This window comes from Pinus tabuliformis, chromosome Q (assembly GCF_031772625.1).
Source record: "Pinus tabuliformis cultivar Carrire ecotype Pingquan chromosome Q, CPIR1, whole genome shotgun sequence".
NCBI classification, from domain to species: domain Eukaryota; kingdom Viridiplantae; phylum Streptophyta; class Pinopsida; order Pinales; family Pinaceae; genus Pinus; species Pinus tabuliformis.
Genome location: NC_142296.1, coordinates 1200210228 through 1200354406, shown reverse-complemented (window position 1 = coordinate 1200354406; position 144179 = coordinate 1200210228). Strand labels below are relative to the sequence as shown.

Sequence of the window (144179 nt, the reverse complement as noted above, 5' to 3'; positions counted from 1 at the left end):
ATTTGAACATGTGTGTGTAATTAACTTGAAGGGTTGATTTCTTTGTTGTAACATGCATGTAATGTTGACTTGGTAGAAGTTGACTTGGTCTCCAAGATGGAGATAATGATGAAGTGTTTCATCTTTTTAAAAAGAGTCCTAATGGTCTTTTTCTACATGCTTGACTTGAAGGGTCATTTGTTTAAAGGCATGTTTTTTGGGCTTGTTAGCTAGTCCATCATTTGTATGTAGATGTAATACATGGAGGTGTTCACAAGATGTGAAAATATGTTTCTTTTGTTGAAGCAGGAGTTTATTCCATCCAGTTGTTGTCTACATTTCTGTTGTTGTTAACAGTGGTTGTTGACACATTTTCAAATAGGTACAAATGAAAATTTTGTGGAGAAGTTGTACTTCACATTTGTTTGAGCCACCTTAGATTAATGATCAAGGCAGCGAATTTCAAACTACCTTCTGTGACCATCTCAGCAGGAGTTCTGCATGAAGTCAGGAGGAAACCAGTTCTTCCTAGGAGGACCAGCACATCAAAGAAGGAGAGTGGTCAAAGGCTTTGGTTCAGAGGCACTATGCAAGGCAAGTATATGGAGGATGAAAGAAGAGGGTGTTGTTACTCTCATTTACTGTTTAGATCAGTATGTCAGTCTTTTGGAGACCAAAAGTTCTTTTAGTGGGAAGGTGCGATCCAAAATGGATCCTGAATAGACTTCTAAGTCTAAAGTGTTCCTCACAAAGGAAAATTAAACTCCAAGGATGCTCTTGGAAATAGTTCCATTGCATAGATCTTCTCATTCTGAATCTACTACAACTTGAATGGGCTAAAATGGACTTTGGATGAAGAAGTTATCGCAGAAAGAAGATTGCCTTTGTCCTTTGGAAAAGGAGGCATTTCTTCTAAAAATGGCCTAAAAGGCTCCTTAAGGAAATCGCATCGCAAAAGGCCAAAGGGAAGGACTTAACGCAAAGGTAGAAGGACCCCCGATCAGCGATCTCTGATATATTGGATCGGAGGTAGGCCTTCGCCCGATATCAGGACCCCAGACAAGGTGACATGCGATAATGCGATTGCAATATCGGCGATCGGAGCAATCGGTCGATCGACGATTAGAGGGGCAGAAGGCATAGACCCCCGCCGATGTGATACGCAAGGTGCAATATCGCTGATCGGTGATCGAGGTGATCAGTGGATTGATGGATCGGCAGATCGGCGGTTGGCATCCCTAAAGGACAGACCCCCGGGTCATTGTGATTGCGATTAGCGATCAGGACTCGGACCCGATAGGGATTATGGACCCAATTGCATAAAATTTGAAGTCCAGGAACTTCAAAATTTCAATGTATTTCCCATGTATTTGGGTTTTGGCCATTACGCCATGCGATAGCGATTTGCGATAGAATGGCAGACCCGAAAGGTTTATAAATGCAGCCCTATAAATTTTGAAATCCGTGGTAAGTGGGATTTCGGGCGGGCCTCAGGTGGTAAGTGGTTTTGAACAGGTGCGACCCGAACCCATACACTGGCTGACACGTGGCATGGCTGAGGAGAGAGAAAACTGCCTTTTTGGGCGGGTAACCTCTGTGCACATAAGCCACCCAAAACAGACTGTCAGTCGTTGGATCGGCGATCACGCAGATCAATGGTGGGCTTGCGATAGCCATAAAAGGTGGACCTGAAAGGGTTTTTAGGGGCGATTCAATAATATTTGAAGTCTAATTAAATGCTCCATGATGAGTTTTCCTATGTATTTCCGGTATATCTCTGTGTATTGGGAAATATGGTTTTTTCAGGTTTTCACCTGAAGAAAGGCCCCCGATTCCTTTTTAATTGCCCCTAATCATTGTGCCATGCTTCAAGCGGGCGTTTTATGGGAAATGATGTGTTCGTAATGCAGAAAGAGCCACAGAGCCACAGAGCCAGATGGTCAGTCGAAGAGACAAGGAGCAGAAGAAGTCGCAGAGCTGCAAAGGAGTGATTACACGCAGAGAAACGGCTGGGGAAGCCGCAGAGCCGGAAGAGGCCTCACAAAAGCCAAAGAGCACGATTGTTGAGGTAGCACAGAGAGTTTCGAGAGTCACTTGGAGGTCGAGTGAACCAAAAAGCTCAATTGACAGCAGCAGAGATTGCTGAAGGCCGCTAGAAGGTTGCTAAGGGGCGCTTGGAGGTCAAGCGATCCATTGATGCATGCAGAGGCCGAGAGAGAGCTTAGATAAGCCAGAGCCGAAGAGCCAGAGCCAGAGTGAGATCCAGAGTCAGAGCCGAGAGCTAGAGCCAGAAAACCTGAGAGCTTTGGAGCCAGGGATGAGATGGTGTTCTAAGCCCATTGTTTCTGTGTAATACAGTGGAGTTGAGCATGGAGCTTGTAAAAGGACTTTTCCATAATCCCAAAGAGCATAGTCGAGTTGACTAGAGCTCAAGGAGACGTAGCCCAAGAGTTTTGGCTGAACTCCATATTATATTGATGTCTTATGTGTTTGCTATTTGTTGCATTTTTCCATTGTTATATGCTTTATATCAGTTTAAGGAAATCATCTTACAGTACATAAACAGCTTTAAAATAAGCACAAGCATACACCTATTTTCAAGCACATTATTAAATCCACATTAGTTAATCAATAAATCTTGGGAATATTTAAGCTTTGGAAGTGGGAGAGGTTCTTGCAAGCTTGACAAGAACCCTTTAGGCCCCATTTTTAGATCAATCGCACATCACAAGTCTTGAATAAATGTAACGATGGTAAACTGCAATTGCGATAAGACTTGTGGAACCGACAGACCACCAATTGTGATGGAGCTATGGACTCGACAGATCTATTGATGACTGTTTAATATTATATCGCATCCATTTCATCGGTAGTATGAATATCGCCCATGTTACATCGGTGATGTTAAGAGTTGTGATTGCGGGACCTCCGAAAGTTGCAATTGCGATTGATGACATGGATGTGGGACCTCATTGGGTACGGTCTCTCCTATGAAATCCTCCATAAATAATGAGTCTATTATATGAATATTAATAAAGGGCCTCTCTGATATAATTTTAATATGCAACATCTATTGTAATTCGGCCTCTCTTCCAAATGAACGTGTCTTTTGAGTATTGGTGAACTCGAAGAGACAGAGGAAGTCGAAGATCGAGAAGCCGAAGATCAAGTGAGCAAAGAAGGAATTCGAAAGGTCGAGTGAGCGCAGAGGAAGCCAAAGATCAAGCGAGTGAAGAAGGTCGAGTGAGCGTAGAGGAAGCCGAAGATCAAGCGATCGAAGAAGGAAGCCGAAAGGTCTAGTGGAAGAAGAAAGGAAGCCAAAGCGTGAGCGAAGAAGGAAGCCGAAAGGTCCAGTAGAAGGAGAAGGAAACTGAACGTCAAACATTTTGTTGACTGGGTTATTTATTGAAAATATCATACCTGTGTTTAGTAGTGATTTCATATAACAGTTCAAAAGGATGCTCTACGGATCTAAGAATATTATCTTAGTATGAACAGGGCAAGGTTGTTTTTTAATTGAACGCACAATATGAAACTGCGACAATCACTCCTCTGAAGAAGTCATTCTTGAAGCAGTTACTCTTGAAGCAGTTACTCCTGAAGCAGTCACTCCTGAAGCATTTACCATGACAGTGAGAACAGAGGCTTGAAACAAAGAGTTGGTTTTTGTGCAGAGCTTAGTGCAGTTCATTGTAGACACATTGAAGTTGTGTGGAGACATTATTGGAGATCATGATGGCTATTTGATATCATCATGAGGTAACTTTTCAGACTCTGTGTGGACAGTATGAAGAGTTGTGAAGACTCCTTCATATGAAGATAGGTTGTCGTTGATGCTATAGCATGGAGACTACAGTGAAGCTATAGATTGACATAATTCAGTAAAGAAGATTTTGGGGGCAGAGAATTACTATCAAACATGCCTTGACAAGACAGGGTTGGAGCCCTTGGGGTTGGTGCCTCAGAATTAGAAGGGTTGGGATCCTTGGATTTGGTGCTCCTAAATCCAAGGTTGGTGCCTTTTCAAGACAAGGTTGGTGCCCTGGAGGTTGGAGCCTCACAAAAAGTCCAAGTTGGTGCTTGGCAACATGTTGGAGCCTTATATATATTGTATCTGATTTATTTTAAAGACTATATTAATAAAAGCATTTATTTCTATTGTTCATTTTTTGTTGTAAATATAAATGATTTAACTGGTAAAAATAACAATTGAAAATAAATACTGATTCACCCCCCCAATATTTCCAACATAAATTGTTATCAAGTAACGAAGAATCACACTACACACGTTTTCCCTAGATTCTTCGACATGGTATCAAAGCTAAGGTGACACATCAAGGAAAGGGCAACTCAAGAACACTCATCAAGGAGAAGCATTTACAAAGTCGAAGCATCAAGCCTAGAAGTATCAATCACTTCAAGGACAAGAAGGTTCTACAATCCATCATTCATCAAGGAGGTCTACAAAGCTAGAAGAAGAGCCTTACATAAAGGCACCTACAAAGAAGAGAAGATTGAAGCAGGACCTACATCAAGCTACAAGTCATCAAGAAAATCTCATCATCTAGCAAGTCCACATGAAGAAGGCAGCTTAAATAACATCAAAATCCAAGGAAGGCAAGCCATCAAGTCTTCAAGGAGGAAGCAAATCCACTACATCTCAAAATCTATCAATTAAGTACATGTCCCCTTCTGAATATACATCAATGTCTTTTTGCAAGGAAAGCAATAAATTGGTAAGTACCAATAAATTTCTTGCATGGAAGAAGAGGACTGATCTACTTCTCAAGGAGAATGAACTCCTAGAACATGTCAAAGGGAATATCGCTATCCTTGCTAAGGAACAAAATCAAGCCTTAGCCAAGTACAATAAGGATGAGACAAGAGCTCAAAGGATTCTGATAGAATCAATCAAAGACTCTCTCATTCCTTATGTCTCCAAGTTTGAGACATCAAAAGAAATTTATGATAATCTAGTAGAGATATTCTCGGTATCCACAACTAGAGAAGTAATATCTCTGAGGAATGAATTGTACAAGATGAAGATAACAAAGGAAGGAATAGCTCCCTACTTCATGAAAATATCTTAAATGAGAGATCAACTTCAAGAGCTTGGGGAAGTCATGTCTAACAGAGAGATGACAACGGTAGTACGAAACATCCATGAGAAGAATATTTTGAAACATGGACAAGATGACAAAGGACGAGTCAAGATGACAAGAAAACAGGATGTGTGACATGAAATCCACTTTCCACGAAGGAAGTAATGACATAACAAACAAGGGAGGAAAGTGATCGATGGATGGTGCCCTACCTAGTAGAAGTTCGAACAAATATTTCATGATATCAAGAAAGGAAGGAGATCAAGCAGCTGAAGGGCCCACAAAGAAGAAGCTATTAATGAAGGAAAGAGTCCCTAGTTGAGAGGGAGCTCTGACAGGTCCCTGATCAAGAGGGATTTTTTAATCACCCCTAATTACAAAGGAGTGACAATTGTAAATTTCCATTTCATGGGTCATGCACTAGACTAGGACTAACAGTTGTAAGTTTAGATGAAGGTCATGAATGGAAATGTAGACACAACATAGACACTACATTCTTGTCTTCAATTGGGAAGAAATAATGGGAGGATTGGATAATCATTTGGCATCCGATACTCTTTGAGGATGTGTAGGGAATCCAAGAAAAGAGTAGGCAAGAGGACCGATATTCTTTGAGGGTTGGGAACCCAAGATGAGAATATTCCTAGAAGGTCATACCTGGAGAACACCTGGGTGGGTATGTACCTTGAGAGACAATGATGAAGGTGTCTATAAATCATTGGTCTCACCAGCATTGTAGCTCATAGTCTCGTAAAGAGATGGATTTGTTAGTCAAGGCCTTTCACTATGACAATGCTAATGGATATGGTGATATATCAAATGTATTGCAAATCCGATTTATCTTATGTGAATTCTTCAAAGATTGATAATAGCCAAACACCTTGTAATGTTGTATGAATACCTCCCTAGTTAAGAGAGAGTGTTGAAGTAAATGTAACTAGGTTCGGTCTTCATAAATGTACTTTTGATATTTTTATTTATTCAAGAAAATAAATATTATTTTTATAGTATATTTCAATGAGTTTCTTGCTCATTGAAATAGGTTTAGCACTAGTTAAAATTCTATAGGTGAGTCAAATAGTCAAAAGGAAATGATTAAGGCCTTAAGGGCTTGTTACACCTTGTATGAATATGTATTAGGGTCATAAGAAGTCCTCCAATAAAAGTCAAGTCTACTCCTATGCAATGGCACCATCAAGAAGCTCCAACAAATCAGCCTCCTAGAAGTCCTCAAGTCAGCCTACAAACAGTTGACAAGTCGGCATGCAAACAGTTGACAAGACAGCCTAAATCGAGAGACATACCTCTATATATATAGAGGTTGTCCACTCCTTTATAACGCATTCAATAATCTCTAAAATAAGCGAAGACAAGAAGTTGAGAGAAGGAAGGAAAGGGAAGTCTAAAGGGTCTCCAAGGTGCACCGAAGGAAGAAGGAAGGACGGCAAAGGTAAAGGATTGTTTCTAGGGTTAGAAGCAATCACACGTGCAAGGAAGAGGAGGATGAATCTGTGGGTATGATAGTAGGAACAAGAGGTCCATTATTTTGTGTTTTTTTCACTTGACACTAGGCCACAAGGTTTCCCAATACAAGCTAAAGGACCTCTCACCCTAGCAAAGGAAGAAGGAAGAAATATTGAGCCTTAGAAGTCTGTTCTAAGGCTTATTATAGTCACACGTTCGATTGGAGGGTTGACTGCGGTCATCACAGAAGCACTATCACAACCACATATATCTCATTTTTTAGGGTTCAAACTAGGCCTACAAGGCCTCTCTCTCAAACATGGAAGAATGGTATGCAAGCGAAGAAAGGAAAACAAGTCTAACATAGTTTGTGAGGAGAATCCCTCACATGTGCGAAGAATTAGGGCTGCATTGTTGCTGCCCTAAGTCTGCAACAATTACTGGAAGAAGTGACAAAGGGAGGAAGACAAAGTGTTGCAAGAGGAAGTGATCTTGAAAGGACTTGACTTGTGCTTGGAGGATCTTCTAGTCAAGGGTCTAAGGTTTGGAATTGATCAATAGAAGCTTCAATAAGATAAATTCACTAAAGGGTTTTCCTCTCAAGAGAAGAGAGGTTTTGGCCCTGGCAGAGATTCAACATCTTGTGTTCTTGTTTTTATGTTTTTGTAGCAGTTTGATGAAGTACACACATATGCACTAACAAGAAGAAGACTTAGAATAAGCTAATAAGGAAAAGTAAAAATACTCCACAAATTGTTATCAAGTAACGAAGAATCACACTACACACATTTGCCCTAGATTCTTCAACAATCCCTTCCATACTTCCATACCAAGGAAACAATGCATGAGCCCTAGGTTCTTCATCTCGAATTCTCTTGTAAGATACTCTTTGCAAGATTTGACCATATTCTCATCACTTGTTAGAATTAAATCATCGACATATAATATTATAATCAATAATTTACCTTCAACCACAATATGGTAAAGGCTTGCATTTGCTTCATGTTTGGTGAAGCCCAACCTAGTGAAATAGTTGGCGATCCTAGTATTACCAAGCACGGGGTGCTTGTTTCAATCCATACAGTTTTCGTTTTAGTCTATACACTTGCGACTCTATGTTGAAGGTTTCAAATCCTTCTGGATGCTCAATGTACACCTCTTCCTCAATCACTCCGTTGAGGAAGGCTACCTTCACATCCATCTGATGTATCTTCCATTCCATCTGCATTGAAAGTGTTAGAATAGATAGAATGATTGAAGAGTACCTTTCTACTGGATCAAAGTTCTCCTCTAATCAATTCCCTCCACCTGAGAGAACCCCTTGGCCAAAAATTTGGCCTTTTGTTTGTCAACACTCCCATATGTTGCGTGCTTCGCCTTCTAGATTCACCTGGAACCTACCACTGACTTGTCCTTTGGCCTTAGGAAAACTTCCCAAGCACTCTTCCTGATAATGGAGTCATACTCCTCTACCATGGCATCAACCCATATTGGTTTTTTCACTTCTTCCTCATATGAGGATGCCTCAATCTCTACACTCTCGCTCAATCTCTACACACATTCTCCAATGTTATCACTTCTTAGAGCCTTCACTCTTCTGCCAGTGTCTTTCTCAACAAGTGCTTTAAATTCACAAAATTTAGAGAACGTCTAATCTTTCTTCTACATGAAGAAAATTCAACACTTACATAACAAATCATCTATATATATCACATAATACCTGTGCTTCGTCATGGAGGCTGTCGGGAATGGTCCACACACATTTGAGTGAACTCTTTCAAGGATCGCTTGCACTCGATTGTCCTTATCATGAAAGGTGGATTTGGTGTACTTCCCCAATGTACACCCTTTGCATGTATCTTTTTGCTTTAGTACACCCATGGGAAGTCTTGTAGAAATACATTGCATGATATTCAAAGCTCCCTGGTGCAGATGGCCCAATATTTTATGCCATAATTCACTGATGTCTCGGCTCTGCACCTCCTCTGCTTTCGTGCTCAGGGCAGCATAGTCTTCTACATCCAATTTGTAGAGGTTCTTCACTTGAAATCCAATCTACTTCACTTGTTAGGTGGCTATGTGACGAACGAAAGTCTTTCCTTTGCTAAATATCACATCATAGCCATGATATTCCAACATAGAAACTAAAACTAAACTCTTCTTCAGACCCGTAACATACATGACATATTTTAATGTGAGAGGAGAACCAAACTCCCTCTGAAAAGTAATAGTACTGATGTCGGTCGTGTTATATCTTCCATCATCTCCCATCTCGATGTGCATCTGGAGGTCCTTCTCCTCCAAGTCGTTAAAAAATTCTTTGTTGTTGGTCATATGGAATGAGGCTCCATTATCCATATACCACACACTACCCATCATTGATGTCACCATGCATGCAATGAGGGTGATATCCAACTCAAATTGTGAAGTTAGAGCTTCACCTTCCACTCCTCCTGAGAGCTTCATGTCAACCTTTTTGTGCGGACACTTCATGGCATAATGTCCCAGCTCATGACAGTGAAAACATTTAATCTTTAACAAATCCTTATTCTTACCGCCTTGACTAGAATCCCCTTTGGATTAGGATTTCTTCCCTTTCCCTTTCTTTTCCTTTCCATCAAAGGAATAGTTCTCCTCGTCATCATGTTTGGATAAGGTTCCATCTTTGGTGTTCCGCCTTATCTCTTATCGCACCAAGTCAGACCACAAATGCTCCCACTTTGGTAGATGCTCCATCCCATTTACCGAATCCTAGAAGTTGTGTCATCTCTTGGGAAGGCCTAAAAGTGATAGGTTGACTGGATCATCTTTAGCAATTGTAATACCAATGCTCCCAATCTCATCCCAACATTGGGTGAACCTGCTCAAGTACTGTGGTATTGTGTCGCATGTTGGGTTGTGTTATATTCTTTCCACGACTAGCCCCAGTAGTGAAACCGAGGGGATAGAGGGGGGACGAATACCCCCCTTTGTTGCGCCGGGCGCAGCGGGGGGGTCACAAGCGGGTGGAAGCCCCCCCTGTCGGGGTGGTTTGAGGGGGGTGGTAGCCCCCCCCCCCCCCTTCTACGGGGCCCAGGGCAGTGTCCCAGGGAAAAAAAAAAATTGGACCTTATATTAGGTGGGCAGTCCTACCTATGGTTTTGAGCATGGATTTCGCGCATGGTTTTGGGCGCGATGGTTTTCGATCCATGGTATTTTGTAGATCTTTTCAAGGGAACTACGGTTATGTCCTAATCCAGATTTATGGATGCTTTGGCATGTATATATATGTATTGTAACATTGAAAGGAACATAATGAAAAATCAATCTAGTAGTCCTAGTTTTGGGATCCAGGGGAAAATCTTTGTATATTTGTTTTATGTGTTATGTTATCGCCATTGTTCATTTTCTGTTTTTAGAATTCGTATGCAGGTAATTTTTGTACGGGGTTAAAACCTACATCACCCTTCTCCATTTTGATCTTCCGAAGCTTGTTCTTCAATACCATCTTCTTGCGATCAATGTTGTTCTAAAACAAGTCTATCAAGACTTGCCACATTTCATATGGTGTATCCTTCCCATGGATATTCGAGACAATATGATCTTGAACTCCTTCTAGTATTATCCTCCTTTCCTTTTCCACACATTTCTTCCACTTTGTCAGATCTTGAACACCGGTTGTTGGAGTCTTAGGAATATCATTGTCTATGAATTCTTTCAGCCCGATGTCTTCCAACACTACCTCCATCCTATCCTTCCAAGAAATATAATTTGAACCACCTTCAAGGAAATATTCGAGTCTCAATCTGTAGAATGACATCTTGTTGGCTATGAAGAATGATCCTGCAAATTCGATTTCACCTGTAAAGACAAACTCGTGTTCTTCTCTTCTAGTGTGATTTCAGCTATGATACCATGTATAAATTCCTTATAGATTCAAAATTCTTATGTAATTTTATCAAACAAAATACTTGAATCTACTCTGCTCATCAGTGGAAACAATTAATCAATAGAGAAATCGGAAGCATACAAGAGAAAGAATTCAATCAACACATTACACAATGATTTCCTAGGGAAATCCACAGCTAAAAAACCCTACTATCTGTATATTGCATTAGTCAGAAAATATGCGAAGATTACAATGCTTCACTGAAACCCGAGCAGCCTCTGCACTATATCTATCTGTATCATAGCTTCCTAGACAAGCCTAGGCCAATAATTAAAATTTTCTACTTTCCCAAGTCCCTATTTCCTTACGTTGTTTCCTTTGGAATTATCCCCTATTAATTGGGGAAATTCCTCAACTGGAATTGTACAATCCATCATAGGCCTTCTTCTGACTACGTGAACCACCTATACAATTTGGATGCTTATACAACTAATACTACATTTCCCTTGAACTCTAATCTCAACTTTATAACTCTCAAATCTGACATGCATGAGTTATTTATGACTCAATTATCAGTTAACTAGTTGAACACATGAAGCAGCACCCCACTGTTAGACCTCCTACTAGTTCCTTCATCAGTTGGAACTAGTTTAACTGACTTTAACTTGGATAAACTAAATTAATTAATTACAACTCAAAATAAACTCAACTAGGGGTCCTATAAAGTAGGATACACTCTACATGACTCAAGTTAAACCCTCAACTTGAAATAACTAAACCAACTAAGTCAAATTAACTTATTTAACTCGTACATGTTGTCTTGTGATATGGAATTACAATGTTTCTCCTAATTTAATTCAAGGGAAAATTAAATGAGGATTTTTCTTGTTGCATTTTCAACAAGTGCTAAGAAGAGTCCTTCATCCTCTGTCTTGGTTACTTTCTTCTTTGGAGTAAATAGGATATTCCATGCTTCTTTGATACCCTTCTTGAGATGACTTGCTACCTTTGAACACTTCTTTAAGAGCTTCTTCACTTTAGTAGAGATCTTCATAATGCCCTCTACATACCTTAGCTCTGATACCATGTTGAGAAATCTATGGAGCAATGATTAGAGTAATTTCTCTTTCCTTGGTAAATTTTTGTGATGTATTTTAAATTTTTATCACTTATTAACTTCTTTACTTATTATTATGTTTGTATATCATCAAACAGCTACCAAAAGAATAAGAAAAAGAACACGGAATATAGGTTGCAAGCCAGGGCCAAAACCTCTCCAAATGAGAGGAAAACCCGCAAATATCTTCTCTTCCTTATAGATTATTCAATTGACGAATTCCAAGACATATAGACCAACACCGTTGCCCTTTAGGACCAATTCCAACCTTTCTGGATGATGTGCTTTCCTTGAAAAAGTCAAACCCAGTCAAATCTCTTCTAGTAGCACAATTTTGACCCCCAACTACATAATTTCAGACTCCACTGCAGACCTAAAAGTTTCGGCCCTCTAGCAGTTGTTGTTGACACATATGTGAAATTTGTTTAGCCTTCCAAGGCTTCCTCAAACCTTCACTTGACTTTCTCTTCCTTTTGGATCTTGAGGATATCTTCTTGTGACATTCGCTTAACCTAATTTCCTTCCCTTCTTCAAAATTGAACTTGTAGAAGAAAACCCTAGATCTGTTGAAAAAACCCTAGCCTTCCTTCACACATGTGAGAGAGAAATAGCCCAAAACAAGTCTCCTTTGTCCTCTTCCTTCTTCACTCGCCTTCTTCTTGTTCCTCCTTCGCTTGGATGAGAGTATGATGAAGTTGCTTCAAGGAGGTCGAGTTTCCTCCTTTATATAAGCTTCTCAAGGTGGATGTGGCTCCTCAAATTAGGCCAACTTTCCAACTACCAAGTTGACTTGGCCTTGAAGGGTATTTTGACACTTTTAAGGACAAAAATAATTTTCTTACAGTTACAATGTGCGTGATGGGGTCTTCAACTTATGACAATGACTCTTATTTCTTAACCTAGGACCAACCCTAGAAGCACTCAATGGGTGCTTGACCTATAAAATAAAAGACCTTGAGCGTGAAACCCATGCTCCAAAAATAATAATAATAATAATTTTCTTTCATTTTTCAATTTACAAGAAACAAAAGTACATTTCATATTTATGAAGACCAAACCTAGTCACACATTTTGCAACACTCCCTCTTAACTAGGAAGGTATTCATAAATGGTACATGGATATTCTCAATTTGAATGGATCTCATAAGAAGATTCGGATTGGTAACCCATTTGTTTAGCATCATAACAACTAGCATTTTCATATAGCAAGGCCTTGACTAACAATTTTATCTCTCCACAAGATCGGAGCACAATGTTGGCGAGACCAATGATTTAAAGACACCATCATCATTGTCTCTCAAGGTACATACCCCACCTGGGTGTTCACAAAGTATGACCTTCTTTAGACTACTCTTATCTGGGATAACTAGTCCTCAAAGAATATCGGTCAATGACTACTCTTATCTTGGATTCCCTACCACATCCTCAAAGAGCATCGGATGTCAGTTGTTTACCCAATCCTCCAGTTTGTCTTCCCAAGTGAACACAAGAGTGATGTGCTTATCTGATGCAGGATCGTGAGGCTTGAAGACAAAAGGCTTCGAATTTTATTCCAAAAATACAAAAAAAAAAATTACAAGCAAAGGAGTGGGATCCTTTAGTTGTCACTTTACAAAGCTTTCTAGATAGGATTTGAGCTAGAATTCAGGGATTTGGATTATCTTGTAATTAATTCAAGTAGTTAGGCTTAGTTGAGATTCTCGAGGAGAATATCATGCAGATTAGATAGGATTAGGCAGTTTCAATCCATTGATTTAGGATCTGGTTGTTGTATGTACAGGTATTTATGTAAGTTTTGAATTAGTGTAATGGGATCTGGTTGTGGAGGATTCGGACGGATTTATATAAAATTTGGAATCACTTTATATCTTTGTGTATTCTATGCATTAATGGTCAATCCCGGAGGTTTGAAGTTCCTTCGAAATATCTCAAAGTTTCATTGATTTCCAGTTTGGCCCTTAGAACTGGAGTTTTATATAATCTTGTATTATCGCGTTTAAATCTTCATACATTGTGCATTTAAATAATTTGAATGTATTTCAAAACCACAGGGTTTAGTTAGCGATATCCTGAATATAACTTAGAGACATATTAAAATTGGCGAAAGTGTTAAAACCTTGGCGGAATGAGGAAAACCCGATAAATTCGCAAGAAACCTAGGAAAAGGTCTTCACCGTCCGATCGACAGATCCAATAGATGTAACGGTTATCGCGTGCTAACAAGCGCAGAAGTTAAACAGAATATAATAGCAGTATTCAAAGGTGAAATTTGTTTCTCGCGCAGTCTCAAGGTGGTAAGTTGTATTCTGAAATTTCATGCGATTACACTTAGCGGCCAACACATAGCATAGGAAAACTGCTTTTCTCACGTGCTCTCGGCTTGTTATACATCATGCATTATTCCACACAAGATTACGTGACAACTGTTGGATCAAGCAGGATTGATCAACGGTGGAGATCATCTGGCTAGTTTGTGAGCAAGGAAAGCGATAACCATTGGATTGAGGAATGAGATCGACGGCGAAGTTTTAACGCGATAAAGGTTTGTGGAATGACGGATGCGAAAATGTTATAAACTAGGGTTTAAATTCTTTTTTATTCCATGGAAAATATGAAGGTTTGCCGAATAATGGGTAAATTAGACAATTATGTTATTTTCGCAGAATAACTAAATTTGGAGGTTGATGACAGATTCTCCAAAGGAAAACCGAGAAGAAGTTCCACCCAAGCTTGAGGAGATCGTTTCTGGTTTTGAACGATTATCCTTAACACCTACAACCAGCCCACCATTAGTGGTATCAAAGCAGCTTATTGACACTGATCAGGATCTCAAAGATCAGAGAAAGAAATCCAACATGGCTTTTAGAGTTGAAGGAAGATGTTGTAGATCTAATCCAAAAGATATATGATAACAGAAATAAACCCAAGAAATAACACGATCAATATAGATAGAAATGCTTCTTTATTATCTCAAAACCCTTAAGGTAGGGCAACACCATACATCCACTCCTTAAGGAAGGAGAACACTCCACAAGCCATATGCCTGTTCATACAATAATCCTTCTCTTCATATCTCTCCATGTGGAGTCTCTAGCCTCTATATAGGCCTCATACATACAATACCATGCATCATTACCATGGTTTCCTCATACCATCCACTAATACCATGGGCCCATTACATTATTATTAACTACTTGTGGTCCCTTACATGACATGGGTTAACCACCTTATTTATTACTATGGCCCATCCCATTATTACATTATTACCTTGGGTACCTCCCTTGGTACCCCATATTATCCCCCCTAGGTATATAACATTCCACCCCCCTAAGCATGTTTCGTCCCTGAAACATGGGAAGAACACAAATAATAAGATCTACTCAAAAGAGTAGTCCACTGATACCATGCACGTGCATCTAGCCATCCAAGAGAAAGGTGAACCCTCGATCTCGTTGGTGCCTCGCTCGCTTGAGATGGAAGTTGACCATGGCAGCTCGTCTGTGTTGATGTGCAGTGAGTGGATCTTCTCTCCTCGCGATCCGTCATGTGACAACTTGGTTTCCATCTTGATGGTTGTCTTGCTGGGTGATGTGGGTGATGATATGTTGAAGTTTTAACCCACGATGGCTGTTTCTTTACTTCACCCTGCTGTGGTGCCTGTTGTGGTGTCTTCTTTTTCAATATGACTTCAACCACTGAGCCCTCGTCTGATGTATCATCACTTGTAACCTTTTCTTCTGCAGCCTCTGTTTGTGTTTGATTGTTGATCATCAAAGGCTCATCATTTGATGTGTCAGTCCCTTGAACATCTTCTGCTTCAGCCTCCTTGGACTCTACCTGCTTATTAATGGAAATATCCTATAATGTAATTTTCTTCTTTTTATACCAGAGCTTCAGGAATTTCTTCTGCACATTAATATTGGTAGTACCCACTAATTCCATCCAAGGGTATCCCAAAACAACATCCATGTTATTCGTATCTGAAACATAAAAATCACCATGAAACACATACTTATCCATAGAAAGCTTCACATCCTTATAGATTTGAACATCCTTATCATCAACCTGTGTATGTTCAATTTGTTTTGCTGGGACTTGCAATTTTTTTGCCAAATTAACACTAATAAAATTATGTTTACAACTAGGATTGATAGAAACAATGATCTTCTCTTTCTGAATCAATCCATGAATCTGCAATAAGGATATACCAGTAGGAAGTAACCCTTTAGGTTCCATAGTTTCCTTCTTTTCTGTAAAAATAAAATCTTTGCTAGGCAATGTGACCTGACGAGCTAACTGGCAAGCCTCCGCCCACGTGGAAGGGTGGTGAAGTAGAACTTGAGCTTTGATGGCTTCTTTAAGACCGAAGATAAAACAGTCCTTGAAGAATGTATCTGTGAGACCCCTAGTGCGGAAGGCTAAGGCTTCAAAAGCGGTAATATATTCCTCCATTGTACCAGTCTGTCAGAGCTTAGTGAGACGACCCAAAAAAGATTCTTCCTGTTCAAAGCGATCTAGGCCCGCCATCACAAAAATATTGGCGAAAAATTGAAATGGTCACAGATCCGTCAATATTGCTCAGAATCCCTATTATAACCTGTTTTTAGAAATGGAACAATCATTCTGCATCTGCCCATGTGATAAAAATCCTGATCCAGGCACTAGAATTCCAGATCTGCTCTGCTACTCTCCCGCCGTCACCCAAAATGTCTGCAAAAGGAGCTGATTTTAAATCAGCAATATCTCCCTCATCCGGACTCTGATTCGACTGATTTTTATTTTTTTTTGAAATCATGTGTTTTTCACAAAGATTCCAGATCTACAATTAGATCTTGCAAATCTGGCACCAGGACTTCTAGATCTGCGCCGCAAACTCGCTGTCCTGAAAATTGTCTGCAACCCCACTGATTTTTAAATCAGCGATATCTCCTTCATCCGGGCTCCGATTCAACTGATTTTTTTTTGAATTTGCGTATTTTTTCACAAGGAATACAGATCTGTAATTAGATTCTGAAGATCTGGCACCAAAACATACAGATCTGATCTGCAATTTCGCCACCCAAAAATCCCTGCAAATATAAAAATAAAAAAAAATCTCCACGGTTTGCCCAAGAAAGTGCTCCGATACCACTTGTTGTATATCTGATCCAAAAATATACGAGAACAGAGAATAACCCAAGAATAAAAAGATCAAACTAGATATAAATGATTCACTTTATTGATCAAACCCTTAAGGTAGGGCAACACCACTTGTTGTAGCTCTGATACCACTTGTTGTAGATCTAATCCAAAAGATATATGATAACAGAAATAAACCCAAGAAAGAACACGATCAAAATAGATAGAAATGCTTCTTTATTATCTCAAAACCCTTAAGGTAGGGCAACACCATACATTCACTCCTTAAGGAAGGAGAACACTCCACAAGCCATATGCCCGTTCATACAATAATCCTTCTCTTCATATCTCTCCATGTGAAGTCTCTAGCCTCTATATAGGCCTCATACATACAATACCATGCATCATTACCATGGTTTCCTCATACCATCCACTAATACCATGGGCCCATTACATTATTATTAACTACTTGTGGTCCCTTACATGACATGGGTTAACCACCTTATTTATTACTATGGCCCATCCCATTATTACATTATTACCTTGGGTACCTCCCTTGGTACCTCATATTATCCCCCCTAGGTATATAACAGAAGACGTGGTGGTGGTCGAAAAAGAGGAAGACCAGTTGCAAATGCTGAAGTGTTGGAAGCTATGCAACAGATGCAAGTTAGATTAGAAGCAGTGGAAATTGGAAATCAAAGAGATGGAGATGTCAGTGAGCCTGAAGTTGAAGTTGCAGGGACCTGCAGAAGTTACTTCTGAAATGAGATTATTTAAATTAATGTTGCGATCCACACCTAAACCTAGACTTGAGAGTTTAGTTTATACAAGTGGTTTAAACCCTGAGGATTTGATAGACTGGATAAATGACATGGATAAATTCTTTGATTATGAAGAAATGGAAGAAGGAAAGACAGTGAAATTTGTTGTCACAAAATCGAAAGGACATGCAGCACTTTGGTGGGATGGAGTGCAGGCAGAAAGAAAAAGGCTTGATAAGCAGCCAATTAAAAATTGGAACATGATGGTGGTAAAGTTGAGAGGTAAGTTTTTGCAGTGATTATCAACTTTCATTATATAGACAGATGCAGAACCTTAGATAGAGGTCTTTGACAGTGAAAGAATACACAAAGGAGTTTTACAAAGTGAGCATAAGAGCTAGACAAATTCAAGATATAGATGAGAAAGTTGCAAGATATATAAATTGTCTCAGAATGGAGATCCAAGATGAGATAAGTCTGTTGTCTCCAAAAACAGTAGAAGAGGCTTATCAGATGGTATTGAAAGTTGAAGAAAAACTCATGAGAAAGCAATCTTTCAGAAGTAGAGGTACTTTCTAAGGAAGGGGAAGTCAAAGTGGTAGAGGAAGATCTACAGCACCTAGAGATAGAGCTAGCAACAGCTCGAGTCAAGATACACCCATAGAAGGTGATGCAAGTGGCAGAAGGAGTTTTCTCAGAGGAAGAAGAGGCAGAGGCAGAGGAAGAGAAATCAGATGTTATAGATGTAACAAGCTGGGACACAGAGCCTATGAGTGCCCAGAAAATGTAGGGACAAATTAGAGACATGTAATTGTTGCTCACACTGAAGAGGAAGTAGCAAAGGTGCCAGAAAAATAAAATGTACCAGAGAAAGGGGAATCTTTGGTAGATAACAAAGGTTTGTTAAAGCCATCAAAGGAAGTTGTTGAACCATCACAGAGAAAGACTTTGTTCAGGACTGTGTGCAAGGTTCAAGAAAAATGATGTCAAATGATAATTGATAGTGGAAGCACCGATAATTTGGTCTCTACAGAAGTGGTGGAAAAGTTGAAATTAAAGACAAAGAAACATCCAACACCTTACAAGGTGTCATGGCTTCAAAAAGGACATCAGTTGTCAGTGAAGGAACAGTGTGAAGTGGAGTTGCAGTTGGGTAGATATAAAGATAAAATTATGTGTGATGTGATGCCTATGGATGTGTGTCACATATTGTTGGGAAGACCTTGGCAGTATGACAAAGGAGCTATGAATGATGGGAAAAAGAACACATATAAATTTGGTAAAGATGGTATTAATCATACATTGCTGCCTATGGAAGAAGAGGATGCATCAAGAAAATCTGATCCAAAGACTATTGCTGAGTGGAAAAGAATATTTGCAATAGATTTAGAGAATGAGGTAAATTTTGCATTGATTTGCAAACCCAAGTTAATAATTACTTCCACTAAAATTTCTGATTTGCCAATTGAAATTCAAGAGATGCTGGAGAATTATTTTGATATCATTGTAGATGATTTGCCTAATGAGTTACCACCCATTAGAAAAATCAATCATTATATAGATTTGATTCCAGGGGCAAATCTACTAAATAAAGTAGCTTATAGGATGACTCGCACAGAAAATGAAGAAATCAAGAAATAGGTTTAGGAACTGTTAGATAAAGGACTTATTAGAGAGAGTTTGAGTCCTTGTGCAGTGCCAACAGTGTTGAGTCCAAAGAAAAATGGAGGCTGGAGAATGTGAATTGATTCAAGAGCAATCAACAAAATAACAATCAGGTACAAATTTCCTTTACCTAGAATTGAAGATTTGATGGATTGTTTAAGTGGAGAAATATATTTTACAAAGCTGGATTTAAAAAGTGGTTATCATCAAATAAGGATTAGAGAAGGAGATGAATGGAAAACTGCTTTTAAAAAAAATGAAGGACTGTATGAATGTATGGTAATGCCTTTTGGGTTATCCAATGTTCCTAGTACATTTATGAGGCTTATGAATGAAGTGTTGAAAGAATTTATTGGTAAATTTGTAATAGTATATCTGGATGATATATTAGTTTACAGCATATCTAAAGAGGAACATATAAGACATCTTAATTATGTCTTACAGAAGCTACAACAAGAAAAGTTTCTGTTAAATTTAAAGAAATGTTCATTCATGAAGGAAGAGTTGGTATATTTGGGCTTTCTTGTTTCTGTTGATGGATTAAAAATGGATCCAGAGAAGATAAAGGAAATCATAGAGTGGCCTACACCGAAAAATGTTTTTGAGGTAAGAAGTTTTCATGGTCTTGCTAGTTTTTATAGAAAATTCATAAGGAATTTTAGTAAGATCAATGCTTCTATTATTGACACTATAAAGAAGGATAAATAGCCATTTAAATGGACTACTGAAGCAGAAAAGAACTTCCAGCTGTTGAAAAGGAAGATCATTGAAAAACCTATTTTGATTTTGCCTGACTTTAATAAGCCTTTCCAAGTGAAATGTGATGCTAGTGGAGAAGCTATTGGCGGTGTTTTAAGTCGGGAGGACAGACCTGTAGCTTATTTCAGTGAAAAAATGAATGAGTCAAAGAAGAAATATTCTTCTTATGATAAAGAATTTTATGCAGTTGTACAGTCATTGAAGAATTGGAGACATTACTTGATGTCTAAGGAGTTTATACTTTATTTATACAATCATGCATTGTAGTACATTATGCAACAGCCAAAGCTTTATCAGAAACATACAAAATGCGTAGAATATCTTCAAAGTTTTAATTTTGTATTAAAACATATAAATGGCCAATCAAACAAGGTAGTAGATGCCTTAAGCAGAAAAAGTATCCTAGTTTAGGAAAGTCATATTCAAGTGTTGGGTTTTGATTTTCTTAAGGAATTATATGAGAAAGATTTAGATTTTAAAGAGGCATTTGAAGCTTGTAAAATCTTGTTTTGTTAGACAGAAGTAAGTGGCTGGATTTTTTCTCGCAAGAAGGATTGTTGTTTAAAAGAAATCAGTTGTGCATACTAAGTTGCTCTATGAGAGAAAATTTATTCAGTTGTTGAACCAGTTTTATTTCTAGCCGAAGATGAGATCTGAAGTGGAGAAGTATGTTAAAAATTGTAAAGTCTGTCGGTATGCAAAGGGAAGGAGCCAAAACACATGTTTTTATGTTCCATTACCTATTCCAGATAGACCTTGCGATATGGTAAGTATGGATTTTGTTTTGGGTTTACCAAAAACTCAAAGAGGAAATGATTCAATTTATGTTGTGGTAGACAGATTTTCTAAAATGGCACATTTTGTTCCATGTTATAAAACCAGTGATGCTACTCACATTGCTAATTTCTTGTTTAAGGAGATTGTAAGGTTGCATGGGTTACCTAAGAGAATTATTTCAAACAAAGACACCAGATTTGTTGGTCATTTATGGAAGACATTGTGGAAGAAGCTTGGTACTAAACTGAGTTTCAGTTCAGCTTATCATCCTCCGACTGATGGACAGACTGAAGTTGTAAACAAAAGCTTGGGTAATCTTTTGAGAATTCTTGCAGGTGAACATCCAAAACAATGGGATCAAATTTTGGCACAGGCTGAATATGCTTATAATGATTTTCCTAACAGAAGTACAGGGCAGAGCCCATTCCATATAGTTTATGGAATGCACCAAGAGGATTGTCTGAATTAAGAGACTTGGGAAAAGATGAAATGAGAAGTGCTAAGGGAGAAGATTTTGCTTCAGAGATTCAAGCAATACATGAACAGGTAAAACAACAATTACAGGATAGCAACATAAAGTACAAAAGCAAAGCAGATTTGAAGAAGAGAAGTTAATTTTGAGGTTGGATATTTGGTTTTAGCACACCTGAGGAAGGAAAGATTTCCAAAAAGGGAGTATAACAAGTTAAAATTTAAGAAAATTCGACCGTGCAGAGTCTTGAGGAAATTTTCTGCAAATGCATATGAAATTGAATTACCCCCTGATATTGGAATATCTCCAATTTTCAATGTTGCTAATTTGTATAGATATGAAAGTGGAAACGCAGAGGATACAACAGAAGACAAGGAAGAACAAGAGGTTGATTGGATGAAACAGTTACCTACAACAAAGGCATTGCAGCCAAAAAAGATTTTGGATAATATATTGTTTAAGAAGACAAGAGGACAGGAGTATTTTTAGTATTTGGTCAAGTGGAAGGATCAACCAATTGCTAATGCTACCTGGATGACAGATGCCATGCTATAGAAGTTGGGTAGTTCTGTAGAAGAGCTCATGGATAGGAGCCCATGAAGAATTTTTTCCTCAGGAGTCTGATGCAGGAGCATGAGGCTTGAAGACAAAAGGCTTTGAATTTTATTCCAAAAATACAAAAAAAGTTTACAAGCAAAGGAGTGGGATCCTTTAGTTGTCACTTTACAAAGCTTTCTAAATAGGATTTGAGCTAGAATTCAGGGATTTGAATTATCTTGTAATTAATTCAAGTAGTTAGGCTTGGTTGAGATTCTCGAGGATAATATCATGCAGATTAGATAGGATTAGGCAGTTTTCTTCCATTGATTTAGGATCTAGTTGTTGTATTTACAGGTATTTATGTAAGTTTTGAATTAGTGTAATTGGATTTAGCTATGGAGGATTTGGACGGATTTATCTAAATTTTGGAATCTCTCTGTATCATTGTGTATTCTGTGCATGAATAGTCAATCTTGGAGGTTTGAAGTTCCTTCTAAATATCTCTGAGTGTCATTGATTTCCAGTTTGGCCTTTAGAATTGGATTTTTATATAATCTTGTATATCGCATTTAAATATTCATACATGGCGCATTTATATAATTTGAATGTATTTCAAAACCACATGGTTTAGTTAGTGATATCCTGAATATAACTTAGAGACAGATTAAACTTGGCGGAAGCGCTAAAACCTTGGTGGAATGAGGAAAACCTGATAAATTCACAAGAAACCTAGGAAAAGGTCTGAACCGTCTGATCGACAGATCCAATAGATCTAACGGTTATTGCGTGCTAACAAGCGCAAAAGTTAAACAGAATAGAAAAGCGGTCTTCGAAGGTGAAATTTGTTTCTCGCGCGGTCTCAAGGTGGTAAGTTGTATTCTAAAATCTCACGCGATTACACTTAGCGGTCGACACGTAGCACAGGAAAACTTCTTTTCTCGCATGCTCTTGGCTTGTTATACATCGTGTATTATTCCATGCGAGATTACGCGACAACCGTTGGATCAAGCAGGATTGATCAATGGTGGAGATCGTCCGGCTAGTTTGCAAGTGGGGAAAGCGATAACCATCGAATTGAGGAATGAAATCGACGACGGAGGTTTAACATGATAAAGGTTTGTGGAATGACGGACGCGAAAAGGTTATAAACTGGAATTTAAATTCTTTTTGATTCCGTGGAAAATCTGAAGGTTTTTTGAATAACAGGTAAATTAAACAATTCTGCTATTTTCACAGAATAACTAAATTTGGAGGTTGATGACTGATTCTCCAAAGGAAAACCGGGAATAAGTTCCACCCGAGCTTGAGGATATCATTTCTGGTTTTGAATGATTATCCTTAACACCTGCAACCAACCCACCACTATCTCTCCCTCTCAATCATGGAGGATACATCAACCAAAACAAGCTTGTACCTCAGATATACAAGCTTCTTATTAGGAAGAGATTTCGTCAATATGTCAGCTACCTGCTCATTTGTGGAGATATATTGTAGTTGTAACACACCATCTTTTTCTAGCTTCCGGATGTAGTGATACTTGTTGTTGATATGATTTGTCTTTCCATGAAATAATAGTTCTTTAAACAATAGTATACAACCGGTTTTATCACAATGTATCATTGTAGGGTCCATTGGTCCTTCAAATAGGTCTGGTAGTAGCGTCCTTAACTAGACAACTTCTCTGCTTACTTCACAGGCTGCAATGTACTCAACCTCAACACTACTCAAAGCAATTGTATCTTGCTTTTTGCTCATCCATGAGATCATGGAGGATCCAAAACTAAAACATCCTCCTGTAATGCTTCTTCCATCCTGCGCATTGCCTTCCCAATCGGAATTTGTATATCTAATCAAGTGGACATCATTCCTCCTATCATATTTTAGGCAGTAGTGGATTGTTCCTTGCTGATATTTCGGTATGTTTTTTGTTGTTATCCAATGATAATGCTTTGGCTCCACTTGGAACTGACTGAGAATGTTTACTGCAAAACATATGTTTGGACAAGTATTCACCAAGTACATCAGGGAGCCAATCAATTGCTTATACCTAAAAGGATCCACAAGGCTTGATTCAGAACTCAACCTTTTCAAGTTTGTGATTATCCTTAAGTGAGATTCTTAAATCTACTAAATCCTTATTTATTAACAATTTTTTGGCCTTTATATTGAATAATCATGTTTATTTTTTAAAACTACTATCCCATTTTATGTTTCACTAACCTCTTTTACCTTTTAAGTTTCCTTCCTCAAATTCAAAATATATATATATATATATATATATATATATATATATATATAAACTTTGGTTAAAATATATATATATATATATTATATATTATATATTCCTAATTTTTTAGACCGAAGGTTTTATTTAATAAAACAAATTTGTGTGTGTGCGCACTTTAAAAAACATACTTATTTTCAATAGAACTTACCTTAATTTATATTGCTTTATAATTAATAGGTCTTATAGGTACATAGATTCACTTTATTTATATAACATTTATAGTTACTATAATTTAGCTATTTTTTAATTTTATTGATAAACAATCTATATAATTTTTAAAAATAGCAAAAGTGGTTTAGGAAACATGCTACCATTGATCACCTTTGCACCCTTGGAGTTAATTATAATCTCGTTTTATAATTAATAGGTCTTATAAGTACATAGATTCACTTTATATAATATTTATAGTTACTATAATTTAGCTATTTTTTAATATTGCTGATAAACAATCTATATAATTTTTAATTGTTGATAAACTATAATTTTTAAAAATGGTAAAGGTGGTTTACGAAACATACTACCATTGATCACCTTTCCACCATTGGAGTTAATTATGAGGATTATAGAGGTAAAGAAGATTTTATGCATTATTTGATTGAATTTCAAATATCGTTTGACATTGTACTTGGAGCTAAGTTATGGAAAAGATTGGAAAAAATCAAGATCCCTTGAAAGCACCACAGTGTTGTGATTAAACTCTATTAATAATTATATTTTAACAATAATGTTATCCATTATTTCGAAGAAAAACCTCACAGGATTCCCCACCTCTTCGCTTGAATATCCTGATGGAGAAGCCGATCACTAGCCATGATAGCAATAGGTAACCCTCAAGAACTCAACTAAATTTTAAATCATGAACTATGGCCTCCCCATCAACAACATGTCGTATGGTTTAATATATCTAGCTAACACTTGCATTTGGACATCATGTAATACCTTCTTTTCCTCGAGATAAAAAAATAAAAGTAAAAACAAAAAATGTAAATCATAATTATATATGCTTTCTACATTCAAGATCACCTCCTGGAGCGAAGCATTTCAAAAACATCTAAAATAATCACAAAGTGATCCCAAACAAGTTTGTGAGGTCCTTCAAGGATATATATGTATATCAAATTTTTCAAAAATAGTGCTAACAATCCATTTAAGCTACAACGTGACTCTAATGATATACCCCTCTAATAATCGTCCAACAAACTTCAATTGCAATGAAACAGCGCTTGCAAATGAGACCAATTACTTGTCTTCATAGGTTGAACAACAAAAGTGATTTTTTTATTTCTTACCATGCTCATCCATGCTTCCTTAGGGTCCTAAGAAGGCACAATTGTCCTTTCAAATCTACTTTAACTTCACCTAACAACTTTAGCTACAAATGTTGTTCGTCTTTCTTAACGAATTTGTTTTCCTATGCTTTCCCCCCAAACATGCCCTTGGTTGAGCACTATACTAGGGGGAATTTAATTGGTCACAGAGATATGAAGCTTGCAATGGTAAGGGCTCCATTAGCGGAGGAGATACATTTGAGATAGTTGCCACCATTGACAAATTAAAAACATCTTGAGAAGAGTACAACTCTATGAAAGAGTCTTTACTAATTAGTTGTTGATCATCCTTTGCACCATCCTACCATGTGGGTTTACATTGGGATTATTTCGATTTTTTCTTAGGAGCTTTGGGATAATGATTTTTTATGTGATGTGTTTCATAATAGGGACTACATTGAAATAAAAGTTGCTCATAATCTAATTTTTGGGTCCAAGAATAGTCTTGCTATCAAATTTATTTATGTTGAGATCCCTTTGTTGAAATCCATAGCCACACAAATGTAGGAATATGTCAAGATATAACAATGCATAGCTCCTCGCTACACAAATGAAACTCACTACATGTATTACCAATGGAATAGAGTGAAATATGACCCCAAAAATGAAGGAAATTTTTGAAATCATTATTCCCACTAGTGTCATGGAGAAAGAGTGTGTCAATGGGCCAAAGGAAGGAATCCAATTTTTTGTGCATAATTTAAAGCTTCCCTAGAATAAAGGTTCCAACTTTAAAATCTAATCTCTATTACCTAGTACAACAAACTTAACAACGAAGAAGCCTATACCACAAGAATAAATAAAGATCTTTTTTTTGGATTTATGGCCTCTAGTATAAAAGATCCTCTAGTGTAGATGCAAAAACCGGAGCCAAAGGCCATTAAGATAACACACAAAACTATTATATCTATAAAACATCACTTCAAAAAGTGCATCCTTGACTAATGAAATGGTCAAGGTTAGAGCCTCTTGCACCATGAATCAATCTGAGTGTAGTGATTACCTATCACTAACATTCTTCACAACATTCCAAAGGAAACCCCCACTATACCAAGGGAAGGAGCCACATCAACCATAAGGGTAGAGGACAAAGGAGAGGCCCTATGGGGAAACTTGCTGAAGAAGAATGAAGGTTTGTTTCCATTAAGGAAGAAAAACTCAAAGACACCAATTTAGTGCTCAAAGAAATTGCACAAAGGCACCAGGAAACTAGATAAAGGATATAAAGATAGTAGAAACACCCATAAGGCCAAATAAAGATTTGTCAACAAATAATTACGATCAAATTCTTACCATCATGCATGAGGAGTGAAACAACAAAGCCATCAAATCAATGCAAATCTCCATGTATTTCAATATTGGTGGTCCCTTAGGTTGTGAAGTGGCACTTTTATTTACAACCAGGAAACTTCATAGGAGACATCCACATTTGCAACAAGAAAAATTTTGAAGATCCTATAAATCTCCATTAAAAATATTTTATAGAAGTTGTATATTTAAATATTATAATAGGAACTATGTTAATATTAATATTCTATAATTGTTGACCTATACAATATCATATTGCAATCTGGTATACTACTATGTCATATTTGGTATTTATATTGGCAAGTTCTATAGCATGTCTAGAATAAGCAAGTTGTAATTGTACTACTTTCGCTGGGATAGTCTTCATCATTTTTCTTTGTACTCCTCTTTTTACGAGGTGGCAAGCAACTAATACTACTCAACAAAAGTTGTTCTAGCTTTGCTGTGTTAGTTACATGGATATGACAAACGTTATGATCCTCAAATGCAAGAAGATTAGTTAATATAATTTCATGTATGACAATAACAACTTACAGAAAGTTAATCCATACAAGTATCTTGGAGTTCCTTCATTGCATGCCCAACTTGAACTATAGTGTTGTTAAAAGAATTAATGAAGGATGAAATTGTTATATTGGTCTTGAGAACAACTGTAAAGAAATGGATTTATGGTTCCAACGATTGAAAGAAAGCCCTATTTAACACACTTGTTACTTGGACTATATGAATGTGAAGTTTTGAGTTGTAAAATTTCTAGATAAACTTGGAGAAAATCAAACAAATCTAAAAGCATGTAATAAAAATGTATAATCTTAAAATTAAAAGTGATGTACCTGATCAATCCTTCTCTTGGAGGTTACACTTTTATCCATTAATAGTAAGGCAATGATTAGGTATTATTTAATGTACAAGATCAACATGACTGACATGAAGGATAAGTGATATTATTTAAAATTATAGTAAATCACATAAGAAATAAGAGAGGGCAGCTTAAAGATGTGAATACTTGATTAAACCAATGGAGAACAAAGAGGGCAACAACTCTACAAAATATTGATACCATTAAAAGAGGTATTACAACTAAATTTAAAGAGAAATTATGATGGAGAACAAATAAAATATAAAAAAAGGTTATAATATTACAAAAATATCATTAACTATAAGATAGAAGAACAAAGATATCTAGCTTAAATAAAGATTACAATTGCTAAAATAAGAATGAACTCTCATGACCCTCATAGTGAATCCAAGTGTTAGGCGAATACACTATGGGAATCTTTGTGATACTAAAATATTGGAGAGTGGGAAACACTTTTCCTTGGAATGTCGTCTCAATGCATACATTAGATCTCGATTTCATTTTCGCAATAATGACCACATATGAACATTGGATAGAAAGAAAGAAAATCATAATATGGTGGATATGTTGAAAGCCTATGTGGCTATTAACCAACTTTACGAGATTTATTTCTTCAGATTTCTTGTACAATAAGATAACCAAATTGTATGACTTCATTCAAAATTATTTAGGACCATCAATTTAGATACAATGGATTTAGTTTTTAAGAGAAATGTGTATAATCTTTTAATTGATCATGTAAATGATATCAAAGTGCACAAGCTACAACAAGGCACAAGCGACGAAAAATTAATAAAATATACAAATTCAAATAATCAAAAACAAAGAAAAAATATCAGCTTATATAATTAATAATCAATAAACCTTAAAAATGGAATCAGAAATTAATTAAACCCCTTAATAATGTTGAGAGCAATGAGTTCTCATAGTGGATATATTACAGCCATATTATAGATGCAAAAGAAAATAATATTACCATTTAAAATCATTCGCTAAGATTTTATTAAAGGGAGGGGAAAAAAGGCCAATTTAATCGTAGAATGCATCTCATATTGCATTAACCTCCAACGGAAGCCTCCAAAAGCCTAATATATTATTCATAATATATTTTTTAATTAATTAAGTGTTTTGGCATTTTACTTCGATGATCAGTTGTGCATATAAATTTTATTACTAATGCAAATTGCATCATGGGCCATAGTAATTAGAAGTCTTAGCACATGATGACCCATATTAATTAAATGCCTTCACATGATGCATATAAGTTGCAATGTAAAATTAAGTCAGCAAACTTTGGTGTCAATGCTAATCACATGGACACCAAGATGGTGCTATGGTAACTAGCTAGTATATTTATATATCATGTTGAGCATGATCATTCTAAGCACTTGGTATTATTGCATTACCTATATCTCACACATAGTTATGTATTATTACATCCTTACATTATCAATGTATTGTTCTTGCATGAAATCTTCTCACAAAAACCTCTAATATATTATTTACATTTTTAATTAATTACATGTTTTTGTTTATGGTATATTTAGCATTTTACGTGGATGATTAAATGTGAATATAAATTTTATTACTACATGCAAATTGCATCATGAGCCATAGTTATTAGAAGTCTTAGTACATAACCCATACTGATTAAATGCCTTAGCATGATGCATTTAAGTTGCAATGTAATATAGATATAGCAGACTATAGTGTTCATTCTATTTACATGGACACCTAGATGTTGTTATGGTAGCTAGCTACTATATTTATATATCATGTTGAACTGAAAATCCTGGCATATCATTCATAATACATTTTTTAATTAATTAAATGTTTTGCCATTTTACTTAGATGATTAATTGTGCATATAAATTTTATTACTACACGGAAATTGCATCATGGGCCATGCCGATTAGAACTCTTAGCACATCACAACCGATTAAATGCCTTAGCATGATGCATTTAAATTGCAATGTAACATGGACACGGTCAACTTTGGTATCAACGTTAATCACATGGACACCTAGATGGTGCTCTAGTAGCTAGCTATTATGTTTATACATCATCATTCTAAGCACTTTGTATTATTACATTACCCATATAACACACATAGTTATGTATACGGTACGTGAAATTCAATTTGCAGTAGGGAAGGTGAATATATTAGGTTGCAACAACTAAAATCTAAAATCTTCCATTACAACGAGAGGTGCTCTACAACCTAGTATAGGGGAGATGTTAACACATTATACCTTATATATATTATTGATTACACAAAGTGACATTCTTGATCATGTGGGGAGAGAGAGAGAGAGAGGAGAGGAAGGAAGAGAGAGGAGAGAGAAAGAGGGAGAGAATGGGAATAGAGAGAGTGAGACACATATGGATAGGGGAGAGTGGGGGAAAGAGAGGAGAGAGGGATGGAGATAGTGACAAAGTTAGAGGGCAGAGAGAGAGAGATGCAGGGAAGACACATAGGCAAGGGAAGAGAAAGGGAGAGAGGATTTGAGAGAGATGGAAAGAGATGGAGTTGGAAGGGGAAAGAGGGTGGGAAGAAGAAAGACATAGAGAGAGAAAGGTGGAGAGAGCATAGGTTTTAACCCTATACAGAAATTACCTACAAACAAATTCTTAAAAACAAAAAAGACACAAATTTTCTCTTGGAACCCAAAACTAGGAAAACCAGATTGAGTTTTTATTATATTCCTTTCAATGTTACAATACATTATATACATGTTGCAACATCTATAAACCCCAATCCATTAACCCTATATTAGAGCATAACTGTAGTTCCCTTGATTGGATCTACAAAACACCATGGGAAAAACCATCATGTATAAAACCATGTGAAGAAAGGGAGAGAGAGGATTTGAGAGAGATGGAAAGAGAGTTGGAAGGGGAAAGAAGGTGGGAAGAAGAAAGACGTAGAGAGAGAAAGGTGGAGATAGCATAGGTTTTAACTCTGTACAGAAATTACCTACAAACAAATTCTTAAACAAAAAATGCATACACAAATTTTCTCTTGGAACCCAAAACTAGGAAAACCAGATTGAGTTTTTATTATATTCCTTTCAATGTTACAATACATTATATACATGTTGAAGCATCTATAAACCCCAATCCATTAACCCTATATTAGAGCATAGTTCCCTTGATCGGATCTACAAAACACCATGGGAAAAACCATCATGCATAAAACCAAGTGCAAAACCGTAGGTGCATTCGCCCACCATCCCTAGGTTCACCCAACCATTATTGGATCTACATATAAAAATAAAAGAAAATAAAATAAATTATGGAGCATTGCCCAGACCCTGTATAAGGGGGATTCCACCCCCTGCAAACTACCCAACAAGGGAGATTATTGCCCCCGCTGCGCATGGAACTAGTCATGGAAAGAATATAAGACATACCCAACAGAGAAAAAGGAGAGATGGAAAGAGAGTGAGGAAGAGAAAAGAGTGGGAGGGAAGGGGGAGAGGAGAGAGAGGGAAGAGGGAGAGGAAAGAAGGGTGAGAGAGAGGGAGAGGGAGGGAGGGAGAGGAGAGTGGGAAGGAAGAGAGAGACGAGAGACGGCTAAGAGAGAGAGAGAGAGAGAGGGGTAAAGGAAGAGGGAGGGAGGGAAGGAAGAGGGAGGGAGAGAGAAGATAAATATGGAGAGAATGTGTATGTATGGGGGAGAGAGAGAGGGAGGGAAGAAGAGAGAGACAATGACACGGAGGGAGAGAGAGAGATGGGGCAGAGAGGGAGGGAAATAAACACAGAGATGGAGGGTGAAGAGAGGGGGAAGAAGATAGAGACACAGAGACAAATACAGATATTATATAGTAGTATTATACCAGCCTAGATCCAATCTTAACTCCGGATCTATCAAGCACTAAGAAAGATCAAATATCTCAAGGTGTAAACCTTTTTTTTAGTGCAAAACTTGAGGAAAGGTTTACACCTCAAGAGATTTTATCCTCTCAGCACTTAATAGATCCGGAATCAAAATGACTCTAACCTAGTTGTAAAATAATGCAGGAGAAAATTGAATGAGATACAAACACAAGATAAAGCAAGTGAACATAACTCACAACGTTAATACTATATTTTCATTGTATCGACAATATATAAATTGTGCATATCACCTATCATATGAAATGGAGGTTAATTTAAAATATAGAAAGAAAAAAAAAAAAAAAAAAAAAAACCAACCAGCCTTCCGCGCCTTTAAAGTAAAGTAACTGACCAATGTATGTAATTATAAACCCTTACAACTCATAGTGAGTCCCGCCCTATGATCACACGTGACCAGATTAATTAAACATTTAAAACTATCATAAGAAAGGTGTAATCAGTCAAACAACTGGGGACAGAAGTATAGTTTAGTGCCCCGGCTGGTACCAGATGAATTAGAGTAAATTTCAAAAAGGTCCAGTTCGTGATTTCTTTGCCATAAAATCTTCAAGATAAGTGTTTCCATTGGGAAAAATGCCACTAAGCATCAATTGGGCTAAGGTTTGTTGCTTGTACCAGACCTGTTAGAATGTCAATTGAAAGGCAACAATCCAATTCAAACATTAAACAAATAATTCTAAAAAGTGAAAGGCAACAATCCAATTCAAACATTAAACAAATATTTGATTAGCACGAGAGATGGCTCCCCTATTGTCCATGTCGTTAGGTTTTTATTGAGCCACGTGTCATTTATCCGAAGAGGGTAGGTTTCTTGTTTACTCCACTTTGTATTGCTGCCTAAAACCCTCGAATCGAATTAAGTGATACAAACATCTCATGAATGGCCATGAAAAACTAGCAATCAGTATAGTTCAAACTATTGAGTATACATACATGTTGCTTCACATGTATTGTAATGGTGATAAATCAATCATTCGTAAATGCAATGCAAATAAACAACATTTAGACAACCAGGTAAATAGAGATTTAATTGATATGGAATTCAAAATTTTGAAAACGAAACCCCATAAATAATCAGACAGATTCAAGGTAGATGGAGGAGAATATGACATTCAAGTCCCCTTAAGCTGTATAAGCCGATAAGTATTTAAACTTGAAGGAAGTTATGAACGAATCAGATTAGAACGCCAAATTCAGACCTAAATTCATTTAAGATCACAGGAATGCACTTGGGTTCTTGAAGACAAACCACTAGAGAACCACAAGCTTCAGTGTCAATCTTGATCCTTAGAGTTCCTCACTGATTAAGAAAATTTCGATGATTATTAAGATAAACCTAAAATGCAAGATCTAAAATAATCTCCACTCCCCACAACAAACTAAATCATACAACCAAAGGACAATACAAAGTTGCATCTTCTCAGCAAGTCCAAGTTCTTCAGGCTTCTTGCTGATATTTCAATTGTTGATGCAAATTCACACCCTTCAGATGCTAGTTTTATATTTAATTCACCACATACCTGAGAACGCTTATATAATTGATTTATTTGACAGTGTCATTAACAGCTATCTGTTTATCATGCAATTGGAAGTAACACAGAATTGTATTCATCTGAAAGTTGTGTTTTTGTTTCCCATTCCACATAATTATTTATTTTGCTATAATTGTATTTCAGTCATATAAGATTCATCATTTAGAAATAAAACCACGAATTTCAGTTTGACGAGTAATTCATATTTCCGCAAATAAAACAAGACATGAGCTTTTTCAAGAAAGGAAAAACGCTTTCATTATAGAATAAGAACAAGACATATGAGCTTGCTATGATATGACACTCTTCTGGGAAAAGGAAATCTAGGTAAATCCTGTAAATATCCTGACATGAAATACCATATTATCATTCAATTCATCTGGCATGACCAATGACCAAAAAACGAGTTAGAATTGTCCTTCGCAGTAGTGTCTCTCCTGAAATAGTTAGCAAATTTTTTCATGTCTGACTGCCACAGATGCTAATGCTTTTTCTCTACAGAAGCTTTCCGTGAGAGACACCTGTATCAAATAAATAAGAACAGTGAATTCCACATACAATTAAGTGAGAAAATGAAGAATGCAAGTGCAAAAGATAGAGGAGAGACACTTTTAGGGAATATAATTTCAGGAATATTTCATCCAGTAGCATACGGCATGAAAGATTCCTTCAGTTCAGCATGCAAAATCAGAAAGATGATTATTTCTCATTGAATGCAGCATGAAAATCTATAACCACCTCACTACTTCCCTATCCATGCAGATGCCCACCATATGTTAGTACTATAACCTGGGGCTAACATGTTTTGTTTGCATTTTCATATCATAAAATCAAATCGCATAGTAAAAAATGAAAAATTATGAGAAATCAGTAGGCCAGAGTTCATTGCGACAGATTCTGATAGATGATGCATGCATTTTTTTAGGTATTTTGGATAACTGAGATCCATGCATAGCATTTCACTGATACCAATGCAAATTCTTTTAAAGGGTTTTCTTCTTGTTTGAATTGCTCATTTGATACTCTTGCCAAATTGACTCCAATGCAAAGGACTTTTTCATTCGAATCAAAGATTCATCACTGTAGATCAGCATTAGTGAAATCCTTTTAGCAAAACTCACCTGCACATCAGCCTTCTACAGATAATCCATTTTAATGTAAAACCACTACTTTGCAAATGATCTTAAGAGCAATACAAGAAGCCATCTTCATCTAGACTCTAGAGATAATAGGACCATATAAAGATGACTTGGTCACAAGTATTGAGTTCGCCAACTGAACAAGCTCTCTCAGTTCAACACTCTATCCTTGTGTATAGTGAAAAAGCCGAAACTAAAACAGAGGCAGATGCATGGTATCGCACATTTGACCCAACAGCAGTTGAAATATAAATGGAAAAAATACATGTTCCTCCCACAATATCTGCACTCATGCATATACCAACAATTCTCAAAAACCATGGTTGGTCATCTGACAATGCATACAATGGTTCTTTTTTTAAGTGGATAATTCAATTATCATCTCTTCTTCCTTCCCAATGGCTTTGATTTACCTTAGAAGGCTATAATTTCATCTTGAGATTTTCTATCGATGTCTTACAATTTTCAATTTCTTCATGCTTTTTAATGAGCCACGTTGCTAAGTCATGAAAAGGAGTCCACTTTCTCATGTATTATCTTGTGCAATAAGAGCAATAAATTATTTATATTTTTGGTTAGAAAGCTTTACACACCATGCTATGTTATGCTTTCTTATAGCCAATCTCATATCACTAACCAAACATCCATAAACATATGACGTAACTCCAAACCCCTTCTTTGTAATGTGATTAGGTAATAAAAGATTACTTTTAATGTGAGGACCATAGATCAGATAAAATAAGTCAGGATCATTCTATTATTGTCCAATGAACGACCACAATAAGTGGGTCAATGGGACTGAAAAGTCAATCTGATGTAAGAACATAGTGGCAGTGCAAAAGCATCTCATATAGTTATTCTATCAGATCAGAAAAAGAACCAAATACCAAACAAAAAGTAGTACAAAATAAGAGCAGCAACAAAACCATGACAACTTACAGGTAAAAAGAGAATGGCAAGGACTGCTGGATCTAGAGATCAAGGCTGCATAAGGGAAGACATTAGAAGGCTCCTGAACCAGGTCATTAATCACAGCAAAAGAACCAATGCACTATCTAACACTGTAGTTTAGAGAATACCCAGTGGCCTGTGGGGCCCTCACCACATAATCTTGGGAGGATCCTCGGATCAAAGATGTTCATCACTCCTAATATCCAAGGTTTGAAGGGGGGGGGGGTGAATATTTGAATGGAAAATTGGTTGCTCAAACAGACTTGGAGAGTAGTACTGTATGTGAAGTGAGTATTTAACTCTAGAATAGGGACTCCTCTAAAGTCTCAAAGAGGTCCTTCAACCCATCAAGGGGCTAGGGGTCAAGACAAAACCTGGGATCTCACAGATCTAGTATACAAGTCATGCTCTCCAAACATTGAAAAGGGAGATCATAAGACAACCCTAGCCACCAACTCTTGTACGTAAGAATCACTCCCAGCGAAAGTTGGTCGCTCCACACAGTATCCACATCAAGCAGGCATACACACTAACAAGTCCTCCTTTGCACCTATACTTGCATCCCACATCTCCCTTTATCTTCTCCACATCAAGCACTTAAAATAGAACTAAAATTTTCAAATGCCACAAAAACCTAGTCATCTTAAGTCACAAGAACAAGTGTTCACTTTAATCCTCTAGGTTTTCTCTCAAACCCTAGCTTCCCTTGTCTTCTCAGGAAAACCCCAATGCTATTCTTCTTGAATCAACTCAAGAACCCTAGCACTCAAGACAGAGAAAGTACAATAGAGAAAGAGACAAGTTCATTCTAGCTCCCACATCATTAATATAAGTATGTGATCACATAAGTGAACAAGAATGAATTGCATGAAAAGATCCTTGCCTCCCTTTATTTAAATCAAATTTGAGGAAGATCAACAATCATAAATTGGACCTTGTTGACAAAAGCAACCTAACTAAACAATAGATAGGCCCACATGTTAAGTGCTTCAGCTCTAAGTCACGCATATCAAGCTCCAAGGTATGCACTTCCAACAAGAAAGTGTCCCAAGGTGAGCATCCACAAGACGTATCCAACACTCATCCCCGGATGGCCTCTAATGCTCTAACACTCCCTTCTAAGCCATGTGTACCTACAAGTCCACCACACCTACATGAGCACTCAACCTAGGCATCCTTAAGTCAAGTACAAGTCTCCATGTAAGCTACCAAATGGCCCCATTATATCGAGGGCCCAATACCCTTCTCCAAGATGCCCAACACTCCTACAAGTGGGTCATCCTATCAAGGAAGCAACCAACCTTTCCAAGTGCACACCACGAAGAAAGTCACCATGCCACATGAGCATCGCGTCAAGGTCTAGGAATCCCTAAGTAAGATATCTCCAAAGGTTGCAATGTAGAATATGAGACTAATGCAATCTCAAAATCAATCATTGACCCTATTACAGTGAAATCTTGCACTTCTAGAGATAAAATCCACAAGCTCAAAGGCAAGATCTTGTATAATGAGGGGGCCAACTAACACCTCACCAACCCTCTTCTCACATCTACCCAACTTTCTTGCAACTCAATGGGGTTCTCCAGTAGATCTAAGAAATACAATAGCCCGATCAAACCAAATCAAGAGCCCCCTAAGGCTTCTACATCAAATACCACCAATCACAGTGTTAGACACCCAATTTGTTAGGGTTATGGTGTGGAATATGAACCGTCATCGGGAGTCCAAAAGACCTTGGAAGAGGAATCCAAGAGTTGTAACATTATATTTAAATGTGTAGCATATTAATGAAAATGTAATTCATCTGCAATCCAACACAGATTGAACCAATAAGGTTTAACTTGGATAGGATTGCTAGGGTTCTTTTGAGTAATTTCCAGGTTTGAGTTCAAAAAGTAAGATCCCCAAAGACATACAACCGAGGAATCACCAGGAGAGTAAAACTCCATCAAATTAGTTTAAATGATTTACAGGGAAAAAGGGTGATGAAGGATAGAAGATCAATGCCTTAGTTTGCCAAGATCTTTTTGTTGAGGATAAACACAACTTGTGTGCCCTATAGGTTAGACCTAGGCATCCTTCAGTCTTCAAAGATGGGATAAGGGACTAAGTTTACCTTAGGTCATCTCAAAAGAGCTTGATGACAAGTTCAAAGAGGCTTGGAGTATATTTAGTTTCAAGGATTAGGGCAAACTAACTCATGTACCCTGGAGGCTTGAGTTAGGTGCCTTAATATTTTCTAGGATAAATAAGGGAGGGTGCTTCACTTATGTCGCCTCGAAAGAACTAGATCAAAATCTTTCCCAAGGAGGATAATGAGATAAAAATACCAGCAAAACTATGGTCGATATTTAATAACCCCTATCCATCAACTTCAACAAGATAAAGAAAGATAGCTTACTCAATTTATCATCCATCCATGAAAGTTCACCAATAATTGTCCATGAAAAGAATTCTATCCACGGCAACAATGCCTTCCTCATTAAGATCTACCAATATCCATCAAGATTCAAGAAGAAATAACCATCCACATCAACACAAACTCCTAAAGAATTTGCTTAACTCATCCATCCATAGTCAAAATTAAGAAACGAGAGCAAAATTTAGAAATTTTAGACTTGCTAAGAGATTTCTCCCCCAATTCAACCGTGAAAAAATGAGAGGTCGTGCACCTTTGTTTATAGAGAAGGTGTTGAACTTCCTTTACATTAAAATATTATTTTCTAAGTTAAAGGTCCCTAATGTAGCCTATGGAGGGAAAAAAGGTCCTTTTCTTCAATTAGTTAATCTAAATTACATATTTTGAGGGGCATTCATGCCACATGTACAAATATCAAAGAGAATGAGTCATCATATTGTTAAAATTTCTATTCCAACAACCTAATAAATTAACTCCTTATGATTTCCTTACTAAAAAATAATTTAAATAGATTTCTTCAACCCATAGAATAAAATACACTTGTTGGAAATTTAACTAGAAATAAAAAATTAGTTGAAGCTGCATGAAACCAATCTCCAAGATACACAGTAATTTCTACCTTTCAAATATCAACTTTTCATTAAAATTACTCCAAACTTACAAGTACTCCCAAACCAGGGAATTAGCACACTAAGAAAACAAGAAAAAATTACATCAAAACCTAGAAATTATGGTGCACTATACAGCCCATACAACTTGCCAAAATCTATTATAAAAACACTCCTGTTGCTACAAAAATATGTCCCAAAAATTTGTATGATTGCCCTTCTCTTTTGTTGGGTTGTATGGCCTCCTAAAGTTGCCTCTACACCTACTGTGTATGGCTCCTTCAATGTCTAAGAGTTAGGTTAATCTCCTTTTGTTGCTCATATTGTTTCCTCTTTTCTCCTTTGGACTTGCACACGAAGTGAAAATCCTTTATCATTCTCTTGCTTTTGTTTTCTAACACTCTCTTTTTCTTTCAATTTGTCTAAGAGTTGCGTTAATCTCCTTTTGTCACTCACATTGTTTCCTCTTTTCTCCTTTGGACTTGCACACAAAGTGAAAATCCTTTATCATTCTCTTGCTTTTGTTTTCTAACACTCTCTACATCTTTTTCTTTCACTTTGTCTTATTTTATAGCACTAAGTCGATGACCAAGTCTCCATAACCCTAATCTCCCAATGACATTGATGGTTGAGATTACGTCTAAATCACTAATGTAAATACTTTACATTTTATTAAGCATTAGTCAACTCACTACTAAAAGACTCCACTTTAATAATTAACTTTAATTTAGAGTGAATTACAAATTAGAAAGGAACTTTTTGAATGACTTTCACACATCCAACACTAGACGTGTAGAAGTTTGATGCCACAAACATCAATGAAAATCACTTGTCCCCATAAATGGGGCGAATGGGGGTTTCAGTGCGGCGTCTAGCCTCCAAAGCCCCTTCAAGCCTATAAAATTTTCTAAGCGACCACCAAACTGGGCACACAAACCCCATACTTTCACAATGCCATCAAAGAGGGGTTTTTCCAAGCCACATCCAACCTCCAAAAAGATATCCAAAGATGTTTTGTCCACAAAACATGCATAACCAACATATAAGCATTCCCAGATGGATAAAAGGGTCATTCAAAACAAGTGCTCAGCCTCAAATGGTGAGCATAGAAGCCCCATCAAAGTTGGTCCCCCACACAAAATTAATGGATGTATTCTTCAAAAGTACTTCAAGGTGGTAGAGTAGGCTTTCACAATACATCCTTAGCCCCAAAAGCTCCAAATGATAGGTCTCCTTTGCATTCAAGGCACTCGTAAGGGTTGTCAACATCCACCACTCAAGTAAGCTAATTTCTTTGTCTCCCCTATGTGTGAACATGTACGCTTCCACATATGACAAGTAGCCTCTCAAAGCGTTTTGCTTCTACAATCATGTCTTCATTTATCTCCATGTGACAAACAACCCCAAAATATGCAATGTCTAGCCTTTGATCACCTTCAATGGGCTAACTTGTCTCGCAAAAAGTGCAAGCAAGACACCAAGTCACTTCAAATGTATAATGCCAAAGAATTTTAAGAGAGAAACCTTGCAAATGGGACTTGTTGTCGCAAAATCTAGCAGACCTTGGAGAGGGAAACCCTACAAGGCATAAACTAGACCAAGAGACAACAATGGGATAGCGGCCCACTATCACCACCACCAAGACCCCCTACTCTTTATGGACTTTTCACCGATGGGAAGAGTCCCGATAGGAAAAAGATCACTTATGTCAGATATTCTAAGGTTAATATGTTAATTTTCCACTGTTCTATGCTAGCACAATCACTTAGCCCACTTCCTTCTTCAATTAGCAATCACTTTCAAATCAATTTAATCTTCTAGTAACAAATAGCAATTGTAGATAGAACAGTAAATCCAATGAACAATAGAAGACAGCCAAGAGCAATAACAATAGACACAAGATTTGGTCAAAGACCAAGGAAAAACCCCACAAGGGGGCGAACCCTTTCCAAATTCTTCTTCTATTAGATTGTCATCAAATGTTCAACAAAGAGATACAATGTTCCAATTCATCAATAAAAGAGTCAAAGGTCAATAACTTTGACTATCCAAATCTACTAACCAATATCCAATGAGAGATGAGCCCAAAAGTCAAATATGATCCAAAGTCAAAGTTTGCACTTTTTGGTCAAAGTCAACAGCGGTCAACAACAGTCAAAGATGCCCTATCCAAAGGAGGTAATTTGTCCCTAAGCTGCAAATTAACACTCCCTCTCAAATAGGGAGAAATTTCCAACTGCATCACGAATCTCATCTCAAAAATTGTCATCATCATCGTCATCACAAAACCAAGCCATATCTTGTCTATGCTCATTTGTCAAACACTCGAATCTAAAGAAGAAGAAGAATCATAAGGGAGCTCAAGCTACCACCCTCTATCTAATGGCAATAGGCGAGATACAATAAGTGAGATACAACTTACCAGGCAAGAATCACAACCACTCCGTTGTCTAATGACAACAAGCGAGATACAACTTGCCATGAGCAGTAAGAATCACATCCATCCTATCATCCAGCGACAATGGGCGAGATACAACTTATCGGGAAAGGATCACAATCATCATATTGTCTAACAAGAGAGATACCACTGGCCATAAAAGGTAAGGATCATATCCATCCCATTGTCCGTCGATCTTCCCACATTAACCCTCAAGAGAGGCAATGATCACAACCATCTCAAGTCACCTCAACCCATTGGCCAGAGGGGGAGGAACAATTTTAACAAGCCCAACTTGTGGGTAGGATGCATAACGGGGTATACTCTACCTAGTACAATCATGATAGAGAAAGATACATAACTTGCCATAAATGAAAAGGATCACACGCCCTATAGTGACAATAGGGGAGATACTACTTACCGTAAGGGGTAAGGATCCCAACCATCCTATTGTCCAGAGATCCCTCAACGCCAGGAGCTCTATGGCTCAATTCCTCATCTTGGAAGCTCAGACAAGGGGGAAGAGCATAGCTCAGTGTCCTTGGTCTGTCAGGGCCCTTACCCGGGAGGGTTTTAGGCAGACAGTCAAGGCAAAAACCCTATCTAGGGGAAAACCCAGTCAACAATTCTTCCTTCAATAGTTTCTCGAGATAATCCAAGACTGTTGACCTAGACAAAGACTTCCTCCACACCAAGTCAGCCATCAGTCCTTCTTGCAGATGATAACCTTTCAAAAGCAACTTCGACCTAGCAACATCAACATGTAGTAGTAGCTTCGACCCAATAGCATCATCAACAGCAACTCGACTAGACTAGGAAAACTTTGATCTCCCTTGACACACATCAAAAGTGAGAGAGAGATGGCCCAAAATTTCGATCTTGGTGTCTTCTATCTTCCTCCAAAAAACTCGCACTCTTTTCCACCCTCCTTCCAGCACTTTTCCAACTTCGCACTTCCCAACATCCAGCTTCAGGATATCGAACTATGTGTGAGAGAGTGAATTTCTCCAAATGAATTCAAACTGCATTGTATATATAGCCTTCCAGTGAGGTCGAGTTCCTTCTTAAGGCCGACTTGATCTTCCTGAGGCCAATTTGGTGTGGAGAAGACTAAAAAAATTTTGACTAAAAAATTTTTCTTTTTACATGATTCCCAACAAGGGTCTCTTTTAATGGACAATGACTCTAATGACTCATAATAAATCCTCGAAGTCCTCAATGGGGACTCTGACGTAAAACAAGAGGACCCAAGCATGAAACCCATGCTTTAATAAGTCATAATAATAATAATAATATTTTCTTAATTCTTTTGGTAAGTACATTTCATTGTGACTCAAATAAATTTATGAAGACCGAACCTAGTTACATATTTCAACACTCCCTCTCAACTAGGGAGGTATTCACAAGTACAAGGAAGATCACATAACACATGAACCATGAAGAATTTAGGCACCGCAATGCCATGGACTAGATTCCTGACCAAGGCAATCTATCCAAGGTCCTCCAACAGTTTCGACACTGCAATGCCATGGACTAGATTCCTGACCAGGGCAATCTATCCAAGTGGGACTAAGATGGACTAATGCTTTCAGCCTCTCTAGGTACCATCAAGCTTACTTGCTAACAATCAACCCAGGGATCTAGGTGCATATCCGAGGTCAGAGCTCTATGACCAACGCCACCCTTCCTATTTCGGGAAGTAGACATCAGCACAAAGTGTCAGCCAGATGTCCTCCTAGAGAATGTGTCTTACACACAAAGCCTCAACACTCCTGATTATTCCAATTGGTAACAAATCCTTCCCGATCAAACAAATCAGTAACAAATCTCTTTCGCGTAACCTGCACGTTATCAAACCTTAAAGAGATTTACATGTACAAGCACAACCCCAATCAATAATAAACTTTCAATGTACATAGGTAAACACAAACCTCTGGGGTCTTCCAGACAACTAGATGTTGCTTCTCAATTTATCACAGTAGGACTTTCAAACGAATCTTGATAGAAGATTCCTCAATCATACATTTCCCTTTCCTACTTCACATGCAGCAACGTATTCTACATAGATCCGGCTTTTCTCATTTTAGCAGCCCCTCAACATACATTCTCCAATTTCTTTCAAAATGTCCATCATGACTATAATATGCCCTCCCTCTCAACTAGGGAGATTCCTTTCATCCAAGCACCCTCTTAACTTAGGGAGATTCCTATCATTCAAGCTCCCTCTTAGCTTAGAGGGATCAACTTCGTTTCTACGATATCGGAGAATCTTTCATGCTTCCATCCTTATCAGAGTTATCATGACCATTATAACTTTCTTCACCATGCTTATCATATCAACTTTACTTTATGAGCATCTTCACCATCTTGAAGATTATCCTGCACAACTTAAATAGAAAGTACAACCAAATCTATAGAAGCATGAAGTTAACCATATATAATGGAAGCATTCAATCAAATACTCAAACTTAATTACAAACAAGAGACACATACCTTTCAACTTCTTGCTAGGGTTTTTGTCATAAACCCTAGACTATATCATCAAGACTTTGAGCATTTTGAACATAAAAACCTTCATTATATCTAGGTTTTCAATATTTCTCCCAGAGGTATGACATACCCTACTACAAAATATTGAAAACCCTAGAAGCAATTTGGATAAATATAGATCTACAATGCATCTATCAACTTTTAGAATTCATATGTTAGACTTCCTACTAGGATTTAGTGCAAAACCCTAGATTTCACACATGAGCTCAATCAAAACCAATCATAAGTCAATTCAAAATAACAACATGACTAGCTCCCACTAGGGTTTGTTGTAAACCCTAGATTCTAAAATTCATATTTCAGCAATCTCACACAAATCTCAAGTTATCACATTGTCACCATACATCAAAGATTTGGACTTCTACCAAGGTTTAGTTACAAAACCCTAGAATTCACAAATATTATCATCCTAGAGAATCAAACTTCGACTAGGGCTTAGTTCCAAACCCTAGGACTCATGACCATCAACAATTAGGTCAACTCATACATCTAGGATTCCATCATCATGCACAAGCATATCATAACATGTGTTAGTCAAACCCAAAGACACAAATATCAATAAAAGTTAGACATATAACAAACTTGATCAGACTAGGGTTTGATCGAACAAACACACACATGCCAAGGATTTCATTTCTAGGACATTATAAGGGTCTTGCTTATACACCCTACCAAACCCTAATGATCTAGGGTTTCAATACAAAACATAGCAAACCCTAAATTACCAATACTTCAAAGGTTCGGGATTTCAAACATTACCATTCAACCCTAACAAGTTAGGGTTTCCATAACCATACCAAAACCCCAAACATGACATCATCAAAGCATCAAACATTTTCTTTTGACTTCAACAATAACCCTAAGTAGGCTAGGGTTTCACACATTATCATCGACATACCCTTAAGTTAGGGTTTTCACAACGAACCTTTCTAGGGTTCCACAAGAGTAATCAAAGATATGAGGGTAGATTTATCTAATGATGAATCACCCAATCAAGAATCTTTAAGATTCAAGAAAGCTAGACACAATGATGTTAGCAATAGTTTATCAAGAATGAATATAAAGAGAGAAAAAAATTGTAGTTCAAAACATACCTCTTGTTTCTTAACAAACCTTGTAATTCCAATGCTTTGTCTTGTGAGGCCTTCTTCCTTGAGTCTTCAACAAGTTTTTCCTAAACAAGGAAAATATGAGTAGAAATGTGATTAGTATTTAATGCAAACAAAACTGGATAAGTAAGGAAAACTAAAAATGAAAAAGGTAATAAGATACTTATCTTTGAAGGTTGGTGAGGGCTCCCTCCAAGCTTGAGGGATACCTATAACCTTAAGAACAAATAAAAATGTTTTTCCAAAATATGTTAAACCTACAAATACTAAAAATCAAAAATAAAATAACTAAAGCTTAGATCAAAGGACTTAGTAGTGTAAGTCCCTTATATCCAGTTCTTCGGGCTTATTCTTCTTTGGAGATCCTTCTTCAGCAACATTGGCTTGGTCTCTGCTTCTTTTCTTATTCTTCAGATTGTCAAGATAGTCACTTCTATAGTGATCCATTTTGAGGCATTGGTAGCATCCTATCTAGGACATATCTACCTCCTTCTTGGCCCTCTTGACTTCTTGGAGTTTCCTTTCTGGTGAGAAGCGGAGTATGCATTTTAAACATTTTCTTCTTCATTGTTGGATATTGATGAGATTCTCATTTCTTCTAGGGTGCAAGCATTCCATAATTGCTCGAAGGTAGGAGCTTCTTTCCAACTGTTGAGACCTGAAGCAAAAAAAATCCAAGTAGGTGGTAATCCCAATAATACAATGATTACTATCTCCTTTTCTGATACAATTTCATCTATGGCTTGAAGTTCATCTCTAATTCTAGATATCCTCACAAAAAAGGAAGCCATGATATCATCTTTTGTCATTTTTGTAGTCCTTAACTCATTCTTCAAACTTGCAACTTGCCCGATGTTCTTGATAGTGAATAATTTTGACAAAGCTTCATACATTTCTTTATTATGGTCAATATTGGAAATGTATGGGCCAAGATTGTCCTTTATGTTTTCTACCATCAGTGTCAGCCAATATTTCTGACTCTCTATACTTCACCTTGTCTGCATCTTTGGATTCTTTGGTAGGTCTCTTCACCTTTCCTTTGACCAAATCCACGACCTTGTTCTTTTCAAGAATGAGGTAAATTCTCTTCTTCCAAGTCCTGTAGTTTGATGTTCCTTCCAATTTGTTCTCACTCTTTATTGTGTTGGACATTGTCCTTGAAGATGGTGAGCTTTTTCTCAAGTCCAAAAGATTGATCCCTTTATCAATCCTTTAGACTTCTTTCACTAGATACTCAAAACTGTGTTTCTTCTCCTTCACCTTAGCTTTGATACCAATTAGAAAATAAAAAAGGCAGAAAGATTTTCTTTTATACATAATTACTCGTAATTCTTTTATCTTTATGTTTTTTTATTTTTAGTTCATCAAGCAATTATCAAAACAATAGCACAAGGACAACATATGTAGGCGGTCAGCGAGGGAAAAAACCCTATCTAGAGGAAAACCCAGTCAACAATTCTTCCTTCAATAGTTTCTCGAGATAATCCAAGACTCATGACCTAGACAAAGACTTCCTCCACACCATGTCCACCCTCAATCCTTCTTGCAGATGATAACCTTTCAAAAGCAACTTCGAACTAGCAACATCAACATGCAGTAGCAGCTTCGACCCAGTAGCAACATTAGCAGCAGCTTCAACTAGACTAGGAAAACTTCGATCTCCCTTGATACACCTCAGAAGTGAGAGAGAGAGATGACCCAAAATTTTGATCTTGGTGTCTTCTATCTTCCTCCAAAAAACTCACACTCCTTTCCAGCCTCCTTCCAGCTCTTTTCCAAATTCGCACTTCCCAGCATCTAACTTCAAGATATCAAACTATGTGAGAGACTAAATTTCTCCAAATGAATTTGAACTGCCTTGTATATATAGCCTTCTAGTGAGGTCGAATTACCCTTCTTGAGGCCGACTTGGTGTGGAGAAGACTAAATTCATTTTTGACTCAAAAATAATTCTTTTTACATGATTCGAAAGCCCAAGAAGGGTCTCTTTTAATGGACAATGACTCTAATGACTCAGAATAAATCCTGGAAGTCCTCAATGGGGACTTTGACCTAAAATAAGATGACCCAAGCATGAAACCCATGGTTTAATAAGTCATCATAATAATAATAATAATAATAACAATAATAATAATATTTTCTTCATTCTTTTGATAAGTACATTTCATTGTGACTCAAATACATTTATGAAGACCGAACCTAGTTACATATTTCAACAAGGGTCAATCCATCAGTCCAAGTTGCTCTCTGAAGACCAAGAACTTCCCTTTCGACAAAGCCTTGGTAAGAATGTTTGTTATCTTCTCATTTGTCAATATATGATGGAGTCTCACTGCTCCTTTTCGCACCATATCTCGTATATAGTGACACTTGATCTCAATATTCATGTACTTGTCATGAAACACGGGATTCTCTTCCAATCGGATCCCACTCTTGTTGTCACAACATATCACCGTTGTATCTAGTACCTGCTCAAAGACCTTCCTCAACCATACAGCCTCAACTTCCATGCTGGCAGCAATATACTCAGCCTCGGCAGTACTAAGCGCAACAAACTTTTGCTTCCTGCTCATCCAAGATATCATGGCAGAACCCAAACTAGCGTAGCATCCTGAAGTGTTCTTCATGTCAATAATATTTCCTGCTCAATCAGCATCAGTATATCCATGCAACCTTACATCTCTAGAGGTATATCTCAGACCAAGATTAATCGTTCCATGCAAATATCTCAGCACATGCTTGGTAGCAACCCAGTGTGCATGAAGAGGCTATGTCATGAATTGGCTCAAAGTGTTAACTGCAAAACATATGTCTGGATGGGTGTTCACAAGGAACATCAATGCCCCAATCAATTGTCGATATTCAGAGGGATTTGCCAAATCAGGTCCTACAACATCTCCAAATAACTTCTCAAGTTCATCTCCATCAGTGTGGCCATAGACTTGCATTCTACCATTCCAAATCTTTCCAACAATTTTACAACATATTTTCCTTGAGAAAGGAAAATCTCTCTTAGCTTTTGCCACACTTCTAGTCCTAGGAAGTAATGCATCAATCCAAGGTCTTTCATTTCAAACTCCCTCTTACACTCTAGCATAAGAGGCTCACTTTTTGTCAAGAATAAATCATCAACATACAAAACCAAAATGAGAGGCATACCTTGAACCACTTTGAAGTAGAGGTTCAAGTCAGCATTACTTCTCATGAATCCAAGCTTCACTAGGTAGCTATCAATACAGGCGTACTAGGCTCTGCGGACTTGCTTCAAACTATATAGTGTCTTCTTCAATCTACAAACATGAGTCTTCCTGTCATGTACTTCAAAGCCTAGTGGTTGTTCAATGAATACTTCTTCTTGTAGTATGACATGAAGAAACACAGTCTTCACATCCATTTGGTGAAGAGTCCATCCATGACAAGCAGCAAGGTAAACAATCGATCTAATGGTGGTATAGCGAGAACAAGTGTAAATATATCATCATAGTCTTTTCCCTATTCTGAGAGAAACCTCTAGCCATGAACCTTGCCTTATATTTCTCAATACTTCCATCAGCTCCATGTTTGATCTTGTATAGCCATTTCGAAGTCACGACAAATTTTCCTTTAGGTCTCGAAACAACATCCCACACATCATTCTTCATAATGGATTCATACTCTTCGGCCATGGCATCCTTCCAAACCTGATCTTTCACTGCTTCTTCAAAAGTGGTAGGTTCAACCTGTATGATGGAGCTCATAACTACAATGTATCCCTAGTACTGGCATGGCTTCTTTCTTTCTCTATAGATTCCTTTGGCAACGGCATAACGTTTAGCATCCTGTAATGTATCACAAAGCCAAAGGTTTCTCTTCTTGGCAAGGGGATCACATGGAGGAGGATCCAAGGGGTCCATAGGCTCCATGGGATCATCAACAACCTCTTTCCCAGGTTTAGGCACAAAAGGGTCATCTAGAAGTTCCATGTCATCATCTTGCTTCTCAACAGGAGGAGAAGGAGGAATATCCCTCGCTTTTCCAAGGGCAACATCTTCATCAAAGGTCACATCCTCGCTAAGCTCGACCTTCCTTTCACCAGACACATATATTCTAAAAGCTTTAGAATTATCACAATATCCAACAAACATACCTTTCTTTGCAGTGGCTTCCAACTTGTTCCTCTTGTCCTTCGGCACATGAAAGTACACAAGGTAGCCAAATATCCTCAGATGCCCAACATCAAGCTTCACACCTGTGAACACTTCTTCGACAGTCTTGTCACTCAGGGCTTGGTGAAGAATCTTGTTTTGAACATAGACCATTGTATTAGTGGCTTCTCCTCAACGGAACTTCAGCAACTTTTGATCATGTAACATGGTTCAGGCAGCTTCAATGATGGTCCTATTCTTCCTTTCAACCATGCCATTTTGCTCAGGATTATAGGGTGCAGTGGTCCCCTTCTTAATTCCAGCCTTCTTGCAAAAGTCAACAAACTCATTAGAAGTAATTCTCCACCGTTTTCAAACCTGAAAACCTTCATCCTTTTCCCTGTTTGATTCTTTATCAATGTCATGAAATCCTCAAACATATCAAATGGCCCGCAGAGTGGCGCGCCCCTTCAGATCTAACTGCTGAACCAAGCATGGGTGCGAGAGATTTGTCGCAAAGAAAAGGAAGGAGGTAGCTAAGAAGGTTGTGCAAAACTTGGCCGCACAGAAAAACAAGGACGCCGCAAAGAAGGCTCGTGTTGAGCAAGAAAGTGCTGCGAAGGAGTAGGCAAAGCAGGAGCAGCAGGAGTCCTAGAAAAGTGACAAGTCACCTTCGTCAAAAACAGAAACAAAAGATCTTATAGGGCAAGGCGGCGGAGGCAAAGAAGGGCAGCACACCCTCTTCATTTTGAAAAGGCGTGACCTGGAGAAGCAAAGTGGATCGCGGAAAAAGCAAAAAGCCCAGAAAATACAGGTTGATCCCATGGTGTTAACAGAAAGCAATTTGGATGAGATCGGTGATAAAGTGAGGGACGCCGAAACACAAGTGTTGCAGCAGTTGGAATAGCAGTACATGCAGGCATTGGGAGGAGTTCAAAAGGATCTCCAAGAGTTGCAGCTCCAAGCAACCAAAATCCAAGAAGACGTTGGGAAGGCAAGCGGCGCACAAGGCAGTTTGGCATCGGGTAAAAGTACAGTCGCGGAGATGGCCTGGCCTGGCCGAAGGTTCAGTCTGCACCGAAATCAAGGAGCAGCACGCCCTCCTTGACAAGGTCACAAAAATGAGCTTGAACCTTGCTGCAATATCACTTGAGTCGTTGCATGCATTACTATAGGGAGTCGTGGAAGAGCTTCAAATCAGGGAACAGCGAGTACTAAGTGTTGTCAGTGAAATCAAAGTCAATAATCAACAGTTGTTCGCTGAAAAGACGCAGGTTTTGAAGGAGAAGGAGATGCTGCAGGCGCACAGTTCACGATTGGACTCTGGAGTCAACAATAGCGGAGGCATGCAAGTCAATGCCTAAGCTTCACATCCCGAAGGATGCACAGCGAGAAGCAAAGATCAAAAAACTCATTGTTGATGTGCACGAAGCTAAAGCAGAGGTTGGTCGAGTTTAGTTTAAGCTCAACATGAAGATCACAACGCTGCAATTAAAGTTGCAGCCCACAACTCCGCCCGAGGTCCAGGAGCAACGTGGAGCTGCGATAAAAGAAAGAATGGCCACCCTGGATGGCACAGTCACTGACTGCACGGCATTGTTCAAGTAAGGGATGGAGTTAGTGACCAATCTGTTGGACGATCCGAACCTGCAGACATTGAACACTGAGGTCAGGGAGCTGTAGCGACAGTATGATGAAGTCAGGGCAATTGCGCGCTCCATCGCACCAGCGCATCACCTTGCTAAACTGCAGGAAGGAAACCAACTCCTAGTACATGTAGAGGAAACACAGAAAAAGGAGGTCTTGTTGAAGGCCAGGCTGCAGCCATGGCTGGAAAAATCTTATCAAGTCACGACAACCATCCAGGATAAGCTTAAAGGCTTGCAGCAGACACAGCAGACGATGAGGCTAGCCGCAGAAGGACCAATTATCGACAAATTAGCTGAGGAAGTCAAGCAGGGAGCAACTCAGAGTGTTGTCGAAGTCGCCGTGATCTAGGTAGAGTTGGGGCATCTTCACAGTAAGATCGCAGCGCCAATCGAGTGACTCGAGAGCGAGTCATGATCTTTGTGTTGGGGGTCTGTTGGGATGGGGTCACCTGGGTCAGTTTTGGAGTTAAGAAAACCTAAGTTTTGACACATTTTTGTAATTAATGTAAAGTGCGATTTGTGAATGCAGAGCGCGTAAATGATTAGGAGTCAAAGGGGTTTAGCCCCTTGTTTTATGTAAAATATGAGTCGGTTTTGAGATCCAACCATGGTTCACGGACCATGGCACTGTATGCAAAAGACTATAAATAGGTGTGTCCTAGAAAGTCATGTAATGATAAGCAATGGGTCAATAGAAGAGAAGTGATGGTGCAAAGAAGTGGTTCAAATAGGAGAAGAAAGGCTCTGCAGCTGAGTGCGCAGAGGCCTAGGTAGAGTCCGCAGTTGAGTGCGCGAAACCCTACAACGGAGTGCGCAGGGTAGTTTCGAGTATGTAACCCTGAATTGAAGATAAATAAAGACTGTTTCCAAAGAATTATTGTGTACTTCTGTTACTATTGTTAATATTATATGTTGTTGATGAATAATGTGTTTATGGAATATGGATCTAATGATGCATGATTCCCTTGAATAAGTCTTAATAAATGTACGCAATGCATGTTAAGTACTTTCGCGAAGACTCTAACGAATTCTATTATGTTTACTAAATAACTTAAGTACATCTGTGCAAACACTAATTTAGGGTTGTTCTCTGATACGCGTAAGTGGATAAATCAACTATTAAAGGTCCGCAAAGACCAATCGTAGACCTTCGCGGAGGTCTAAAGGTTGTTTTAACAGAGTTGCAGCAGTGAGCCCTAATTGTGTATAGATCTGCACGAAGACAACTCTGAAGAGCTAAAAGACATCACACTAGTCTCTAGATGCAAAAACTTGGTTCTTTCATCCCCCCATACTGCTTCGGGTGAGACTGCAGCGCTACACGAGTTGTTGCCGAAAGGGCCAACAGTGTAGGGATTTGTTGGTTGACGGAACTAACTCTGAACCAAGGTCAGGGCCCCCTAAGCCAACAATCAATGCAAGAGGGAGTTGGCTTCCGAATTCGAGATGAAGGACCTAGGACTGATGCACTACTTCCTAGGGCTAAAAGTCTGGCAAAATCCAGGGGAGATTTTCCTTTCTCAAGGACAATACATTGTGAAGTTGCTTGCGAGATGTGGGATGGTGGATTGCAAGTCCATGTCTACTCCGATGGAACTCAACTTCAAGAAGCTATGTGGAAGGGTTGCTAGGCCTAGATTAGCAAACCCTTCCAAGTATTGTCAACTTGTGGGGGCCCTGATGTTTTTGGTAAACTCTCGTCCTGACATATGCTGCTTCGTTATGAACATGTTGAGTATTCATGGTCGAGCCTCATCACATTCATTGGATTGTTGCTAAGAATCTCATGAGATATCTCTAGGGCACAATCCACTATGGTCTCAGATACACTGTCGCGAATGAGGCTACATGGATATATAGATGTTGATTGGGTTGGTAGTGTGGTGGATCGTAAGAGCATGTCTGGGTTTTGTTTCTCTCTGGGGTCTGCTTCAATATCCTGGATAAGCAGGAAGCAGAAATCGGTTGCTTTAAGCATCGCCAAGGCCGAATACATTGCTGCGAGTATGGCCTGTTGTGACGTTGTTTGGTTGAGGAAAATCTTCAATGAGCTATTTGAGCACATGTTGGATACCACCGTGATCTTCTGCGACAACCTGAGTGGGATTCGCCTTTCAGAGAATCTCGTGTTCCATGGCCACTCCAAGCACATTGATATCAGGTACCGCTTTATCTGGGATATGGTACAACAGGGAGCAATAAGGCTCCATCACATCAGGATGGATGCGCAGGAAGCAAACATTCTCACGAAGCCCTTGGGGAAGGTCAAATTCTTAACCTTCCGAGAGAGACCTGAAATCATGGAAAGACCCACTTATGAGGGTCCCGCATGAGTTGGACACTGAGCTCTGGGAGCTCTTGGGGGCTTGGGTTACTTCTTGGAGCTATGAGCGACCATAAGGTGAGTGGTTCACCTTCCCCTAGTGATGCGCTATGTACAGAATGAGTGGTTCACCTTCCCCTATGATACCCCATGATGGTTGACATGTGTGTAGGGTGAGTGGTTCACCTTCCCCTACGATTGCGGACACATGTATGTAGGGTGAGTGGTTCACCTTCCCCTACAATTGACATATGCATAGGATGAGTGGTTCACCTTCTCCTATGGCATATGAGCAGGATGAGTGGTTCACCTTCTCCTGTCGATGCCCCAACACACATCCTACACATGGAGTCCAGGACCCATTGGAAGTACCTATCATCTGGCCAATGAGGTGGGTAAAGTGGTTAGGGACCATAGCACTACCGATGGACGCATTGTGTATTGTCATATTCCCTATGACTAGGATGCATGGTGTTCAACAACTTGATTTGGGATCAAGGACTGACTTTTGTCAGTGGAGAGTTGTAAGGTCTTATGACTCACTCTCAATCAATTCTTCTTCATTATTAATTCATGGTTCAGCAGAGCAATGATAACAGAGATTGTACATGATCATAGGATGGCATGATGATGACAAATGGATTGACAGGTGGAATTCTCCCTAGTTGAGAGGGAGTGTTAAAATTGGCAACTAGGGCCAAATTCCACCTTGGGACAGCTCCTATGATGGAGAAGATTATTGCATTGGATTCATCTTTTCGAGAAGTCCAATTTTGATATAAAGATCATCTCATTCGGACAAGCGGAAGTGGAATTTTGAATTTATTCTCTCTCATGCACAAATTGTCAAGGTCGACCTCAGTGAAATGTAGGCTCAAGAAGCCCAATGGATGTGTCTCCTCACCCACAACGAATTGTATAAATAGGAGTGACCTCTCACCTCATTTGGACATCACTCACTCACACATCCTTCTCTCTCTCCACATCAAATTGGTTCATACAGCTTGGGATCTTCTCTCTCTCTCTCTCACATGTGGCAAGGAAGCCGAACATTTCAGAGACAAAGTGCAAGCCGAAATTCCAGATTGCAACCAGTTTGACCTGTGTTGACCACAAGAGTGTTTGACAGCAGCATTGACTAAATTTTGACTGAGTTTGACTGAGGCTAAGTGGACTTTTTGGGTTGAATTTCACCCTTATTGGAGGACGAGTTGACTACATTTGACCAAGTTGCGAAGGACAAGTTTTGTTGTTGATTTGACCAGCATTGACTTTCTGGTTAGAGCTGAAGTTGACTACTATTGACTGCTGATTTTGACAGGGTTGTTTTGATTGTGTATTGGGCAAGTGAATTTGATCTATGTACTCTCTCTCTTCACTGAACTATTGAATAATAGTAAGAAGATTTCAATCAAAGGGTTTTCCCAACATTGGGGTTTTCCCTCGCATCCGCCGAATCTAGTGCCTCTTGTCTTGGCTTGTTTTTTACATATGTTTTTATGTTCTATTTGCATTTACTGTCAATGTGATTAAGTTAATGTGATTGCTATTGGAAATAATTGGAAATTGAAGTAAATTGTGCTAAGCATAGAACATACCATTGTTATCTAAAATTAACAAAGGTTCAATGTTATGGTCGTCATGAATATGGGCACTACAAAAGAGATTGTCCAAAGCTCAAGAAGAACAACAACAAAAGAGGAAGGGAAGAAGCCCATATCACTGAAGAAGTGGAAGAAGCTTAAAAGAATAAATCAGAGGAAGTAAAATATCTCTGCTATGATTGAGATAGTTTTCCTTGCCTAGTTCTTCTTCAAGTTTTTGTTTCAAGTTTTATGTTGTAAAGTATAACTATCATGGTAGGAATCATTAGAAGCATGATAGGATGCATCATGTTAGGAGATGGCATCATAGAAGCATATGATTGAAAGCAACAGCTTGTGACATCATCATAAAGAAACATGAAAGATAGTTGAAATAGAAGCCTATGTATGTCACCTATAGAAGGATGTAGCTCTTGGTAACCTCATTAGAAGCATAAGTAGTACTTATGGGAAAAAGAAATTCATCTAGTATAGAACTCATCATACATCATCTAGTAAGATCCTCAAATGGAATCTTCATTAGAAGGTTCACCTACTGGAAGAAGTAAGTGTCTCGCCGAGAATTCCAACTTGTATGGGATTCATGGGATGATGGTATGATGTCAAAAGAAGTGAAACAGGTCAAAGGTTTGAAGTTCTTTCAATCAAGGAAGTTGACAAAGGAAGTCCAGATGACCAAAAGAAAGAGATGAGTTATGTATGCTTGTACTTAATAAAATAGAGTCATGTCATATGGTTGCAGATATCATGAATGAGTGCTCTACCTCAAGAACATGATCAAAAGAAAGGATCTCCTTCTATGAAAGGATGCATGAACGCATGGTTCAAACACTGAACCTTTGTTAATTGAACTATGATTGGAAGTTCCTGGGAGGAAATGTGCGAATAAAGAAAGGAAGAGACCATGATAAATGCAACTATGGAGAAGGCAATCAACATCCAAGGACTAGAAGATTTGACTATGATATCTGCATGGGAAAGATATGAAGATCTTGATAAAGTCTTAAAAAGAAAGAGACCCTTGACGTTATATATCTTTATGGAGTTGTGTTAATATATATGCATGACGTTGATGCAAACAAGGAGATGCCATGATGAAAGACCATCACAAAGGTACTTTTTATTTAATGTTCATTTTCTATTTTTGAATAATATATGGATGGGCTAATGCAGGGCTACCAAATGAAGAGTTGTAGATGCCATCTACAACAGACACTCTGTGGTAGGATGAAAGATCCTGAAGGAAACATGATGCGAAGAAGGTAGCAAGGTATGAAGGAAAGGCCAGATATGGACTAATGGATCACTTTCCAATGAAAGAAGGGATGATATGATTGACATCATTCATGAATGGAAGTGATGTATGGTCGATGCCCTACGAAGAAGTCCCAAAAAGATGAAGACTCTTGAATAAAGAAAAAGAAGATCATGACATCAAAAGGAGGAGCTCTTCAAGCAGTTGGTTATCCCATGATCTCCACCTAAAGAGCTGTTGAAGCAAGTCTCTAGTCAAGAGGGAGCTTGGGTACATTTCTTTTATAGGAATCGGTACATTCCTTCACTGGAACAGGCATATCCTCCCTAATTGAGAGGGAGAGATAGACACATCAATCTTGTCTTCATCTGGGAAGATAGAATGGAGGTTTGGGTAAGCATCTGGTATCCGAACTCTTTGAGGATGTGGTAAGGCATCCAAGATAAGAATAGTCGTAGAGGACCGATATTCTTTGAGGACTGGGAATCCAAGATAAGAATAGTCATGGTGGAAGTTGGAACATAGTCCGAGAGAACCCGGGTGGTGTATATTCCGAGAGAGACAATAATGAGGGTGTTAATAAATCATTGGTCTCGCCAACACTGTGCTCTGATATTGTGGAGAGATAGAGTTGTTGGTCAAGGTCTTGCTATGTGACAATGTTGGATGATATGATGCTATACAAATGGGTTACCAATCTGACTCTTCTTATGAGAATTCTTCAGATTGAGAATGTCCAAGTACCTTGTATGGATTATGAATACCTCCCTAGTTAAGAGGGAGTGTTGAAATATGTAACTAGGTTCAGTCTTCATAATGGCATATGTAATCGTGATTTTATGTATTTAATGAAAAGAGTAAAAAAAAAATATATATATATATATATATATATATATATATATATTTTGTGTTCTTGAGGCATGGGTTCCATGCTCAAGGGGAATTTATTTTTAGGTCAAACACCCATTAAGTGCTTATAGCTTTGTCATAAAGTCAATTGAGTCATTGTCATGTATTGAAGACCCATTTGGGTTGTTACATATTGTAAAGAAAAATTTATTGAGTTAAAATAGAGTCAAAAGACCCTCCAAGACCTCATCATAGCACAAATATCAAGTCGACCCTACATGAAGGGACCAATTGGCCTCAAGATAGCAATTTGTACCCCTCACAAGCCTATAAATAAGAAGGAATTCGACCTCATTTGCACACTCACTCAAGCAAGTTCGATCTCCTCAAGATAGAAGCTGGAAAAGGACGAAGAAGAAGAAGAAGATCAAGATCGAAGTTTTTGGGCCTCTCTCTCTCTCTCTTTCGTTAGGGTTTCTACAATTTTTGGGCTAGACGAAATTTTGAAGCTGCATCAAAGTTGTGAAGCTGCAAGGTCGAAGTTGTGAAGCTGCAAGGTCGAAGTTGTGAAGCTGCCTCTAGATCGAAGTTGTTAGTTCGAAGTTGCTGAAGTTGCATAAAGGTCGAAGTTGTGAAGCTGCTAGGTCGAAGTTGCAAAAATTGTTGTTGAGGTCGAAGTTGTTGGAGAAGTTGCTGGGAGGTCAAAGTTTGTTACTGAAAGTTGTGTAAGGAAATCTCATCAAGAAGGAAGGATGACTTTGTCATGGAGGGTCTTGGTCAATTGAAGTTCTATAAGAAGAGAAGGATTCTGGTGAGTTTTCCTCTCAGTCGAGAGGTTTTGGCCCTCGCTAATCACCTATATCTTGTGTCCTATTGTCTCATTGTTCTTTATGATTTGGTAGCTATTTGATGATAGAGAACACTAATAACATTAATAATAAAGGAAAGAAGAAGTTAATCAAGTAAAGTAAAAATACATCACAAGCAGTTATCAAAGTAAGAGAAATCACCTATACTTTTTGCCCCCTAGATTTCTCAACACTACAATGTCAGATGGAAAGCAAAAAGTATGGAAAGGGAGAGATGAGACTATGCTATCTCAATCGAGGTTTCTCAAGTAGTGCCCTTCCTATACCCATTAGGCCAGTAGGGGAGGTCCCACTAGACTGGGATTGAAAATTAACCCCCCATTTAAGGTGAGGGAGCAAGATCATGGCCAAGACCATTCATTCTTACAAGTTACCGAATAATCCATGTCAAAATGCCCAAATACAAACAAGAATAAGCACCGATTGCAAAATGAATAAAGTACCTTTTGATCAAAATCTCACATTCCAACGTGCGCTCTTGGCAGATGGGCGAGGAAACATATGATTGATGCAGGTGACGGAGATATGAATGGCGCGTCATCATTCACTATTAGTGGCTCTCAGGGGTTATTGATTGTCGGCTGAATGAGATGAATAGGAGAAAAGTTTCTCCAAGGCGTCACCCACTTTTGGTGGGAAACATCTGGCTCCAACTAGGACATGAGCTCACCGTAGAGCGCATGATCAATGTACTCAAACGGGGAGTTTATGAGAACTCCAACAATCTCCTAGGACTGCAAACCTATAACCTACACATTACATTCAAACTATTTGGGAGCCTATGCATTGGGCGTAGGATATCGATCATGTTTTTCATAGAAAATAACAATCCATACGAAAAAGTAAAGCTAGAGTAATTGCAAGTTTAATCTACATGCAATCTACTCTTGCATGAGAACAGGAGATTATGTTATTAGCTATGCAAAAGGAATATCTAATGCGCCTACACTACCATGCAATGCTAGCATACAATGCATGGGCTAAGTATAGTCATACAACCAATGTAACTAGCATATCATTAGATCAATATAACATCTCTAGTTCATATGAATTCTTGTGAGATAAGACATCAAAACATCACATCCTCCTTTGTAAGATTGGATTGACGAACAACAAGGGTGGGAGGTGGGAAAATTAGAGAACCAAGCACCATGAAAAAGAGTCACAGATGGGGAAGAGGAATCCAACTTTTTCCATTGGATCCTTTCTTGTAACCAGAGAATGTAGAATTCCACAACCAAACTCATGAACTTTTGATGAAGAGCAACGTCAAGCATACCATTCTCATCATTGTCCTTAGGGACATGGTGGGAGTGATATGAAGAAGATGGACGAACAAGATCATCATCAATAGCATATACTGGTCATGGTCAAAATGATGGCTAATGTCCCACTTCCCCTCTTTTATATGGAGGAACTCATTAATGTCAACCTCATGCAAATCCCAAGGAGCCATCTCCTCGAGTTTTTCATAGCAATCAAATAAGGAGTCACCAAGGGGGATTTAAGATGGTTTGAAAGGTGCTTGCTCTACCCTACAAGCATAAGGAGCAAAGCATGTTATCCATTAGAAGCTCTTCAAGAAAGGCACAATTTAGGTTCAAGGCTCCACAAGGAGACAATTCGCTTTCTATGATGAGACCTAGGAAAGAAGGCACAAGACCTAGGGTTTGATAAATTTGACGAGTGTTGGAGTTTCCAAAGGTCAAGGCTAAGAGAAAAGGTTTCCAACAATGTGTACTAGCAATGCCAAGGCTCATGAAACCTTCAAGAAAGCCCTTAAGTTGAAGCAAGGCAAAACTAGGGTTTCCCTCTTAGGCAAACAACTAGGGAAAGAAAGTTTATGGATGAAATTGAAGTGGATGCCCACCAAGGCCTACTAGATTTTGCCGCAGCAGGTCTTCCAAATGGGTCATCATCAAAGTCTCAAGTTGTCATTCAATCAAAATTAAGATTGTATGTTGGCTCTCAAATCCTCGTTGAGACAAATTCAAGTCAACTCCATGTTTCAATGTTATCCATCAACATTTAAAACCTATTTATGTCAACTCTAGCTTGTATGAAAAGTTGGCTAAAAAAATAATTTGCCACATATTAGCCTTAAGTTTCATATTCTAGGTGAGCCAGCTAAACCATCCTTTGTTGTACCAATGAATATGTGCATATATATATATATATATATATATATATATGGATATATGGTTCAAATGGGCAAGCATAGCTTTAGCCCTGAAATAGGGTTGCCCAGAACAAGTTGAGCTCAAAAGCCTAAGGAGTGTGTTGAATTTTTGGTGCCTTGAAATTATATTTTTGGTGCTTTTGAGCTCAACCTGTTATGGGCAAAACCCTATTTCAGGGCTAAAGCTATGCTTGCCCAATTGAACAATATTGTTGTTGATGCGTTATCTTCCATTAGATATTTCAAGTTTGTAGATGAGACCAGCCCCTATTCAAACAAGTCTGGACCACCAGGTTTTGTAGTAGCTCCAACAAGTGCTTGTTTCATGCTTGTAGGGTTCACGATATCCCAACAAATGTTCTCAAGAATCATGCTAGCTAGTAAACAAACCACACTAGCGACTATCAGACTTGCAATGCTTATCCCTGAGAGATCCAATGTTGCACTTTGCATATAGGCTGCATTTGGTATGAAATGGGCTTGTAAATAGGTCTGTTTCTATGTTGAAAATAATCATTGGGTGCTCTTACTGGTTGGCCAATAAATATGCACATATCTGAAAATGGCAATGCCTAGTGAAGTAATTTGCCTCCTTTTCCCTTGCTAAATGTGATGTTAAGCATGGTTATTTTTAAAGCAAATGAAACAAGGATGAAAGGATTTTCATTCCCAAGGACCTTAAAAGATGTAAATGTTGTAGCATTTGTTTCTAAAGCTTGATTGCACTATTGATCTAGAGAAAACAGATGCATGTTCCCCTTAACAAGTTGAGTCCTCTCAAGTGCCCCTAGGGCGATTCCAATCAAAACAAGCTACTTCTCAAATGGATTGGCTGCCAGTTAGATTGCTAGGTCGATCAAACATTCTTTCAGGCTCAGCATCCCTTTCCAAGGACCAGTGATAAACTAAAATCTGAAACAAGTCCCATTTGCTATAATCTTATCAACCTTGCACCAGAGCGCTATAAGACCCCTTTTACCCACTCAACGAAATGGTGGGTAACAGCCTTTGCAAAGGATCTGTCACCTAAACATCATTCTCCTTTGTCAAGGCATCACATTTCCACAAATGGAAATAGCCAATGTAATATGATTGGCCTATCTCCCAGGAGGTATACAATGTACATGCCCTCACCAAAGATCTAGGAGCTCCTACATGTTCTTGTGCATCTTGCAATGTCTGAATAAAAGCTATCACAGATTTCTATTGCTAGAATACAAGGAGAAGACATATCCATCTGCAATCTCTCCTTGTCCACACCTTGATTTGGTTCTACCCTTTCCTTCAAATCAACCTCTAGAACAATGACCTCCTCACTCCCTTCAATCATTAAAGGAAATACCTCTATTCTAGATGACCATGCATCTTCATCAAACTTCACATCTTGGCTCACTATGGTTTTTCACTACAATGGAAGGTAGATCTTATAAGCATTAGAGATTTCACAGTATCCAACAAAACAAGATACTATCATAGCATCTCAAACCTCCCCTCTACTAGGGGGGCTTAAGTTTTAACCACTCATGGATTTCAAGGAACCAGCAACCTGCCAAACTCCAACATCCTTCATACCAATTTTACAAGCCAAAATTTTCACACACCACGTCACAAATTTTTCACCTTAATTTTCTCTAGCCCAAGCCACCAACAATTTATTAACCTAGCAGATTCCCTGCTGTAAATTAATTATCACTGCAGATCTACTAAATAAAAAGCATTTCTGAGATCTTAACAAGTAAATAAAACATAATAAAGAAGCAAAATAATCACATCTGTCTCATACAAATGCACACACAGATATATGCCCTTCAAATCTGTTGTTTCATTAAATAATTTTCAGCATACAAGGGCTCCCATCCTAGGGTAATGGCCCTCTAAGGAAAAATACGAATACAGCAAAAACCTGGAGTTATACCAACTGATCAAACCCTCTACAGATCTATCCTTCAATCTTGCTTGCCTGATCTAGAACCTTCTCCCTTGTTACCGCTTGCACTCTTCCTCCAACCCTACACACTTGGATGAATACCCTTCTTCATCCAATCTCTGAGATCTCGCTCACTTATTGTGCTCAAAGATGTGTCTTCTTCCTTAGCCTAGCCCTTTTATAAGTTTGATTTATTGACCGAATCCACAACCCTCATCTCCAGAGGGATTGACTGTTGAAAGTTAATCTCAAAATCATTTGAAATCAACGGTTGAGATTCATCTAATTAATTAATGCAAATAACCTTTACATTTTATTAGATTAACTCACTTTTTTTATAAAACCCAATTACTTTAACTATTCTTTTGATTAAACTAATTAGCTAAGGTTAAGAGACCTTAGGACGACTTCCACATGTCTAGACACTTAGACATGTGTATAAGTATCTTTTTGATGCTCCTATCATGAACACTCCCTCTTAGCAAGGAAGGCACTTCTAGAAGAACCACTTGGCACTGGCTTCTCCTCTGGTCATGGCACAATGTCCCATGCATCATCCTTCACCATGGGTTTCCTCCAAACCTCCTGGTCCGCTACCTCTTCAATAATGTTATTCATCAGTGCTATGTAGTTTGAAAACCTCTTCGGAGACCTGCTCTCCCTAACTGTGCTCCTAGGAGCCTCCACACGCTCCTAAACATCTCTTAACATCTGCTCAAACCACTTGGGCCTGTTGACAAAACTGGAAGCAGCTACTGACTCCTCCCCACCTAAAGGTTGACTGTTTGAACTGGGAGTATCTGCACATTGCTCTACCTTTGAAGCCTCCTACTTGTCCTTTGTCACTATTGGTGGCAACTCATGGGATTTCCTAGATGTCAAGTTCTCCTCAAGCTTAACATCTACACTCACAATTGTTTTCCTCTCCGTTGATATGACGATCTTGTAATCTTTTGAGATCTCGCTACACATCCCAACAAACATATGCCCAAGAGGGAGGGACATCCCCTTCAAAGAAGGAAGAGTATGAGTCAAAGGTGTAATATCTAGTCTCCAAAGGCCTCAAAGTGGATATATCCACTACCAACTCAATGTAGGTAATAAAAACCTTCTAGATGTCCTCTAAGGTAGCTGTATAGCTCTGCAAGGTGAAATGCCCCAAAAAGCAATGAATAGAAGCTCCAAAATGTGGATGGGCTCATATAGATGCATAAAATATGGGCCATATGACCTCAAGAACTAGGACACTCTTCACCACGAGCATGTACCAATAATTAATCTCCCAAAATAACCAAAACGCACAACCCAAGAAGACAGGTCATACCTCAAACGAGTGGTTAAAATTACAGCAAAAATTCTGTCATAGCATATTTTTAAAAGCACCATAATTGCATCATTTTTTGTCCTAATCTCTTTTAAGACCGCATTTAGGAAATCCCACGACACTCTACATCTAATGGCACTGATCTAGGTAAAGTCCAGCTGCGCTGTCAAAAAATAACTGCTCCTGGAGCTAGGTTTCCCTCAAAATATGCAATGAGTACTTTATCTAGAGTTTGGAACCCAACGGAAAAGCAAGTCTATGCGCTTGTAAAATATTTAAAGTGTTTTAGGTGTATGTTGGGGACTCGAAGATAGTTGACTATGTCCCCTATTCAATGGTAAAAGATATATTAGTTCAGCAAATTACTTAAACTTAGAGGAAAAAGGGTGGCAAGATAGTATGACTTAGAAATTAGGCCAACCAAGTTAGTAAAGTGGCAAGGGTTAGCACAAATGCTAAGAGGGATAAGAAGCTACTCTTGGTATAAAGGGTGAAATTTTCCATGTGATCTCTATGGTGATCGAAATGTTAAAACAACGTGAATGGTATTGCGACATCATTTATTATCTTAAGAACCTTACATGTCGTAAGCCCCTTGTAGATCATACAAGGAGAGCCTTGAGATTAAGAGAATATATTTTTGTTCTATTCATCAAGGTTTGGGATGGACGAATCCCAAAGGATTCATCCTTGGATGCATAGACCCCGAAAAGTCTAAAAAATTAATGGATGAACTCACAAGGGGCTAAGTCGTGGAGACCATGCAATTAGAATCACAACACATTGAGGAGTTGTTATTATTGACCTAGTATATTCGTTGATGTCCAAAAGTTCTTAAGGGTGTATTAGCTTGTCAATGTTTCACAAGAAATCAAAGGGTAGAAACATTGCCTTTGCAACTGAACATAATTGAACTGCCCTTCCAATAATAGGGCCTTGACTTCATAGGTGAATTCAAAGATAATTCAAGCAACGATCATAAATGGATCCTCACTGACAATAATTTCTTCACTAAATGGATTGAATCTATACCAACTAAGAGGGGCACTAATAAGGTGATTATGTAATTTCTCGAAGAAAAAATCATCACTCATTTTGGGGTCCCAACAAAAGTTATAATTAACAATAACAAAGTCTTTAGTTCTATGGAGTCATCTGCCTTCTGCTTTGAATATGGCATTATCCTATCCCACTCTAACTACTATCCCCAAGGACATGGTCAAGCAATAATGACCATCATTAAAAACACGGGGATAATAAGAAAAGTTGGGATAGCAAGAATATGTATGCTTTATGGGCCAATAGAATAGACAAGAAAGAATCTATCGTTTAAAGCCCATTTGAGCAAATTTATAGGATGGAAGTTACCTTCTCAATGCACTTAAGGATCTCAGCTTACCAAATGTTGTGGTAATTATCCTTTGATCAAGATGTAGTCCGAAACAGAATCAACCAACTAATTGAGTTTGACGTGAAAAGGAGAAAGCCTTCAATTTCCCTTGCCCATATATGGGCAAATATTGAAATTGTTCTTTGAAGATAGCATTAGATGCCATTGGGCATCCATGTAAATTAGATTTGAATGAATGAGCTCTATAGCATGGGCATTATATTTACTTTGTGCACCTTTTATTTTATTGATTTCCATATTTTAATTTATGTTTTAATGGAGTAGTTAATGCTTTCATTTTATGAATTATATGAGTATTAATTGGAAGCCATCACGGTTGGAATTTGACGCACATTTTTCCCATCATAGGGCAATTTTCCTGTAAAATACATGTAAAATTTTATATGGTCGTCCCTAGTGACATGTTTTGAAGGGTACAAACTCAAAGCATATTTTTGACAGTTTTTTTTGCAAATGTTATTAACACCTTATCTGTCACCATTCCATTAATCGTAAGTTTCCAACTTAGAACTGATGAAGCACGATACTTTCGAGCAAGGAGAGCTATATTTTATGTGCAAATTGGTAAAAGGGGTAGGTTAGGTTAAAGGGAAAACCATTTGTAGCTTTCCTAGCGAACTTTTTCCCATGGACCATTGTACCTCCTCCGATCCGATAATCCATTTTCCAGTGATTTTTGTACTAAGCCAACTTTTGTCTTTTTCTCGGTTATCATTAAGGGCCCCATCTACATTGGACATGGAGCTATGGAATTGACACAACAACACTATAGAAGTTCTCAATCTACCATTTCAAAATTTGGCTGTCCACTCCTCCCTTTTCGCTTGATCGCTCGGATTCGCTCCTACCGAGCGAACTGTAGCTCCATAATTAGGCTCAGGGGGCACACTTTGTCAGCACAGATTGTTAATGTATCAGTGGCAGGGCCCTTCGAAGAAACATAATCTACTGATTTATTCTAAACTTTATTTTGTGAACCAAAAAGCAACCATACTTGAACCGCCTCGCCGTTCAATATATGTGTTGACAGAGGCGGCGAAATGCAAGGTTGTAAAGGAGTGATAGTGAACAACATGCATGATTATTTACGCAGCTCACACCGACTCAATGAAGTGAGTTTGCCGTTATATGTTTTGGAATTTTTTTTTGGTTATATTTTTCATCAAATTTGTCTCAAATCACAAAAAATAACCACTTATCACCATTTTTTAAGAACCCCTGGTTATACTAGTCTTGCAGTTATAATAACCTTAATTTCATGTTAATGGAAAACAAATTTAGTGTGCTTTTATATGTTTCCCAAGTCAACTGACTCCACTGCTTGAGGAAACAAAGGGACTCAGCTTCATTCTAATGTGACTTGGCCCAAAGTTATACAGGTAACCTTGACTTGTTTGGATGGCTCCACTTCTACAGTAAAATGCAAGTCTCCTTGAGTCTATAAGTCAAATTTTGTTTTTCTTCTTATAAAAGATTAAATAAATAGTAATTTTTCTTGTTTTACCAACATATCTGTTAACTATTTAGAATCCATGGTGCTTTGTAATGTACCATCATATATGTTATTATAAAACGAGTTATTCTTGTTATTGAAAATTTGTGTTTGGACATTGCAAACTTTCATATTAATGACAAAACTCTTTTATGAGATTTGCTGTATTTTTTTCTTGTTTCCCTAGTCAACTTCTGTGGTTTTTCCCAACCCTAAGTCAATCTTTACTCTCTTCATTGTGGCTGGGTGGCTGTGTTGTTCTTTGAATTGCATCTGATAACTTGAGTTTAATCCGATTTCAAATTCTACAGCTTAGGAGTTTTTCAACAAGAATTGGCATTGATGTTCTACATAAATTTTCTGATTCCAATTTCTTACTAAAGTCTTCCTCTCCAGCAGATTGACCTAAAATGTTTAAACATTAATAAATGGACAAATTCAACCCACTTCCAATGGAGATGCTTCACTAGATTGGGTAGGAATTTTGCTGGAAGTATAATTCAACCTGATTGATGGGAACTTTAATCATGGAAATTTGGCCTTAGGGCTTTTGGCCCCATTTTAAGCTGACCAAGATAGCTGGGATTTTCAAAAAATGAATGGATGAGAGCAGAACTTTGCCTTGCTGGAAACAAATAGACACGGCTGAAAAGTTGAGTTTGTCCTCTTTTTAATTCATTCCACATGCTTGTACTTGTATAATAACTCCACCCTGTAGAAAGACAATCAGCGACAAAGGGAAAATTCATCATGGGCTACATGGAATTCATGAGAACAACTATTGTGTTTTCTTGGGCTATATGATCCCTTCTTTTTCAGTCACTACTATTGAGGAAATAAAAGGAAGGGGGCTCCATAACACCGTGGCTTTGCCTATAGGGGATCTTATTTTGGTTCCAAGACGATTTCGACTGGATCCTTCTAATATGATCCACAATCTCAAATCTATTTTCAGATCAGGCCTTACAAAAAAGAGAGATGTGGTCCTCCATAAATTCCATGATCTATTATGACCATTGTTGCTTAAAATTTGTAAAGAAGGTGAAAACAATTACAAGTATTTCAAACCCTAAAATGCTTCTATAAAGTTAGATTATCTTTGATCTATTTATATTTCAATTTAATTTTAGTTTTGTAAAGGACATTGATATAGTATTGTGATTTATGCATGTTTCTATGACCATCTTTTAGTATATTAGTACAGACAAATCATTGAATCTCAAAATTTGCAGAGTCGATTACTTGATTCTTTACTATAGACAATTATACTATGATAACTCTTATTTTGTAGGTGGCTTGGCAGGGGAAGGGACAAGTTTCTGTTAGTTAATAATTGTTAGTGCAAATTTTCTAACCAATATTACCAAATGGTCTGTATTAGTCTATGGCCTAATCAGGATCACCAACACAGATTTTAATTAATTTTGTGTAAACAAATTTCTATTTTCTTTTCTTGTCAATTTACTAAATTTTGATTTGTATAATGCTTGTAGACTAACTAAAAGTAGAAATGGTGTTTAAGAACTCAATTGTAAACATGATAATAATGTAGGTATCTTACCTTGGAAACCTTTTTGACAAAACCATCTAAGAAATGGCCTTTGTTTGGCACTTTCTATGCTTTAGGAATTATTACAAATAGAAGCTATAAACTTATAGATAAAGACTGTATTTTTACTCCTAGGCTTCACATTCTTAGTTTTTCTGTATTTGCTTTTGTGCCATTAATATCTCAGGCTTTCAATTTTCTGTGGGTAAAACTATTTAGGCCCCTTTTCACCATTTATTGATTTGTTTCCTTGTTGATGCAGCATGAGGTGCATGTGAGTGGACCATGCCAATTGAAGGGACCTCCATAGTGAATTTGAATGTGCACACATGTAAGGACCCATCTTAAATTAATGGGGACATAGAGATATTAGCATGCACACGAGACATGCATATGATAGCTACATATGCATGCATCGCCTGCACTGCACTAGTCTATATATTAGTTAATATTGAAAAAACGTCCGTATTTAGGTAACGAATTAACTATTGAAATAAATACCCAACTTACAAGAATATAGTATGGTATATGATAGACGTACCACCAACCATATAGTATATGAGCAAATCAGAAGCATCTTCAACCAGGTAAGTACTCAACATCAAATTGATAAATTCTTATATTTTGAATAGTTATATCCTATTAAAAATTTCAGGGCTTTACATTTTGGTATCAGAGCCTAGTTCAAACTCTCGGATCTATTAAGTCTGTTAAGATAAGGTTACATTTGAATTCAAAAAAAAAAAATTATGTTCTATGGCTCCAATTTCAAGGAATTAAGACTATCTCCAATATAGCTTATCTTATTGCTGAAGACTCCACGATAATACATACAGGGTTTCAAGGTCTCACTAGAGGTCCTTATGTTGTTTAATTCAAATATCAGCTAGTGTGAGAATCTGTCACTGTATTGATTTATCATCTGAGATATTCGTCCCTGTAATGATATGACTCATACGTTATGTAATATGTGTACACCAAAGAGCAAAAAAAAATAACAAATCACTGTAAAAAATAAAAAAATCATATATATAGTAAGTCAGAACTAGTAATACAAGTTTATTTCAGCTTCAGAAACAATTATGTAAGTCTCCTCAGTATTATTAATGGCACATTGATGGCGATTTTAGAAGATGATTTCCTCAGAGAAGAAGCCAATGTTGGACAAGAGAATGATGGAAGTATTATACAATTTATGCCCAAAAAAAAACAACTGATAGATGGCCAAGGTCGGTGATTTGCATCTGCAATGACATAATTTCATCTGTTTGCAGTGATTTAAGTCCTTGTTGAACTGATATTACACCTTCTTCTGCCAAATCCTGTCTAATTTCCAGCACCACCGATAGAATTCTCAAAACCCCACTGCTGCCACACCTAACGCCAATAGCAACTATATTCTGAATCAAAAAAAAAAATTGTTATCACAGCTAGTAAACTACATGTTGGAACTGCTCAGTTGCTAAGCATGAGATTCGAACATATTATGCTAATACTCACACTTCACAGGGGTCTCACCGTTGTCTGATAGTATGAGAATACCTTTCGTTCATTGTACTTTGTGCCATCTTCTAGGTTCTTTCTAAAACATTCTCAATGTGGTCAATGCCTGAGCTCTTTGACAGTGCCTTCTTATCAAATATAATATGACGAATAAAATTCCCATTTTGCAGAAGCGAAGACCTTTTAAGTACTTAAAAAAAAAACTAGAGATAGTAAACTCCTATCAGTAATTTTTCAACCATGAAGCCAGGTAAAATATAGCTCAATAAGTGCTACGTGTGTATAGTATCAGCCCTTGAAGAAGTATCTTCACATTTCAAAATAATTCCTTCAAGGCTAGCTGGTAGGAGGAACTTTCCCCATTGGCAGCCAGTAGATAGTGGTTCTGGGGGAGGAACAATCATTAGAACACTGTCATTTCGCTGAACCACTCCCATGACACTTACTGTACTTCCTTCTTTGATATAACCTTCTTTTAGACGCATTACACGATCATCACTGGAAAGATTTCTTTCCCCGAGCCATCGTATAAAGTTTGACGGTAGATCCCGGATATTTTTGTTTACGTCAATGATAGTACTCTCATCCACATACGGTGTAACTCTTGCACCATATCCAACTTTTACCAATGCTCTTAAGCCTGATTGAAAGGCTGATATGTAGAAATCCACAATATGCCTTTGCCACAAGTATAATTTAATCTATTATGAATCATGATACAGATAGAAAATTTTAAGCATGTGGTTTTCTTTAGTTGCAGCGTAGCCTCTCCGCAAATCTTACGCACCTGTTAGATTGAAACTAACGACCTTGCATGCATTATAAAAGCCACGGTGCTCACACATCGTTTTAAACACCTGACGCGTCGAAACTCATTTCTTAGGTGGCGTTTGGTGTCAAACGATGATATTAATTGCCTAAACCTTTGACGTATGTCAACCACCGGCGGATAGAGGAACATCTAATCGAATGATTATCTTTCTGTATCATCGTGGGGTTCACAAAATATACATTGAAGAGTAATGATGTGTCACTTTTATTCATAGTTTTGCTGATAGGGCAGTCACATGGTAGCATATCCCGGTTATAATCGCATATGACGTCTGGCTATAAGGCAGATGTCCACCAATCCATCAGAACATTCTCGAGCCTTCACCGCCTAGAGCTCGAAAAGTCACAGACGAGACGTTCATCGAGAGACGGGTGGCAGTGGAGACCCCAACCATCACAGTATTCGCGCTCTAGCCCAAGAGCCTTTGTAGGCATATATACTAGTATGGTAGGCATATATAATAAAATGGAATGGACCTTAAATAATGTTGAATTCAAACACAGTTAAAGAATTCATACCTGGAATAGGATGCCTCTATAATGGAGTCCCAACTTCCTGTGCTTGCTTGTGCTGACACCATCCAGTTTTACTCAAATATTTCTCCTGAAAAAATGCTTACAGCCATGCTTATGATGCCTGCTATCTCAAAACAAGGAGACTTGTGTTCCTATCATGCATCCTATAGCTCTTTTTCTGACTGCATCCTGCTCTTCCTCATCCTCCTTGTTTTCTCAGAGTCGATATCACAGAGTCCTCCTCCATACTCTCTTGTCTGCTCTTCCAATCATCAGGATCAGCAGATACACCGTCGGCACCATCCGAAGAAACACACTGAAGCTCCTTTGACCTCCTCCGCCTACGTTTCTTCCTCCTCGTCCTTCTCTGTTCCAAATAGGATTCGGCTAATCATCTTCACTAACCTTCATGACCGACGTTTCTACTCCCTGTAAACCCTAGATCTTTCTTTCTACCCTCTGGGTCTTCCAACCATTTTTCCAGAGCCTATGTACGATAATCCTGTCGATTTTGTAAACCCTTGTTGCTCTCAGTAACTCCTGAAAATTTGCCAATGACATGTGAATAATTACAACGACAATTCAAAAATCTGTTGTCATCATTTACTTTATATACTCAGAAATTGACAAATGATATGGATATCAAAAGCTTCATTGGGAAGCCATCTACAGCCATAAAGAATGTTGAAACGTATCATTCACTTGAGACATTTGTAAGGGGACAGCTGGATGGAAGGAATTGCTGATTGAGATTCCTCATCGCTCAAGAGTTTAGGCAATGTACTACCATATCTAAGATTGTGTTCCAACAACAGTAGGGCACTGAAAAAGGTACTTAAGGTTTGAAAAATAGGGTTAAGATACTATAGAAATGATACATCAAACAAGTTGTTCAGGACGAGCCTAGCACTGAAATCAGGAAAGGACAAAAATGGTTGATTTGGACTCTTCTAATGTGAAAGTTAATAGAACTATGTAGAATTTGAAATTTGCATGCTGGGAGGTGTTTCTTATTATATTATATTTCATGAAGAGGAAGGAAAGAACAAAGGATAATATTGTGCCTCTAAACTCTTTGATCAAGCATTCAAGGAATCTTAAATCTCATGAACAGGAAATGGTCGAGCTGGTGTGCAAGACACAGTTATCTACATAGGGCACATAAATTAAAGCAAGAGTGGTACTCTAAGTTGGATAATTCTAGTGATTTTGATTCAGTGAGTGATAGTTGGAGAGATGAAGATAGTGCTCCTGACATTTCTAGGGAGAGCAGGTTATTGTCTCTTGTTAACACTCATAGAATTGAGATTTTACAAAATAATATTTTGGGGAAAGAATTTCAGAATGTACATTCTGATGCTGGAGAATCTCTCAGCCCTTCTATAGAAACAGTTAGAGAAGACACTAATGATTCCTCAGTGTTTGAAGGCAACACTTTGGTAGATGAAGAAACACACTTGGATTTGCAAAACCGATATGTTGAAGCTTTTTACCATGAATCTCAGGACATAGAGAGAGGTTTCCTTCCATTGCATGGATGGAGAAAAGCCCAGTATATTACCTACGAAAGGGAGTACACTGGTCTATTAGAGACTGAAGGGCAGGAGGTTGAACCAAAGCATCCTTTGACATTTGATGAATCTTCAACAAAGGATGCTGTTTCTAAGAGAAGTTCAGCATTGGGTGCTTCAGCTGCTTTAAATACTATAGATTTGCATACTACAAAAAGCAGAACTATATGTAAGCCACCAATAGTGGAAAGAAATGGTGTGACTGTTCACTTGGGAATTTTTAACTCAGCATCAACGGTTTCTAAAAACACATGCCTGACTTTAGAGGTCAACAGTGTTTTAAATAGAGGACGGAAGAATTCGAGACTAAAGGAGATTCTGGCTTCATACGAAACTAAAGGAGATTCTGGCTTCATACGAAACTAAAGGAGATTCTGGCTTCATATGAGCACTCTGCTGGGTGATATCAGCCTCTATTTCTGTGTTAGTCTTCACCGATTTACCCCTCTTCAAATTCCCCATTCATAAGACCAATCTGCCTAGTATAATCACATTCTATATCCATGCTAATGACAATAACTTCACCACTCTTTTGAAATTCTAAGATGAATGTTCAGTTTGCTTGCACACCTATCCACTATCTTCATGCTAAACTGAGCAATTTGCATTGCTTGCTGATAACCATCAGTCACAAATTTTTTTTAGAAAAGTAAGGTCATTAAGTTTCTGTGGATAGGTGGCTTCTGGTGTAAACTAAGCTGATCTCTCAATCTTTTCAGGTTCGTCTACCAATGGATAAGTCTTATCAATACCTCCATCCTCTGTTTCCATAACCGTTTTGACTATCTGCATAATATGTCTACAAGAATCAGTTGCACTTTTCCACACATTCAATACTAATTCATTAGACTGTTGTTTAAGATGAGGCTTCTAATCCATGTCAATCTGTGAAGGGCCCAATAAAAGGAGAATGAGAAATGCTTTCCCTCATTTTACATTTAGACTTGTAATAACTCACCTTTTGGAAAGGGAAAGGCTCTATCAAATTAGAAAAAAAAATTAGTCTCTGAGTTTTCACTACATCACTTTCACTCAAATTAGCAATGACAGAATTATCAAATTTCTTTGATTCTGTCAATTACAAAACCTTCAGATCCTCAACGTTTTGGAGCATAATAATATCAGTACCAAGTGTTTTCTTCCAAACAAACTCATTATCATTCTCCATTTCTACATCTATGACTGCAAACTCCTCTTCCATGACATTTTGAATCTTTCAACAACGCATTAATTTCATTGTGCCTGTTAAATTGAATTTTGGTCAGAGATTTTCATTTGGTAAGCACGTGAGCAGTCTAAAAATTTAAAAAACACAAAAAAAAACCATCAAGAATTGACAATTGTTTGTTCATTGTCATTTCCTAACAATTGTAATCCATCCAGGTGACTCTCCTTTAAACCCTTGATTAAATTCATGTTTAGGAGGATTCTCATTAATGTGAACCAGAGGTTTTAAAACCTCTTGCAATCCAACCTTGTGATGTCTAGTTCAACAATCTCCATGGCATGCATCTTTGGAATAGCTTGACAACTTTCATCCAAAAATAAGTTGAAAATTCCTTGCGTTTCATATTGATAACACCTACAAATTCTACTATGCTTCGGATTTATCATTTCTCTGATAATCGAACAGGAATTTCTCCCAATTCCTCCACAAAAACTTCTCAGAGTTTCACTAAAGTTATTAGACATACAATGGCAATCTTTGCAAATGCACTGTTGTGGAAACTTCATCCAGAGCATATGTAACATGCATTCTTACATCATTCTGACTGGTTTCATCCAGTGACAAATATAAACTATTGCCTCTCCCACCAACACAATAATTTTCACAATGCTTTTGCAGGCATAAAATTGGACTCTGAACAAACTGCCTCAGTTACTGCATTCTTACTGTGAACAAAGCACCAAAGGAATGGCACACTCCTTCACAGACTCTTCACCATCATCTGGGAACACACTACCTAGTGAGAGCCCACATTCTCCAGTTGTAATGAAACAAATTCAACACCAATCTCTGAAGTCTTGACCTTGAATTTTTCTTTCTCAATCTCTTCTTCATCTTTGTCAACAACTTTTCCATCATGCATGGCACATCTAACCCTACTATTGTTGCTTCCTTGATGTCCTTTTTAAAGTTTTCAATGACAAAGTTTTCTTCCACATTGTGTGCTCGGACTCATTACAATAAAATGGCCCAAGCAAAGTCACAAAGGATTACTCTGCACCACCTACAAGGTATTAAGTGTTAAATAAACTATTTTAATAATTAACTCTTAACTCAATGCCATTTTCAAGATATAGGAATAGCCATTCCTTCAGAAATAATTTTTATCAGTAATTGCCATGTATATACCTTATATATATACACATATATATATTTCAAATCATATTGCTTAAATACTTTCTAGGTCATTAAGCAAAGATTTAAAGGTTGTTCTCTATTTTAGAACAGGTAAAATACGATTTGAACAAATGTTTTCAGAGAGGTTAGAACATAACAGAAACATATATGTGCCGAAAATTTGGGCATATCCAACCTCTTGACCAAACCATCCAACTAAGCTTTATCCAACACATGTATTGTTACCAAGATTCCCATGCTAAATATATGTCGACGAAAGGCATGCCCAAGTAAGCACAAAGATCAAGTTATCTACTCAACTGGGCATATCAAACCTGAACTCTAATGCCTGTTAACTATGCAACTTCAAGTGGCAATGAGAACCAACTTTACAATTACTTCAATCTAAAATTATAATGCATTACTCAGCACACGACTTCAATTGTCTTCCATCGTGTGATGTTGTTTCAAATGCTCTACAACCTTCATTTAATTAACATTGTTAGGATATAAATACCAATATGAAACTTGTTATAAAATCTAAATCATGAATTATGTTATGAATTAAGATATCTTTAAATTTGTCTCATTGATGCATATGGATATGATTGATGAGCTAGAAATAAAAAAATAATTACAGGTTAATATGAAAGCTAATAACATGAGCTGGATATGGCCAAGTATGTTATATTGTAGATAACATGCATGAATTATACAGAAATTGTTTATTTTGAATATATTAATGCATATGTTATAATGTATGGACAAGTGTTTACGTTGTAGATAGCATCATTACCAAAATGACCACGTGATGACAAAAGCTTCAAGAACAATTGAGGCTCAATAAGATTCCATGATAGGGTGATAACCCTGGTCCTACAGGGAGGGGTGGAGGTATTACCCACCATTTATCCTCCAAAGCCTAGAGTCATGGGAGGATTGTGCGAGCCACGCTCCCCTAGATGTGTGATGATAACTGTTGGATGCCTACTGAGAAATCAAGTCGATATAGTCGACACAGATCAATATAGCTAAATCCATGGCATACTCCAGTAGAGAAAGGATAGGATAGGCGTGGAAGAGATTAGGAAGGATAATATGATTTTAGAATAGCTTGGGTACCAAAAATCCAATTATGGAACATAATCCTTACATGATTATACTTATCACTAAATAATTACTAATACTTTATATACCCTAACTTCAAGACGAAGTTTTCTAAAGGAGGGATGTATGTAAGGACCCATCTTAAATTAATGGGGACATAGAGATATTAGCATGCACACGAGACATGCATATGATAGCTACATATGCATGCATCGCCTGCATTGCACTAGTATATATATTATTTAATATTGAAAAAACGTATGTATTTAGATAACGAATTGACTATTGAAATAAATACCCAACTTACAAGAATATATTAGGGTATATGATATACGTACCACCACCATAATACATATATATAATTCTACTATATAAAATTAAAGATAAATGCAGTATAGTGAACTCACAACAAAAGAAGTATGTACCCTACTACATATAAAGGAACTATATTTAAAAGCATTATGTACAAAAGGGTTATAATATACATATTATTCTACAAAAGAAACAACATATTCTATAAAATCAAAGGTATATATATATATATATATATAGTGAATATAATAAAGAGAAGAATATATAAAACCATAATACTATGAAAATAATTCGATTTAAACATAAGTGAAACATAACATTATGATAAAGGAGATACAGTATAAATAAGAGTGCATGGTCAGCAAATTGGGAAGGGAGAAGGCAGTGACCGCCTCTACAACTTATGAACTTATCAAATTAAAACAATAAAGAAAGGGGAAGCGGTGGAGGAGTCTCTGGGAGCATAAAAGGAGAAAGGGTACTATAGAAAAGGGGACATTCTTTTATACAGAAGGAGGCATAGGAAGAACTAACAAGAGGAAGACACAAAGGATAATGGAGCTTGAGCAGTTGTTCTTGAGGTTATTTGGGCACAGGGGGCCAAAATACTTCAAATTTGAAGTATTTTGGGGTTGGGTGTTGAGACTATACCTAGTTTGGCTGGGAGGTTTTTGGTCTTTTGGTAATGGGAGCAGGAACTAGAGCAAATCAGAAGCATCTTCAGCCAGGTAGGTACTCAACATCAAATTGATAAATTCTTATATTTTGAATAGTTATATGCTGTTAAAAATTTCAGGGCTTTACATTACATAAGAAAAAAACTTTTTTATTCAAGCAGGAATTAAAATACATCCAACTTGTGGAAAAGCACCTATAGCATAAGGACAGACACCCACGGAAAATGGATCCGTGACCTTTCAACAAATGTTATTACCTACTCTCCTTAAATATATGTCCAAAAAAATAAGTGGTCAGTAACCATCTAGTCTACATAGACTTTATATCAAACAATGTCATTCATATATATGTATGTGTGTGTGTGTGTGTGTCTGTATGAAGTGGATATATATATTCCCACAACACAGCAAATCTGACTTGGTTTGAAACATTTTGTTCATGATGAGATCTCATCAGGTGCTCGATCTAGTATGATTGAATTCCCATAGGTTTCACCTAGACGTTCACTATGTTCACCTTCAGGACAAGGAGAAAAAACATACATATTTCATACTCCTTGGAAGGAATGTCATTCAATAACTCACAATTTGTTCATTTGATTGGGGCAAGTTGGATTAGAATCCAAGTCCAAATAGTTTTATGGAAATCCAATGAATATGCATCTATCTCTTATGCAAACATCATTAAAAGTCCCATTTGAATGAAACAAATAATCAATCCATGAGTGTGCTAGTGCATCATCGACCCTACGTAGCCGAAAGCACAAAACTTCTTCCTTGTCCTAATGAATTTGGACCACAATCCTGCTTGTTTCCACTCGCTCTCACTGAGTGTATTGGCCAACCACCCTTATTGGATTGTTGGGGCCAGGGGCTTGTCACAATGTCACCAACTCACCAGTCACCTGTGAAAGATATCATAAGTCACAATGTCACCTATGGAACAATGGAGTGTTGTTTCAACCGCAGTTTACACCAAATCTCCAGTGTCCAAACAAATCACTTAAAAGCTCTAAAAAATCTGACTCATGAAGAACAACATCTACCACCACTTACGAAATATTATAATGCTTTTAATACACTATGCTTGCTTGACTACAAACTCTCCACCACAGACCCCCACATTGATTCCATGTATTTATGATCATGGAGAAGATGCAGAGGACAGCCCATCATATAGTTTTACTTTGTTGGTCATCCTGTATGTGCCATATGATCTCCTTAGTCATATCTCATATATATAAATGTTATGGCATGTCCAGGTCAAGGACATTTGATTTCAGAGTTATGGAGATTTTATTCCGAGTGTTCCATGCAATTTCAAACCAAGATTCAGTATTCAATAAGTCATTTGTGTGTTATGGTCATTTTGTTTTTTTCCTATGATAAATATGTGAAAAATTTTAACATGATTGTGTTATTGAAGGGTAATTTTTTAATCAAACTTCCATTGGTGAAGGGTTAACTTATTATCAAAACATCACTCTCGAAGGTTAAAATTTTAAACATAATGTTCCTCAATGGGAAGCATAAGGACCCAAAACATGAAAAAAAATTGTCTGACAGGTAAACAGGAATCCAAATTCCAACCCTAGTTGCCGTGTTCCTTTCACGCTTTGATTTATTGTTATCTCGGGAGGGACAAGGCACTCTTGTCTTCAATCATCTCCAATTTCTAATGCCTATTTGGTAAGAATCTTTCAAATTATCAAGCTTTTATAAATTCTAGAGTTTTGATCACTCTCACGCAGTGCACATGTTCTCAAGTTGGAGCCAGTTGTTACTCCACAATTTCACTTCAAGGCACCTCATTTTCTTCACCGAATTTGTTCTAGAATCTCCAATCTCGTGCATATCTTGAGGTAATGTTAAAGCCCAATGTTCTATGACCAATTGTGCCATCACAAGAATTTTATTATGTATCATGATTAACCAAAAGTGTGACTATTGTACCTTGTGTGTTTGTACTAGACCATGCTTAGTGATCTATGTAAAGTGTTTTTTCATCTACATGATTTCTCTAGACCCTTGTGGTTTGTCATGGTCCATCCTCTTTGTCTCTATTTCAAATTATTCCTGACCATATGGCTCATACTAACCACACTTCTAGAGGAGTCATCTATTGAGTTTTGTAGCTATGGTCAATCTTCGTGATTATTATTTTAGCCCTTGAAATATATAATGAAAATGTAAGACATGTGCTTCATGTAATTTTATTGATTAGCCCTTGAAACGAAATGTTGACCTCAAAAAGAGGGAAATTTGAATTTTCAAATTATATTGAGTTGTCTCCAAATTGTAAAGTCAGCGTTCCAAAGTTTAGGTTAGCCTACCTTTTTAAACACACCCATTCGGTCATCATGATCACTATATATATGTCTCATTTGTCTCTCATCCAAGGCAACCAATTTGAATCCTTTGTACATCAGCGAAGGAGCAGAAAGCAGACCAAGTTCCTCCAAAAGAAGAAGTATTATGTGGCAGCTTAATTCATAGTTTGGTCATACCGAACTCTGAGGCAGGGAGTCGAACTCTGAGGCAAGAAAAGGGTCGATTTCTGAGGAAAGAAAAGGGCCGATTTCTGAGTCAAGAAAAGGAGTTGAACTCTGAGATAAGTATGCCTCAAATTCTAAGGGAAGCAGAACGCCGAGTTTTGAGCAGACCCGACAGAATCGTTTGAGGAAAAGTTTGACTAATCTAAGAGGGCAGGTTGACCAAGTGTGGCCAAGACTATATGAATTGATGTATCTCTGTTGAACTTAATGATTCCTCTAAGAAAAGGGTTGTTGGGTTTTCCCCCATGTGGGTTTTCCCAGGGTAAATGCTTGTGTTTTTGTTTTGGTTGTCTCTTTATTATCCTAATGTCTATTGTTGAATATCTTTTGAGTAATTGCTTGATGGTTAATGTGAATATAAAAGAATCGAAAGTGAATCTCATTAGAAGTAATTATTATATAGAACTACGAAAAATCAGCATCATCCACCTTGGAGATTGCATCACTCTATCATGAAAGCATCTACTTGTAACGTGTGAGTTTTTTTGAGCATCCTAGACTTTTAGGAGGTGCTTAGCATGGATTTGCGAGAAGGTTACAAATTGTAGACCTCACTTATTACCATTTGGAGCTTGTTTGGATGAGTAATCCCCTCTTGGAGCCTCCATGTGCCACACATGTGGTCAATGTCTCCCTTTCTCATTGTTGTTGACTCATTTTGTGAATCAATCTACCTTTGAGAAGAATTTTGGGGTGGCTAACATGCATTATAGAGGAACACTCGCCCTTATTGGCCCTATTCTTCGTATTTTTGGGTGGGACAATTAAATTTTTGAATAACAATCATATTTATTTTCTCACGGCAATCTATTTTATCCCTAGCAAATTATTTATTTACCCAAATAAACATTAAATTACAGACAAATAAAATCACTAGTATTTTTTAATTCTAAAAATAAATATATGCAGCAAAATTTAAATCAAAGTGATCAATCATTCATTGCAAAAATAATTCACCCACAACAATTCCTTGTCATCTATTAATCTGGAAAATCTAGGTTTTTTGACCCACAGTGGTAAATGGAGAAATCTAATACCCGGAACCTATCACTCAGCTCCCACCGATTGAATTCGGCCCAAGGAATTCGGCCTTCAGGAAATCAACCTCCAGAAAAAATCAAGCCAAATACTCAGCCAGCAAAATCGACCTGCGCCCTCTTTGTGTCACTATTGCGCACTAGGAAAACTCAGCCCTCCAGCAACTCAACCTTCTCCAGATCAAATTGATCTCCCTCCAACAACTCGGCCTCCTGGATTGGCCCTCAATCCACTCGCACTTCCCCTTCTTTGTGTTTCAATCCACTGAGCCACTCGCACTTAGGGAAAATCACTATCTTCGTGATGATTGGTGTTGAAAATGTTAGGAAGAAAGGGTTCCTTGATTTGTGGCTTAATCAAAGGAACCACAAAGAGTTTCTCCTTATCATGCTCGAGTTCCCTATAAGTTAGACAAATTCCTACAATTTAGGATTTGTTCCTAAAAGTTAGGAGTTATGAAGAAGTTAACTAATGTGTTAAAGTGTAAGGTCGAGTTATTAGTCTTCTAGTGTGAGTTAATTGAGGAAAAGAACGTGTGTTTGAGTCTCAAGTCCTTGATTTGAGATAAGACGAGTTGCATGAGTTAGTTAACTCAGATAACTCAATCAATCACAAAAGAAAACACCTTAATTAGAAACTCACTAAACTTAGCCATTCGAATTACTGTAAAAGGAGGAACAAAGGCACAATTTGATTCATTGTCTTGTGAGCACAAGTTGGTGAGACAAGGCAATAGAGAGAACATGTTATTGCTTGTAAGTTGTGTGTTGAGGCTTGTGTGAGTTTGATAGAGATCAGATTTCCTTGGATAGTGCGCACAGAAATATGGAGAATCCCTATTTAATAGGAGGCCTATTGTGTTAGGGTTTAGGAACTCTAGCGCAAGGATAAATGGGGTCAAGAGTGCGCATAAATTTAGTAGGTAAAGATCAACAATCTTGAAAGGGTTTCAAGCCTGGCCCAAGGCAAGAATACAAGGTTGTTTTCATATTGAAACAAGTTGTATTTAAAAGAGATCTATTACTCAGTTTCTATAAATAATGAACCAGAGGGTTTTTCCTAGTTGGGTTCCTTAGAAAAAAACATTGTGTTTGCATTGTGTGATTATTGTTATTTTTTGTTCCTATTCCGCTGCAAAATTTAGTAGAGAAATTTTGTGTCTAGATGAAAAGAATGTAGTTTTCAAATTGTTCATATTAGCAGTTGCAGAATTTCATGGATTTTCCACATGGTATCAGAGCGTGGATCAGAATAAAGATAAAAGATACAAGACAAAATTCAGTGTAGAGGGTAGTTTTGTGCATGTTCTAAGAGTGGTAATTCTCTTTGGAAGAGGGTGCAATACCTTTTCTTTGTTCAGGAAGAGTCGAGCCCTATTAGGAGCAGACCTGGGCATGGCTTTTGTCTTGGAGACCTAAGTCAAGGGCAGAAACACGTAAAGGAACAGTGCACGAGGCAGGGTCTCTAAGAAGGGAATTACGTAGGGATAGAAGGGAAATTCAACCAAGTAGGAGCATGCTTGTAGTGCCACAGGGTACCCTAACCAGAGGACTGAAATTCAAAAGGAAGTGCATAGACCAAAGAGGTTAAGACAAGATAAAGAAGGATACTTTCTTAGGTATGTATGTCCTTATGTAGTTAATGATTTTGCTAGGTGTTTGAGACCAGATTTAGGACAGTTTTGGTGGACATCTTATGTACTGGTTGGAGGGCAGTTAGAAGGTGTCTTTGGTGCCCTAAGTCCAGCATTTGAGAAGGACATCAAATCTGGTTGGAGTGGTAGAATTGTTGAAGCTCGGGGTTGATCCTTGAAGGGAAAAAGGAAGCAGCCAAGAGGGCTTAGTATTCAGCCCTAGTTCACTGTGTAGAGATGGACTTCTACAGTGAGAGTGGGAAGCCTCCATTGCCCTAAGACTTGTCTTTTGTGGAGCAACAATGAGGCAAGTAGTGGGCAGGTTGAAGACCCTATGAGTTGGCATCCTTGATGGACAAAGGAGCAGCTAGAGGGCAGACTGTTTGGGCCAAAGATCAATGACCTAAAGGAGTTGTGTTCACTAATAGTGGCAGATTGTGGAGCTGGAGATGCATGCCTTCAGAGGGAGCAGCCTTGAGCAGCAAGGCCGGAAGTGCTCAGAGTAGAGAAGTGGTGGTTGAGCAAAAGCAGGATAGAGCTCTCAAGATGGAGACTCAATTGATATCTCAGTTCTAGTCTAAGCTAGTTGGCAGTTGGGCTAACCAGTAGGATGATGATAATGAGGGCCATAGCCCAAGGCAAGTGGAGGCAGCCACTCAGTCAGAGACTCCCAATATATGGAGAGTTCGAGCAAAGTGGCGCAGAGGATTTGGTTAAGGGAGATCAAAATAGAGTTGAGTCTCACAACATTAAGAAGTAGCCAAAAAGATACACAGGGTACTTGGAACTTGTCACTAAAGTTGTGGACTCACAGAGCATGGCTTCAATGCAGGTTCTGCAGAAGAAATCAAGGAAGTTTTCTAGTGCGCCGGGAGCAGCTGCAACAATGGAGACCATGGTAGTGTTGGAGACAAATCCAAGTGGACGAGGTTCTTCCAGGAACACCTTCCTCACTAAGAGGGAGTATTGAAAAGGCTAGCAAGAAAGGATTCCTTGATTTGTGCCTTAATCAAAAGAACCACAACGAGTTTCTCCTTAGCATGCTCGAGTTCCCTATAAGTTAGGGTGAATTCCTATAATTTAGGATTTGTTCCTAAAAGTTAGGAGTTATGAAGCAGTTAACTGATGTGTTAAAGTGGAAGGTCGAATTATTAGTCTTCTAGTGCAAGTTAATTGAGGAAAAGAACGTGTTTCAGTCTCAAGTCCTTGATTTGAGATAAGACGAGTTGCGTGAGTTAGTTAACTTAGTTCACTTGATCAATCACAAAAGCAAACTCCTTAATTAGAAACTCACTAAACTTAGCCATTTGAATTACTTTAAAAGGAGGAACAAAGGCACAATTTGATCCATTGTCTTGTGAGCACGAGTTGGTGAGACAAGGAAGTAGAGAGCACAAGTTGGTGCTTGTGAGTTGAGGCTTGTGTGAGTTTGATAAAGAGCAGATTTTCTTGGAGAGTGCACACAAAAATAGGAAGAATCCCTATTTAATAGGAGCTCTAGCGCAAGGAAATAGGGGTCAAAAGTGCACATAAATTTAAGAGGCAAGGATCAACAATCTTGCAAGGGTTTCAAGCCTGGTCCAAGGCAGGAAAACAAGTTTGTTTTCAGATTGAAACAATTTGTATTTGTAAGAGATCTATTGCTCAATTTCCATCAATAATCAAGAAGAGGGTTTTTCCCAGTTGGGTTCCCTAGAAAAACATTTGGTTTGTATTGTGTGATTGTTGTTATTTTTCGTGCCTATTCAACTGCAAAAAATTAAAAGAGAAATTGTGTCAGGATGAAAAGAAAGTAGTTTCTAGACTATTCATCTCAGCGGTTGCAAAATTTCGTGGATTTTCTACAACTCGTTCACTTGAGTTTTGTGTTTCTTCACCTCTTTGCTAGGCTTCCTTTATAATTTTCATTAAGCCCAAATCCCTAACCCTAATCTCCCTTCTAGAAGATCTTGGAGATCAATGGTTGAGATAATATCTAAGTCACTTAAATAATTAAATAATTTATCTTTCAAAAATTACATAATAGTTCACAATAATTAATTGAATTTAATTATTGTACTTTTCCTAAGGAAGATATAAATCACTTACTCCATCAAGCAAGTAGAAGAGGAAAATAATGATTTCCACATGCTAAGACACCAAGCTTATGTAGAAGACCTTCCAAAGCTACCACTAGCTTCAACACTCTCTCCTAGCAAGGAAGGGATTCTCCACCACCCCCAGCTTATCGCGTTACTTCACAAGCTTCCCTTTCACCAAAGGCTTAGTGAGAACATCTGCCACCTACTTGTTTGAAGAAATGTACTACAGTCTCATAGAACTTCTCTAGACCTTGTCTTTGATGAAGTGATATCTGATCTCAATGTGCTTGGACAGATCATCAAGCACGAGATTCTCAGAGAGTTGAATGCAACTCTGATTATCACAATGAATTCTTGTTGGCCATATTACCCACCACATAGTCGGTGATATCCATAGGAGAAAAAATTTCTCCTAGATGGTCCTCAGTCGACAACCAGCAGACCCCAAATAGCTCTATGTGCCATTTTCTCCGCCCGCTGAGCCAGCCATGTGGTCCCTCGCCCATCTATTATGATCGTATGTTTGAAGGTGGGCCTCCCAACCCCGAAGGTATGGCTTATCATTATGTGATTGATTATTTTTGTTTACTTGTCATGAATATTTTTGGGCAAGGACGGGTGGGGGGATTTGGCGAAAAGAGTGGGCTAGGGCCGTGTTATTGTCTCCTATACCCTTTTGATGGTTAACCTTGTATTCTAGTCCTGTGGGATCTCCTTTATTGGCTACTAGGCTTTAGGGATGGCACTACATGGGAAACCTTGATTTCGGTTGCATGGTACCACTTCCCAAAACCATATACATCACTCCCCTTCCACTCATTACAACCCCATTCATCATATTTCCCATCTGGGCCCACATTTTTCCATTGGGTCCATAAGGAGTTAGCCTCCCCCTCCCCTTTTCCACACCTTGGGTCGGGCCTGGAACGATGCCTTGGAGGTTGATGCAGCTAAAAAGAAAAGAAAAGCATATTTGGCCACTCTCAACAGGAAATTGTACCATAAAATGCAAAAGATGGTCGGGACATACAAATTTAGCACGTGGGCAAAAGCCAAACATGAGCTCTACCCCTTATCCATGGCCATCACCCTGGTTCCTATGGGCCCTAGATGAGCCCCCTCCATCATTAAGGAACCCATGATTGTCCCAACCCCTGGTGGGCAATGAACTGCCCCACCTAAAGGGGGTATCTATTGTTGTATCCTACACACCATACTGTCATCCCATGGAGCCCAGAGCAGTTATGAAGAAAAATCAATTAAAGACAAAAGGCATATGAAGAAGGGTGGAAAAACAAAGGTCGAGGTAACTCATGTACCACGATTTTCTCCCTCCTACACTCATGTACCCAACTGTGGGCTTCCCTCATTATAGCTACCCCTGTACCCTGACATGTGGCCTCGATCCTTCCCCTGATTCCCACCCCATTCCATCACTATATCACATGACACCTGCCCATTGATGGATGTACCACGGACATGTCACCCCCTTTAAAGGTTGAAACCACCTAATAGAGTCCTTGGTTAACCTCCTTATTGAGCTTGGAGACACCTACACACGCTAAAGCCCACTAGGGAAGGTCATGCCACCATGAATTGCTCACTTGATTCCATCATTTGTAAGCTCTTTTACTTTATTAATCTAATGATTCGTTATATTGGAGCGAAAGGGGACACATTCAATCTTCTGCAAGATTGCAAGTGGGTCTCCATTTGGGGTTTGGTCTCCCTATATGGAGTCCAAGCCCTCTAGAGGGCCACGTTAGCACTTGTAGTGTGAGCGTTGAGAGCCATGGGCCTGCACCATAGCAAAGAGTACTTCATGGATCTCCAGAGCCATTCAGTGATTGCTCGTATTCCACCATTTGGATGAGGGCGATGCACCTAGACCACCGTGCCCAATCGGCACCACACTTGTACCACACACTTGGCAGAGGTTCCAGGGTTCAGATGAGGATGTGTCTCACTGTAGGAGACAAAGGGAGGGCTTATGTCGTCATCCTAGCCCTTACAGATGGTTTACAAGCATTATCGATCCACTTGAAGACCCATGAAGATGTCATAGTGCGCCCCCCACACCCACTTGGGGACACCACATGTGACTTGCTTAGATATCAAGGTGCCAACCCCTTGTACACTATGTTTAAAGTATGTTTTCTCACCATGGCACGCTTTGGACTTCATTAGGCCTTTTCAATGGCCCAACAACTCATTATGTTGATTATACTGCCCTCTTAAGAGGCCTCTTTTTATGTTATTGAGCTATCTTGGTGGGCTTGTCACCAAGGGATGTTATTGCACATTATTTTATTATTTGGGGCTTAATTAGGCCTAATTAGGCAAATCGAAATCTTTAGAGAGGACATAAATTGATGAGAGGCTCATTCATTCCTCTCATCATCACTTGGATTGGATTACTATCTCTTGAGAGATTTTCGCACTTTTTGCTAGGATGAATATTTTTGGAGTTTCTTGATGCATTATGATGTTTGGATTTTTGCTATTGTCTTTGGAGCTTCTTTCTAATGCAAAGTTGATGAATGGATATACTCTCTCTCTCTCATGTAAGTAGACTTTTAATGCTATTCTTGTTATCTTACTTGCCAAATGCATGTATATTGTTATCATTATTCTTGTATGGATTAATGTAATGCGAAATTCTGCTGGGACCTTTAAAAAAGTGATTTAATGCATACGTCACTCTTGAAGGATTGGGTGAATGTTCCTAGAGGCACCTCTTAGGTTGAAAGACCTCGAAACTTCATCTCTTTGGCAAATCTGAAATATAAATCTCTAATAACCTAGTCACTGCCCTTGAGTAGGCTAGAAAAGGTGAATTAGGGCTGCATGGCTCACAAAATTCCTCGATCTAGGTGTATCCAGACTCCATTAAACCCCCTAAGCAACGCATTGATCCTCGCATCCTCTTGGTGGTCAAATTTATCTTTCTTTTCTTCACTCTTCACAATTCTAGGCCTAACCCTAGAAGGTCACCTAGGGCATTAATCAAGTTTCCTTGTAGTCATCCAAACACATCGATTTTTGGTCGACTACTGCACTGGGGTTTCCTCTAGAGGTCCTCCAAGTTTGAGGCAAATTTGACAGTGGAATCCCGATATAGCAAGCCCTACCATAAGACCAATTATTACCCTAGGTTGATTTGGTTTAATTTCCTCATTAGGATCATTACATTTAAATCTCAAAATAAGATCAGTCCTTTGGTCCTATTCTCTTCCCTAATTAGTTCAAGCCCCTCCTTGATTGATCAACTCCATACCCTTGACCTAATATGGGTTCACTTGGGTTCTTTGTGGTCCCACAACTCAAATTCCACAAGGATTACATAAAATCCATTTCTTCACAAGGATCCTTGGGCCTAGAAAGACCCTTGACAAGGCATATCCCCCAGCCCTAGGCCTAAGTATCCTTATATCTCTTCTTAGAGATCCAATCACCTTGCTTTCAAAGCAAGCAAGCCAATTATTTGAGCCTCTCTTATGAATAGGCTTTAGGAATCGCTTCATATCTTATCCTTGATCCATCCTTTCTTGTGATTCCTCTCATACCGTGACTCCTCCCATCGGTGAAAGTTCGTAAAGAGCAGAGAGCCTTAGCTGAGGGTGACAGTGGGTTATCGCTCCATTGTCGCCCCTTGAGCTAGTAGTTGCTCTTTAGGATCCCCTCCTAGGACCCCTGCTAGTTTGAGTGGTAACAAGCCCCATCTGCAGATCAAATAGTCCTACAAGCATCTTGCGAAGCCACACAGCCTTACAACTCACCATACTCATTTCCATGTACTATGCCTCTGCTGAACTAAGTGCCACTAGTTGTTGCTTCCTACTGAATCATGAGATCATGGCTAATTCCAAGCTGAAACAACATCCAGATGTGGACTTTCTATCCACTACACTTCTTGCCCAATCAGAATTTGTGTAGCCCTGCAGCTCCACTCCTCCACCTCTAACATATCTCAGTCCAAAGTCTATTGTACCTCGCAAGTACCTTAGCACATGTTTCGCTGCCACCCAATGAAATTGTCTCAGCACCACCATGATTTGGCTATGTTCACGAAAAAACACATATCCAGCCTAGCGTTCACCAGATACATCAAGGAACCTATCAGCTGCTTGTACAGTGTGAGATCCACTAATTCACCTTCAGAAGCACTCAACTTCTTCAGGTTACTGATCATCGGCGTAGACATAAGCATGCAATTCTCCATCCTCAACCTCCTCAAGATCTTAACTGCATAGTTTCCCTATCCAAGGAAAATCTCTCTTGGTTGTTGCCACACCACCAATCCCAAAAAGTAGTGCATCAAGTTGATGTCCATGTCGAACTCTGAAGCAAGATCCTCCTTGAACATCCCTACGAGCTTCTCCTATCCTGTCAAGAAGAGATCACCCACATAAAGTACCACGACGAACAGCTCACCCTCAACATGTACATAGTACAAGTTGGGATTCACCTCACTCTTTGTGAAGCCAAAACCAAGAAGACATCCATCAATCCTAGCATACCATGCATGCAGGGTCTACTTTAGCCCATAAAGGGCCTTCTTCAACCTGCATAAATGGGAATCTCTCCCATACACCTCAAAAGCCCTGAGGTTGCTCAATATACACCTCTTCCTCAATCACCCCATTGAGGAAAGCAATGTTCACATCCATCTGATGTATCTTATACCCCATCTTTGAATCAATGGACATAACTGCTCTAATGGATGCATATATGGCGACAAGTGTGAATGTCTCCTTGTAATCCAATTCCTCCTTCTGGAAGAACCCTTTCAGCACGAACCTTGCTTTATACTTCTTGAAACTACCATCAGCTGTATATTTGATCTCCTAGATCCATCGAGAAGTGACCACAAATTTTCCTTCCAGTCTCGGGCACTATATCCCATACATCATTACTCATAATGGACATATACTCCTCTATTATGGCATCCCTCCAGGCTTGCTCACCTATAGCCTCCTCTAAAGTGGAAGGCTCAAACTCGTTGACATTGCTCGATAGTTCCAAATAACCGGAAAATATGGCAGGTGGTCTACTCTACCTGAAAGTGTTGCTAGGATCCTCCACATGCTCCCCAGCATCTCTCAAGGTTTGCTCAACCCATCTAAGCCTCCTCCGAAGGAATATCCATCTCATCCTCCAGATCCATTGACTTTGTGCTTGTTGTTAGTGTTGCAGATCCTTATTTAGCCTTAGGGGCCTCTCACTCCCACTCCTCTACCATTGTTGCCTCCTCCTCGTGAGATCTCCCAAGAGTCTTGCCCTCATAAAATCTGACATCCCAACTCAAGATCACCTTCCTCTGTCCTGGAATGTAGACTCAGAAGGCCTTTGAGACCTCACTGTAGCCCAACAACATGCCCTTTTCTGGCAAGGGCTCCAGCTTAGTCCTCTTCTTTGTGGGAATGTGGACATAAACTAGACTATGTGCAAATGGCTCGCATCAAGTTTCACTCTTGTAAGCACCTCCTCAGGAGTCACGTCCTCCAATATCCTATGAAGACTCTTGTTCTGCAGATACACAGTTGTATTGCAGGCCTCAACCCACAAAAACATAGGAAATTTATGATCATAAATCGTTGCCCTCATTGCCTCCATTATCGTCATGTTCTTCCTCTCAGCAACCCCATTCTGCTAAAGGTTGTAAGGTACTGTGAGATCCTTTTTAAATTTTGATTCCCTGCAAAAATCCTAGAACTCATTAGAGGTATACTCACCGCCATTGTCCGATCTCAACACCTTAATCTTCTTACGAGCTTGGTTCTCCACAAGAGCCTTGAACTTCTGAAATTGATCGAAGGCCTCATCCTTAGTCTTCATGAAGTAGATCCAAGTTTTCCTAGAATAATTATCTGTGAATGTCACAAAGAATAAGGACCATGTGATCGATATTACAAACATAGAACCAGAAATATATGAGTGTACCAAGTCTAGTACTCTCTTAGACCTGGTCTCACTATGAGGATATGTAGCTTTGGCCTGCTTTCCAAGGGCAAACCCTTTGCACATTGCATCCTACTCCACCCTAATCTCTACAAAACCAATAACCATCCTTTGCAACATTGGTAAAGCTCATTAGTGTAGGTGTCCCAACCTCTTATGCCATATCTCGCTATGGTTGTCACTCTCAGGTATGAGAGCCTTCACCGACTGTCCTCTCAATAGATTTAAATCCCTCTCCCTTCTTCCAATCACCCGCTTCTTATTGAGAGCAATCCCTTTCGGCCCAACATCCACTTCACCTCCCATAAATCTGACCTCTAATCCTTTGCCTTCTATCACCAAAACTGAAAGGAGACTTTTCTCCAACCCCGGTACATATAACACCTCATTCACCTCCCTGATGCCACCTGAGCCCATCTGAAACTCAATACTCTCAGTGCCTTCTACAGCATAATTTGCCTTGTCACCAACCTCCACATGTACATCCCTGGGGCCCTTGGTCATGTTTGTGAAGACATCTCAAGATCCCATCATATGATGAGACACTCCACTGTCCACAAACTAGACACCTCTTGTGATGGTTCCAGAAAGGCAAGACACTAAGGCGATTTTTTTCTCAAACTTCTCTAACATCTCTTCCATTTGTGCAACAGTTGTTGTAGCAATCTTTCCCTTTCCCTTCTTCTCGTTTGGACACTGACTGGAAAAATGCTTGAACTTGTGACAAGCAAAGCATTTAACTATGATCATGTCCTTTTCCTTCTTGTTCTGTGAAGATCCTCATCCACTTTGGTTATGCTTGGCCTTCGCTTTGCCCTTTTTCGCTTGTGCAACAAGAGCAAGCTCATCTTGTTGAGAAATCAAGGGTACCTATATTAGGTGATTTCTCTTACTTTGATAACTGCTTGTGATGTGTTTTTACTTAACTTGATATGCTTGTAGTTAACTTCTTATCTTGATTATTATAGTGTTCATCATCAAACAACTACCAAACAATGAAGATCAATGAGACAAGAGGACACAAAATGTAGATTGTTAGCCAGGGCCAAAACCTCTCCTCTTGAGAGGAAAACCCACGAGAATTTTTCTCTTCTTATAGAATCTTCAAATGACGAAACCCTTGACAAAAACTCCTCAAAGACCCAAACCTCTCCTTCATGAACTTGCTTCTCACAAAAGTAACCCACGTCAAACTTGCCTTCTAGTTGTTGCAACTTTCTCCTTTGACCAAAAATTTTGAACCTGCAATTCTGACTACAAATTCGACCCTTATGACAAAAAGCCTAGCTTGCAGTGTGAGGGAAATATGGTAGAATAGATCGTTTTTCTCCTTTGTTGGAAGATCTCCTCTCTACTTAGTAACTCAACGTTCAAACTAATTCCTTTGAGCTTCAAACTTCAACTACCTAAGGTGTCTACAATTTATGTTCTTGAAGCAATAAGATTGATGCCCTAATTTCGCACGTGTGGGAGATTCAGCCCTGAAAACAGAACCTTTAATCCTTTGTTTTTCCTTCCTTTAGTTCCTTCTCTTTCTTGTTGGCTATTCCTTGTCTCTCTTGTGCTTCCACAAATGTGTTGAATGATACTTCAAGTGAAGTCGAGTATCTCTTATATATAGACTTCCTTGGAGTTTGAAGAGCCCTTCATGAGGCCGACTTCATTGCTAAGAGGCTGATTTGTTCCTCGTAGGCCGACATGGTCTTGGAGGGAGTCTTTTGACTCCTTTTGACTTACAAAAATTCTTTTGACATGATACAATATGCCCAATGGGGTCTTACATATATGACAATCACTCAATTGACTTCTTGGCTCTATGACAACTCCTAGAAGCACTCAATGGGTGCTTGACCTAAATAAAATTGACCTTGAGCATGAAATCCATGCTACAAAAATAATAATAATATTTTTTCTTTATTTTTACAATATACAAGAATCAAGGGTACATTTCATATTTATGAAGACCGAACCTAATTACATACTTCAACACTCCCTCTTAACTAGGGAAGTATTAATAACACATACAAGGTACTTGGACATTCTCATACTGAAGAATTCTCATAAGAAGAGTCGGAATGGTAAGCCATCTCAGAAGTTATTTATTCAACTTACATCAATGCATCTCATCATACCAATCAGCATTGTCACATAGCAAGGCCTTAACTAATAGCTCTATCTCTCCACAAGATAAGAGCACAATTTTGGCAAGGCAATGACTTACAGACACCATCACATTGTCTCTTAAGGCACATACCCCATCTAGATGTTCACAAAGCATGTCCTTCTAGGACAATTCCTGTCTTGGATTAATAAATCCTCAAGGAATTTCCTCTTCCACTATTCTTACCTATTGGATGCCCTACCTTATCCTCAAAGAGTATCGAAATTCAAATGCATACCCAATCCTCCATTCTTTCTTCATGACATGAAGACAAGAATGATGTGTCTATCTCTCCCTCTCAACTAGGGAGGATTTACTCATTCTTATAAAAGGAATATACCCAAGCTCTCTCTTACCTAAGGACTTGCCCAAGCTCCCTCTTACCTAAGGACTTGCCCAAGCTCCCTCTTAACTAGGGACCTGTTATCAACAGCAATTATCTGCTCTTTGGTGGAGATCATCGTACTATTAGCTGCTTGTGTAGCTCCTCCTTTCGGCATCATGTCATGAACTTCAACTTCTTTATCACGGAGCCGTCCTCCTTGAGAACTTCTTCATAGGGCATAGGCGATCTTCTCCATCATTCCTTTTCAACGAAACATAGTGTTGAACCAATAGTCATGTCATCCTTTTTCTTCATCGAGAAGTGACCTTATAGTCCACATCTGGCTATCCTTCATACAGCTACCTCTTGCAAGTCATGTCTCCTTCAAGATCTTCCATCCAATCATGAGTACTAGTTGTAGGTGACTTCTACAACCCTCTTTCGGTAGCCTTGTTTCAACCAAATGATTACTCAAAAATCAAAATGAACATTAAATCAAAGTTACCTATTTTATGATGGCCCTTCGTCATGACATCAACTTCTAGCAGCATCAGCATCCTGTATATGTATGAATCCATCTCCAAAACACTCATTCCCAAGGGTGCTCACACCTTTCTTTATGGAGATGACATAGCTAATCCTTCTCGTTGTGAGATGTTGATTATATATCTTATCTTACGTGACTATAGATACATCTTTCACAAACTCTTTTGTCACCTTCTTCGCATATGGCCTCCTCGGGATCTTCTATACATAGTTCCTTCATCATAGGAACCATAGTTGCCAATTTCCTCATATTCTCCATGAGGTCATGTTATGTTGATTTCATCTTGTCAATATGTAGAGGAGTTCAAGGCACATTACATGCCTTCATGTATCATTCTAATGGAAGAGTTTCTTCTTCTTTCATCATGCTCGTGAGATAGAGCATTCTAACCATTGTATCTACAACCATATGATGACACGACTTTGTTTATCTATTACCAAATATATGCATACCTCTTCCTTCATGTAGCCATCTAGACTTCCTTCAGGCAGCTTCCTTTTCTTGCTTGAAGATGAAAGTACTTCAATCAATATGGCATGCTACACATCTTTGTCATCATACCATCATCCTTCAACACTGTGGAGCCCACACAAGGTGGAATGTAGACTATCTACGAGACACTTCTTCTAAGTAGAGGTGAACCTTTTAACAAAGATTTCAATGGAGGATCTTGATGATCCTCATTCTGCAAATGCTTCTTTCTAATGAAGATGAGGTGTGACAAAATGTTATCTTTCTATTTTGCTAGATGACTTTTTCAACCATATGAACTTCTATTTTGGCTATCTTTCCATGCCTCTATGATGATGTCATCTCTATGATGCATCCTATCATACTTGTGATGCTTTCTATCATGACTTTATATCTTCTACAAACTGAAAAGAACTAAGTATATAATGTCATCTCAGTCATAGTCGAGGTCTTTTATTTCCTCTTCCTTTGACTTCTTCTTTTCAAGTTCTTCTACTTCTTTGGTGATATGGGCTTCATTCTTTTCCTTGCTCTTTTTGTTCTCCTTCTTGAGTTTAGGACAATTCCTTTTGGAATACCCATATTCATTACATCCATAGCATTGGACCTTTGACATGTTGATCTTCTTTTGAAATCCTTTTCGAGACTTCCCTTTCTTCATTGCCATAGCTACAAATGCTTGAGTTTGTTCACTTGATCCAACTTCGTTCTTCGCCTTTAATCTAGTTTTCTCAATCTTGCATAATGACCACAAATCGTTGAATGGAGTGGTTTCCTTCTTCCCATAGATGTTAGATACAAAATTGCCCCATTCATCAAGTAGTGCATTGAGTACTATGGTGGTCATCTCTCGATCAGACATTATTTCTCCAAGTTCTTGTAGTTGATCTCTTATTTGAAATACCCTCATAAGATATGAGGCTACTCCTTTTGATACCTTCATCTTGTATTGTTCGGTTCTTAAAAATATTATCTCTCCTGCAGTGCTTACAGAGAATATTTCTACCAAATTTTCATAGATCTCTTTCGTTGTCTACAACTTTGCTACATAAGGGATGAGGGAATCCTTAATTCACTCAATAAGGATTCTTTGATCCCTAATTTCTCCTTTCATGTACTTTGACAATGCTTGAGATTGCTCTTGAGAAGGTTTGGTGGTTGATCCTCTGACATATTCACTCACTTCATTTTCTATAAGGATCAAATCTATTCTCTTCTTCCATGCAAGGTAATTCGATGACCGAACCAGTTTGTTGTTCTCCTTATAGAGAGAAATCATTATAGATTGAAACACAAAAATATAAAACACTTACTTGTCAAGTGAAGATGCTTCTTTGAGGATGATATCTTCAACATGATGCTTTCTTGATGATGTTAACTATTGAAGATGCTTGATGAAGATTGCTTCCTTGATGACCTTCTTTCTTCAAGTAGGAGTGAGATGTGATCCTTTGTTCAATGAGAGGGAGATCACCTTGATTTCTTTGATGATGATGGCAATGCTTCTTCTTCCTTTCTTTGGATGATAATGTAGAAGGTGGAGGCTTCCAAAGGTGCTTCAAAATGGAGAGCCCTCCTTTCTTTGAGTGGAGGTAAAATCCTTTAGATATTCTTCTTCTTCAAAATTGTGTTCATTATATATGATGTGATCCTTGTGATGAGACAAATGGTCCTCGTTGATGCTTCTTAGTTTTCCTTAATGACCTCCTTGTGCTTGGCCCATATGTATTCTTCTTCAAATATATGATCTTCAGGTTGTTGCTTCTTGTTGTAGTCACCTTACCTCTGATACCATGTTGAGAAATCAAGGGCAGCTAGATTAGGTGATTTCTCTTACTTTGATAATTGATTGTGATGTGTTTTTACTTAACTTGATATGCTTCTAGTTAACTTCTTCTTAACTTGATTATTATAGGGTTCTTTTATCAACAAACAGTTACCAAACAATGAAGATCAATGAGACAAGAGGACACAAAATGTAGGGTGTTAGATAGAGCCAAAACCTCTCCTCTTGAGAGGAAAACCCACAAGAATTCTTCTCTTCTTATAGAATCTTCAAATGACGAATTCCAAGACCTATGACCCTTGACAAAAACTCCTCCAAGGCCAAGTCAAACCTCTTCTTGATGAACTTGCTTCTCACAAAATTAACCCAAGTCAAACTTGCCTACTCACTATTGCAACTTTCTCCTTTGACCAAAAATTTTGAACCTGCAATTCTAACTGTAATTTCGGCCCTTATGACAGAAACCCTAGCTTGCACATAAGGGAAATATGGTAGTATAGATCTCTTTTCTCCTTTGCTAGAAGATCTCCTCTCTCCTTGGTAACTCGACCTTCAAACTAATTCCTTTGAGCTTCAACCTTCGGCTATCTAAGGTGTCTGTAATTTTTGATCTTGCTGCAATCAATTGATGCCCGTAATTTCGCACGTGTGGGAGATTCATTCCTGAAAACAGTCCCTTTAATCCTTCATTTTTCATTCTTTTAATTCCTCCTCTTTTTCATTGGCTATTCCTTGTCTTTCTTGTGCTTCCACGAATGTGTTGGATGATACTTCAAGTGAGGTCGAGTATCTCTTATATATAGACTTCCCTTGGAGTTCAGACAACCCTTTATGAGGCGACTTCACTGCTAGGAGGCTGACTTGTTCCTTGTAGGCCAACTTGGTCTTGGAGGGAGTCTTTTGACTCCTTTTGACTTACCAAAATTCTTTTGACATGATACAATATGCCCAATGGGATCTTACATATATGACAAAGACTCATTTAACTTCTTGACTTTCTGACAAACCCTAAAAGCACTCATTGGGTGCTTGACCTAAATAAAATTGACCTTGAGCATGAAACCCATGATACATAAATAATTATAATAATATTTTTTCTTTCTTTTTACAATATACAAGAACCAAGAGTACATTTCATATTTATGAAGACCGAACATAGTTACATATTTCAACACATATTTCTCCTCAACACCCTTTCACTGTCCTTCGATCAATGAGTTCTCCCAGATTTCCTTATGGACGAAGTCATCCCACAACCAACTCCAATCATGAAGTTGTTTCTTAGCTAGGATCCTATCCACAAAGGTGATCCAGTGCTTAACACAACCCTTCAGAGAAGCTTTCACTAGCTCTGAATAATTCATTCTACCCAACAGTTGCAAGCTCATCAAAGCCAGCTTGCTAGATCCGCACGAGGTAAGATGTCAGATCTGCTAATTTTGATGTTGTTTAATTTTCTCCATGGCACAATATTTATGTTTTCATTTGAGCTCTAATAAAGACTGGTCAGAGCTACCCATCTATCTTCTCATATCTTTCCCTGATATGTGAGGAATTATGTGATCCCTCACACCGTCCAAATTTACGCAGCTTGCTTTCATATCCTTGACCTTATGCTTCGCTACAAGGTTTGGATCTGAAGGAACTTGAATGTCTCGAGTCACGATATCCCACAGACCATTCATCGTCAGAATCATGGTAATTTGCTTCTTCTAGGAACTGAAATTTGTCGGCCCATCCAACCAGTCTCCATATCGCAAACTACTCAATGATGTTATCTTCACAAATTGACCACAGCGACAAAGCCCAACTACAAAATTTTAAGAAAATAATTTCGTTGCTACAAAAAGGAAAACTCACTGCTACAAACCCTCATCATCTCAAATCTCTCTTTCAAAGTCATCTAGAATGCTCTGATACCATGTTAAATTTCAAATAACAATCAAACATAATTTCTCATAAAAAATTATTTTATCCCCAACAATTTATTTTATCCCAAACAATTTATTTATTTACCCAAACAAACACTGAATTACTGAAAAATAAAATCACTAGTATTTTTAAATTACATAAATAAATATATGTGACGGAATTTAAATCAGAGAGATCAATCATGCATAGCAAAAATAATTCACCTACAACAATTCTCCATTATCTATTAATCTGGAAAATCTGGGTTTTTCGACCCACAAAGATGTAAGGAGAAATAAAATATCCAGAACCTATAACGTTGCTCCCATTAAATGAATTTGACCTCAAGGAAATCAACCTCCGAAAGAAATCAGCCCAAATTCTCAGTGAACAAAATCGCCTTGCGCCCTCCTTGTGTGCCACTATTGCACACTACGAAAACTTGGCCCCCAACAACTCAGCCTTGCAATCTCCTCCACTCAACCTCCTAGATTTGCCCTCAATCCAGTCATACTTCCCCTTATCTGCACTTCACTCCACTAAGCCACTCGCACTTGGAGAAAATGGCTCTCTTCGTGATGACTCACTCATTTGAGTTCTATGTTTTCTCACCTCTTCCCTAGGCTTCCTTTATAATCGTCGTTAAGTCCAAATCCCCAACCCTAATCTCCCTTCCAAATGATCTTAGAGATCAATGGTTGACATTATTTCTAACTTATATAATTAAATTATTTTTCCATAGAAAATGACTTAATAGTCCATAATAATTAATTGACTTTAATTATTGTAGTTTTCCTAAGTTAGACTAAGGAAAGAAGATATAAATCACTTACACCACCAAAAAAGCACCTAGAAGAGGCAATAAATGTCTTCCACATGCTAAGACACCAAGCCTATGTAGAAGACCTTCTAAAGCTACCACTAGCTTCAATAGGGACATCTTCTCTCTTGGGAGAATCTTCTACTTGTGGCACAACTACTTGGATAGTTTTTGTATTTTTGACCTTTTCCTCATATAGTTAGTTGGAGGTAAGTCCTTTACCTGATCTCCTAGGCCAAATCTAAAGAGAAAAGATACCATAGGAAGATGTTGAACCTGCTCTCTATATAAGAGACTCCCCCTCACACTGTTTCTCATTGTTGATAAGCATTTGAGAATACACTTTGTTGAATATCTTCCTTTTGCGGAAATTTGGCATCAGTGCAAGTAAGTTCTTTCCCTTAGTTCTTAAAATTGTTCATCAAGATTGGATGTGAATGTCAAGTCTCCGACATAAGCTAGCAAATTGATCCATTTGAAGGGTAAACTCACTCTACCACATGAAAGGAATATTGCATGCACGATAACTTATCGTTGATTTTGCTAGCTGAAAGTAATCCTTCTCAGACCCCTTCTTTGTAACGTCATGATTCCTATTTTCAACTAGAATAGATAAGCGACTATTGAATCTTTGGCCCTAGTCTCTTTGCTTTAATCCCTTGAGAAAATAGACCATTTCGAAGAAATTCTTCATCTTGACCGCATAAGCCCTAGGATTTGGCACTTGTCTTCTAATACACAAAAACCCAAACCTTTCTCTTTTTGTACTTAGAAATCTAAAGGAAAATATTAAATTATGTCTAGTTTATATTTCCTTTTCAAGTCTAGCATTTAAAAACATATCCATTTCCCATACTTGTTTAAATTAGCGTTTGATTTTAAAGTTATTATGTTGAAAACATAGTCATAAAGTTACCCCTATATTTCAAGTGTATTCTTCATTTCGTGAGCTATTTATAGTATCTATGTAAATATAAAAATTACTCTAAAATGACAGAAAATTCATATTTGCATAAGTCTAAGTCCTGTGCTATTTCATTCATATAGAATCTTAACATAGACTTGAAAAAATTTCACAAGATAGTGTTGAAATATGTAACTAGGTTCGGTCTTCATAATGACATATGTAATCATGACATTATGTATTTGATGTAGTGAGAAAAATAAATTTATTATTGTTATTCTTGAGGCATGGGTTTCATGCTCAAGGGAAATTTATTTTTAGGTCAAGCACCCATTAAGTGCTTCTAGGGCTTGTCATTGAGTCTACAAGTCAAATGAGTCATTGTCATGTATGAAAGACACTTTTGGGCATGTTACATATTGAAAATAAAATGTTATTTGAGTCAAAATAGAGTCAAAAAACCCTCCAAGACCTTGCCATCAAGTCGTCCTACACAAGTGGACAAGTTTGATCTTCTCAAGATAGGAGCTAGAAAAGGACGAAAAAGGAGAAGAAAAGCAAGATCGAAATTTTGGGCCTCTCTCTTTCTCTTGTGTTAGGGTTTCTACTGTTGCGGGCCTCTCTCTCTCTCTTGTGTTAGGGTTTCTACTATTGTTGGTCAAGTCAAAGTCGAAGTGTTGTTGGGCAAGTCGAAGTGTTGTTGGGCAAGTCGAAGTGTTTCTGGGAAGTCGAAGTGTTGTTGGGCAAGTCGAAGTGCTAGGAAGAAACTGTTGGGTCAAAGTTCCAGAAGAATTTGCTAGGCAGATCGAAGTTGCAAAAGATTTGTTGGGCAGGTCGAAGTTGCAAAAGAATTTGTTGGGTAGGTCAAAGTTGGAAAAAAATATGTTAGGCAAGTCAAAGTTGCAGAAGAATCTGCTAGGAGGTCAAAATTGTAGAAGTTGCTGGAAGGAAAGCTCGTTAAGGAAGAAAGGTTTAACTTGGTCTTGGAGAGTCTTGGTCAAAGGTCATAGATGTTGGAATTTGTCAACTGAAGATTTTATAAGAAGTGAAGAATTCTTGTGGGTTTTCCTTTCAGTTGGAGAGGTTTTGGCCCCGACAGATCGCCTATATCTTGTGCCCTTTGTCTCATTGTTCTTTATGGTTTGGTAGTTGTTTGATGAAGAGAATACTAATAATAATCAAGTGAAAGAACATAATCAATTTAAGTAAAAATACATCACAAGCAGTTATCAAAGAAGAGAAATCACTTAATCTAGTTGCCCCTAGATTTCTCAACATGGTATCAAAGCTAAGGTGACAAGACAAGGAAAGGCAACTTAAAGAAGGACACTCAAGGGCCGAAGCACTAGAAGATCATCAAGAGCATCAATCATCAAGAAGGACCATTCATCTCAAGGATCATCACATCTCAAAGGAAGAAGACCTCAAAACCCTAGCTCATCCAAAGAAGGGTTATATACTTGAAGCAATCTTGAAAAACTCACATCATCATCGCAAAGAAAAGATCTACAGAACCTTACCTCCACTTAAACTCATTGAAGCATCTTGAAGTCTATACATCCAAGGGAAGCAAGAAGAAGTGTAGTCATCATCATCAAAGAATCAAGGTGATCTCCCTCTCTTTGAAGGATCACTTTTGAAGGAAGACATCTTCATCAAGAAGACATCTTATATTATCAACATCATCATCTAAATCAATAAGGCATCAAGCTAAAGATATTGTCAGCAAGGAACATCTTCACTGGACAAGTACCTATACATTTATCACTGAATCTGCTATCAAAATGACTTCATTTTGCAAGGAAAGCAACAAATTGGTTGGGCCATCAAACTTTCTTGCATGGAAGAAGAGGGCAAATTTGATACTCATAGAAAATGAAGTCGTTGAACATGTTAAGGGTACAATCACTAAATTTCCAAAGGAAGAAGCTCAACCTCTTGCAAAGTATATGAAAGGGGATGTAAGGGCTCAAAGGATTCTCATAGAATCCATCAAGGATCATCGCATACCTTATGTATCAAAGTTAGAGACATCAAAAGAAATATATGACAAGTTAATTAAATTGTTCTCCATAAGTACTATAGGAGAAGTGATATCTTTAAGGAATGAGTTGTACAAATGAAGATCTCAAAGGAAGATGGAATAGCCTCATAGTTTATGAGGGTATTAGAAATAAGAGACCAACTACAAGAGTTGGGAGAAATAATGTCCGACAAAGAAATGACCACCATAGTGCTCAATGCACTTCTAGAAGAATGGGGCAACTTCACATCTAGCATCTTTGGAAAGATGGAAGCCACCCCATTCAGTGAACTTTGGTTATTGTGTAAAATTGATGAAACCAAGTTGAAGGTAAAAAGCAATGTAGGATCAAACGAGCAAGTCCAAGCATTTGTTGCCATGATTGCAAAAAAGGGAAGTTTGGTCCTCAAAAAAAGAACAAGAAGAATATGACAAAGTCCAATGCTTGGATTTTTGAAGAAGAAGAAGAATATGACAAAAATCCAATGTCATGAATATGGGCACTACAAGAGAGATTGTCCTAAACTCAAGGACAACAACAAAAGAGGAAGGGATGAAGCCCATATCACCGAAGAAGTGGAAGAACCTGATAAGAAAAAATGAAAGGAGGAGGAAGTGCAACAGGTCAAGTTGATTGAAGTACTTTCAATCAAGGAAAGGAAGTGGGCGAAGGAAGTCTAGATGACCAAAAGGAGAAAAGAGGTATGTATGTATTTGATAAATTAAGTCATGTCATCATATAGTTGTTGATAGCATGGGTAAATGCTCCACCTTGTGAGCATGATCAAGGATCTCTTCCTTTGAAAAATGCATGAAAGCAAGGTTCACATATTGACAAGATGAAATCAACATAATATGTCTTCATACGGAATATGAGGTGGTTGACAATCATGAAGAAGGAACTTTGTCAAGAAGTTCTGGGGAAGCAATATGTGAAGGAAGGAAGAAGAGATCGAAAAGTTGCAATTATGGTCTCATAAGGGAAGGAAATCAACATTCGATGACTAAAAGAATTAGACATGACATCTCCATAGAAGGTATGAAGACCTTGATAAGGTCTGTAAAAGAAAGAAGACCCTTGACACATGAAGTCTTGGAGATGTGTTTATGAATGTGCAGGATGTTGCAGGCAAGCAAGATGTCATGATGAGAGGCCATCACAAAAGGTAACTTTGATTTGATGTTCATTTTTTATTGTTGAACAACATTTGGATGGGTTGATACAAGGCTACTGAAAAAAGAGTTGTAGATGTCACCTACAACTAGCACTCATGTGGTTGGATGAAAGATCCTGGAGGAAACATGACTTGAAAAAGGTAGTTGTATGAGGAAAAAGTCAGATGGGGACTAGAGGATCACTTTCCGACAGAGAGAAGGATGACATGACCGATGTGGCTCGTGAAGGAAAGTGATGAATGGTCGATGTCCAACAAAAGATGAAGGCTCCATAATGCTGAAGACGAACTTCATGAGATCGAAAGAAGGAACCCCGCAAGCAGTTGATGGTCCCATGATCTCCACCTATAGCAGAAAGTTGTTGGAAGCAAGTCCCTGGTTAAGAGGGACCTTGGACAAGTCTTTGAAGAGGGATCTTGGGTACATTCCTTTTATAGGAATAGGTACATTCCTTTATAGGAATGGGTATATCCTCCTTAATAGAGAGGGAGAGGTAGACACATCATTATTGTCTTCACTTTGGGAAGAAAGAATGGAGGATTGGGTAAGCATCTGGCATCTAATACTCTTTGAGGATGAGGTAGGGCATCCAAGATAAGAGTAGTCGAAGAGGATCGATATTCTTTGAGGACTGGGAATCCAAGATAAGAATAGTCTTGGAAGGACATACTCTGTGAACACCCAGGTGGGGTATGTACCTTGAGAGACAATGATGATGGTGTCTATAAGTCATTGGTCTCGCCAGCATTGTGCTCTGATCTTATGGAGAGATAGAGTTGTTAATCAAGGTCTGGTTATGTGACAATGTTGGATGACATGATGCCAAACAATTGGGTTAGCAATCTAACTCTTCTTATGAGAATTCTTCAGATTGAGAACGTACAAGTACCTTGTATGGATTATGAATACCTCCCTAGTTGAGAGGAGTGTTGAAATATTTAACTAAGTCCAGTCCTCATAATGACATATGTAATCATGATTTTATGTATTTGATGTAACGTAAAAAATAAATTTATTATTGTTAATATTGAGGCATGGGTTTCATGCTCAAGGGAAATTTATTTTTAGACCAAGCACCCATTAAGTGCTTCTAGGGCTTGTCATTAAGTCTACAAGTCAAATGAGTCATTGTCATGTATGAAAGAACCTTTTGAGCATATTACACATTGAAAAGACAAATTTATTCGAGTCAAAAGACCCTCCAAGACCTTGTCATCAAGTTGGCCTACACAAGTGGACAAGTCGGCCTAAAGGAAGCAATTCATACCCCTCAAAAGCCTATTAATAAGAAGGAACTCAACCTCATTAGCACACTAACTCAAGCAAGTTGCTAGGAAAGTTAAAGTGCTAGGAAGACACTGTTGGGTCGAAGTTCCAAAAGAATTTGTTGGGCAAGTCGAAGTTGCAGAAGCATCTGCTGGGCAAGTCGAAATTGCAAAAGTTGCTCGAAGGAAAGCTCGTTAAGGAAGAAAGGTTTAACTTGGTCATGGAGGGTCTTCGTTAAGGGTCATAGGTCTTGGAATTCGTCAACTGAAGATTCTATAAGAAGAAAATAATTCTTGTGGGTTTTACTCTCAGTTTTGGCCCTAGCTGATCGCCTATATCTTGTGTCCTTTGTCTCATTGTTCTTTATGGTTTGGTAGTCGTTTGATGAAGAGAATACTAATAATAAAGTGAAAGAAAAAGATAATCAAGTTAAGTAAAAATACATCACAAGCAATTATCAAAGAAGAGAAATCACCTAATCTAGTTTCCCCCTAAATTTCTCAACATCATTGGCCTCACACAACTCATTTGGAATTTTTTTGAGCTTGGAGAGTGCTTAGCTTTTACTATATTAGTGGAACAACAGAGAGTTTGCGCTGAGTAGTAGCCACCATCGCTCCAAAATCCAAGGATACTACATGGGCTCATTGTGATATGATTGATGGCAAAATATTTTGCGAATATTGCCAAAAATCTATTGAAGGAAGGGGTATTTACAGGTTGATACAACACTTTGTTGGGATAAGAGGCCATGTAAAGCCATGTAGAGCACCAAATGAAGCAATAGGGCATATTAGGGAAGAACAACTTCATAAGTTTGAGACTCAACCAGCTGAGAAGTTTCTGACTCAACCAGTTGAAAAGTTGGGGACACGGCCAACTAAGTTTGATGATGATAAGTGATCATATTGATCACTGATATGTAGACTTGTAGTAGGCCAGTGGCCCCATGGCTTGTAGCATTATTTTTGGTCTCTAGAGGCCATTTAGAGCCTCATTGATTATGTATTTTGTCGCTCATAGGTATTGCACTCAGTGCCATTTTGATATATTCACCTTTACATGGTATATTGATGAGAAAATTTTGCACATTTTGTCTTTATTAGTTTGTAATCATGGTTTTAAATCTTAAAAATAGTTTTTTTCCCATTAAAATTTAATTATTTCATGTATTTTTTTTAAAGAACAGTTCATTGAGATCTGACCAGTCCTAGTTTGACCGGTTCCGGTTTGAAACCTGGTTTGATAGGTGGACCACTCCAGTCACCGGTTCCAGTTTTAACTTTTGAATACTATGGTGAAACCAAAGTTAAAACATTTTAATATCTTTGATTCAATTTTCTTATGATGACAAAGCTTGTAGAAATCTCTTATTTGTTGGGTATGTTAATGAAAGGAAAGCATAGACATTGGTGGATCCTTGCATAAATGAGGTTGTTTTGGAGCAGTGAATATTCTGATCTGCAGATTGATGATGACTGGTTTGAGGCTGACAAATCAGCAGACATGAAAGATAGCAAAGTGCAGAGGCTTGAGCAGTGACCATGTGATGCTGTGCAGGGAGCACAAGAGGTAGAAGAGCTCCCACAACCCACTGATGAAGGAGTTGGAAGGCTTTAAGGTGTAAAAAAAGCAGAGTTCGCACAATCCAGTTACACAGGAGTAAGTGGAAGGCTTGAAGATGCAGCAAAAGATGAGCTCTCATGGTCTAGTGATGTAGGGTACAGTGGAAGGCTAGAAGATGTGAAGGTGGAATGTCAGATTCACTGGATGTATCCAAATTAGTCCCAACTATGGCAAAACAATATGATTGAGGGATGGATTTGAAGAGGCCGCACAAACGGACAAAGGTGATGTGGTTCAACTACAGGAGGTGCAGGTTGTAGGTGTGGATGGCAGTTGTTCCAGATTATACTAGGCTTGAAAGACCTCGTTTGAGACTTTCATAACACTTTGGTATGGAGGTGTAGAAGATGACAGCTTCTTAAAGTAGAAATCAGCTTCTACATCCATGGTATATTGCCTGAAAAATTCAGCAACATTGACTCTCAACCAGCCAAAGAGCTAGCTATTAATCAGGTGGTTGGTAGGGTGTTTTGCATTGCATGATGCATCAGCAATGCCAATTATATGTCATGTAGTCAACATTTTTGTTCATTTGGTGATAAATTAAAAATAATCTTTAATAATAGTCATACAATAAAGTTATAATGTACTTTAGGTTAGTATTAAGTGACTTATGTCACATGTCATAAATAGAGTTGTGTTAGATCAGGTTAGAGATAAACTAATAAAACAATTGTATAGGATTTTCTTACAGGACATTGCCTCCCTTGTGTATTGACATCAATACCATATTTATGATTAATAATGCACATCCTTCTCTTTTTTAATATATTATGGTTTGCATTCTTTATCCACATTCTTCTGTGATTTTTCTCACAAAAAGTCTCTTGTATCTCCATCTGACTGTAGCTCCACTATAAGTTATAACCTCTCAAAACATGCATCATCAATACACAAAAAAAAAACAAGTTTTGGAAGAAGACGGATCCTACATAAGAAGAAAAGGAAGAATCCCAAGAAAATGGCATTCTAAGAAAAAATTGTAGACAACCTATCATGCAATAATGTTAAACTTGCCTCGCCGTATAAAAGCCTGCTGAAAACCAAGCATGGAGCATTTCTGTGACATCTGTATCTGAACTTCCTTCCCCAGATTTATCAATTTCCATTTCACCTGAACCACAAATGATCACAAAGACAAGAATTAACATGCATCCACATGATCGTTTCAAGCTATTGCTGCTCATGAAATTTACAAGGTAGCACATGATGATGGTAAGGAAATTGAGGCAAACTAAATTCAAGCCTGTCTACAACAGCAATAACTTTGTACAAAATCTCCTACTGAGACTGGATTTTGCAAATAATTGAACAATGAATTGGTAGTAGTCTTTTCACTTCAGATGGAATTATATGTAAATTATTCAAAAGGAAAAATAAATCAAATCAACAACATAACCATTAAGAGCATTTCACAGTATGTCAGAAATGCTGCTTAGAACACCACCAAAAACTAGCAAACATAGTTTTGATTTCTGATAATGGATGATTGACAGAGTTGAAAGAGAAGCATCAATGTGTACTCAAAACCTACTTATTTCATCTTTTAAAAACAGATGTTTGGTTAATGTAGAGCATACTTCATGGGGGCTAGGTTAGTTTTAATATTCATCTCCAGATTATAGGCCCTAGACAACCGATGTCGAGGGAAAAGAGTTGGTTATGGACTTTTACACAACAAATGTAAGATCTCAAGTTTAGGAACTAGCAAAGATGTAAGCTTTCATATTGGGAAATAAAATGAGATTACAATTAACAAGAGTTTGATCAATTACATTCTAGAGTCGGTATGCTTATAGATTTAAATTCAAACATATATGATATATTTGAAAAATAAAATTGCTGAAGGACAGCTACATCTATCATTGTAGACATACATAGTAAAATGTTTGTAAATTAAATTTTATACTGTACAAGTTTTAATCAAATGCCAATACTCGACTTTAACAATCAATTAAAATAAACAAGTAATAATACTATTGTATTGAATAATTTTCTACTAGTTAAAGCAGGTATATGGAGATTCAGTCAGGCAAAAAATTGACAAATGTGGTATAAAGACGGGAACTGTTTCTTCTAGAAGCCTAGGCATTCATGTTCTATTGCCAAAATTTTAGATTAAATAATAAAACCAGAATTTTTGTACTGACATATGGGTTTCATGTATTTAAATCTATATTCTCATGGGTTGTAGGTTAATTTGAAAGTAAAATATGCATATGATCGTTTCATACTTATAGCATAATTTGTTGGCATATTTTCCGGTAAATTTTAGCATCAAAAGTTTGGAGCATATATATCACATTTATTTTCCATTCCTTCTATGCCCCATATACGGTGGCAATGGTATAGATGTTTTGACATGCACAAAAAATATCTAGGGAAAAAAATAAATCATGAAAAAATGAGAATTAGAGAATAAAGGAACAAAATAGGGACACAAGTTAGTCCACAATAACATCAGAAATGGACCTTGTACATTCTCTGGATTAGATATAATAATCGGATTTTATTTCAGAAATCTGGTTCAGTGTCATATTTTTTAAGAGTTATTAAGCGAAACATATCCGCCAACACTGCATATATATTGAGGTCTCTAATCAATTTCCACTATCAAGAAGTATCACAAAAGAGAGTTGAAAAACATTCAAGACGTGGTATTCACTATTTCATATTTCTTACATCAAAAGAAACTTTATAGTAGCAAATAGCTTAACATGAACACAGCTTTTCAATTTCATCTAGGATCAAAAGTTAACAAAAATGGGCTTTAGAATTAAGTGTTCACGGATCACTTGCATCTCATTGACAAAAGGAACAAAGAGTAGGTCAAAGGTAAGAATATGTGAAAAAAAATGACAGAATGGCCATGAGAATATGTGGTAAAAGAATGAGGTTTAACACTTACCTTGGCATTCATTATCAGCCCTGGACATCTCTTCCTTCACCACTGACATTGCCTTCTTCACAGCTTCCAAGATATTTTCTGCATTACGGTCTGCTGCAGGTAATGGCTTGGAATGTTCAACTGTATTATTTAATTCAGTGGGAAGTGGAGTGTTTCTGTACCAACATTGACAGTGTGGTTCATTATTTGAAGTTCCAGCACCAGAAGAAGCACAGGGAGCATGATGGCTGCAAGCTCCTGTGCATAATGGTGGTTGAGTTGGCCAGTATTGAGCACATTGATGGCAGTAAGGTACTATAGGGCAACATTGTGGATAGTAAGAAGCACCTTGAATCCCCTGAAAAGATGCATATCCATTCCATTGTGCACTTGAGGCAGCTTGATCATTTGTAGCCTGACAATTCCATCCATTAAATTGATACAGTTGCTGCAGCACTTCTTGTCTCTGCTTCTCCAGATCATAATAATTGCTAATTAGACGAGCATGCTCATCTCCATAATTCATCTGCATTGAAGACCATGTATCATATGCCCCATAAGATTCTGAACCATGCGGTTGTCCAGCTGTACAATTATGCTGTGACTCTGCAGCTTGCCCAGGTGCACAATCATGCTGTGACTCTCCAGCTTGCCCAGGTGCGCAATCATGATCTGACTCTGCTGCTTGCCCAGTTGCTCCAGAATCTGGCAGAGATGAGTGTGAGACTCTAACAGTAGCCTCTAGTGTCTCCTCATTCCTCTCCTCTGAGCTTGTATCACTTCACATTGAAATCAAAAGATCAGCTCTCTCTCCCTTTTTCTCTCAACCCAAACCATGCAAAATAAATGCACATAATAAATATGATTCCACTTAGGAGTAAAAGAAATTTAATAGATTCTAAGCTTGGAGACATGCAAGAGAAGACCTTAAGGAGGCCTTTGGAAGGAGAGTATAAGCCTATTATCCAAAAAGAGAAAAAGAACCAAAAGTTGGTTGCATACTCTGCCAACTTAAAAATAAGGAGCCACCATACAGTGAAGCAAGTGTTGGGATTTTACACAACCAGATACTCTCAAAAACATGTTTCCAGTTAGTCCCATGAATGATATCAAACTGTGGAGGAAATTGAATGAGCCAAATTGGCATTGAGATTTGACAGATGTCCCCACAGCACACCGTGTGAACCTTCTCTTTAGTATCATTTCATTTCTTTAAATTAATCCATCTTGGTCTTACTTGAGCAATGTCTTCCAATACCTCACATTAGAATAGTTCCATTACTCGAAGCTTTTCCAGAATCTGTAGGGCTAGGGGCATTGCAGTAAGATTAGTCTCTTCAGTCACCACCCATTGTTACAGGCTACAGCCGTAAATGTCTAAAAATGTTCTCTCCCTGCCAAAAATTAAGGTCTGCAACAATTCTTCAAGAAGGAATATATCATCTCTATAGGAAACTCTATATGACAACCCGGCAAAGAAAGGCAGTAATGGACAAGGATGACATAAAGAAAGCACCTAAGCATGTTCTAATCTTAATTTTGTTTTACTTTTTCTTGCATGTGCCTACTAAGAATTTATAAACTGGGAGGTTTTTCCCAGACACCACTCTTGTCCCACAAGCTGTTACTGATTCATCATAATTAATAAAATACTTTACTGCATTCTAATGAATTAGGCACATTTGACAATAGCACAAACTAGCATACGCCATAAACTAGGACATATACAACATTCTATATGTTTCTGATAGGAAGGAAACTTAATTCCCCACCCTAGTCAGACTGTTTATTAGCAGCTCCAATGAGCTTCCAGCATAAGTTACTGGAAATGCCCTAAGGGGACAAGTTACCTCTAAAATCTGCACTTCAAAAGATACATCCAATCATCAAGTACAAACCCTTCAGCAACTTGAGGACATCACTCATTGTCAGCCTCGGTCATCATCCTCTTCACTTTAGGCCAGCTCCACTCCAACTCAAGGGAACAATCCCTGGTAAGACTACAAATCTGTCCTTGTAAAACTGATGGGAAAACAAATTTATAGAATGAAAAAGTTTTTTGGATTTTATATATAAAAGGAGAAGCCAAGCAAAATCCAGTGCCTTGTCCTTGCGCTATAAAGTCTAGGTGACTAATGGAACTTGAGATGTGGACGACGAAGACATGATAAAACCACCAAACAATGAGGATTAACAGCCATATATATATATATATATGCAAAAACCCACCATGATAGGCAAAAAAGTCTCTCTACAAAAAGATATGGCAGCAATAGATAAATGGAAACCTTACATACACATGAGATCCATAAGAGAGGAGAAGATGGAAGCTCCAATTCATCAAGCCCTTTCTCCCTTCCCTGAAGAAATCATGGGACTTGGCCTTAAAGAGGATTTCCCTCCCTTGAACCTCTACCTTGCTAACGAGAGTTCTTCTCCTTTTGTAGCTTTTAATCTCCAACCACCTCTTAATAAAAAAGATTCAGAAAAAACTAATAGTGCAAAGAAAACCCTAGAAGCCTCTAGGGAAAAGATATGAATCAAATATGCAGAGATTGCCTCAAAGAATATGGAAAGTCATCTCAATGTTGAAATATGCCTCAAAATCATTAAAGATGACATAGATAGCCTGAAATGACATCCTCAATGGTAAAATATATATCAAAAGTTGCAAACAGCTTCTAAATATGTGAAAAGCTACATAAAGGTGAGATATGTATCAAAATATGCAGTAACTCTCCCACATAAGCAAACACTCCTCCAAATATGTAAGTATCATCCAAACATGAAAATATATGGCCCAGTGGATCTCCACCAAGCCACCACTAGTACTCCAAGTCCTTGATCTAGCCATGAATGATGAACCAAATAATATTCAAGCAATACAAAACAAAGAAATGTTCTGAAGGTGATGCATGCAACCTACAAAAGCCATTGATTTTCCAAGGCTACACATCTCCTAGCACTGCATGGCAAAGAAAATAATGCCTCCAAAAAAGCAAAATGAAACACACATTTTTAGGCAATAATAGGACCCCTAGAACACCAAACCAAAATGGATTTCGATATAGGCCTTTGAATCATTGGCACAACATTTCAAATTTTTGAAATGCCATTTCAATTCCCTCACAAAACATTTGTGAAGCATATCAACTTGAGCACGTCATTCGTGACAAACAGAAGTTGAACATTACAATATGTTCATTTTATATACTTCAAGTCCATATTGCAATCTTCCATTACAGCATTCTTGGTGAAGTCATGAACCCAAAAATAAGAATTACTACAAAATTGATTTTTGGCCTTGTAAAACTTAAATATAACAAACTCCCTACCTTCATGGGATCACCTTTCGCAAATAGCTTTGAACCTATTTCAATTGATGTTGATGATGGCTTCAAATCTATAATTATGAATCTCTTAAGCAACTCTCTTACATAATCTACATGCGGGATAAAATTGCTCTCTCTTCTTCCATACCTCCAATCTTTCTAAATCCCCCATCTCAAGCTTTCTCTAAATTAAATACACTTGTACCATTCTTTTGTAATCATGAGATCATCTACATAAGCAAGGATAACAATACCCTTACCTCTTATCTCCCTTTGAAAGCCACTAGCTATCAAATACTCATCAATCTCCAAGTACCAAGCTATGTTGAATTTTCTACTAGGATGCACAGTAGAAACTTATTTTCTGATCTGATAATTACTACCTAATGATTTCCAATCAATTTATCTTATGCCACACTAATCATTGAGCAATTATACACACAAAATCTCAACAGTAATGCAATGAAAAACAGTAGGATCATAAAGAGACAGCCAAGCACAATAGAGACAACAAATTTTCCTTGGTAAACCCAAACTTGGTAGAAAACCCAGAAACTTTTGTTCTAGGAGAAATTGTTATTCAGCAATATTTACAATTCAATAATATTCTAGAAATCTGTGCCAAAATCCAAGTATATTCACCAGTTAAGCCTGGTCAAAATTACAGCTTAGTGAACTCTGGTCAAGCCTTCAAAATAGTTAATTCTGGTCAACTTTTTGGCTTGGTCAACCTGATGCCTGTGGTTGAAGTCAGACCTGTAGTTGACCCCTGCAGTCAACAGTTGACTTCCTGTGGTCAAACAATTTCCCTGTGATCAAACTCGACCTTCTCCTGCGGTCAAACTCGGCCTTCTCCAGCGGTCAAACTTGGACAGATTCTTGGTACACAGCCAGATAATTGGTCAAATAGAACGGGTCAAAATCAGTCAAATGGCAGCTTCTATAACTAGGTCAAACTTCAGATCTTTCTCTTGACTTTGCATGTGTGGATGAGAATAGAAGAAAAAATGTGTGTTCTGAATTGATCAAAATGAGGAAGTCAACTTGTGTATTTATAATTGACAAATGGGTGACTTTGACCAAGGGTTACACCCTTTCATGGTAGGGTCGACTTGACCATTTGGGGCCTACACGAACCCCAAAAACACAAATTTTAATTTTTCATTTTCATAATTTTCCTTGGCCGACTTGGGAGGCCTTTTGGCATGCAGGAATACCTTCCGACGTTACACAAAAATCAACAAGCTATAGGCACATAGTTCAGGACAAAGTGCTTTCAAGTTTCAACACAATCCAAATGCTCTGTGTGCTTTACCAAAAACTCTTTCAGTTGAGTCATCTACTCTAATTCAAGGCCTCCAAAGTCCATTCAAAAACAAATTTTTCACATCCATTTGCTCAACATTCCAACCAAATTGCATTGCCAAAGCTAACACTAATCTAACTGTAATAATAATTATCTTTGTATTTCTTTGTATTTGGGGCAAAAGTCTCATCAAAATGAACCCTTCATCTTTTGCATATTCCTTCTCCACCAACCTCATTGTATGCTTATCTATGGACACATATGCCTTGTATTTCATTCTAAAGACCAATCTATTACCAATGGGCTTCTTTCTTTCACACAACTAGACCAACTTCTATGTCTTAATCATTTACATTGCTTCAAACACTACATTCATTGCATCTGTTAGACAACTAATCCATTAGGGTTGGTGTGGAGGAATATGAACTATCACAAGGAGTCCAAGGGACCTTGGAATATGAATCCAAGGGCCACCTAAAATTGTATTTATATGTACATTTGTTTAAGGAAATGTAACACACGCCTCATCTATTTAGTTGTCTATTTTTATGTGTGCTAACAGTGGTATCAGAGTCAAGCACTCTCCATGGCATGTCAAGTCTGCACCCCATCCAACTGCTCAGTCGCATGCTACCTAGGCACTTATTCTCCCATCCATTTCTCTACTCTATTTGCACCATTCTTGTCAAGTAGAAATGGTTGCATCAGATCTGTTATTGTGAACAGCAACTTATCCTCTAGCATTGTTGCACCAACGTGACAATCAAGGTTTTGTGGTCTTCTTCACCCAGTGAATGAATCTATAGCACAAAACACTATTGACTATTAATTGTTTCTATTACCGCATGTCTTGGAATTCACTGAGAGAAGATTATTTCCCTACGCTTGGGTAAAGACGGCATGCACTTAGCGTAGCACCTGCGCCACAATGCTCTCATCCAAATCGATGACCTTCAGGTGTGATGAAGTGTAGGATCCCTAAGGGAAATTTAACAGTAAATATGCAGAGCGAAGTAGACAAAAACACCATGAAACCAAAACAAGCAATCAGACCATGAATTTGCACCCAAAACTGCACTGTGTACTCATTTTATTAATGGAAAGAGGTGTATAACAAGGTGCTAGAATAAGTGCACCCGGGCTTGCTCTAGGCAAGCTAGCAAAGCCCCAAAATGATCAGTGAATCACCATCCTCCAATCTGCTGGTAATTCAGCCCAAGTGTTGTGCTATAGGATCCCAGAAATGTGTTGCTGCCTGAAATGATCTGCTGCTAGAGCCCTCTCCACTTCTCAGAAAATTACGGAAAATTAAACCTGACCTCTACTCAAGAAGCCCAGAATAACACACGAAGGGATTGACCAAAGCTTGACCCTGGAAATTCGACCCTCTTTGGTTTGACTAGCTCTTTTGTTGGGCAAATCGACCCACCTGAAGATTTTGTTGCTAAATGCTCCAAAAATGTCGGCAAACCCTGTTAGAAGGCTCCCTAGGCCTTCCCTCCAAGTTTCCTCCACAAACTCCCCTCACTCCTCTACTTCCTGGAGTGCCTCTAGCCAAGACTGCATAATCCCTGCATTGTTGTAACTTTCCCCGATGTTGTAACTCAACTCACTGATGCTGGTATGATTTGGGACTAAGCAGAACTCCCTCCTTAGGATGGCACTCGAAGTCCACCAAAGCAAGGGCTAGGATTTCCACTCGGAAACACCCGGTGTGCTGAACAACACATGCAGACTTGGCTCACTGCTCAAGTGTGATATGTCAAAAGACAAATTCTGAAAATGATAGATGATGAGCAAAATGAGAGCCCCTCCTTCATTTTGTTGATTTGTCTCCAAGATTGCCCATGTGGGCCCACCTCGAATTCCTCTCCCTAATTTTGCTCCAATGAGAGTGTACTCTCATGTGGACCGAAATTCTGGTGGCCCCCACGTTCCACCAAAGCCACAATATTTCCATCAAACTCTAATGTTGGGCTTGCCAAAAATCGAATTTGGGTCCCCTAAGCCCACTCCTCCTAAGTGGAACCACGTAATACGCCAAAATTGAGCAAAAATTGATATTTACTTAGTGAAACACTAAGTAGGAATATCACAGTCCTTCCTGCCAAAACGTTGCTTGTCCTCAAGCAACTACAATGAAGGGTGTAGTATCTGCTCCCCCTCCCATGTGGCATCCTCATCTAGTAGATTCCTCCATCGAATCAAAAACTCCTAGATGACCCTGTTAGCCTCTCTCTGGTATCCAAAATGGCCTCCAATTCCACCACCAATGCCCCTCATTGTCCATAGGGGATAGCTTTGTAGCGGCTGTAACCTGTTATCCCAGTGCCTTCTTCAAGCAAGACACATGAAAAATGTTGTGTCCCCAGCTCCCCAGGGGTAGCTCTAGCTCATAGGCTACCTCCCCCACCCTTTGAGTGACACAATAAGACCCATAGAAGCAAGGTTTGAGCTTCTCGACCCCTTTCTGCTTGAGTGTAGACTGTCAGTACGGCTGGAGCCTCAAAAATACCAAGTCCCCTACTTCCAACTGCCTCTCAACTCTACCCGTATCTACATAAAGCTTCTGCTGATTTTGGGCCAATTGCATGTTGTCTTTCAGAGCCCTCAAGATATCTTAGCTCTCTTGTATCCAGTCCTTGGCCCTTAGGGCCCTGCTGTCTCCAAACATAATGTCAGCGAAAGATAACGCATCATAACCATAAAGAGCTCGGAATGGTGACATACCTATAAACATGTGGTGCGTAGTGTTGTAGCAATATTCACCCAAGTGCAACCGTCGTATCCACACTCTTTGTTGCCCTGTCACATAGTTAGGGAAGTAGCCCTCCAGCCACTTGTTAACTAATTTTGTCTGCCCGTGAGGGTGGTAACTGGTACTCGAGGTGAGCTTAATACCCACCAACCGGAATAACTCCTGCGAAAATCCACCCATGAACCTGTTGTCCTAGTCACTGACAATGGTCTTTGGGAGACCATGTAGCCGAAACACCTCCCTGAAAAACAATTCGACCACCTGTGAGGTCGAGTACCGAGCTGGAATGGCGAAGAAGTGAGCATACTTCGTCAAGCGGTCCACCACTACATAGATGCAGTCTTTGCCTTGTACTATGGGCAACCCGATAATGAAATCCATCGATATGCTCTCCCATTTCCCCTCCAGAATGGGAAGCGGTTGCAATAGGCCCGCAGGGTGTGTCTGCTCTCCCTTGTTCCGCTGGCATGTGTCACACTCCCGGATATGCCTCAGAACATCATCCTTGAGGCCCTTCCATGCAAAGCACTCCCTAATGGCCCGGTATGTCTTTGTGAACCCTTGGTGCCCTGCTAATGGTGAATCGTGAGCAGCCTGTAGGATCTTCTCCCTCGATGGGCAGTTGGGTACCAAGTAGATCCATCCGGTCTCGATAGTAGATCACCTCGTTCATCACCCGATACCGATCATCTGTCACCATTTAATCAAGGACCTCACACACAAACCTGTCCTTGGAGTACTCCACTAATAACTGCGCCCTCCAATCCAGGGCGATGCTCATCAAGGAAAGAGTGGTTGGCCTACTGGACAACGCATCAACCACTACATTGTGCTTCCCTTTGACATACTCAATGTCAAAGTCATATGCTTGGCGCTTGCTCACCCACTTCTGCTGCCTCTCCTACAACTGTTTCTGCTCCAAGAAGAACCTGAGGTTGTTGTGATCAGTCTTGACTTTAAACTTGTTCCCCACCAGATACTGCCTAAACTTGGCCAAATCATGCATAATGGCCAGCATCTCCTTATCATAGATGGAGTACAGTAGCTCATGGGGCAGTAACTTCTGGCTCTCAAATGTTATGGAGTGCCCCCCTGCATCAGCATGGCCCACACACCCACTCCTGATGCATCACACTCCAACACGAAAGGCTGAGTGAAATCAGGAAGTGCCAACACTGGACAGCTACTCATGACCTCCTTAAGCCGATCAAATGCTTTCTGTGTTGTAGTGGTCCACTCAAAGGCCCCCTTCTTCGTCAAGTCTGTGACAAGTGTGGCTAATTGGGAGAAGCCCTTCACAAACTTCCGATAATAAGTGCAAATGCCCACAAAACCCCTCAGCTCGGTCACATTTCGGGGCTCTGGCCAATCCCAGATAGCCCTGATCTTCTCCTCATGTACTCTCACACCATCCTCCCCAATGATGTGCCCTAGGTAGAGCATCTCGATCAGCCCTAACTCGCATTTGGATAGTTTGGCATAGAACTGTTGCTCCTCCAAAATGCGCAGGACTGTCTCAAGGTGTTGTAAATGCTCCCCCCAAGTCTGGCTGTAAATCATTGTCTCATCAAAGAACACCAGTACGATCTTCCTCAACTGCCCACGAAACATGTGGTTCATGCATAACTGGAATGTAGTTGGTGCGTTGGTCAGCCCGAAGGGCATAACTAGGAACTCGAAGTGCCCACAATGGCACCGAAATGCTATCTTCGGGACATCTTGGTCCCTCACCCGGATCTAACGGTACCTCGACCACAGATCAATCTTCAAGAAGAACTTAACTCCCCTCAATTCATCCATCACCTCATCTATATGGGTAATGGTTTAGCGGTTCTTCAATGTCTTCTTGTTGAGGGCCCTGTAATCGATACATATCCATAAGGACCCGTCCTTCTTCTTCATCAGCACAATTGATGAGGCAAAAGGGCTAGGGTTAGGCCTGATGTGCCCAAGTGCTAATAACTCATGGATGGCCCTCTCGATCTCATCTTGATATGCCTTGGAATGTCGATGAGTGGTGATGACGGCCTGCACTCCTAGCTCCAACTCGATAGTATGCTCAAACCCCCGGTCAGGTGGTTGACCCGGTGGTATGTCCCCAAATACAACTGGATACCTGTCAAGAATAGCCTGTATCTCTGGATGTGGTGGCTTGGGCTTTCCCCCAGCCTCTGAGATCCTCAACTCCACAGCCCACTCAATGTCTCCATGTCTCAAGTTAGCCTCCATCCTATGGACCGAAACAGTCTGTGGTGGGTATCAGTGCATCCCCCGAAGCAACACGATCTTGCCATCTGGCCCTACAGACTCCATCTCCGACTTCCCCCCGTTTGTTGTGACTCTACCAAGCATATAGAGCCACTAGACTCCCAACATCACATTAGTGTCTGATACATCTACCACAAAGAAATGATCTGTCATGGAGTAGTTCCCCATGGTCACTGTCAAGGTTGGCACATAACGAGTGCACTGCATGGTTCTGTCCCCAGGCACAAGAACTAAGAATCCCTCAAACTCGTCAGTTGTGATGCCCCTCCTCTCAACCAATTGAGCATCAATGAAATTGTGGATAGCCCCAATGTCTACCAGAACTGATACACGCTGCCCTTGAATAGTACCTTTAATCCTCATAGTCAAAAATTTGGGTAACCCATGCATTGATGCAAGGACCCCTCCATTAGGTGCAAAGGAGACTCCCTTTGTTGCTGTTGGTGGTGGTGGTGGTGGTCCTCCCCCCTGAGGTGTTGCGTTGTCCTTTCCACCCATCTCAAAATAGGTCTCATCCTCTACATCGTTGTCAAAGAAGACCTCGGTATAGTGGGCCTTGCTCGGTGCATGCCTATGGCCTAGTGCCCACGGCTCCTGACAAGTGAAGCACAGTTTCCTCCTCCTGAGGTCTCTCTGGGTCTCCTCATCCAGCTGTCCACGCCCCTGATTGGCCCTTAATGGTGGAGCCTTGGTGTCCTTCCCCCTCTGCTGGAAACCTTGTCGAGGGGGTAATGGTGCCCGTACTCTAGGTAGGGCGTCCTGTAAATCTCGGGCTCTCCCTACTGCATCCTGTAATGTAGTGTGTCTGTTGGACCTCACTAACCCACACAATGGCTCTTCTAGCCCATCTACAAACATGAAGATCCTCCTAGACTCTGACAAGTCAAGCACCATCACAAACAATCGCAGAAACTCTGAGATATAGGCTTCTGCACTCCCAGTCTGCTTGAGCCTTGTCAGCTCCCCAAAATACTCCTCCGGATCCTTCCTCTCAAACTGCTCCAACACCCATCGGTGAAATCATCATAGGCAGTTACTCCTTCATGTCCCAACGTGGTCAATCCGTGGAACCACTAGTCGTGGGCTTCCCCCTCCAGATGCAACGTGGCAATCTTGATTGCCTCTCCTTCCTTCATTTGGTTCAACTAGAAATAAACATCCAGCTTTTTGACCCATGCCCTAGCTTAGCTCTTGGAGGACCCATCGAAAGTTGGGAGAAATAGCCTCCCCACAGTGCGTTGCAAATTTGTCCCCTGCATGTAACCTCCTCCACTTTGTCCCTTGGGCTTATTGTTGCCCTTCAACTAACATAAATCTTTGAAAGTACTGGCCCTCCCAAAATCAGGGCCATAAGACTAATACTCCAAGATATAGTCCCCATAAGGTGCCTCCTCCTGCACCGGTTACCCACCTGCTCCAGATTGTAGGAATGTAGGAATGGTGGATCTAGGGGTTGTGTTCTGAATCAATGGCATGTTGGGATGGAGAGATGCATGGTGCTATGAGGTGCGAGATCCTTCTCCATAGTGGAAATCCCCTTGGACTCCCTTGCCCTTGTTGCCATTGCCATTTCGTTGGCCCATTCCTTCAATGTTTCAAGATAAATGTTGCATTTCCTTCAATATGAATTGGGCAAACTCCTTTTCCTCATCCCTTTTGTATCCTTCATTGTCCCCCGTGTTCGTTTCTTATACCTTCGGTTTTGTAGTCACAAGATCAAGGGTGATCTCTAACTGTCGTTCCTTGCTTCTATACCTCTGCCTTCGGAATGTCACATTCTACCTATCCTCTGGTGTCATAGATTGCGCTACTCCCACGGGTTATGCCAAGTCTATGAGCTCTGATACCGTTGTAATATCCCTAAGGGAAAATTAACAGCAAATATGTAGAGTGAAATAAACAAAAACACCATGAAACCAAAACAAGCACTCAAACCATGAATTTGCACCCAAAACTGCATTGTGTACTCATTTTATTAATGGAAAGAGGTGTACCACAAGTTGTTGGTATGAGTGCACCTGGGCTTGCTTTAGACAAGCTAGCAAAGCCCCAAAATGATCAGTGAATCACCCTCCTCCAATACATTGGTAATTCGGCCCAAGTGCTACGTTGTAGAAGCCCATAAATGTGTTGTTACCTGAAATGATCTGCTGCTAGAGCCCTCTCCACTGCTCAGAAAATTTTGGGAAATTAATCTCGGCCTCTACTCAAGAAACCCAAAATAACCCACAAAGGGTTTGGCCAAAGCTTGACCCCGAAAATTCAACCCTCTTTGGCTTGACTGGCTCTTCTGCTGGGCAAATCGACCCACCTGAAGATTATGCTGCTAAATGCTCCAAAAATGTTTGCAAACCCTGTTAGAAGGCTCCCCAGGCCTTCCCTCCAAGTTTCCTCCACAAACTCCCCTCACTCCTCAACTTCCCGGAGTGCCTCTAGCCAAGATTGTGCAATCCCTGCGCTGTTGTAACTCGATTCACTGCTACTAGTACGATTTGGGACTACGTAGAACTCCCTCCTTGGGATGGCACTCGAAGTCCACCGAAGCAAGGGCTGGGATTTCCGCTCGGAAACACCGTGTGTGCTGAACAACGCGTGCAAACTTGACTCACTGTACAAGCATGCTATGTCAAAAGACAAATTCTGAAAATGATAAATGATGAGCAAAATGAGAACCCTCACATTAAAGTTGAGGTCAAATATAGCTCATGTCCCTAAATATGAGTTGTCCCAAGACTTCGCTAGCAAAGAACTATGTTGTTTCTTGTTACTCTCCCCATTGTTTTAGTTGGTAAACAATGAGGGGATGTCGATTTCGATGCCTATAGCTCCAGTTGTGCTCATTGATGTGATCATGGCGTGGTTTGAGTGAGACGATGTTCATCCATGAGTGTCTCTAAGGCCAAAGAAATCTAGCGTTGATGATTTCAATGACGTGCCCAACTCCTTTGCTTTGATGATGCCACAAGTCTTAGAATGGGCCTTCCAATTGGATTGAATTGCATAGCATTTAGAACACTTGTCACACTTTAATTTCTTCTCATCGTGCTTTTAATAGAAGTGTTTATTGATGCTTGTAAGGTCACCCTAGGCTATCTCAGAGAACTCCTGGATGGAGGCCGAGATCATGGCATCCAGTTTTGGCGCCTCTTGAAGGCCAGAGCCACCCTCAACTAGTAGTTATGGGCAAACATTTGCATCAGTTTCTTCACTCGAATTTGAGTGCCATTGCTTCTAGTTTGTCACAACTGCAAACAAAGGCAAAGCTTCAGATTGTTGAGCATTATTCTTCTCTTGTGTCCCCCACCATCCCTTCATTGGGATGCAAGAAGTGTTGGTAAATTTAATAGTGCTAGTTGTTCATTCCTCCCTTGCAAAACTAGTCTTTTGGTTTGTTAATTGGCTCTCGAGTACGCCCACGAAAAATGTTTTAAACAAGTATTGAGTTTTCATTTATGCATCTTAAGTTCATTTATAGGTTGACTAAGAGCATACAAAGAACATGGTTAACAGTAAATGTGGAATGTGGGCAAGCAACATTTTTGGCAATTATAAAACAGCAATATTCATGTTGATTACGGTGGTTAGTGTAGAGCTATTCTCGCAAATAGTTAAGGAGATATACACCCAGTAGACAATCATAACTTTAAGGGGGCTAGTGATACAAGCAAGGATAAGAAGGTGACTAAGAGGGTGATAAATCTCTATTTTAGTTCAACTAATTTAGCTTTTTAAAAGTGTGTTTGGTAGAGTAGCATCATATTTAGACAAAGTTGGAATTTGAAGAGTGAGCAATGCAAACCAAAAATCTATATGACTTATCACCCGTGACCTTTCAAAACTAAGTTTGCTAGGTAGAGGCTCATATACAAGTATCATATCAAGAAATAAAGGGACACATTTTATGCAAATTGTGGGATGTTTTCTTGTTGTTATACTCCATGCAGTCTACCTTCTTTGTTGAGTTGTTATACATCAACCTTGGAGATGGGGGTTTTAATATTTCCCTGGCTCATAGTCCAACAATAGTCATTACAACATACATCTTCTTCAAGTTCTGGAAATTTTTTATCACAATGTGCCAAAACTAGTGAGAAGGTTATCAATCTTAATATTCAAAGAAGTCAACACCCTTCATTCATTAAGCTTGAGAAAGTGCTTTGAATTGTTGTAGCATTAGAGCTATTGAACACTCTATTACTTTCTGCTATTGACAATACAATCATAAACATAAAAATAACTCTCATTGATGTTCAAACCTATTTACAAGGTTCACATAACAAAATCAAGTTTCTACAACTTGATTCTCAACTCTAACGAGATTAACTACAATAGAACATCATTTTGAACTAGTACTTGTTCAAAAAAATTGTTTGTTTGAGATTGATCCCCATTAGCAACTAGCACTTGATCATATCAGTGACACCAAATTAAGAGTAGAATCAAATGAAAATGGAGTTTGTTAAGAACAAGTTCAGCTTGCACTTCCCAAGCCCATCATTAAACCTTGGGAAGAAGTCATCAACACCAAACACAAAATTGGTCTTGGATATGAAAAGGAAGAGATCTTTCACATTCTAGACTACTCCAAACCAATCTAGTTTTAGAGTGTTGAGTTTCTTCAGGACAACTCATCTTCACCTACTCCACATTCACTTCAGATTCTCAAACACCAACATTGTGATCAAGTCAGCCACATGTAAGATCAATGCTTTAACCTTCACCCTTGTGAGCATTGTGGAAAAAATACCATTTAGACAGATGTTCCAGACACAAGACTCTAGCGCAAAGGTTCACCTTGGATGGATCACTTCTTGGTAATGGTCTTCAATAGCCAAGAAGATATATCAATCACACAACAAGTTCATTCTTGAGTATTGGCATGTCTTGCAGTAGAGACATTTTCATCTTCTCACCTTGTATCTTACAGGGGGAAATTGATAGTCAGCTACTAGTTTCGAAGTACTGATCAGGTGACCTTCTTTGCCTACACAAATTTGAAGGAGCTGGCACATTCTCCCTCACATCATGCACAAGTCTATCAGCTTCCCTGATCCTTTTTCTGCCTTCTTAAGATGGTTCTACTTGAGTGGAGGTGTCCACTCTCTACTCCACTTGTGGCTACTCCACAACTTCTTGAGGCTCCTCCTTTAGAGCTAAAAGCTCATCTTCTGTTGGGATCTGAAGCTCCCTCTCAGGAGAGCACCGCATCGCTTTCTCCTCATATTATTCTCCTCGCCTTGGCTACATCTTTCTTCCACTGAGCAAGTATCTGGACATCAGATTTCGATGGTTTTGCAACATCTCCCTTGATGTATTTTAGCAATCCATTGTCATCCAATATCGCCTCCATGTGATCCTTCCATGTAATGAAATTAGAGTTTCCTTCCAAGGCATACTCTAGCCTCGGCCCATTGAAGGTCATCTTCTCATCTCTGAAGAGATCCTGCTACACTGAACTCCAAATTCGAACCTCTTGAGAAACAACATCGAAATTCCTACTCTAATGTGAAACCTACTCTGATGCCATGTAGAATTTATAGTGTAGATTTGCAATTGCTCATGAAGTTTTAATCAAAATCACAAGGCACAAACCACTGCTCTACAGAATTCAATTCACAATTTAGAACATCAATCACAAACATGCATTGAGAAATAACACACATGCACACAGTGTTTTTTCGAGGAAAAAAATCTGTTAAAAACCCCAATGGTTGTTTGCATTAATCTGATGAATAGAGATGTATTACAATTGCTTTGCTCAACTGAGCACAACCTGCAAGTGAATAACCTATTTCTTTGCTCACTGAGTAGCTCTAACCCAAACTTAGTCAATTTCTACTTTTGCTTGAGCCCCTATTTCCTTGTGCAAATCCTTCAAAAATTAGGCCCCTATTATTTAGGAATTTCTCCAAAACGGATTACGCAATTGCCAAGGTTGATCATCGGAATGCATGCAACACCTGTACACTCAAGATTAGTCTACAACTGATGTTACACCAGCTTGGAATTGTTGGAGAAAATGTAACTATGTTTGGTCTTCATAAATGTAATTTTGATATTTGTAATTATTCAAGAAAAGAGAAATTATTTTTGTATTATTTGTCAATGAGTTTCTTGCTCATTGAAAATAGGTTAAGCACATTTTGAAGTGCTTCTAGAGAGTCAAAGTCAAAATGTAATTATGAAAAGACCCTTTGAGGGCATGTTACATCATGTAAGTCATCATACAAGGTCAAGGAAATAATTCCAAGTGTGGTCAAATCCTCTCCTGCCACCAACGAAGTCTACAAGCAGCAAAAACGATGAATAAATGTGAAATATAATGCAACAGTCAAGTCGGCCTAATGGACAGTCATGTCGGCTTGAGAAAGGAGGGACAGACCTCTATTTATAGAGGTTGTCCACTCCTCATTTGGACATATAACACAAGCTCTGAAATCCGCAAAGAGAAGGGTGACTAGAATGTTGGAGGACAGTCGAGTAAAGGTGGATAAGAAGTTTGTTAGGGCAGCGAAGAGACAAGGAAGGATAGCGAAGGTACAAGGCTATTCTCTAGGGCATCAACAGCCACATGTACGAGGGAAAAAGTGGTATCTCTGCAATCAAGTGTAGCAGGAACCATCTCTTTGTTTTGGGCTAATATACAAGGGTTGTTAGGCCTCCTCATCTAGCAAAGAAGGAAGAAAAGGAAAGCGAAGAAAGGAGGGATATTCTAGGGTTTCTATCAGCACATGTGAATACTTCAGCAAGGTAATTTTTGTGGATTCAACAGCAGTCAAGGGCAGCAGCATAAACGGTCTCATTCAGTTGTGCATTAAGGTCCACAAGGTATCCAAAGAAAGGTGAAAAAGGATCTCTTTATAGCAAAGAAGAGAAGACCTAATATTCTAGGGTTTCCTAACCTAGAGGACAAAGTGTTGGAAGACAAAGTGCTGAAAGATGTGCTGGAAGTGATAGTGCAGAAAGAGGAAGGATTTGACTCATGCTTGGAGGAGATCTTAGTCAAGGGTCTAGGGTTTGGCAGTTGTTCAAATAAGAAGCTTCAATAAGAGAAAACTTACAAAGGGTTTCCCTCTCAAGAGTGCAGAGGGTTTGTCCCCGACAGAGAACCAAATTCTGTGTTCTTGTTATTTTGTTTTGGTAGCAGTTTGATGAAGCACACACATATGCACTAATAAGAAGAAGAAGTATAAGCTAACAAAGAAAAGTCAAAAGACTGCACAAATTGTTATCAAGTCTCAGAGAATCATCACAACACCACTTTGCCCTAGATTCTCTAATATGGTATCGGAGCGAAGGTGACACATCAAGGAAAGGGCAACTCAAGAATACTCAAGCATCTACAAAGTTGAAGCATCAAACCTAGAAGTCTCAACCACTTCAAGGACAAAGGGTCTACAATCCATCATTCATCAAGGAGGGCTACAAAGCTAGAAGGAGAGCCTTATATAAAAGAAGAAGCAGATCTACATCAAGCTACAAGTCCTCAAGCACACCTCATCACCGAGTAAGTCCACTTGGAGAAGACAACTTGAAGGACATCAAGATCATCAAGCTTTCAAGGAGGAAGCAAATCCATCAAATCTCAAAATCTATCAAGTAAATGTCCCCTTCTGAATATACATCAATGTCTTTTTGCAAGGAAATCGATAAATTGGTAGGCACCAATAACTTTCTTGCATGGAAGAAGAGGACTGATCTACTTCTCAAGGAGAATGAGCTCCTAGAATATGTCAAGGGGAACATCATTGTCCCTGCTAAGGAACAGACTCAAGCCTTAGCCAAGTATAATAAGGATGAGACAAGAGCTCAAAGGATTCTGATAGAATCAATCAAGGACTCTCTCATTCCCTATGTCTCCAAGTTTGAGACATCAAAATAAATTTATGATAAAATAGTAGAGCTATTCGCGATATCCACCACCGAAGAAGTATTATCTCTGAGGAATGAATTATACAAGATGAAGACAACAAAGGAAGGAATAGCTCCTTACTTCATGAAAATCTCTAAGACGAGAGATCAACTTCAAGAGCTTGGGGAAGTCATGTCTGACAGAGAGATGACAACTGTTGTACTCAATGCTCTACTTGAGGAATGAGGAAACTTCACATCAAGCATTTATGCCAAGAAGGAAGCAACCACTCTCAGTGATATGTGGTCTCTATGCTAAACAGAGGAGACTAGACTTAAGGCGAAAGAAGATGTGGGATCAAAGGAGCAAGCATTTGCTACCATGGCCAAAAGAAAGGGTAAATTTGGCAAGTTTGGTCCACGAAGAACAAACAACAAAGACATGTCCAAGATCCAATGTTTTGGATGCCAAGAATATGGACACTACAAAAGGAATTGTCCCAAGCTTAAGAAGGACAACAACAACAAGAGAAAGAGAGAAGAAGCTCATATAACTCAAGAGGTGGAAGAGGAAGGAAAGAAGCAAAAGAAGGAAGATCCTCTAGATCTCTACTATGACTAGGTCAAACTCTTTCCTTCTAGACTTCTTTCAAAGTTTTGAGTAGAATAGGAGCATATAGGAATAAATTAAATTGCATGGCTAGAATTACCCTCTAGAATCTAGCAACATGATGTACATGGAGTTCTAGACACTCATGTAGATGTAGCATTTATGAGAAGAACAAAAATGCATAAGTAGAAATATCTTCTAGAATATAGGAGCATGGCAAATATAGCTCAAAGATATTCATGTAGAAGGAGCATACCTAGAATAGGACCTCATATATGATGGAAGAAAACTTGATCATGACAAGAATCTTAGAAGACCTAAATCATCAAAGGTAGGAAACATTTGCAAGGCGAGGATCTTTAAAATCCTATGATGGAATCTTCAAGAGAAGGTTCGTGAACCAAGGCAGATGTCTCATTGGGAATCCCACTCATGGGATTCAAGAAAAGGGATGATATGCAGGCAGGCTAAGATGAAGCAAGAAGGGCTACACCAAAGAATGATCAAGGAGGATCAAGATGGATCAAAGTTTAAGTCATGTCATCATTTGTATATTATTGAGTTATGGGTATAGTTATATAACATGATCAAGCATGAAAGGATCTCTTTCACCAAGAACATGCTCGAAGGCATGTACCACGATGCAATGAAGGTCAAACAAAGAACATGCCCACATAAGGAGCATAATATTGCTGACCAAGAAGCAAGAAGAAATGTTGACAAGTCTAGAAAGCAAGGGATGAAGGAATGCTTCCACGAGAAGCATCAGGTGGTTGACCGATCTATCTGAGATGAAGCAAATGAAGAAATAGATCAAACATGTGAAGAACACCATGATCACCAAGAATCACTATCTGACAAAATGCCTTTAAAGATATTTCCCGAAATAAAGCAGGATAACTCTGAAGAAGGGAGAAAGGACCCTTTACACCTATAAAGGCCTTGGAGATATAAAAGGTGCAGATAACTAATTCTACTATATGAAGATGTCGTGATGAAGAAGACACCCAACAAAAGGAAAAACAATGTTGAAGCAATATCAGGATGAAGTCATGATGGGCTACCAAGTCAAAGCATATAACCTAACAAGTATGATGGAGCATCCATGAGGAGAGCATTATGAAGCATGAACAAGATGACAAAGGAGTAGCCAAGATGACTAGAAGAACTTGATAGTCACTTTCCATGAAGCAATGACATGACTAACCAAGAAGGAAACTGATGGATGGATGGTGCCCTACTAAGAAGAAGTTCGATCGAAGACTTCATGACATCAAGAAAGGAAGTAGATCATGCATCTAAAGGACCCACGAAGAAGAAGTTGTTGATAAAGGCAAGAGTTCCCAATTAAGAGGGAGCTTTGACAAGTCCTTGATCAAGAGGGCGTTTTTAATCACCCCTGATTACAAAGGAGTGACTATCGTGTTTTCCGTGTCATGGGTCATGCAGGACTAATAGCAATAAGTATAGATGAAGGCCAGTGAATGGAAATGTAAATACAAGATAGACACAACATTCTTATCTTCACTTGGGAAGAAAGAATAGGAGGATTAGGTAACCATATGGCATCCAATACTCTTTGAGGATGTGTATGGCATCCAAGACAAGAGTAGGGAAGAGGACCGATATTCTTTGAGGGTTGGGAACCCAAGATAAGAAGTCCTAGAAGATCATACTCGAGAACACTCGGGTGGGTATGTACCTTGAGAGACAATGATGAAGGTGTTGGTCTTACCAGCATTGTAGCTCATGGTCTCGTAAAGAGATGGAGTTGTTAGTCAAGGCCTTGCTCCATGGCAATGCTGATGAATATGATGCTATAATAGATGGATTGCTAATCTGGTTTCTCTTATGCGAATTCTTCAAGATCGAAAATTGCCAAACACCTTGTAATGTTGTATGAATACCTCCCTAGTTAAGAGGGAGTGTTGGAGAAAATGTAACTAGGTTCGGTCTTCATAAATGTAATTTTGATATTTGTACTTGTACTTACTCAAGAAAAGAGAAATTATTTTTGTATTATTTGTCAATGAGTTTCTTGCTCATTGAAAATAGGTTAAGCACATTTTGAAGTGCTTCTAGAGAGTCAAAGTCAAAATGTAATTATGAAAAGACCCTTTGAGGGCATGTTACATCATGTAAGTCATCAAACAAGGTCGAGGAAATAATTCCAAGCATGGCCAAATCCTCTCCTAGCACCAATGAAGTCTACAAGCAGCAAAAACGATGAACAAATGTGAAATATAATGCAACTGTTAAGTCGGCCTAGAAGACAGTCAAGTCGGACTAGATGACAATCAAGTCGGCCTAATGGATAGTCATGTCAGCTTGAGAAAGGAGCGACAAACCTCTATTTATAGAGGTTGTCCACTCCTCATTTAGACATATAACACAAGCTCTAAAATCCGCAAAGACAAGGGTGACTAGAACGTTGGAGGACAGTCGAGTAAAGGTGGATAAGAAGTCTGTTAGGGCAGCAAAGAGACAAGGAAGGACAGCGAAGGTACAAGGCTATTCTCTAGGGCATCAACAGCCACACGTACGAGGGAAAAAGAGGTTTGTCTGCGGTCAAGTGCAATAGGAACCATCTCTCTGTTTTGGGCTAATATACAAGGGTTGTTAGGCCTCCTCATCCAGCAAAGAAGGAAGAAAAGGAAAGTGAAGAAAGAAAGGATATTCTAGGGTTTCTGTCAGCACATGTGAATACTTCAGCAAGGTATTTTTTGTGGATTCAATAGCAGTCAAGGGCAGCAGCATAAACGGTCTCATTCAGTTGTGCATTAAGGTCCACAAGGTATCCAAAGAAAGGTGAAAAAGGATCTCTTTATAGCAAAGAAGAGAAGCCCTAATATTCTAGGGTTTCCTAACCTAGAGGACAAAGTGCTGGAAGACAAAGTGCCGGAAGTGATAGTGCAGAAAGAGGAAGGATTTGACTCATGCTTGGAGGAGATCTTAGTCAAGGGTCTAGGGTTTGGTAGTTGTTCAAATAAGAAGCTTCAATAAGAGAAAACTTACAAAGGGTTTCCCTCTCAAGAGTGGAGAGGGTTTGTCCTTGGCAGAGAGCCAAATTTTGTGTTCTTGTTATTTTGTTTTGGTAGCAGTTTGATGAAGCACACACATATGCACTAATAAGAAGAAGAAGTATAAGCTAACTAAGAAAAGTAAAAAGACTTCACAAATTGTTATCAAGTCTCAGAGAATCATCACAACACCACTTTGCCCTAGATTCTCTAACAGGAATCTCCAGCACAGTTGAGGAACTCGAATTCTCTGCATGCACTAGCTATTTTGAGTTGATTGATCAGTTAACTGGATGATCACGGAGATTGATTGAAGTCCCATTGCATAACTGACCTTCCACTAGTTCCTCCCACAGTTGGAACTAGTTTAACTGAAAACAACTTGAAATATCTGACCTTGATTGTTACAAATTAGCAATCACGCGTGCTTAACTGAACTCTAACTCCTACAACTCAAATTTACTAAGTAAATTGAGTGACACAAGCTCTGTCACACAAGTTAGCTGCATCCAAGTTGTCTCCTGATGTGGAAATTCAAATTTTCTAAATTTAATCAAGGAAAAATCAAATTGAGAATTTATTGTTGCATTTTTCAACACAAACTAGGTTCAAAAATTGTATTCACCAATTCACTCTTAAGTGCAAAATTCACTTGTCTCCCATACCTTTGTTCCAATTCCTTCTAATTTTCTAGGACTTGAAACATCACTTTCTTCGAACCTCAATTTCTTCTTCTTCTTCTTCTTCTTGTAGTTCATCCTCTTGCTTTTTTTCCACCACTTCCTTCTCTATCCTTTTGTAGGTGATCATTGGCTTTTTTATTTCCTCCTCTTGCTTCTTTTCCACCACTTCCTTTTATATCCTTTTGTAGGTGATCATTGGCTTTTCTGCGATAGTGTCTAAAAAATCTTTCAAAAGCTCAAAAACATGATTCTCCTTTGCTAAGATATTCAGACACTTAGGAGTTGATTAAGATGAACTTCATTTAATGTGTTTATAGGTAAAGTGTGTTTCTTTAGACTATCTCCTTATTATGCATTTGTAGTTCTTTAATGCGACAATGATTATATGTTCTAGACACAAAACGATTAAACGATTCATATTCTCCTTGATATTAACATCTATATTGATCTGTGGCTTAACACTGGATTGGTCCATGATCTGTACTTAAAGAGCATGGAGGATCATTTGTCAATGATCAATTATAAGAAACTTATATGTAAAAAAAAATTCCTTTTTTATTAATAAATTGCCTCAAGTGGCTATGATGGTTGGGGCCATGCACTATTTCCCTCATTGAGGGTTTTAACCAAGTAATGAACTAGTGGGCTGATCTTTGCTTTGTGTGTGTGAACAATTGCTTAAGGTGTTTGATCTGTGTATAAATACCCTACTTTGTTCAACATCCTTGTTTACATTCTTCTTTGTTAATGCACTTGTGAGTTCATCATGATAACATCCCAACTAAAAAGCATCTTCTTAAAAATAGGCGTATAATTTATATATTTTTAACCCTTGCTATAGTCAACTTCCAATCTGATTGTCCAAAAATTTGTAAATGATAAAACTCAAACTTCTTATTTGCTTCTATGAACAATTATTGGGCAAATTTATCCTTTAACATGCAACTAGCCATCTCATCTTTATAACCCATTTGGTTGTGGAGAAAAGGGTTCAATTTGTGACCCTTTAATGCCCTTGTGATGTATAAAACTTCTATAAATTAACTTTTAGGTATTCGCCACCACCCCTTCATATTAAGAACTTTTATCCATATCTAAATATCTACCACTTTCTTGAAAACTTCAAAGAAAACAAGTGCATCAATTTCATTCATCAAAATTATACCCAAATCCTTTCGAAAAAGTTAGTTATATAAAAGTCATGACAGCGCCACCCATGCCATAAATGGACATCAATCCACACAAGTAGTCATCAATTGTTGGGCATCGATCCACATCCACACAAGTCGTCATCAATTGTTTGCAGAGTCATTACTTTTCTCTAAATCTTCCTTGGCTCAAACTTCTTTGTTGCTTTCTTGAAATGCAACCAATTCTTCTCAATTTCTTTTGCAACCACTTTGGTTTTCCTCACTTATCGTTTATCTCAAACTCCTTTCCATCAAAACTACCTTAAAATTTATCTTAGTAATCTCATTTATTCAAAGCAATTGTTCTTAAAGGTGATAACATACCAAACATTTTTTATGTGCTTCACCATCCCATCCATCATTTGTATCGGAATGTTGTATTTGCCTTCAACTTCATTAGTGTCATCAATATTGGTCATCATTTTTCCTTTACATGTCTCTATCTCAAAAACAACAATTACCTACAACTTATGTTTGATGGCTACATATACAAGCACCATAACTCCTTGGCATCCTACTCCTTTCTTTGTACAACTAAAAACAAATAATCATTTTCCTCTTCCTCCTATTCCTTCGTACACTCACTAATAACTATAGATCCTTGTTTGTTCCTTTTATGTTAAAATTAGCAACTAGGGCCAAACCCCATGTGGGTCATCTTATTTATGGCAACTGATATTTTTCTTGGATCCCTCTCATGGAGAGGTGTAGGATTGATCTAAAGAGCATCCGATTCCGACAAGTATTCATGGAGTTATGAATTTATTTGCGTTATAAGACAATTCGTCAAGGTCGGCCAGCAACCAAATAAACCCCATATGTGCTCAACGTTTTAGTATAAATAGAGGTGGCCTTCAAGTCATTTCAACACACTTGGGATCTCTTCCTCTCTCTACTTGTCTTTAAGTTTTAGTAGGAGGAGAGATCCTAAGGAATAACATTGCCTTGATCCAGAGGGCAGAAAGCTGGAACTGCCAAAAAAGCCGAAACTATCAAAAAAGCCGAAAAAGCCAGAAAAGTCGGAACTGCCGGAAAAGTCGAAAAAGCCAGAATTGTCGGAAATGCCAGAAAAGTCGGAACTGCCAGAAAAGTCGGAAATGCCGGAACAACCGGAAAAGACGGAACTGCCGGGATTACCAGAATTGCCGAGAACAACCGGAATTGTCGAAAACAGCCGGAATTGCCAGAACTGTCGAGAACTGCCGAAACAGCCGGAGCATCTATCTCCGAAGGAGAGCAGCATGCAAGGGACAGCTAACTAACATTGGAATAGTTGTATGGTACTTAGCAGCAAATACACCAAGCATGCAGTGTTACAGCTGGCATGCAAGGGACAACTAACTTAGCAGCAAATACACCAAGCATGCAGTGTTACAGCTGGCATGCAAGGGACAACTAGCATGCAACAACAAGCATGTTAGGGACAACAAGCAAGCAAGTTGCAGCCAATCACATAGGTCAGGATGGCAACATGGTGCAGCAATGGCACATAATGCAGTATAGTGATGGATACAATCATGATTAATGAAGCGTGATGAGATGCAACATAGTGATGATGGGTGCAGCATGGTGCAGCGCGGTGAGGTGCAGCATGATGACGAAATGCAGCACAACGATAGGTGAAGGAGTCGCCTTGGAGAATTAGTTGAAGCATCATGTCTTCAATTGATCTCATGTATCATCTTCTTAGAGATGATCTATGCTCTTATCTAGATAAGTCAAAGTGTTGACTTCTATTGTAAACATACTATCTCTCTCTCTCTGCTGAACTATTGAAGAACATATAAGAAGAACTGATCAAGGGTTTCCCCACATTGGGGTTTGTCCCTAGCTAGTGCCACATCTTGTGTCCTATTGTCTTGGCTTGTCTTCTGCGATTTATGTTTATGTTCTATCTGCAGTTTACTTTAATGCAAATGTGATTGCTAATCTGGAAAAGATATGGAGCTAACTGTGAAAATTGAAATAAATTGGAGCTAACTGTGAAAATTGAAGTAAATTGCTCTAAGCATAGAACATATACCTAAAATTAACATTTTATTCTTTGGATCATGCCAAATGTATGTAACCAAATGTTCATGCTTATAGTCTTATTTTAGCTTATATTCCTCCTATCCATATGGAGATACCTCTCAATTAAATGTTGGGTCGTGTGTTCATTAGATACATCAATGACCCAATAAGCTAACTGTAAAGAGTGGTATCAACTCGCTTTGCTCTGGTAGCATCCACCTTCCTCCAATTTGTGACTAGAGGCATGGTCATGGGCCTCCACTCCTGCATGCAGAACCTCTTAAGAATCTCCTGTGTGTACCTGCCCTGCCTTAAGAAGATCTCCCCATCACCCTGCCATACCTCTAACCCAAGTAAATAGTTCATCAACCCTATAAACTTCATCTCAAACTCCTTTACAAGATCTCTCTTGCAGTCAGTAATGAGCTTCTTGTTCCCTGTCAGTATCAAATCGTCAACATATAACACAAGAATGAGAGGTTACCCCCTAACCACAATATAATACAAGTTAGGGTTAGCTTCACTCTTGGTGAAGCCCAATCCTAGAAGGTAGTTGTCTATCTGGGCATACCATGCCCTTGGTGCCTGCTTGAGCCCATAAAGGGCTCTCTTCAGCCTGCAAACATGTGTGTCTTTGTTGAAAGTCTCAAACCCCTCAGGCTGCTCAACATAAATCTCCTCCTCAGCAACTTCTTTAAGGAAGGCAATCTTCACCTCCATTTGGTGGATCTCCCACCCTGTCCGCATTGCAATCACCAATATTGTCCTAATGGATGAGTACCAAGCCACGAGTGAAAATGTCTCATCGTAGTCTATCCCCTCAACCTGAGAGAACCATTTGGCCACAAATCTAGCCTTGCACTTCTCCACAATCCCATTAGCTATGTGCTTAATCTTATACACCCATCGTGAACCAACAACTGATTTGCCAACTAGTCTTGGCACTATCTCCCAGAAATCATTCATCATGATAGAGGAATACTCCTCTACAATGGCATCTCACCATACATGCTAAGAGGTTGCCTCCTTATAGCAAGAAGGCTCTGAGTCTATCAACTCAATCATCAGCACCATGTACAAATCTTTATGGTTGTTTACTTTGTCTAAATGTGGATTTGGGTGCTCCAACTCTATCCTGAGCCTCCCTGATCAACCAATCTACCCACCTGGCTCGTCTTCTCCTTGTGTTGGGAGTCACTGGCTGAGTGGGCCCCACTTGCTCTACTCTCTCCTATTCTTGCATTTTCTCCTCATCTGTGTGCTACTCGACCTGCCAAATAACTGGTTGTGATAAAGTTTAAGTAGTTGGTCGAGCCTCTTGCTTGGGAGCCTGCTACTCCTCATGTGCTACACATTAGTCACACTCAAGGACTTCCTTAGAGCCTTTTCCTCCTCAAACTTCGCATCACGCCTGATCATTACCTTTTCGAGTGTTGGGACATACAACCTGTACGCCTTGATGTCTCACTATAGCCCATGAAAATACCCTTCTTTGTTGTGGGCTCCAGCTTCTTCCTGTTATCAAAAGACACATAGCATTAAACAACACTACCAAAAATCTGGTAGTGAGACACGTCAAGCTTCTTGCCTATGAAGAATTCCTTTGGTGTGACTCTGCCTAGCACATTGTCTGGGCTCCTACTCTACAAAAAGACTGCAGTGTTGCATGCCTCTGCCCAAAGAAATATTGGCAGCCCCTAGTCATGCAACATGGCCCTAGCCGCTCCAATATTGCTCCAATTCTTGCACTCAGCCACCCCATTCTACTGAGGGTTATAAGGTGTCGTGAGTTCTCTCCTAATGCCCTCCTTGGCACACAAGTCCTTGAAGACGTTGGAGCTATACTCCCCATTGTTGTCTAACCTCAGCACCTTGATCTTTTTACCTGTCTGGTTCTCCACCAAGGCTTTAAACTCCACGAAATTTGAGAAGACTTCATCTGCCTTCTTCATGAAAAAGATCCAAGTCTCTCTCATGTGGTCATCAATGAAAGTGAAATAATATATTTATCCCATAAGGGATGGAGAGGAGAATGGTCCACAGACATCCGAATGCACCAGCTCCAAGACGCTCTAGCCCTGTTATCTCTACTGGGGAAGGATGTTTTGGCATACTTGCCAAGTTTGCAACCCTTGCACACATCATGTTGGTCAAGACTGCATTATGGTAATCCAGTAGCTATCTCTCTCAGAATCTTCGATGCTCTATGGTTTAAGTGACCCATACGCTCGTGCCAAAGCTCCCCAAGATCATAGCTTTGATCACTAACTCCTCTGCTACTCAAGATTGTTGTTGTCTCAAACTAAAGCCTGTAGAGGTTCTTCACCCTAACTCCAATCTGCTTAGTTGCTCCGAAGTTGAAAGGCTTGATAAAGGCCTTTCCTCTATTGAAGATAGCCTCGTAACCCTTGTTCTCCAAGGTTGACACTGAAACAAGGTTTTTCTTCAAATCTAGGACATAAAGGACATCCTTGAGGTAGGGAGGATTCCCAGACTCCCTCTCAAACTTGATAGTACCCACGCCCTTGGCTAAGTACCTGCCATCGTCTCCTAGCTCTATGTGAAATTGCATGCCCTTTTCAATCAATTGGATGAAATACTCCTTGTTCCTGATCATGTGACAAGAAGCTCCATTGTTAACATACCACACACTGCTAGCCAATGAGCTTGACATGCAAGTTATGAGCAGGAGCTCCCTCTTAAAGTGAGAAGTGAACTCCTCCACCTCTGCTAATGTTGCCATGTGGTCCTTCTTGGACCCTTTCTTCCTATTTGGACACTTGGTAGAATAGTGCCCAAACTGATGGCAAGAGAAGCATTTTATCTTGCTGAGATCTTTCTTCTTCTTCCCGCCTCTGGAGTTGGACTTGTCCCCTCCAGTGGCCTTCTTGCCCTTAGCCTTACCCCCTTTGCCAACTAGGGCAAAGTTCTCTTCCTCAATATTTACGTGAGACCTAGCTTTACCCTGCTTCTGAATGTCCTTTTCGACATAATCACTCCACAACCTCTCCCATCCTAGTAGGTTTTCTCTACCACTGATACAATCAGTAAAGTTTTCCCATGACTTGGGAAAACCTAACAACACAAAATTGACTAGGTCTCTGTCTAAGACTATCTCCCCAACTCCAGCTAGCTCGTCTCTCACTTGGGTGAACCTGGTGAGATTTGAGTCCACGGAATCATAATTCACCATCCTAATGTTTCTGAGTTGTCTCTAAGCACCAGCTTCCTAGCCTCACTCAAACCTTGGTACAATTCTATAATGACTATCCACATAGCCTTAAGCTATCTTCTTACCAGATAGGTGAGGTATGATGTGATCCTTGACTCCTTCAAGGATAATTCTCCAAGCCTTTGCATCTTTCTTATTGCGTTGAGCCAACTGCTGAGGGTCTACTGGTTGAAATGGTGGACTATCCACAAACTCCCAAACTCCTTGCTCCTCCAACACTACACCAATCCTCTCCCTCCAAGAACAAAAGTTTGAGGCCCCATCAAGGCGGTCCTCAAATCTCAACCCCATATACACCATATTGTAGTTTGATCTGCTCAGAAACCCTTCGGCAAAGTAGCTTCAAGAAAACCCTAGCACAAGTCAACTTCTGGAAAACCCTAGATCATGCTGCTATAAACCCTAGCACAACCCCTGAACTGAATTGTGCCCACCATCCCCACGAACGGCTAAGATTAGATCTAAATGGATGGTTGAGATCACTTTATTTTTTTATGATATGAAAAATAAATTTTTCCTAAGTGACTTAAGTCAAAACAATGAGATAAAGTGTAAATTACGCCTTTGGCTCACCTGTGGGTCCCCCTGCTAAATTTAGTGCACCTCTAAATTTAGTTGAAAGCCCCCTCCTCTAACTCCATTTAACAAATAATCACTTCAATTAAATTACTACTTAATTTCCGTGCATACCATGAGCAGTTTGCAGGGGGGCTCATTGGTCATTTTTAAATGCACAAGGGGTGAAGGGAGGGCAACCAACCAATTGTTACCATATATGTCAGGCGGTAAACCAAACGAGTCCCCTCTTTTAATTTTCGCGCATTTTACCCCCCTCCCAATTAATTAAAACCACTGATTAAAAAGTAATATAATTTACAAGGGTTAAAAAGAAAATATTACAATGCATTATAGGAACGTCCAAGTTTTTGGTAAATAACAAATATAAATAAAATTACTAATTTGTTAGTGAAAATGGCCACCCATACACAAATAGTGGAGATTCTAGCAAAAGGAAGATATAGATCCACATCATGAGCAAATAAAAATTATAGACATTGATTTCCAGTCTCCTGCCATCTTTATCCTCAACCCTATTTTTCTCCCTTTTGATGCAAACGATTTATGAGGGTCTATCATTTCAAGTTTTCTTATGGTCCCAATCCTAGGACCTGTGGATTATAAGCTCACAAACTCAACCTGTCCTCGCTTCCATTGGAAACTGAAGAACCCTGTGGTCTACATGTAACATTAATTCATCAAAAAAAGTCAACGGATCTATACATCAAGCCACCAATGCATTAAATCACCATGCACAAACATAGAATTACAAGTAGAAATCAAATTTCATTGATTAAACCCACTAAACTATTACATAGCATCTATTGGTGCCTTGGCTAGCCAGATCTTCATTCTAATGGTCATCGCTTCATACACACACAAGTTTACATATTATATTAGAAAATTAAATTATATTATTTCAAAACCCACGGTCTTCTCCATAAAGCTCTAAACATGATCCTTTCCACAAAGCTCTCAACATGATCTTCACCTCAAAGCCCTCAACGAATTCCTAAGATTTCTCACGAATGTGATTTTTCAAGCTTTAAATCCTTTATAAAATAGATATTACCCTGCCTTTTGACAGCTACACCTTTTTGAACTCGTTCTTGCTAATTTTCTTGGAGGTGGGTCGATGCTCTTGCATCAAACTCCCAAGGTACAAAACTTTATGACCTCCTGGTCGTATGCTTTCTGGTCTTCTCATAACAGCTTCAACTCGTGAGCTACAATATGCCTCTATAGTAACAAGTCTCCACCTTGCTACACAATACCTCACCAAACTTTCTCTTGAGTTTGGACTTTTAGCATCTTCTTGGTTCTCTTCTCTGGAACCCTATGAGCACTCCTTACTCTAAGCTATTGCAAATCTTCTCACCTTGCTCTATTGACACTTACACACAGAAAACAAATCTCTTACCAGATCTTTAATCAACTTGTACCTTCTTTCACTGCTCCTCCTCCTCCACACTACATGCAAGAATCTTTTGTGCTCTGATACCACTTGATGCAAACGATTTATGGGGGTCTATCATTTCAAGTTTTCTTATGGTCCCACTCCTAGGACCTGTGGATTATGAGCCCACAAACTCAACTCCTCCTATACTAATTCATCAAACAAAGTCGACGGATCTATGCATCAAGCCATCAATGCATTAAATCACCATGCACAGACATAGAATTATATAAAGTAGGAATCAAATTTCATTAATTAAACCCACTAAATCATTACATAGCATCCAGCCAGATCTTCATACTAATAGTCGCCCCTTCATACACACACAAGTTTACAGTTTATATTAGAAAATTACAATATCTTGGATTATTTCAAGATCCAAGATCTTCTCCATAAAGCTCTTAATGGATCCACCCGACAAAGCTCTCAACATGATCTTCACCATAAAGCTTTCAACGAATTCCTAAGATTTCTCACAGAGGTGATTTTTCAAGCTTTCAATCCTTTCTAAAATAGATATTACCCTGCCTTTTGACAGCTACAACTTTTTGAACTCATTCTTGTTGATTTTCTTGGAGGTGGGTCGATGCTCCTTCATCAGACTCCCAAGGTACAAAAATTTATGACCTCCTGGTCATATGCTTTTTGGTCTTCTCGTAATAGATTCAACTCGTGAGCTGCAATATGCCTCTATAGTAACGAGTCTCCACCTTGCTACACAATACCTCACCAAACATTCTCCTAAGTTTGGGCTTTTGGCATCTCCCTAGTTCTTTTCTCTAGAACCCTAAGTGCACTTCTTACAATTGTTGCAAATCTTCACACCTTCCTTTGTACACTTGCACATAGAAAACAAATCTCTTACCAGATCTTTAATCAACTTGAACCTTCTTTCGTTGCTTCTCCTCCTCCACACTACATGCAAGAATCTTCTACACCTTGATACCACTTGATGCAAATGATTTATGGGAGTCTATCCTTTCAAGTTTTCTTATGGTCCCAATCCTAGGACATGTGGATTATGAGCCCACAAACTCAACTCATCCTTGCTTCCACTGCAAACTGAAGAACCCTGTGGTCTACATGTAACATTAATTCATCAAACAAAGTCAACGGATCTATGCATCAAGCCATCAATGCATTAAATCACCATGCACACACATAGAATTACATAAAGTAGAAATCAAAATTCATTAACTAAACCCACTAAACTATTACATGGCATCTATTGGCATCTTGGTTGGTCATATGTTCATTCTAATGGCCGCCCCTTCATACACACAAGTTTACAATTTATATTAGAAAATTACAATATCATGGATTATTTCAAATCCACGGTCTTCTCCATAAAGCTCTTAACATGATCCTCTCCACAAAGGGATTCCTAAGTTTCATAACCTTCTTTTAATCCTTTATAAAATAGATATCACCTTGCCTTTTGATAGCTGCACCTTTTGAACTTGTTCTTGCTGATTTTCTTGGAGGTGGGTCGATGTTCCTGCATCACCTTTCAACTTTAAAATCTGGCCACTGAACATAGCATTGTGGGATGTTGCTTAGTGAGAGTAAGCAGTCAGCTGTTATCAACAGCTTAGGAAGCCCTCTTTCATCCAAGGGCCAGCTTGTGGTCAAAAGTTGGTTTGAAGATGCCCTGGCATAGTCCCCAAGCAGCCAGGAACATCTCAAGGAACAACATATCATAAAGAGACATTGGGGGGCTTTTGAAGCCTAGACAACTAGGCCTGTGCAGAAGTACCTGCCCAAGCTACAAAAATGGGTGAAGGGTTCACCCAAAACGTATCCACGATCTTAACACACAGTTCTCCAGAAGTCTTCATCAACAACAATTTATTGACTGTGGAAATATCCATGCTAAAAAAACATGGACATATTTGTTCCTTCAACAACCATTCTAAATATATTTAGTTGGCTTGATAGAGCTCTTGAAAGACGACATTGTCAGCATAACCTCTGCAGACAGAAAGATAGGTCTAAATTGGGCTTTATTCTGTCTTGAAAAGTCAATCAGGTATACAAATTTTTAGACAAATAGAAATTTTAATTGGCAGCATCTGATGTGAGGGTATGGCGTGGGATTGGAGGCAAAAGTGAATGCTAGTGGCATTACCAAATTATTTATGCTAGGAACAAATGTAGTGATTATAAAATCCTTAAAATAAGGACTATAAACCAAAATCTGTTAAAGGAAAAAATGAATACTAGTATTCATCTATGGACAAATACCTCAGGGGAAATATGTGAACCGAATAAAATTAAATGCACCGGAGTTTTATGACCTTATACCATATTGCAGGATGTGACAATTTTGATCATCGTACGCCTCATCGGCTAGATTAATTGAAATCAAAATTTCTCATTCATAGATTCCAATGGGATTGTACTTCAATTGTGAGGGCTGTGGCCTCTCGAGCCGCCCACCAGGGTTCCAACCTCCAATCTCTCCAGTGGCATGTGCTTAAGTGAAGCGCCTAAAAGACCAGTTCTCGTGCACAGGCAGGCTCTTATCTGGTTCGCCCTTGGTGGGGCGGCTTTCCCACACAAGTGGGGCCGGAGCATGTAATTCTTCCAATCTAGCCTTGCATAAGAATTACTTTAAAGAAAAAAACTAATGTCATCTAACACACTGAAAACAAGCCCATAAGTTGTCTTTAGCTTTACGTCTAAACCCACTACAGGCAAGAATCTACGGGAAGCTGCCAAAATCTATTGCCGATTGGAATCTAATATAAAGACTTATCACTGAACATTACATACCGTATCGCTTTGTCATGCCCATTGTCAACTGTTTCGGTCCCTGTTTTGGCATCTCCTAGCCCAATATCTTTACTTGGGTTTTTATGCATGTCCTGTATCAAACACAATATGTAAAATACAAACCGGCTAAACCATTTGTTGTAAACCACAATCACAGAAGTTGAAAGAGAGAGGCAGAAAGCTTAATACGAACACTGCAATTCTGTCATTCTGAATTCTACGAGCGATTCATAAAATAAGATGCAATTTGAAAAGAGCTCTGGGGTTTTCGCGTCCATATCTTTCCTTATGCCATGTTTTACAGTTGCTAAAACCCTGCAGTAGGGTTTAGAGTTTAAAGAGCTAATGCCTACCCGGTACTTGGTCATGGCCTTATTGAAAGCATTGAGTAGAGCAGAGTCATCCCATAACGTCGTATCCTTTGCCGCCATTGAACCTGCAATCAGAGATTCGAATAGTGCGCGCCGGCTGCGGAAAAAATACAACAAATCCTTTACTTAAATCGGAGTCGTTTTGCCTTTAGAAAAGTGCGTGAAGTTTGTACTGCGTTTGTTAGGAAGAAGCTCTCCTCTGCGTGTGACTCAATCAAAAACCAACTTACGAATCGAAATACCAAAGTTTTTCTAACTGTTTCAAAAATATATGGTTTTCTAACTGTTTCAAGTGATTATGGGCAATGCAATATGTCGAATAGTCACATGAGTTAAAACAAAGATGGGTCAATCTAGGTAAAACAAGTAATTGTCCTAAAGGTGTAAATACACATCGAAGGAATTGCTCGATCAAAAACCAACTTACGAATTGAAATATCAAAAGTTTTTCTAACTATATGGTTTTCTAACTGTTTCATGTGAAAAAATATATGGTTTTATGTTGCATAGTCGTATGAGTTAAAATAAAGATAGGTCTATCTAAGTAAAACTAGTAATTGTTCTAAAGGTGTAAATACACATTGAAGGAATAGAAGATTTATGAAAATCAGGAAAATTGTGAAGACAAAATGAGTATTTTTTTTTTCAAACTTTTGCATTCACCACTTGAGTCAATATAACTCAGAGAACAACTTCAAAGAACTAGAAAAAAATGACCAGGTAAAGATTGCATGAGGGAGGTTGGAGCCACTCTTGACTTTCGAAATGATGATTACAAATCTCACCACCTTACCCATGTCCAATGATTCTCTTCTCGACAAAAGGACCAATGTAGCAAAAGCCATGTCAATTTGGGCATGTGCCCTTCACATGAAGGTCTTGGAAGTTGTTTTTTTAAGGATTTTGGTTATAGTAATTTCAAGGATGTTTGCGGGGTTTTTGTACAATATCCTAGAATCGAAGGGGACGCTTGGGATTACTTTGATTTCATACTAGTGTTGACCATAAACATGAGGAGTGGAATGATATTATCTTTGTTTTGAATGATACAATGTTTGCACAATGGTACTGTTGTCACTCACTGCAAAATGTGTTTTTAGTTGCCCAAAGTACAAAAAAAATTGAAGTATGAAGCCATCTTCCAAGCCACATAAGCTCTTAAAGCTAAATCGGACCCTCTCCATTGGATTGTACTCAGAATAAGCTTTCCAACAGTATGTAGAGGCCCAAAAATGGACTTTTGGATCAGAAGATATGGCATGTTGAAGTGTGGTTGAAGTTCAAGGGTTTTGTTGCCTTTGAAATGAAGGAGAAGAGCATATTGGAGGTTCGGGAGCATATTGCAAATCACAAATCGGAGGATCAGGTAGCGATGAGGCAATCGGAGATTTGGGATAAAATCAGCGATCACCGATCACCAATATCGCAAATTGGTGATCGGGGGTTTCAAAGTACAGTGTAAATAGCAGAAACATTTCATTGATTAGCAATTAGCGTTTAGACATATCGACGGGGTGAATCAACAATCGCAACAGCACAAATATGTCGCAAATCAGCGATCGACAATATTCGACCGACCACTCTTAAGAAATCGCAAGGAGAATATGTCGATGTTACAAATCACTGGGAAAGGCCGAAAGCAATTTACAAAGGAAATTAGCGAAAAAACAAGGGCAGATGGGCCTTTTCTCTTTCCTCTAGAGGGCCACGTGGCAGAATACTATTGGTCCCGATAAAACATGACGTATGACGTCATCATGACGTGGCATTACAAAGGACACGTAGCATGCAGATCTAGCATTTTCAAGGGTCCAAAAAGGGCATATCCAGGTGACACATGTCACCACTCGGGAAATGCCATGTAGCAGTGATGATGTCACATCGGCAATCGCAAATTGGAGGTTAAGGCTTATCAGCACTTTGTAACACAGTGCACACATGGGAAAGTGTGATAAAGGGGCTCCAATGTGGGGGGCTGGTTCATGATCACAAGGGCATAAAAAACCAAAGCCAAGCTAGAGGCCGAGACTAAAGGGCTATGGCAATCAAAGATCGCAAACATGTTGCGGATCCAATATAAGAACCCCGACTGGAAACCTCTGATGCATAAGAGCTCTGAGATTTGGCTAAGTGCGTTGTTGCTAGAGGAACTTAAAGGAAATGAGCAAAAAGTGTTTTATAAAAGGAAAACGGCCCTCGGCAGGAGTCTAAAGGCCCTAGCTCCTTGAGGTTGAGCCCCAGGTCACAGCCCTCGGTCCTATGATGAAGAAATAATGAAAGGGGGTTAAATCAAATGTAGCCAAGAAGCATCGGAACTCGTTGTTTGTAATGTCCTCTAGAATAAAAGTCTCGATGCGGTAATGTTCTAATAGCATGGTACAGAGTTTTAAAAGTGGATGGGTCAGCAGCTAAGACATTGAATAGAGGCATGGAGCAATTGCAAATCGATATGGGCTAATCCTGTAGAAGCCCCTGCAACAAGAAACCAAGGACTACATGGGCCGCATAAATGAATTCGACTGCTTCACTGCATGTCTTCGAAGAGTAAATGGAGGTATGGGACTCAGGAAGACTTAATGGCTCAGCATGGAGCTCCACTCAGATACACAGCGAAGGACTGCCAGGACAATCTCTGGTTCTGCTCTGGAACAAGCAAACACAGTTGATCGCTACCAACTCCAGAGAGTGGAGAAGTCAGGCAGTTAAGGCGAAAGCGACAGGAACCAGTCGAGCAGCAGGAGAAGCACACTAAGGCAAAGATGTGGCCTAATCAAGGGCAATCTCAGAAATGGCATAGGGATACTTCCTCCATCATCTTTCCATTTTCCTTTTTTCATTATTCTGTAATTTTTGTTTATTTTCAAGAAAGGAATCAAATCCTTGGGAATCATTTTGGGCAACAAAGTCATCGTAAGCCGAGACAGATATTCAATTTGACAGCTGGCCCTTGGCTGAGATATTTTGTAAATGTTGATTCAAAGCCCCCTTCTCTGTATAAATAGGGGGAAGAAACACTTAAAATAGGTTCCAGAATTCTGCACCCGCAGTGGTCCAAATTCTGTGGTTCAACTTTGGTTCTATGAAGCTTGTTCATGAGGGACTTGAGTTATAGATTATTGAATGTAAATGGACTGGTGAATAGACTCATTTCAAATATTAATGAAACTCTTTGGTGATTCCAATCATGGCAATGCGCAGTATGTTTTCTGCTACATAAATCTAATTTCATAAATGTTTTCTTTCCCTGAAATAGTGTGATGAAGCTGTCGATTCTCTCTGATTCGTGGATTTATCTAGGCTGCTAAATAGTGAACAATACGTGTCTATAAGACAGATTTACTTATGTTAGTCTATAACCTACAGTACCTGTGTACAAGACAGATCTACTTGTGTTATTCAGTTAACCTGCAGTACTTGTATGAGACAGATTTACTCATGATGTTTGGTGATAAAGGTACCCATGAGGTATATGGCATGAAACCTTAATTTGTGCTCCACTCTTTCTGCTCTTTCATCTCCTCCCTCTTCCATATTTATGCCAAAACAATCGTTGCTTAGGATTATGTATTGCAATCAGCCCTACGCACTGAATCCCCTCCTCCCTTTCCTCCTCTTCACTTTACTACAACATCAATATTAAGATGCATGTTGTTGTGTGTCGGCCACCAGAACTAGACATTTCTCTTTAAGGTTGGCCTGGTTTACACCCTGAACACTTGGATCCATGTATTGGCTTGAGTCTACTTTAATGAAGGGCTATTGAACCAAACCCCTTTTATTCTCTTCTTTAAACTTTGTGACAATTGGAGTGTTGCAGAAGCCCCTCACAGATAATCTCCAATGCACTCCTCTATTTAAGATGTCCTAGGCATTGGTCTACAATCAACCCAGAGGCTGTCTCTAGGAAACTTTCTATATCTCCTGAAGCACTTGTGTTATAGGTGCTAGAAAAAGAGTGCTTCAGGTGCTAGAAAAAGCAACAATAGGTACCAAAGTTCATGCCTGGAGAGCCTAGATGCTATGATAGCCCAATTTGAGAGCCATCTCCAGTGTGATGTAGAGCCTCCATCACCTCCAGGGCCTAGTGCCAAGGGTCCTACTCCAGTGATTTTCCTCA

General features: G+C 38.8%; 1 protein-coding gene across 1 annotated transcript; it reads right to left on the bottom strand.

Annotated features, from left to right (window-relative positions):
• Positions 1-33010: 33010 nt before the first annotated feature.
• On the bottom strand, positions 33011-140347 carry LOC149224091 (uncharacterized). The gene is made up of 5 exons (XM_089385998.1): positions 140045-140347; positions 139692-139783; positions 106661-107418; positions 104770-104866; positions 33011-33360 (listed from the first exon to the last, which is right to left on the bottom strand). Exons 1-5 carry the CDS (start codon positions 140120-140122, stop codon positions 33321-33323), a joined length of 1065 nt encoding a protein of 354 aa, XP_089242124.1. The 5' UTR covers positions 140123-140347; the 3' UTR covers positions 33011-33320.
• Positions 140348-144179: the final 3832 nt, after the last annotated feature.

Excerpts from the sequence above, each read along its gene's own strand:
- LOC149224091 (XM_089385998.1), bottom strand. The coding sequence starts at position 140,122 with ATGGCGGCAAAGGATACGACGTTATGGGATGACTCTGCTCTACTCAAT. Across the intron at positions 104,867-106,660 it reads GGCTGATAATGAATGCCAAG|GTGAAATGGAAATTGATAAA; the intron begins GTAAGTGTTAAA and ends TTTGTGGTTCAG. Across the intron at positions 33,361-104,769 it reads GCAGGCTTTTATACGGCGAG|GTGTCTCTCACGGAAAGCTT; the intron begins GCAAGTTTAACA and ends TATTTGATACAG.